Source organism: Polypterus senegalus, chromosome 10 (genome assembly GCF_016835505.1).
Source record: "Polypterus senegalus isolate Bchr_013 chromosome 10, ASM1683550v1, whole genome shotgun sequence".
Taxonomy (NCBI): Eukaryota; Metazoa; Chordata; class Cladistia; order Polypteriformes; family Polypteridae; genus Polypterus; species Polypterus senegalus.
Window position 1 is genome coordinate 115,171,439 of NC_053163.1, and position 126,258 is coordinate 115,297,696.

The following is a 126,258-nucleotide window of genomic DNA, read 5'->3' on the forward strand; positions in this document are numbered from 1 at the left end:
AGATAGATATAAAAGGCACTATATAATAGATAGATAGATAGATAGATACCCACAACAGCAACACTGCATGCAGGAAGAATTCCAGAATAGTTGGCCTAAACCCTAAGAGAATAACCCAAGCTGCCAGAATGTTTGTATTAATGAAGACAGATGATATATTGATATATTTTTGCCAATCAAGAGATGCCATACCATTTCAGAAGTAAAACCAGACTAGCTAGCCAACCTAATGCATTACAAGCCTTAGGGGTCTCAATATTATTCACATTAGTGAAGGTAAAGTTTGAGAATATTGAAAGTAGCATGTCCAGTTAAGGCCAGTCGTTACACTTGAGTAAGAGAACAGGAGAATGCTTAGAGATGCCAGGCTGTGCACAGCAGTAATGGTAGAGTAGGATGCCCAGCAGGGTGTAGAATGGCATGAATCTGAATTCTCAGTTTAATTAATTCTCAATACTGTTAGTTGCCACACAGCTGACTCCAGCAGGAGCTTGTGTGGCCCTTTTGACCAAAAGTCTTCATCCTTGAAGACCCTCTGCATGTTTCATACTGTGCCTGCAAACAGATGGTGAGTGCAGTATGGCACTTTATTGTGAAAAGTACTAAATGAATAGAACGAGAAAGGGAGAGGGAAAGATATATAAATACTGCATATGTAGCACACATTGGTGCCATCCTGCTTGGGCATCTGCAAACAAGCACAGGGCAAGTTGGCCAAGTGCTTCCCCAAGGGGACAGAAGGGAGTTGCTCTGGTTTAGAGACGTAAGACCTGATTTAGTTTGTTTCTCCTTCAGGTGCTGAAATGGGCACATGATGTAATTTAAATAATGAAGATAATTACCTTCTTATGAGAGCAGAAAAATGGCAAGATGACTGATTGTTTGTGGCCCTGAAGAAATCACGATCTACTAACAGTAACAATACAGGAATATCTATCTATCTATCTATCTATCTATCTATCTATCTATCTATCTATCTATCTATCTATCTATCTATCTATCTATCTATCTATCTATTTGTGCATCGTTATGTAGTTCCTTAACCTATATGCCTCTCTAGCGGTCAAACTTGTGTGCAGATTCAGTTATGAACCAGCAGTCCTTGTCTTTACTGCTGCCTTTCTTGCCTGTGAAGGCCACCTATAACTATGAGCCATGCAGGTCTTCAAACACTCCATGTCACAGATACTGCTTTTCTAGTTTGCCCCCATGAGACAGCTTCTCCCATAACTTGTCCTAGCGCTGTCGACTCATCCATTGTTCTATTTTAAAGCCTATAACTATGAGTCATCTCTTCCCTGTTTGACTAACACTACACATGGGGTTGTCTCTTTTGGTCCAGTTGGCGTGTACACATGATGAATATAAAAACGTTCATCATTTACAGTGCCAACACTGCATTAAGACAGTCCAAGCCAACCTCCGCCCTATTTCTTTTATTCCATAAGATGTCCCAGTGTTCCAGGTTACTTTCTGCCTTGAACCCAGTGTTGCCAGGCTAGGCATCAACTTCTCCCAGCCCTGAACAAATGGATGGATGGACATCCTATACAACATTTACAGCACAGTGCCTATGAAAGGGTCTTGTATTTAATATTCGCTCATGAGCTCACTCCTTCAATCCATTTGACTGATTTTAGGGTCACAAGAAGCTGCAGCCCATTCCAGGACCATCAGGCATAACTGCAGAAAACTGAAGTTTAAGACATTGGTGTATTATGACCAGCCACATACTGTACATTCATACAATGATTCACATAAGGAGTGTCTAAAATCCTCAGTCACTCTATATTATGTTTTGGTACTAAAGTATCGAGAAATGGTTCATACAAACACAAGGAGAATGCATCACCATCACAAGCCATGGCCATAATCCCAAGAGAAGTGAATATATAAAGAGAAGTGAACAAGTCATTTGTAACTAGAGATCCTGAAGAGCAGGATTCAAGCCTCTCAGTGCTTCTTGTCCTCGTTCAGTTTACTTTCAATTTCCATCCCATATGCTTCAGTGAGCAATGCCAACGCATTAAAGTGAGGCACAGAGATTAGCATAAAGAATGTGAATCAAATACACATCAATATTAACGCAGTCATTTAGAACACATAATAAAAAGTAAGGAAGGACTGATCCATAAAGCTCTCGCTCCACATGGACCCACTCTGCTCCCCTCCTCTCCTCTCAGCTGCTCTGTCAAACTCCCACCATTTTTAATTTCTTCACTTGGGTAGCCAAGTCGGAGATGAGAAGGCCAGACACCCTGAATCAATCAATCACTCTGCATTGACTGACACTCTCCTAAATGACTGGCACAGCCCGGACATGGTAGAAACCCCAAATGACCGCTTCTTGACCCTTAATACCTTTTTTGGACCATTCTCTTGTTTTTTCTGGACACTGTTTGGGAATCTCAGGCTAGAATAATTTCAACTTCACACCAGATCTCTCATCAACCTTCCCAGGCCTTACCAGTCTTTTCCTGCCTACCACAATTGGCATTCATTGATGACTATCCCTGTTGCCATGCCACACCTCACCCCACAACGCCTTTGCCCACATGCTTCAGGTGATTGCAAAATGCCTGCCCTCCTCAACGCCTACCTGTAGCCACCCCTCACCTTGCACTTATCTTCGTTGAGCTGACACGTTTTGCGTTTTGCAGCGCCCTGTGTGTTAAGCACAAGTCTGGCAGCCCGCTGGCACAGCTTTATCTGCTTTACTGTGCATCTCCCTCTGTGCTACGCCAGTCTCCTTGGTCGAACGTGTTGCATCACATACCTGAGGCTTGTTTTATTGGTTTACACTACCGTATAATTTTATTAGGTGATTCAGACATTATTATGCATAGTAAAATATGAGAGGGCTTTCACTGCTGTGCCATTCTTAGGTTTAGCTGGAGAATATAAGCAAATGAGGAACGCCTTGGTGTTCTGCATGGTTAGACAAGCACTACAGGAGTGCCAGGCCTAGGGGGCAGACACACAAAGGGATATAACATAAGCGTCTAATAACCCTCTGCACTCCAGGATCCACTGCTGCAAGCCCACTAGAGACCCACCAGTACTGAAGCCATAAAATCAAGTCAGAGACAGGCCAAATGTTTAACCCATCTGCCAGAGATTGTCTCATCATTGCCTAAGTAGTGCGTGTCCATTACCACACAGCCCTTTATATCCCACTGCTTTCCCATATGCCCTGAGTTTCTCAACCCTCTCATGTTCTTTTTATATTGACCCACTGGACCTTTAGAACATATCCCACCATTCTGTTTGCAGGTCATCAACTGTTCCTGTCATTCTTCCTCACACCTTGGGGTCTTACCAGCTGACCCTAGTTGTGTCTGTGGACATCTGGAACAGAAGACTGATCACACATTGTTGGACTTTGTTGACTGCCCCTATGTTATCATATGGGGACAACGTTACTCAATTTCTCAAAGTTATTGTCTGCTTTTTTTATTTTTATTTTTATTTTTTTCCATTTTTTCTTTTTTCATTTTTATTACTATTTAATTTAATATTGTTTCTTTGTATCAGTACAGTATACTGCTGCTGGATTATGTGAATTTCCCCTTGGGATTAATAAAGTATCTATCTATCTATCTATCTATCTATCTATCTATCTATCTATCTATCTATCTATCTATCTATCTATCTTAACAACATTGCCAACCTGAAGGATGAAAACATCATCTAGCTTAATCAAATAAATCTGCAAATAAGCAAAACTTGATTTCACTCTTTGTTTAATTTAATTTCTAGATAAATAAATAGGGAGGGCCTCATGTATAAGTCTGTGGGTGCCCCACTCATCCTTTTAAGAGACAGAAAGGTCCAAACTCTCCCAGGCCACATACTGCTGCCTGCTCCTAACCTGGAGGTCCATCTTCTGCCTACCTCCATGCCCTCTACTCTTGGTCAATAGCTGCCATCTTCATCATGGGTTGCCACTCTCTTTTTTGGGTGTTCCGCCAGGTCAATGGCACCCAATGCATTTATGGTGCTTAGTGCCCTCTGGTGGTGCTCTCCTTCCTATGTGTTGACCTGTATTCCCATTGCTGCCTTCTACCAACCTTGGCATTCTTTCTTCTCAGACCATCTCAATGACATTTGGCTTTGTCAATATGGTCCATGTCTTCTGTACATTATTACCTTCAGGTAGTGGCCTTTATATTTCTCAAAATCATTGCTGCATAGACACAATCTATTTTCAGGATTCCAACAACCTATTGCCTCTTCCTCTTTACTCCTTGTTACTACTTTGTCTTTTACAAATTGCCCACATCTCCGAGACGTGCTACACCTTCTACCACCTCTAATTTAGTGGCCTCCTATAACGTAACTCGAGCAGCTCTGCATGTTTCCCTGCTGTGTCATGTGATTGATTCTTTCCCAGAACTGAGTGGATCCCTCCATTCCAGGCATTCCAGTGTCTGATGTCCTGTAAGTATCCTAAAGATGTTTATGTCCCCAAAAGTCACCGACACCCCTTTTTTTAATGGCTCCAGCAGTGCCATCCCTTTGCTCTCATTTCATTAACCTCTCATTGCTCGAGAATCCCCTCTCCACAAGGCTCTCTCCCCATTGAGGGTTCACCCCATCCCCATTCTCCACTGCACACACTTCTTTAGCCTTCTCATAGAAAACATTGCGTGTTTTGCTGATCCACAGCCAGAAATTAACCTGCATGTTTGCACGCGTTATGACTTTCAGGATATCTTTAGAACACAAACATGCAGCACTGAGCATTTTTCTCATCCCCTGCCAAATTTCTTCCAGCCCTCTTTTAAGGCTTTGGAACATTTTTCATCCAAATTATACATAAGCTTTTTATTGGCTTCCCACTTTGAGAGCACTATATATAATAAATCTACAGAAGGCGCTTGTTCACTCTGTTCCTCTGATGTGCTTTCCTACTCCACAGGGTCTCTACTATCCTCTCCCTAATTTTTGCTCAATGCGGAATGGTTCGGGTCTGAGGGGACGTTTTGTTGAATGTTCTGCAACTCGACGTGTCTCCCAGTCAGCGGAAAGGAGCTGTCAGCATTGCTCTCCTCTGCTTTCATCTCATTGTGAGTCATGGAATGAAGAATAAAGTGTCTGCCGATGGGCTCTTCTCTCCAGTCACCAGCAGGAATCCCACTGGAAATCTCCCTTTTGACAGGCCATTACAGAGCTACAAGTCCTCTACTCCAGAGAAAAGGGAAGCTGGAATAGCCCAAAACAATGAATCCAGTTCTCCCAGTTTTTCAATTGCACACAAAAAAAGAAACAACAGACATTTTTTCAAGACTCATCTCCACTTCTAGAATATAAGAACACAGAAATCCTTCGGGAATTAATATGTTATATCCCAGTACTCATACTAAGCTCCAGAACAAAACAAAACCAGTTTTTCCAATACTTCAGGCTGTTCTCCAGAAAAACCATTAGAGACCTAGCAGTGTGCACACTTTACCCTAGACAAGAATCCATTACTCCATGTACGGAGCTGCACTTCAGAAATTAAAATGAACGAGTCCTTAACTTTAATCTAGAAAAACTATTTAAGACCCTTCAGCATTCAGACTTAACCCCGACAGATCCACAGACAGGCTACACCACTAAAATCATTAACGAAGAGAGCAGAAAAATTCAGAAGTCATCTACACTCTAGAAAAAAGCATTCAAGATTTCTTATTACCCAGGCTAGACTCCAGAAAAGTAAGCCAGTTTTCCGAGTATTCTGGTCAAGTTCTCCCACTACTCATCTAAACTCATCTGAATAAACTCATTCCTCCCAATGGTCTGCATTTCTTAACACGTATATCTTTTTCTTAAATGTTTGACATTTCTCCAGAAAAACTAAACAAAAACTTTAGATCTCCGAATACTCGGCTACTACTAGGACCACTGAGAAATAACAATCCTGTCCTCCATGTACTCAGCTGCTATCTAAAAAGGAAAACATCCCAGGTCTGGCAGTACATACAGTATGTTACATTCCAAAAGCATTATTACAAATCTCTCCATATGCCAGATACTGTCTAGAAAAAAGAAAGCCGTCCAGTTCCCCTGGGACTCTAGTGTACATCTTAATCTTCTTGTCTAGAAAGAAGAAAAGCTTCCCATAGTAGTAAATATTTTGGTAAGGTAAAAGATTCCAGACATTAGGTTGTATCTGAGAACGTTAAAGATGCTATAACAAGTATGAAAAGAGTCACAAAAAGGTTTGGGGATGGCCACCCCAAATACTTGAAAAAACTGGCAGAAAAAATAACACATCTTTACAGACTGGAGTTCAAAACAGAACTGGCCAACAGGTTGGAAAGCTGTTACATAAATATGGCTGAAAGGAGGAAGAGGTGGAGTCAGGGAGGCTGGAACAGATGTGGCAAGAAGAGGGGTTCTGGGTACCAGATATGACATCATCAGAGGGTGCCGGAAGTGGCGTCAACAAGGGCTGGAATTGGTGTTGATGTCATTGGCAGGCCGGTTCTTTGGCTGGTCTGCATAGAACTCAGATTGAAATCTGGAAGAACAAAACATTCAAGATGAGCCAATTCTCAAGCTGCTTTCAAGAAAATAACAATTCATCTCCTCAGTACTAAAGTTCAACTCAAGCCAAGTCCTCAGATGTCTCCAAGTTCTGTAGAAACCCACTCTACACCACTGAGGGACCAATTAGTATTCACCAGTAAACCATAAAAAGGTCCAGTTCACCCAGTACTCAGTTGCACTCTAGGAAAGCCAATCCAACTCTTCTGACTTTTAACTGCACATTTTCTCATATCATCTTGATGCCAGAAATTTTCTTAAGAAAAAGCAACCCACTTTTCTGTAAGTGAGGCCATACCCAAGAAAACAAAATCAAGATCTTGTAGTACTCAGCAGTATGGAGGCTAAGAAAAAACAGTCTGACTATTCAGATCTCCCAGTGCACTGTTCGAGAAGAATGTACCCTCAGTACTCATAAAAGTCCATGTTAGCCAGTGTGCAGCCCATAGTCCAGAGCAAGCCAAAAGTCAGGACTGTGTGCTTCATTTAAAGATAACTCTAAATACACTACATCAAAATCTCCCCAACCTCAGGCTACATCTCTCCAATTACATGGGCTTGACTCCAGGAGAGCATATTTGAGTGCTAGGCTGCACTCTAGAACATCACTCCAGGTCCCCACTACATTTGTGATACTCCCACTTTTGCACGCCCCCCATCTTCTCCTGCAGAATCGTCCATCAGAGTTGCCCAAACCACTCCAGACACACTGTGGTTGATCACCCAGTTCCTTCATTTCAGATCCACTTCTTCAAGCAGACTGGACATCCCCAGAAGCCCCCAGTGTGGTTTCCTGTAATCTAGGAAGCCGAATGTCGCCTGCCGGGGATGAGGGCCCAGGGAGCTGGAATTTCATCTGGAGTGCAGGTCTTGCTGTGATGTCGCTCAGACGCTACGTCTCAGCCTGTTTTGGCTGCCCCATATTGCAGAATTTACGACACAAGCGGCCCACATGAAAAGGCCAGTTCTTTTATTTGACGGAACGCAGGGTCCTGTTTTCTTGACTGGTTCCAGCTTTTCATGAATCCTCACTGTCAGCATGATTTTATGTATTTTTTTATGGTGGCCTTCCTCTGTGAATTATGTGAACCACAAACTGTTTCTGCTCAGACGCAATGCTCCAGCTTTTGGAGGATTTTACACATTCCGTCTCTAACTGGTATCTCAGGAAATCTCTTAAAAACTGTTAGATATGGACACTGTTAAGAGAAGATTCAGAAGGGACATGTAAGGGTTTGGCAACCATCCATTTTCTTTACTCAAACTCTGATTTAGGCCACAGAGAGCCAAAGCCAAAGCTGGTAGCACAATTCCAGATATTAGCCCATGGCACATGAGAGCTTCTACCCAAGAGCTGAGGAGCTGAAATACCCAGCTGGGGCTTGTGAAAGCTAACCTGGACATTTCTATCAGTTTAGAGAGGCAAAAAGAGAAATAATTTTGGGCTCAGAGTTTCAAAAAAGCCCAAAGAAAAAAAAGGAAACTATGATGGAGTGGCTCCTCCATGACACCAGTGGCAATGTCCCCCAGTTCTTCAGAGGCAAAGTTCCAGAAAAAAGGCCCTTTTAACCAAAAGAGTAAGGGAGCAGGGGGAGTAAGTGGGAAAGAGCAGTGGGGGCTGTCACATAATGCAGAGACAGCAGGACTCCCCTCAAAGCCAATTCATAAAGTCTGTTCCCCTAGCCCACTGCCTTCTGCCAGCAGGCATTGTGTTAACATTACCTACATGTCTCTTGTCCTGAGTACAGCAGGGACAACTCTTTCTCTCACCAGGGAGACACGTGTGACAAAGTAATCCCACAGGAATCCTCCAAAGAGACCCTTCTTTAAGAAGAGCACAGCATCTGACAAGAAAGACCCACTCTGAAATCATTGCACGATGGATGGTGGTAGAACACGTTTTCCAAACTCCTGTCAGACCCTGTACTCTGCAGATGATTATGCTTAGATTTTCATTCTGTTAGATCCATGTAATCTGCTTCCCTATTTTCCACAAACTCTGATTCAGATGTCACCTCCAAAGAATCTATCCAGTCAGATCTCAGACCCCCAGTGTTCATCTTCTCAGTGACGGATTATGTCAGGCCTCACAGGCCCACACCCACATTACCATTAAGCTCCTCCTCTGAGTTTGGTCCTGTCATATCTCAGAAATCTCAGAGGCCAAGGCTAATCTCCTTAAAGAGAAATCCTCACAGCTTTTAGAGGCCTGAAATTTCATTCTCATGAAATCTGGTCATCGCAGATCACTGCAGCCCATCAGACCTCAGAGGTTCACATGTTCACCTCTGTAGTCTCAGATGCTATTGAATCTCACAGGCCTTTCCAGAGATCAGACTATGATGGATCACAGAGGCCTTTGCTCAGCTCTTGAGAGGGAAATCTTGGTGTCAAACTATGTGAAATCTCAAAGAGGCCTGCTGCCTTACTTCCATGAAATGTTGTTGTTCTTCATTTCTGTCAGATCCTATGAGCCTACAGTTTCAGATCTTTAGAGTCTGATGTCAAAAACCCACATGGTCATCTACTAAGAGTTACATCCAGCCAGATCTCAAAGGCCTGAAGCCACATGACCCTGAAGGCTGACATCTCTTCTCCTCATACTTTGTCCCAGAGGCTCATGTCTTCTTTTACTCTGAGACTGATCATATGAAATCTAAGAGGCCTATAATCTGATCAACTGAGAAACCAATCATGTTAGGCCTCAGAGGACTGCAGCTTCATTACCTTGAAATGTTAACACATTAGAACATTGAAATGTAGTGCTCAGCTGTCCAGAGTTTGATCCTGCCAGATCTTGGAGGTCTTCAGCTATTCCTTTGCAGAGTCAGATACGTCAGACAGTAGTGGCCATAATTTCATCTCATCAGATGTTAGAGTTTCGTTCCAAAGTGTGTACTCTGGTTAGGTCTGAGGAAACAAACATGTTCATCTCCTTGAAGACCAGTCCTGTCAGAACTTAGAAATATGTAGGCTTTCCACCAAGACAGTAGTTAATGTTGGATCACAGAAGCTCCCATTCGCACATCATGATTTGATTCAGACACCCATAGGCTCATCTCGTCTGAAACTGATCATACCATATCAGAAGGTGCCACTGCCTGATCTACTCAGAGACCACTCGTGTTGTACCTCAGAGACCTGCATCTCCATAAGCATGACATTTGAGCACACTGTATCGCTGCACCAACATCCCTCCAAGAGTCTGATTTGGGTAGATGTCAGAATTCGACAATTTTCATTATTAAAGATCTCAGAGGCTGCGGCCTTATCACCTTCAAGGCTAATCAAGTTACGTCACAAGGGCTCAATATATGACAGGATTTGACTTGCTGCCAAACTTCAAATGCTTACAATCTCATCTGTTTGAAGGCCCACACCTAGACCTGGGGTAAACATGTTCTTGCCGATTCCAGTGTCAAGATTTCAGATATCCACTCCTCCACCTCTGTGGAGTCTGATCCTGTAATACCTCAAAGCTCAATGGAGGCTGACTGTGTCAGAGGTCTGTGGCCTGCCTTTTCTTCCGATCTCAGGGGCCTGTGGTGACCTTTCCATTTACACTGATCAATCTGAATAGAGTCTAGGGTACAAGACCATTTCATCTTTCATTAAACCTGATTGTGTCAGCACTCAGTGGCCTGCAGTTTTGTCCTGCAGCTCTTAGTCTGATTCAATAAAAGCCTTCCAAAAAGCAGCAGTCTGCAGGGCATGGATGATTAACATGATAAATTACCAGCAGGATCCATTTAAGTTAATAACGTGTAACAAATAAGAGCATTATTCCAAGGATGCAGTTATTCTTAGAAAGAGAAACATTACGTTACAAAGAGTTGCTGTCCAGTCTCTGGCTCTTTGCAACAGTAATTCCGTAACAGTGGGGTTTTATAACGTTGACGTCTCGCGGCAAACACATAATTCATCAGCGTGATCGAACATTCAAACACACATTTGTGTCAATGAGGTGAGAAAAGTGCCTCCAAGAAACACGCAGCCCCTTCCTGCAGGCCTTGCCAGCTCAGCTCACACACACAGAGAAGCTATATGTGAGACTCTGCATGCTTGGGGCCATCAGGAAATCACTTGCACCCCAAAGCCGCCAAGCTGATACTTCAGTCCTGCACCTGAGAAGCCAACAGTCTGGGCGTCTGTCAGTGGACACCCGTCACCTGCTGCTCCATAATGACACGATCTTGGGCAAAGTCTCCTTTGCCTGCTTCAGGCTTTGGGTTAGCCAAATAAGAAGCTAAAATAGTTATTTGATATGGTGGTCTGATTAAAAAAGGGGGCAGCTCTCACAATGAATGAATTGATTCGTTGAAATGTATTGTTTACAGTGCCTGGCTATATAAGAGATAACACAATTAGTCAACCAATGAATTAAACTTTATAATGCCTAAAAATATAATACAGTTATAACACAATTAATCACTTAATGAATCTTTATTTTTTTATAGTGCAAAACCCAATAACAGTTACACCACAGTTAATCAACCAATTAATGAATCTTGAGTGTTTACAGTGCCATAGCTCTATAACACAGCTATAACTCAATTAATCAATTAACCTTTATTGTTTATAGTGTGTCACTAAATAACAAAGATATAGCACAATTAACCAATCAATTAATGAATCTTGATTGCTCATAGTGCCTCACTATGCAACAGAGTAATAAAGCAAGTAATCAACCAAATAAGGAATCTTTATTGTTTATAATGTCTAATTTTATAACACAGTTATAACACAATTGACCAACCTTTATCGTTTATAGTTTATCACTATATAACACAGTTTCATCACAATTCATGAATCTTGATTGTTTATAGTGCCATAGCTCTATAACACAGTTACAGCACAATACATTAATCAATTAATGAATCTTGATTGTTAATAGTGCCTTACTATGCAACACAGTTATAATGCAATAAATCAACCAAATAATGAATCTTTATTGCTTAAAGCGCCTGGCTATATCATAAAGTTATTTCACAATTAATCTATCAATGAATTAATCTTTGATTGTTTATAGTGCCTAACTTTATAAAATAATTAGTCAATTATTAAACCTTTATCGCTTATAGCGCCTCACTATATAACACAGTTATAGCACAGTTAATTAATCAGTTCAGGAATTTTGATTAATAATATTGCTGAATAGCACAGTTATAGCACAATTAATCAAATCAAATAACGAATCTTGATTGCTTATAATGCCTAACTGTATAACACAATTATAAAACCAGCAGAATCGCCAAGCTCTGTAATATGTATATACAACTTTCGTGTTATTGTCTTTCCAGTGAGAGAAGCCTAAGCAGGCTGGTATAGAGCAGCATGGCATGATTTGAACTTTGCATTTCAAGTTGATCAATTCTTGCTGAATTCGTGCAGATGTAGCAAAGCCCACTACCACTGAAGGAAAATGTATTCCGAAGTCTTCATCATTGTGTCACCATCCCGTTAGTAAATGGCTGAAAAGCCTATAAAAAGGATGGGAATTGATCAGCTCTGGGAACGTCTGGACGAGCGGCGCATAAAGGCTCAGCGGAGCGCTACAGCCGATTACTTGACCTGGGCATTATCCAGAAACGTTTGTGTGTTTTACTTCCAGGGGCTCTGGCCTGGCATCGCGCTAAAACAAACAAAACATTCATTTGCATGGAAGACAGGCTATCCTTTGTCTCTGGTAACAGTATAAACCAGGGGCTCCCTCGGTCCTGGCAGAGCGCAGTCCGCCACGCCCTGCAGCCGGTATCGAAACCGACGGCGGAATAAGGCGTGAGAGCGGAGCCCAGCCGGGAGAACACGCCACCAATGAGCTGCCTGGACGCGGCTCTTTTATTTTGATTCATCTTATCTTTTCAAATTTTCACATTTGATGTGTCATTCACAATAAAGCAAAAGTCTTCATCGCTATCGACAGAGTGTTTTATACACTGCTGATAATTCGCTCCCTGAGTCAGCTCACGGGGCAGACGCCTCCGCTGCGTTAACACTATTACTTTTTATCACCTTCTTGCTGAAATCAATAGCATCCTGGAGCTGTGCAGTCAGTCGCTGCTTCATCATTGAAAAAGAAAGTCACGCTGGGAATATCCTTCTCTTTCTTTATCTCAGAGGCTTTCAAAACCCCTTGAAAATCTCAAATGTGTGAAGCTGATATTTGCATAACGGCGCCTCTCTCGCCCCATTTTACATTCATTTGTAGCATTACAGGCGTATTCTGCAAGGTATTTTACCACTTCGTTTTCTCAACCAAACAAAAAAAAGTGCTCAACTTGGAGGGAGTTAGATCTGTAGTGCGGATGCACTCGATTTTCCCACCCACTCAGTGGACCTTCCAGATTTCAGATTTTTGTACCTAAAATCACATGTCAGTTATAAATACAAAGAGAGATAACAGCAGACAGAGCGAGAAGGCGCCTGCTGCCCCCCAGGCGAAATTCAGGCGGCGCACTCTCTGCTGTTTATGCTCCTTGGCAAACGTCAGCATAATTAAGAGGAGCGCAGCTAGTCCTAGCAGCCTTTGGGTATCCTGGCACGATCAGGGGCCTACAGCTTTTTACAGCTTGTGCAAAAGTATCTGCACACGGAACCCCTCCATCGTCCAGGAAAGGTCCCCCTGTGATATGACACCCTCGTCGGGGGGATTTCTCCTGCTCTTTAAATTCCCATACATGTCATAAACCTGCTCTCACCTACAGAAGCTGCTACTGAAATGTGTTGATAGATTTCTGTATACGCCGTGAAGCGGATTTATGATAGCTGCTGTGCAAAGATTCACAAAGGTCTTTATAGCCGGCCTGCATAGATATAAACCTGAAGCACTGGGACGTCTGATGAAATTAAAAAAAAATAATAAAAATAGGGTGGTGGTTGGACTGCCTTAATGCAGCATTGGCGATGTAAATTCTGAATGTCTTTCTATTCATCATTATGTACGCGCCGATTTGACCAAAAGAGACAATCCAATGTGTAGTGTTAGCCAAACGGGGAAGAGATGACTCATAGTTATAGGCTTTAAAATAGAACAATGGATGAGTCGACAGCGCTAGGACTAAGTTATGGGAGAAGCTGTCTCATGGGGGCCAACTAGAGAAGTATTTGTGACATGGAGCGTTTGAAGACCTGCATGGCTCATAGTTATAGGTGGGCTTGACAGCCGAGAAAGGTAGCAGTAAAGACAAGGACTGCTGGTTCATAACTGAATTTGCACTCAGGTTTGGTCGCTAGAGAGGCACATAGTGTAAATAATTACATAACGATAGATAGATAGATAGATAGATAGATAGATAGATAGATAGATAGATAGATAGATAGATAGATAGATAGATAAAAACACTATGTTATAGATAGATATGAGCGGCGCTAATCACTTCTCTCTCCACAGCAGTTCAGACGAAGTGTCCGAGGACGGCGGATAGCCCCGCCCACAAGTCCTAAAACCGCCCTTTCCGCCCGGGCCACCATGAAAGGGCAGTCCCAAGACAGAGGCGTTCTGGTTGGACTAGGACTTTAAATGAGATGGATGTGCAACACTACAAGCTAAGAAATCAATTCCAAGAGTACAGAATTATTTATTTGTTTGGTTTATTTTTCTTCACATTAAACAGGATTGCCTGCTTGACACCCAAGCCTTTCTTTTTGGCCACTTTGGTCAAAACAGAAAGATACATTGAAAGCTCAAAACTAAAAGAACGGGCATCTTTGTAAACGTAAACTGATGAACAGGAAAAGTGTTATATAATATAATTTTGTTATATAATACATTTTAGGAAAGGTTGTGCGTATAGTAAAACATAGGGATGTCAATGTATTTATTTTCTTCTCAAAAACGTGCATATATATGTTTTAAGTGCCCTCTGCCTCTAGTTTTCTGTTCAGTGCCCATATTTTTCAAGCGCCTCAGAATTACTCTTAGGAACTCCTCTAAAAGTCTGACTAGGATAACAATTTGTCCTGTGAGAAATGCACTATGTAAATGTAAAGAATGCTTATTATTATTATGATTATTACCCCAGAGCAGGACATGAGAAGTAGTTATGACACGTCCTACGTGCACGCCCAGCGAGGTGCAGGAGTTGCTGTTAGGGAATGAATGATGTCACAATTTTATGGCACCTCAACTGGCACTCATTCAAATGGTAAGGTTTTACCACAGAGATAATAATAATAGTAATGTTCAGAGTAGTAGGAGAAGAAGAAGGAAAACATAATAAGGTAGGAGATTGTGCTAAGCTGCACATAACTGTTGTTGATTCACAACAACATCAAATATAATTGTGTAGATTAAAGCCTGACAAACAGACACGTTTATTTAACAATGAATGATCCACAGCTGTATGTTAAGAAGATTCACCTTCTTGCTATTATCGCCACAGTAAATGCCTCATGAAGGAACAGCTATTGGTGCGCTGTTTCTGAAGTTGTTTTCACTTTTCCAGTGTTCATCCTCCCAACTCCCATGCCATGCCTCTCTCCGTGATCCCCCTTATCCGCTCAGAGGCTCAAATTATCCACTTGTCTGGCAGTCTCTGCCTGCTTTTTTGCAGAGCTCAATGTACCTGCATGACATTTCACTGCCAATCATCCATCCAGCCCCGTCTATCCACATGGCAATATGCTGGCCACTATAGCACAGTTTTCATCCATGTGATGACGTGTGTGTTGATCCTATGATATGGCTTGTGATTCACATATGAGTGCTCATCCACATCTGGGGCACTGATCTTTATGAACATCCCAATTTGCATGAATGCAGCTTGCTTTTAACATTGCCTCACATGGCGTAGTATTAAAATATATGAATTTCTGCATTACCTCACGTGTTGTAAGAGTATTCAAAGTTTGGAAGAAAATTTGAGAAATGGTAATGTTGTGACAAACCGAAATCATCGCTACTGCAAAAGCTCCCTGCGGTCAAAAACATAACCTTACCAACACTCATTTCAGGTGACAGCCCATGGCTTCTTCAAGTAGACGGAGTGATCAAGTAACACACAATATTTTTTTACGAATATTTCATCTCTGTCAGATTGTTAACGTTTTATGAGCTTATTGTTGTCCAGCAATTCCAAATCATTTGGCCTTTGGCAGGATGTCCATGCCGCTCTCTGCCTGAATGCCATCTTCTGGGAGATCTAGGTGAGTTAGAACAGCTCATGCGCTCTCCTGAATCCTGGCAAAGGTACAAGTAGTTTATTACATTTGGAAAATTAATAAAATGCCCTTACTCCTACTCTAAGAGTAGGACCACATTTGTGTCACTCTAAGATTTTTGAGCCAATTAGGACTGCTTTCCTACTTTGATAAATATGGGCACAGGGCTGACTCCTGCTGAAGTCTGATTAAGTGAGTTAAACGTATGAACGGATGGATAGTACAGATGCCTAATAAAGTAAAGATTAGACAGCACAGATTTTAAAATTTTCATAGCTCCTTTAAGAACTTTTTATAGTCATGCCTTGTGCTTGACATAGATAGATAGATAGATAGATAGATAGATAGATAGATAGATAGATAGATAGATAGATAGATAGATAGATGCTTTATTAATCCCAAGGGGAAATTCACATAATCCAGCAGCAGTATACTGATTAAAAAAAAAAAAAGTTAAATTAAAGAGTAATAAAAATGCATGTAAAAACAGACAATAACTTTGATTAAAGTTAGCATTTACTCCCCCAGGTGGAATTGAAGAGTCACATAGTGTGGTGGAGGAATGATCTCCTCAGTCTGTCAGTGGAGCAGGACAGTGACAGCAGTCTGTCACTGAAGCTGCTCCTCTGTCTGGTGATGATCCTGTTCAGTGGATGCAGTGGATTCTTCATGATTGACAGGAGTCTGCTTAGTGCCCGTCGCTCTGTCACAGATGTTAAACTGTCCAGCTTTATTCCTACAATACAGCCTGCCTTCTTAACAAGTTTGTCCAGGCATGAGACATCCTTCTACTTTATGCTGCCTCCACAGCACACTACCGCGTAGAAGAAGGCACTCGCCACAACCATCTGGTAGAACATCTGCAGCATCTTATTGCAGATGTTGAAGGACGCCAACCTTCTAAAGGAAGTATAGTCGGCTCTGACCTTTCTTACACAGAGCATCAGTATTGGCAGTCCAGTCCTATTTATCATCCAGCTGCACTCCCAGGTATTTATAAGTCTGTACCCTCTGCACACAGTCGCCTCTGATGATCACAAGGTCCATGAGGGGCCTGGGCCTCCTAAAATCCACCACCAGTTCCTTGGTTTTGCTGGTGTTCAGGTGTAAGTGGTTTGAGTCGCACCATTTAACAAAGTCCTTGATTAGCTTCCTATACTCCTCCTCCTGCCCACTCCTGATGCAGCCCACAATAGCAATGCCATCAGTGAACTTTTGCACGTGGCAGGACTCTGAGTCGTATTGGAAGTCTGATGTATATAGGCTGAACAGGACTGAAGAAAGTACAGTACACCACTGCCTCTGTCCAGGTGGGAGAGGGATCGGTGTAGCATATAGATGATGGCATCCTCCGCTCCCACCTTCTCCTGGTATGCGAACTGCAGAGGGTCAAGGCAGACCTGTGGCCTCAGGTGGTGAAGCAGCAGCCGCTCCATGGTCTTCATCACGTGACGTCAGAGCAACAGGCCGGAAGTCATTCAGCTCACTAGGACACGATACCTTAGGGACTGGGGTGATACAAGATGTTTTCCAAAGCCTAGGAACTCTCCCCGTTCCAGGCTCAGGTTGAAGATGCACTGTAGGGGACACTCCAGTTCTAATGCACAGGCCTTCAGCAGTCATGGTGATACTCCATCTGCATCCGCTACTTTGCTGGTACGAAGTCTCCTCAGCTCTCTGCTCACCTGTGCTGCTGTAATTGTGGGGGAAGCCCTTTTCTTCTGGTTCAAAAGGCCCTTGATGTCACTTGTAATCCATGGCTTGTTTTTAGCATAGCAGCGTACTGTACTTACTGAAACTACAATGTCCATACAGAAGTTGATATAATCAGTTGTGCAGTCAACAGGCTCTTCAATGTTCTCACTATGTGAACCCTGGGATATCCCAGTCTGTAGTTCCAAAGCAGTCTCTCAGAGCCTGCTCTGCCTCAGAGGACACCTGAGTCAATAGGTTCAAAAGGAAGACTTAGCCAAGTAAAGACAGAACATCAGGGGTGAGTGGTGCATGAGGTGGCAGTGCTGCTTTACAACATTTGAGACCAGGGTTTAATTTCCTGGGTGCTTCCTGAATGGAGCTTGCATGTTCTCCCCATGCATTGTGTATTTCTTCTGACTGCTTTGGTTTCCTTCCACAGTCCAAACCTATGTGGTTAGGAGATGCTAAACCGACCCCGATGTCTGTGTGTTCACCTTGTGATGAGCCGGTGCCTTTCTGGGGATTGTGGTTGCTGCAGGCACCAGTGACACTGCTCTGGATAAATATGTACAGAAAATGGATGGATGAGAGGATTCACCCCAGCTCCTATAGGAATAAAAATTTGTGATCTTTTTCAAAAAGACCAGCTGTTTTCCCAGGTTGCCACTCTGTTCCCATTTAAGTTTGCAGCATTCATTTTATAGTGTATATACACTCACCTAAAGGATTATTAGGAACACCTGTTCAATTTCTCATTAATGCAATTATCTAATCAACCAATCACATGGCAGTTGCTTCAATGCATTTAGGGGTGTGGTCCTGGTCAAGACAATCTCCTGAACTCCAAACTGAATGTCAGAATGGGAAAGAAAGGTGATTTAAGCAATTTTGAGCGTGGCATGGTTGTTGGTGCCAGACGGGCCGGTCTGAGTATTTCACAATCTGCTCAGTTACTGGGATTTTCACGCACAACCATTTCTAGGGTTTACAAAGAATGGTGTGAAAAGGGAAAAACATCCAGTATGCGGCAGTCCTGTGGGTGAAAATGCCTTGTTGATGCTAGAGGTCAGAGGAGAATGGGCCGACTGATTCAAGCTGATAGAAGAGCAACTTAGACTGAAATAACCACTCGTTACAACCGAGGTATGCAGCAAAGCATTTGTGAAGCCACAACACGCACAACCTTGAGGCGGATGGGCTACAACAGCAGAAGACCCCACCGGGTACCACTCATCTCCACTACAAATAGGAAAAAGAGGCTACAATTTGCACGAGCTCACCAAAATTGGACAGTTGAAGACTGGAAAAATGTTGCCTGGTCTGATGAGTCTCGATTTCTGTTGAGACATTCAAATGGTAGAGTCAGAATTTGGCGTAAACAGAATGAGAACATGGATCCATCATGCCTTGTTACCACTGTGCGGGCTGGTGGTGGTGGTGTAATGGTGTGGGGGATGTTTTCTTGGCACACTTTAGGCCCCTTAGTGCCAATTGGGCATCGTTTAAATGCCATGGGCTACCTGAGCATTGTTTCTGACCATGTCCATCCCTTCATGACCACCATGTACCCATCCTCTGATGGCTACTTCCAGCAGGATAATGCACCATGTCACAAAGCTCGAATCATTTCAAATTGGTTTCTTGAACATGACAATGAGTTCACTGTACTAAAATGGCCCCCACAGTCACCAGATCTCAACCCAATAGAGCATCTTTGGGATGTGGTGGAACGGGAGCTTCGTGCCCTGGATGTGCATCCCACAAATCTCCATCAACTGCAAGATGCTATCCTATCAATATGGGCCAACATTTCTAAAGAATGCTTTCAGCACCTTGTTGAATCAATGCCACGTAGAATTAATGCAGTTCTGAAGGCAAAAGGGGGTCAAACACCGTATTAGTATGGTGTTCCTAATAATCCTTTAGGTGAGTGTATATATATACTTTACAACATAGCTCATGTGTTTTGGTGTTTACAGCAGGCTGTGCATTTCTCAATACAGTACATTGTATGCAATTCTGAATATTCTGGGTGTGCTTTGTATAGACGCAAACAATTCTTTTTAAAAGGTGCACATACTGCACATTTTTATAGGGTGCACTGTATATGATGTACACTTATACAGAGCATTCATGCCATATTTTGATGATATTATTCTGTATGTACAGGTAGCAGTTGAGTGTTGTACCATGTTAGCCATTATGGATGTACTCCAAGCAAAATGACACCTTTTATTGGCTAACTAAAAAGATTACAATATGCAAGCTTGCAAGGCCCTTTCTTCAGGCAAGATTTGTCCCCATTAATGTATAACAATGCTATGAATGTGGGCCCAAAATGTGTCAATTCCCGTTAGCAGCTGCCAGACAGCTTTTAGTATTTATAAACTCACGAAGTCGTTCCTAACTTTGCTTTAGCGACTTATTTAGTGTAATCAAGTGAATGATTAATTACTTACAGCCCTGGCTTTTAAATCTCCTTTGTTTTCTCAATTGCTCGTCCCGATACCACGCACCCCGAAATGAATGCTGACAAATTCGCTGCAAGTCACGACCGCATTTCGACGAAAGCCTTCATCCCCAGTGAAAGCTTTCATCTGTTTCGGCTTTAAAGTGATTAGCAGTGGGCCGTCTTCCGTCACTTTCGCCGAGTGTGTCGAGGATAAAGGATCGCACTCCAAACTTGTGGCTGCTGCCGATCCACTCTGAAGATGGAGTGGGTTTTTTTCTCTCTCTCTCTCGAGCCGGCCTCAGTGTTACGCCATTCAAAGAGCATCACCAACATTTCTGTTATTATGATCCCACCACGTCACGGTCCTATTCGATTTGTCGCGGCTCTCATTGTTCACGTGAGGGCACCTCCCCAGAGAACAGCATGACGGTTATAGATTAGCACCGCGCTCGTTCAAGCCGGGGCTCTTCACACGTCCTCTTCCACGAGCTCACACTTTAACACTCTGCCCTCCTGGCCATGACACGTGTGTTTCATCACCTGGGTTCAGACTCACGACGTATCAACATTCTGCGTAATTAGCCCGGTCAGAGGCCGCCGTGCACATGCCGGCGTATGGAGGCAACTCTGGGAGAAGATGTCATTGTCGGGTAATTCAGGGTATGCAGGACCCGCAGGGCAAGTGAGCGCCAAGCGCTAAGTAGTAATAAGAGGGCGACTGTGTAATGAAAGCGTGAAAGGAAAATGGAGAGGGAAAAAAAAAGGGAATGGAAATCGGAGAGGAGGCAGAGCAAAACTCCAAAGGTGGAGGTGAGTGGAAAATGGCAATCAGTGCGTTCACATGGGCATTCAAAGCCAGGAAAAGGTGAGTAATCTGGTTAAGACAGAAAGCGGGTTTCTGTGTGGCAGCCTAGCCAGTGGACTGGGCTGACGGTGGGCTGAGATGCTGCAGTAACACCAAAGTCCTAGGGGGGGACAAAGGGAGAACACACTGGCCCCATGCAGTAGGTGCTGCAGACCCAGTGTTGTTCTACTTTGTACATGCTGATTGATTATCAATAAAAATCCACAATGTTGCTCTATTATAACCAGTGTCAGTGCTAGTTTATTTTGCACCCTAGGCCAAGCTTATTAGTGTGCCGACTGACTTTTTGGTAGCTAACCTGTGCAGCTGGGACCCCACACACACACTCATGATCTGCACCCTAGGTGAATGCCTAATTCGCTTTAACGGTGACACCAGCCCTGATTACAACCATCTATTAATACTCACTCTGTAACAACAAAAAGTTGTTTCCAGAAGTCATGGTCTGATTTACTTGAACATTACTACACAGGTCAGGTGATCGGAGTATTACAAATGATCCTGAACTAGAATTATTGGCACAGAAGTTTATGGGTTCATTCATGTCAGGTCACGTGTCAAGTGATACAGGTGTTAACGGATTTTTGTACAGGAACTAATCCTAGTCCTAACAGGAAGTGCAGCAGACTGTAGTTTGCATTTCAGGGGGTCCCTGCCCAGCCAAACATGAGTTCTGACATCACAAAGGCATTACAGCTGTGCAATGAAATGACCGTGACAGGTGACAAGGTCAATCCCGTGTATCATCACACAGTTAAACTGGCCTTCATGAGCAGCACTGGAAAGTGACAGCAAAATATACTCCTAAAACTACTGGTTCTTTAATGGCACTTAAAGGTCCTTTTCTGGGTTTTGTGGTTCCTCATAGAGCCATTACAATACAATACAATGCAATTTATTTTTGTATAGCCCAAAATCACACAAGAAGTACTGCAATGGGCTTTAACGGGCCCTGCCTCTTGACAAAGCCTTGAGTCCCTAAGAAGACAAGAAAAACTCCCACAGATCCCTTTTAGGGGAGAAAAATGGAAGAAACCTTGAGAAAGGCAGTTCAAAGAGAGACCCCTTTCCAGGTAGTTTGGGCGTGCAGTGGGTGACACCCAATGGCTCAGTGACATTATAAACACATTCCAGGCCATCAAGCTGTTTGTTCCTTTATGATTCAAGTAGGGCACCACATTGACTTGGCTGGTTTAATTAATGTGTGTAACACGCTGCCAGTCATCTTGTGTTGTTACTCTTAGGGTATCTTGACCATCCTCATGGGTATGTAAGCCTGCCTGTAACTATCGTTGTCATCCACACAGCTAAGAGATGCTCGGCAGACCAGCGTAATGTCACCCTGCCACCTTCTGTCATTTACCTGTACCACCACTACATGAGAAGTTAAGGTGTTCTTGTTGTTCTTGCAGTTTTGTGCCGTTTTGTATTACATGCAATGTAATTATCCTGCATTCTTAGCTATGATGATTTGTAATGTTTTCATACAAATTGGGGCTTTGTTTCTCATTTTTTAAGAGTTTACCATATAGAATTTTTGAACCATGCCCTCAACAGCATCTCAAACATTGATAACAGGAATGCTGCTCCAAGTCAACCCCAATGAGCCTGAGAGTTGTAAATTGGGTGGTGATGGGTTTTTATGCCAGTGGGCTGAGACCTGCTGACTAGGAGGCCCCTGCATCCAATTTATTTCCCTGACATTCTCAGTCAAATATTCCAGGCCATAAAACATTGCTCTGCAGACAAAAACATTTGCAGATGGGTTCATTGCCGCCGTGAAGTGACATGTCTAAACACCAGTACTATGAATTTAGTGCAGTGTACCTTTGAAAGCTCATCTCATGACATTACACCACCAACAGTTTGGACTGTTTGAGGATTTTCTCCATAGGTGCACTTCTTACGTGATCATCTTTCTGAGGGCCTTCAGCTTGGCATTATTTGGGCAGCCCAGCCATAGTTGTCAGTCCACATGATTATTCATTATGTATAACATGCATTATGTGTCCAGCTGTCTTGTAGGCAGCATTTTGGACCATCAAAGCCTAATTAAACCCCTCTAAACTGGTCCATTCAAATGAGATTGTTGAGGAAACCCACCCATAACCTCTGCGTCTCTTAACCCCCTCTCAGTCAGAGGTCAGTATACGGTAGTGCTCCATGTACACATTTGTGTGGTTTGTGTTGCCCAGGCTGATAGCACTGGTTAGCTGTTTAATTTCATTCTCATTTCCTGTTTCAGAGGCAGACCAGTTTGCGATACAAGCAGATGGCAGACTGTCATGGCTCTGCCAAGCTGAAGATGCACCATTGATGTCAGCCTGAAGGTCCACTCCAATGAGGAGGAGGACTGGAGTTTGGTGAATGTGGGCCTTACAGCAATTAATCTCCTTTTGTCAAATATACCATCAGGTGCCAGTTTCACTTTTAGTAAGATTAACCCTTACAATAAAGAAATGCCCAGTGCACCTGAATGGGTGTGAAATTTGTGAAAGAGCTGGGATGGGACAGTTGGGCCCAGTTTTGCTTCAGATAAGTAACAATGCGATGAGCCATACTTGGCGCCTGTCTCCATCCCACTCCTTATTCCTTGCCATGGTTCATGCTAGTCTGGTATAATGTGCCATATGTGAGGGCACACACAATACTGGGGCATGGACCAAATAATCTTGTTTCTGTCATCCTGGAACTCCAACAAGCTTGTTATTCCAGGATGGACATTTACCTTCGGACAACTAGCTTTAAAGTCAGTCTCTGACATCATAAAGCAGGGACTTACATGACAAGGCACGGAAAATGTGCTCTGGGATGCAAAAAAGAACGTTTACTTATCCATTCACAAAAATGCAGGCAATATCCCCAGAGCAGGGAAGAAAAAGTCAGTAGTTATTAACATTTTCCAGGTAAGCAGATTTTGGAGACCCTTATTAAAGTATCTCAGTTGGTCTGCTTTTGTGCTTACAGGCCATGGTTTATGATGTCAGGGTTAACATTAAAGCTGATAGGTTGAAGTGCTAATTTCCATGTACTGTAATTCCAGGAGCCGCAGTCTTCTGTACCGACTGTCATAACATTCACACATCCTGAGAAGTGGGCACACACACTGCACACTATACTGTAGTCAAAGACATATACATGCACATCTGTGTACTCACTCACACACAATTACAGTCATGTTCATCAACATCTGCGCCTACACATACCGCCTCACACACACCAGTGCCCACACAGGAATAAGCACACACACACATATGGGACATTTATGAGAATGTTTAAGAGGAAGGACAACCCATAATCAATCAATCAATTAGGCCACAGCTATTTGAACTTGGCAAAAGCGTCTCCACATCCGCTTGCATTTCTTCCACTCCCTCAGCCAGCCTTATTTCTCCTTCTGAGGTATCAGCTTGTTGTATGCTGTAGCAGGGGGGTAAGTGGGGGTCCAAAAAACCTTATCTGCCTCCCCTTTGGGTAAAATGGTTCTCAGCCTGATGACAAGTGTAAAGACCCCTTCAACTTCCTTGGCCTCCTTCACCAAGAAAATAGTTTGTTGAAACGATTCAGTTTCCCGTCATATACTGTGCATACATAGATATACAAACGCAGTGGTGTACAGGAGTGTGGCCTAAAGGCGTGATGTCCTTCAGGACTGTTAGCCACAAGGCTGCTAATTAATGGAAGAAATTAAGGATAAGATTGAGCAGCACATGGCAAGGACAGGAGTTTTATTGAACAGTCAGTATGGCTTCAGAAGAGGGAGGTCGTGTTTTACTAACATGTTGGAATTCTATGAGGAGGCAACAAAAGGATACGATCAAAGTGGAGCTTATGATATTATTTATCTGGACTTTCAGAAAGCATTTGATAAGGTGCCACATGAGAGGATGGGCATCAAGTTAAAAGAAGTGGGAATTCAGGGTGATGTTTTTAGATGGGTGCAGAATTGGCTCAGACACAGGAAGCAGAGGGTGATGGTGCGAGGAACCTCATCAGAACTGGCCGATGTTAAGAGTGGTGTTCCACAGGGGTCAGTGCTGGGGCCGCTGCTATTTTTTAATATATATAAATGATTTCGATAGGAATATAAGCAACAAGCTGGTTAAGTTTGCAGATGATAACAAGATAGGTGGATCAGCAGAAAATTTGGAATCCGTTATATCATTACAGAAGGACATGGATAGCATACAGGCTTGGGCAGATTTGTGGAAGATGAAGTTTAATGTCAATAAATGTATTACACATAAGAAGTAAAAATGTTAGGTTTGAATACACAATGGGAGGTCAGAAAATTGAGAGTACACCTTATGAGAAGGATTTAGGAGTTTATAGTGGAGTCGACACTATCAGCTGCCAGACAGTGTTCAGAAGCCATTAAGAAGGCAAACAGAATGTCAGGTTTATATAGCGCCTTGATGTGTGGAGTACAAGTCACAGGAGGTTCTGCTCAAGCTTTATAATGAACTGGTGAGGCCTCATCTTGAGTGCTTTGTGCAGTTTTGGTCTCCAGGCTACAAAAAGGACATAGCAGCACTAGAAAAGGTCCAGAGAAGAGGAACTAGGCTGACTCCAGGGCTACAGGAGATGAATTATGAAGAAGGATTAAAAGAGCTGAGCCTATACAGTTTAAGCAAAGGAAGATTAAGAGGTGACATGATTGAAGTGTTTAAAATTATGAAGGGAATTAGTCCAGTGGATTGGGACTGTTATTTTAAAATGAGTTCATCAAGAACACGTGGGCATAGTTGGAAGTTTTTCTTTATACAAAGAACGATAGACACATGGAATAAGCTACGAAGTAGTGTGGTAGACAGTAAAATTTTAGGGACTTTCAAAATTTAACTTGATGTTTTTTTGGAACAAATAAGTGAATAGGACTAGTGAGCTTTGTTGGGCTGAATGGCCTGTTCTCATCTAGTGTGCTCTAATGTTCTAATAGGTGAGCAGCAGAAATGAACAGAAGGACTTGTGCATGCCACATCAACCAACCCCAGTGGTTCACCCCATTAAGGGGTACAAGGAGTCAGATTTACTCATTTTCATTAAACTTTGAAAGTAGTGTAGTAGACAGTAAGACGTTATGGACTTTGAAAACTCGACTTGATGTTTTTTTGGGAAGAAATAAGTGGATAGGACTGGCGAGCTTTGTTGGGCTGAATGGCCTTTTCTTGTCCCGATTGTTCTAATTCTATTCTTGATGCGACCCTGATTAAGCCTCTTAACCTACCTGTGCTCCAAGTATACAAATATGTGTAAACACCTAGCGTGTACACTACCAGTCAGAAGACTGGACACAGCCAGACATTACCATGTTCGTCATAGAAATTGATACCTTTTTTTTTTGTAATCATGAGACCTTTAGAAGAGGGTAAATGGGATCTAATGAGGACAGAAAAAGAAAGTGGAGGCCCAGATGCACAAATACATCAATGAATAAAGACATCATAGTCTGCAGTTTGGGAAACAAACACCTTACAGGTCCTCAGTCCTGTCACAGAGAAAACACAATTCCAGGATGGTGGCCTTAAAAAAGGCCATATGTAAAACTGGCAAAGAAAAAGTTAAAATGGGCAAAAGAACACAGACATGGCATCAAATGTAACTGGAAAAGTGTATCATTTTTATTACAATGTAAATAATTTTAAAAAAGCTTGTTATGGTCAGTATCATGCAGTGACCTTTTCCTGGTGGCAGGTGACACTGAGGTTTGGTGTGTATTTAAGAAAATGGCCAACTGAGCACCAGTAAGGCGTTTATTTCCACAGACTACACACTCTGACGTCCTTCTTCCCTTATGCAGTTGTGCATCTGGGCCTTCTCCTTCATTTTCTATTTTAGTTAGATCCAGTTTGCCATCTTTTCTCAAGACAATAATAGACACTTTGTATGAAATCTTCAGTTTGTTGGCTACTTCTAATTGGTGCAAAGGGCCGATGACGAGGATTTAAGAAAGGCGTAAATTGGCTAGAATCTCTAACCTCTCTGTAAGCTGTTCGAGAATAAACATCGACTTCTGGTGGGTCATCATTTAATATACTGGTGGAACCAGAAGGCGTGTAGTTGGGAGCTTTGGGGCAGAAGTGACCTCATGCGTCTTCTGGTGGCTTCTCCTCCATCATAGATAACAAAATAGGCAAGTGGTTAGTGGCTGCGCAGCACCTTTAATTTTATTCCCATCCATCCCTAATCCAGTCCCCATGAGACACTCCCAAAGCGCACATGTGTGACATTACATACAAACAACAATTATGTGCAATTGCAAATAAGAAACAGTATGCTTGAGTGCCACTGATTTGACATTTATAAACAGAACATACACATTCATTTGTCTTTTCTCCCTGATTGATTAGTGGGTAATTGATTGCCAGAGCCAGTTCTAATAGTTAAGAGGGCAAATGTCGTAGCCCTTCCCAGCATATCCTTAAAATGCATACAGTACATCTAATACTTACAATTTAAGTGCACAAATGCATACACGCCTGCACCAATACAAAAATAAGCACAAAGGCAATCATGCAAAATCCTCACAGCCATTTACGTACACCTCCATACACCATGGCACATCAAACAAACTCCATTGGCACACGAGTCCCACAATCTTAATGGTGTCTGTGCACACTTACACATACTGAAACAAATGCGCACATTAGCAAAGTTATTCTCACAGCCAAACATATAAAAATATTTGTGCCGACAGTCACATGCTGAATATGTCTGTACATCCAGATATGTGCGATGGACCACTCTGTGGTTTGGACTGTCTTACACCCAACACTGCCAGGAGGTGTTCCATGTTTCCCCTTTCTTCTAGATAAGAAGGTTAGAAAATAGATGCATACACATATATTGTATCTATATCCATAAAGGCACCCTACTATTAACAATTAAAAACACCAAATGTCCCGTTCTCACATCAATCAAACATACACTCCTGTACGTATACTCCAGGATATAGGCACACTTGCACATATTCACCTATGCAGCATACATTCGCGTATACACTACATACACCTACTGTATACACATATGCACTCACAATGCAGCAACGTACAGTACGTATATGGTTGTGCTCTCATTTCAGGGACCCTTTGACACTCATGTACCACTCATATTCCAGTCATAATGCACACTTGGACATACACATGTGCCAGTAGCACACATGCTGTGGCCTTTACTGGATCCTCCACTGGTGGTGTCCCAGAAGCAGCCACTGGGCAGATAGTGATGCGCTCCATAGCTCCTCTTCCCTTGGCTGAAGGTCAAAGTAAACACTTGTGCAGGCTGATGCTGCTCCGCTGTTTGATAACAGATGGGCAATGCTTTTGAAAAGGAAGTTAACAAGCATCCAAGATAAACTGGTGTCCGCCCACCATTGTATCTCCGTGGCTCAGCACCGCCTGTTCAGGGAATTGCAAGGGCACCACTGCAGCCACTGGACCGCCTTTAGGAATGAGGCTGAGAGTGTTCAGAGTCCTCAAGGTGACGCATATGCCCGTGTGTGAGCTCGCACACGCCACCTGAGAATGGCACCCTGGACCCACACCCATTGTACTGTATTTCATTCAGGCAGATTATGTCCCCTTCAGGTGACTCAATTCTCTGCACGTGCCTAATGCTGCCCAGCCTCTGCGCACCCCTCATCCACACATCTGACCACAGATGAAGCGTGAAATCACTTGGATTGGATGATTCCAGCGCCAGAAGCCTGTCAGCCCCGGTCTGTAAGAGGACGGCCGTAGCGAGCCCCTGAGAAGAGCTCATGCGTACCGAGCAGACGAGCCCTCCCTGCTGAAGCTGCCAGACGGCCCAGATGTCGTACAGCTGGAGAGGCTGAGCTGCTCCTTCTTCCAGCTGACTCAGCTTCCAGTTCCAAGAAGCTGGCTGGAGTTGACTTGATGCACTTTTTAATTCTCAGCTGACTTAGTGGACAGAATGGTTTGGTTTCTGGCTGCACTTCTTTTTACTTTAGGATATACGGAGGAACTGATGCCGGAGGACAGAGTGCTGCACCGTGTCCACCTACTTTATGGGGCATCTTCTTGGCAAAGAACAAACTTGCCAATGCAGAAGCTCATACAGGAAAGGGTTAGTTAAGATGGGAAGGAAAATGGGGTTACCAGTACAAAGTAGAGAGTGAGAGTAGTCATTACAGAAGAGTGTGGGCATGATGAAAAAGATGAGGTCCACAGTGGAGCAATGGGCGGATTGCCACCATTTGGGAATAAGAACCCTAAGAACATAATACATTTGAGTGTCGAGAGGAGACCATTCAGTCCATCAACTTGTTTGTTTAGCTAACAGTTAGGATGGCCCAATAACTCATCCATGTACATCTTAAAGGTTGTCAAGGTAAGTATTATGCTAGAAGCCCTGGCAAGAAGATGTTTAAAAGTAACCAGGAGAAAAGAACATCGTCAGAAATTAGAATAGTCTTGAGATCTACCAGACTGTTACCAAGGTCAAATCGAAAGTCAAAAAACCAAGCACGGGTTTGAACCAAGAAAAAGAGATTAAAAAATAGGTGTTAGATGTACAAAAACGATTGACACAAAAAGTGTTTTGAATCCACAGACTTGGGTGAGGAAATACCTAAAAAGGCCACCTTTTCAACCTGTCACACCAAAACCAGCAGCTAACAATGTCTGAGGACAAAATAGCAGCAAAAGCAGCCCAAATAAATTAACAACATGAAAAATGAGACTCTGATTATAAAACTTTTGTCAGATATTGACCCTGGAGCTGCAAAACTCCCAAAACGATTGCTCAGACTCATGAAAAGGTGAAGAGAAACAGAAAAAATGAATTAAACCAACTATTCAGAACATTAAGTGCCTCCTAGGGTGGTCGGTTGGTGGCCACAGTCAAATCTGCACCTCATCAGCATGTGGCCACAAGAGGCAAATTTTTAAAAGAGACTAGGAAACATGCGGACCCGCTGCCCTCCTAAGATCGAGGTTCCAGTACTAATAGTTTGCCAGTACCAGCAGGTTGCCATGCCACATGTGCTTCTCACACATCGGATGCCAGATCTCTTATTCTTCTTCCTCCTATCATGTAGTTTCTGCAGTTGGCTTCACGCTCTGCAGACGTTGCTGCTCTTCTTTTTCTTTCTACCACCTTCTTAACCAGTTTGCCTATGCAGTTGTCATAAGAAAGATAGGAACCCTGATAACTTCACAGAGGTTGCTGTCAGACACATTTTTTGCTTCACCAGCACGTGTCACATCTTAAGCATTTGATTGAGACCAAGGCCAAGAGTCTAGCCCCAGTGCCTTGCTATTAACAGATGGACATAACCCTTAGCGTTTTACATATAAAGATTTCAGGTGTGGCTAGTAGGGGACAGCCATCTAAAAAGAGTGGCAACAAGTTAAAGAGTATGAGAGGATCCTAACAGCAAAGTGGACACAAGCAGCATCAGTGCAGCCAGCAGGCACTGGACAGGTGGTCATGTGGAAATAAGACAAGCTGAAGCATTGGACTGCATGGCAGAGTAAATATAATGAGGCAAACTGAACAAGTGGGAAGCTTGAAAGCAGCAGTGGGATTGGCTAAGAGGTGGGAGGAGCCTTCCAGCTTAGCTATTAAAGATTGGCGCTCTTTTACAGCCTTTCCCAGCATGCTCTGAGCATAGCACTGCCATGTTTTGAACTCAGACACACTCCGCATAATCCCCGGGCTCAGGACTCGGAGATTATGCTCATTACCTACAGCAAGAGTGCAGCCACTCAGCTATGTGGTTCTCATTTCATCTGTCCACCCTTTCATTAAGAGAAAGGCGCTATACAAAGTAAAGCATTCGAGCTAGGGGAAAAGTGAGCGTGCAGTTATAAAGAGTTTCTTCAGGATCAGAGTAGTGGCAGAGGGGAGGCAGTCTCCCTTAAAGTTGTGAAGCTTTGCCACTCTTACGAACAGAGCCATAGTAGGCCAGCAGCTGTTCTAGAGCTGTAAGGGAGAGACGCTTCATCAAAGTCCCCCGCTAAGCGAATGTGACGGCTAATAAGCCAGAAGTGAGAAGAGAGCATTTCACACACAGCCGGCGACCTCATGTCTCCCTCTGCTCCCAGACTGCAGTGCTGCTGTGTTCTGCTCACAATGCCCTGTGGTCAGTGCAGGCTGCTCTGGATTTTGTGTGCGTGTGTGTGTGTTTACTCCAGCCATCTGCCTGCTCTGAATGTGCCTCTGATGACAGATCTAAGCAGGGTGAACTCTGAGAACATGTGGTCTGTTGGTCTGTCTGTCTGACATGGCTGGTGACTGAACCGAGGACACACACGCGAGTGATGGCGGACAGGAGCTGCCACTTGAAAGCTGGCTGGGAGCTTCACTCCACTCCCCATCAATTCCCTCTCCCATACTCCCTCCCTCCCATCTCTCTCTCTCTCCCTGGCCTCGAAAATCGCTGACATTCCAAATTTGCCCTGGAAGGAAAGTCATGTCTTCCGCACCATCACACACACACACACACACACACACGGGATCTCTAAACTGCAGGCCAGTCCAAGAATATTTCTGCTTTTCATATCTGCACCAGAGCTGTTGAGTCCAACGAGAGATGGGAAGGATTTCAGCACTGGCTTCTCACGCACATCCGCCCAGAGGCCTCCAACTGCATCACTCAGCATCAGATTAGAAAAGAACTGGCCGTCCAGGCGGCGAGATGGAGAGACAGAGAAAGTTCATGGATATTGGGTGCTGGGGGGCAGACCCCATGTCTCCGGATATCAGAGGCCTCAGCAAGGAGGCCTTTGTGGGAGACGTTTCTTGGGGCACAACTGTGCTAAACAGCTGGAAATATACAACATGTGTATTGTGAAAGGCACTATATAGCGCCTGACCCGACACAGATTGGACACGGGAGGCACGTGTAAAATAAAAGGACTTGTATTTTTCTTCAGCTGGAAGGCACGTCTTCCCCGTAATCCCCCCAGCCACAACACAGTCCCAAGCACCAGTACAGCACAATCACTTTTCTCAACGTTGGCACCACCACTCCTCCCTAGCAACCTTGTCCTCCTCCACCCAACTCTGGCCGATGAGTAGTGGTTGCTGGCTCCCTTTTATAGGTCATCTGGAAGTGTTCCAGGTGTTTGATCACCAAGATCCGGAGGCACTTCCAGGTGTGATGAATCTGTTGCCCACACGGGCTCAGGAGTCCCAAAAACAGCACTCCCTGGCGGTACCTACGGGACCCAACAGGGCTGCCCCCAACTCTAATTCCCAGGGAGCCCTGTGGGAAACCGAGTCACTACACCAGCCCAGGGGGACGGCCATCTAGTGTCCAGGGGGAGGTATTGCACTGTCCAGGGCTGCTCCCCCTGAATACAATGTGCAGGGCTGTCCCGGCTGGGCATGGACGCCAGGCTCCTGTCACAGTATGCATGGCGGGGTGTGACTGTGCGGATCTGTGTGTGTATATTGTATGTGACTGAATGTGAGCACAGACATGCCGGTGAGCCCGTGTGCACTTGTTTACACGTCTGTGCTTATAGATCAGTGAATGGACCCTCCGCTCAGCAAAAAGCGTTAACTGAGTAAATGGACAGCACTGGGGTATCACGCAGAGGAAAGATCAGTCCGCTTACAGTGCTGCCTGAAAGCCACAATAGTAGTCAAGTCTATCATGATGTAAATATTTAGCTGGTATCAAATTATTTGTCAGGGCACAGTCTATAATAGGCCCTGCTAGGGAGATCTCTTTGTATAATGGCAGGGAGAATGTTGCTGTGGCAGACAGGACGCTCACCGTCTCAGTCTGTCTGCTCTTGCCACTCAGGCCACTGTCTCCTCTGGGTGCTATCAGAGCCTGCAGAGATGTCTGGAGGGTGGAAGGACATGGAGAGCAGCGATTCATTACTCCCAAGACCAAGCAGGTGAGCTGTTGTGGTGCTCCACGGTGTCTGGGGTTCTCGAAGGCCTGGGTGTGCTAACACTTTCTAGAACTCTATTATTGTTTTGGTAAAATAAACCAATCAGTGTCTAACTTTGCAGACACACCCCACAACATTCTCTAGCAACAAAGAACTTTCTCCCCACTTCTCATGACAGAGCCCAACAGCTCACTGCATGGGTGGAGAAGGCGGCTCAGAATATTACAGACATCCAGCTGGTACAGAACATCCACGACACTCGGCCATCCTGCACTGTCACTTCTCTTACTCCTCCATTCTAGCAAATGTTATAGGACCATTGGCACTCGAACATGACAAAATGGACATCATGACATTTTGTATTGGGCTAGTAGCTAAGATGTCCCAATATACAAAGGCTGCCAAAGTGTCTGATTCTGCTGCATGGCTCACTAGCTTGTTTCTGATTTCCACACTTCTTGTAAAGAAGTGTTTCCTGACTTCAGCCTAAAATGTACTTCCCCTCCATTTCCAGTGGTGTCTCCATGTACGTGCCGGGCTGGTGTACTAGGCCCAGTTTATTAGTGCTGACAGTTCAGTAGCTAACCCCTGTGGTTTGACCCCACAACCGCCCCTTTATGATCTGCACCCTAAGGAAATGTTTAATTCGCCTTAATGGTGGCACCAGCCTTGTGTATGTGAGTTGGCACTGACCAAAAAACAGGAGACAGAGCTGGAGGTGGCAGAGTTACAGAGTGTGGCGAGGATGGACAGGATTAGAAATGAGTACATTAGAACGTCAGCTCAAGTTGGGCAGTTGGGAGACAAAGTCAGAGAGGTGAGATTGCATTGGTTTGCACATGTGCAGAGGAGAGATGCTGAGTATATTGGGAGAAGGATGCTAAGGATAGAGCTGCCAGGGAAGAGGAAAAGAGGGAGGCCTAAGCGAAGGTTAATGGATGTGGTGAGAGAGGACATGCAGGTGATGGGTGTAACAGAACAAGATGATGAGGACAGAAAGATATGGAAAAAGATGATGCACTGTGGCAACCCCTAATTAGAGCAGCAGAAAGAGAAGAAGAATTTATGGATGCTCCTGAGAAGTTTGGATACCAGTAGATTCAGAGACAGTTTAGGTTGCTGTAAGGTTGCTGAGCAGTCTGTCATAAGAACAAATATTGTAAGAAATACTGCAAGTCATGTTAGTATTTGTACTATATTTATATTGTCACTCTCGCTCATGGAGGAGATGTGTTGTGGGCTTCAAACCAAACAGCCTAATGGGAACAGGCTATGGTGTGATACGTCCCCTAACCTCTCTGGAGGAGGAGCTCTCTGAAGAGCAGTGCCATGCCTTCTGGGAACTTGGAAGCCCCGCCCCTTCCAGTCCTGGCTCTATATAACCAGTGCAGCTGCTAGAGCCACACTAGCCTGCAGAAGACTCTTGAGTCTAGGAACGAGCCAGAAAGTTCCAGCATTCACTGCTTGTTTTTTTGTTTGTTTGCTGGCTTTTTTCGTGAGTAACACTGTTGCTAATAAATGGCGAGCTCCGAGAGAACCCCAACATTTTACACACAAATACAAATAACATATATCTTCAAGGTTGTATACATAAAGTACATGTTGCATGTCATTTATACTTTCTGTGTTTGCGTGTCTCTTGTCGGTGTGCGTTTTGAGGAGACGTCCAAGTAAGAATTTCATTACACTGTAGACATGACAATAAACTTGAACCTGAACCTGACTGATACAGAATAAAAATGAAAACAAAAAGTAAGACAGTACAACTAAAGGAAAAACAAGCAATGTAAACAGTCATGAGTCCAAATAAAACATATATTGTGCATGAATGGATATTTCATAAGCACGCTATTTACAAGTTTAAAGCTTATTACAGGCCACTGTGATGCATTGAGTTTTAATTGATCTTCGCTTGTATCTGCTGATGTGAATTTGATGCCCTGTTACATGTGTTTGTGTGCCATTGTACCTAGCGGGCATCTGTGCATGTACATGGGTACTTTGTGCATACCTGATCGCATTTTGATGTGTGGTTGTCACGGCATGTGATGGTATGTGTTGTCAAAGATGAGACAAAAGCCATATAAAGATTTGAGGCAGCCACCCGTATAATTTTCCTAGTTGCAAAATGGAAATTATTCTAGCAGAGACGTGTACTGGTTTGAGCCCAAAATCCAACTGACTGGTGAGGTTGAGATGGTGGATTTTTAAAGTGCCACAGAGGAAGTGAGGTAGTTATGTCAGTGGGCTCACAACTAGAAGGGGAGTCTCCTGGACAGGAAGTGACATCATGAAGCTCTTAACTGGAAGTGATGTCATGGCAACCAGATGGACTTTCCCGTAATGGGTCTGCAGTGGAAAAAGAGAAAGGATCAGTGCACCGTGCCACACCCTGGTCTGGCATGGAATTACCTTCCTTCGAGCCCTTTAGCTGCCTCCCTTGCACACGTGTGTAACAGCATGCATGTGATTTCTTACATGTGTGTAAAAAAATATGTGTATCAGTGCATGTGAGGTACTTGTGACTGTGCACGTAGCTTTACATCGATGAATGAATGTGCCATGTGTGGGTGCAGATGAGCGCATTTATATGTTCTTGTGTGTCTTTGTGTTTGCTCCTGATGTGTCGCAGAGTAATAGTCCTCCCTTTAATCTGCAGAACACTGCCTGACGGCACACTGGTGGCACTCTCGTGGCAGACGGTTATCGTCCCTTGTCTGGCTGGCCAGTCAAAGTCATCGCTGTGCCAGTGTTGAGCCCAAACTCCACAGCCTTTGAAACATAGCAAGAAAGAGCAGGTATGAGAGTGCATGCATTCAGGTGGGACTGGCGATCTCCTCCAACAGTTGGCAACCCCAATAATGGGGCCCCTACAAAGCATTGCTGCAGGCTGCCACATCTCTAAGAGAATGAAGCTGTTGTGCATTTCTCCCTGACTGCCATGACTTATGCGACAAAGATGCAAGCGGTCACGCTATGATGGATCTCATGCTCTATCCTGATGGGATTTTCCTCGCTCTTCTAGCCCTTCCATTCATGGCACCCGCCAGGATGGAATAAAGCTGCCACTCCTCGGCATTGGATGCCTTCCATAGCTCTTATGTTTTCTGTGCCAAGCCAGATCGAAGTACAAGGAGAGCTTTGCTCCTGCTGCTGTAAGCTTCTCCATTCATCCATTTGTCCTTCCACTTTCTTAGCTCACTTGTTCCATTATGGGACCATGAGAAATGAGAGCCTATTGTGGCAGTACTGCATACAAAGCAAGACTAAAATCTGAATGGCATGCCAGTCAAGTGCATGCAACATATTGTAACAAACTATCTAGTGTTTCAAAAAAAAAAAGGCATCCCCTAAGCCCACAATGCCCACTAATGGCCTCAGTCAGCACAGACGTCTCTCTTTCAGAATGCAGGCCACTGCTCCCCACTCCTCTTATCAGTTGCTCTCTCCACTCCATTAGGTAACCACGTCTGGTTCCAAGTTTCCATACAGCCGAGCCCTGAGGGCCTGAGGGCTGGACTCGGTAATTGTGCTCTCCAGACAGCCACGAGAGCAGATCGGGACTTCGATATCGGAGGCACACAGTCCTGCTCACAGTGCCCTCTCTCCCGGATGTGAAGCCAAGTGCAACAAGAAGAAAACTAAATCAGAAGGCAAGTGCTTTGAACCAGAACGTGGAGATACTGATGGCTCGCACTAAGTGGAATGGACTTTTACTGCACCATGTGCCCCCCCAGGGGGTCACTAAATGCTTTGCACAAGCAGCCCAGTGCCTGAGGCCAGCTCCTTCAGCCCAGCACATTAGAAGTACCTGCTGGATGTAGGTGGCACCTCTCCCTCAGTTAAATGCCACCAAAGGTCATTTTTTTCTCTTCATTGCTCAGACAAGCTTTCATTTTTTCATTTCTGCCTTCAAAAAAAAATAAAACAAACAACATTGGCTGATATGGTCCATGATTTGGAGTTGAACACAAGGTAGACAAACTGGAAGGAGCGCTCAGACTAGAGTCTGGTGGAGTTGGGGACATCCCAAAGACCCTCTCAAGGGAGAAGAGAGATGGTGGACCTGGACCTGAACGAGACTCCTGGACCAGAATGAGATCTGAGAAACCAGAGGCTAAGCGGCGGTGGTCTTGAAAAAAAGCCAGTGGTTACTGTACACGGATTGCAGATAAAAATTAGAGGCCTCCGTACATCTTCCCAGATCAGCCTCCAGGTTGTAGAATACTAAGATCTGACAGGCTTAGACTCATCTTTGGGTCTCATGGTATCTGGTAAGGTCATTCTCCAAGCTGAGGAATTTTCTAGTCTTTTCAGCTCCCCAATATCTGAAAGGTTAAATTTGAAGTAAATTCATTTGCAAGTCCCCAAACTATAATTTGAAATAACAGAAGAAGATTCAAGGAATGTTCACCTTCAACCCTCCCAATATATGACACATTGAGCCCCCATGTTGTCCAAAATGAAGGCTTTACAGAAGAGAGCCACACAGATATTAAGATTTAGGAGAGGATCACGTTCAACACAGTGACAGGAACACATACCATGTCAAGCATGCAGATCATTAATGCCCAACATGGATCAGGCTCGAGCCGTAAAAGGCCAAGATATTTCATGATCTTCCTATTGTGCATTCAGTGCCATCCTGGCAGGTTACGCTTTGTTAAAAAGACAGCAGGAACTGAATTCATGAGGCTCCCTTAAGCTGAAAGAGAATAACGGGATTTGACTGAAATAAAGAAAAGCTGCCTGCATGTAAACTCTGATAGGATCATATCAAAAGGGCTCAATCTGTAGGCGCCTGATGTCTGATAGGACCAGGATATGAAACGGCAAGAAAACTAGATCAGACAACAGCAGACTGTAGGTAAGAAAAATGACGGATTCAGAGGTGTGAAAAGATCCGGATACAGAAAGTTGACAGCTGATATGACAAGATCAAATTCCGAAGATGTCAAGTGCCATGCTACTTAGATCTTACAGAATCAGACTCCAAGGAGCTGGAACTAAAGAAATGAAAACTGAAATGTGAGGGAATCAAAACTGAGGAGTATACTGAAAACTGACAGGATACTTGGGGGTGACAGGATCACACTTTAGGGAGGTGTAACTGCCAGATCCTCAGATCTAATGGGAGCAGGCCCTAAGGAGGTAAAGCTGAATTCTGACAGGCTGACCCTGAGGAGACACAAGTGGAGGATCAGAAAGACAAAATCTGAAAGGTGCAGTCTCTGAGAAGACAAAGACGTACTGAGATGTGAGAAGTAAAGCTCCAGTACACTGAGATCACACAGGATCAGACTCTGGGGCAGCTGGATGATACAGAAATCTCATAGTTTCAAACTGGAGAGGTAAAGCTGCAGGATACTTTCTTTACATACTGTAGCATCAAACTAAGGCGGTCAAATTAAATCTAACAGGATCAGACTCTAAGGAGGTTAAGGTGGTGGATACTGCGATCTAATAGTATCAGACTGGGGATCTAAAATATATAAACAGTGTGTATGCAGAAAAATATTGCGTACAAACGTTTCCACATTCAAATTGTGATGTATAAAACCTAAACTTAGTGTAAAGCCATGCTCATTTCCACAGTAGCTCATAACCTGGCATATGGAAGTTCTCTGCTCAGATGTGCAAACTGGCGGCACCCAGCGTCAAAGCATTGCTACTGTTCCAGTGTGGATTCCCTTTCTTTTTTAGATCCACATCCCTGACACGGCTTTATAAATACACTGAAATTAACCGCATATTGTTTATTAGTTTAATGCATCTGATTGTAATTAACCTGTAACAATATAACGTCCCATGGAATAGCCAAAGCATTCCAAATACCATAGCTGCTTTAGTATTGTTACTCTCACTGCACCTTCTTCTTTCAGCTGCTCCCATTAGGGGTTCCCACAGCGGATCATCTTTTTCCATATTACTCTCACTGCGCCACTCTGAGTATTTATATCACTGTATCTGAGTAAGGAATCACAGATCTACAGCAGCTTATCGGAAAGAGAATTATCGGGATACAGCATCAAGCACACGCTGCCTCAGCCATGCTGGCTATTTGAACTGCTCTCATACGGCAAACGCTTCAGAGCCTTTCCTGTACGGACCTCGCGGTTCACAAACAGTTTTATCCCAAGAACTATAAACGCACTCAATCACTCCATCAAGTGCTTCTTGTAGAACTGTCTGTACTTATAAGTACAATTACCTCACTGTAAACTTGTAATACAGATATAATATTGCACAACCTGAGCCACTTTATAAAGCGCATATTTACATATTGTGGACAATATCATTTTTAAAATGATATGCAGCAAAATATGTCTGTTATATTATACAGATAAAACTTTAACTTCATTTAAATAATCTATATTGTTAATAATTAAACATGTGAGGACACGGTGTCGCTGTGCTAGCAAGGAGATGGCACTCCATTCAAGGATTGTTCCTGCCTCACGCTGTATTCTTGCTGGGACTGACACGACACTGGAAGGACAGATGGATGGAATAATTAAACCAGTACTACGAAGATAGTTCAATGTTCCTTATAAGTTTTGAAGAATCAGCATTCTAAGCTTACAGATGGCTTAGCGTCTGTTACAGAGCTGAATGTGTGATGATTGGTTACTTGGAGAAAGAAAAGTAAGGACAGGAATTGGAGGTTAGTAACTTTCAACGAGACAGTACTGCTGCAATAAATTATTTCATCAAAGGTCGCGCACAGCGCAGCAAGCATCTTGCATGAGGCAGGAACAATCACTGTGCCACCGTGTTCCCATGTTTAATAACATGCTTTAACTCCTATCATCATGAAAATGATATCATGTATAAATCTCAGTATTTTAATTATTCAGAGAGCTGTAATATCACAAATGTAATGGATTCTGTGTCCTGTCGAGGAAGAGAGCCGGTTTAAGGAGCACGCAGTGATTCACACACATAAAGCACATTGAAGATCAAATACAAAACAATGCATGTAACGTGCTGCTTTAGTTACGATGGGATTTGAGAAACTAGTAAATTAAATGATTTTAAAATGAAGTTTATGATGTTCTACTTTAATGACAAAATAAACTATGTGATTAAAGTGGAAACTTCAAGATTAAAGTTGACATTTCGTGCTTTTTTCCCACTGTGTGCCTATTTTTTTTTTCTCTGTACCTTAATAATCTTTCATACGACCCTCAGACAGTGGGCTACGACTCACCTTTTGATACCTGACAACTTTTTTATTATTTCGGGCACTGAGCGACTTTGTGAACTTGAGCTTTCGAGTTTCTCCGACACTCTATGTCACTTAATCAACTTCCTTTTGTTGTTTATTCCACTGTTTAAACCAACAAATAGTATGTTTTTCCTTGCCTCCACTTGGTATTCTCTGAAATTGTCCTATTTCCCCTCGTGCTTTTGCCATTGCCTTTTCACAGAGCGCAGAGCTTATGGGCTATTTATATTGATTTGCATATTGAAAGAGGCGTAATTCAGGGAGGAGATGGGGCGTGACAGTAGGCATGTGCGTTACTTTTCACGCTGACTGGGATTTATGAAGTTGCCGTTCGCACAGATTTATGCATCTGGATTTTTTTGTGCGTACGCACATTTCCGCTTTTGTCCGAACGCCATGTTATAGTGTGAATTCTATGCACAGCGTTATGCATGAGGCCCCAGGAGAGGTGAAACTCCAGCACACTGAGATCACACAGTCAGTGAATACTGGGATCTAATGGTATCAGACTGGGAAGATAAAGCTGCAGGATATGCTGCAGGTAAAACAGATCTAACAGGATTAGGCTTCAAGGAGGAAAGGCTGTTGATACTTTGATCAAATACTAAGAATAGGAGGTGAAGCCATGTCTCTGAGAAGACAAGGGGTTCTAAAATGTGAACGGATCCGAATCTGTAGAGATACGGCTCCACCACCCTGAGATCACACAGGATCAGACTCTGAGGAAGTCAGAGAACACTGATATCTAATAGTATCAATGTAGTTTCATTGTATGCTGTTCTACTGTATATGGATGAAATGACAATACATACTCTTGAATCTTGAATCTTAAATCAGGCTAGGGAGGTAAACATGAGACCCTACAAGATCACACTCTGAGGAGATGTAGCTGTCGGTTGCTGAGATCTAACAGATCAAGATTCCAAGGAGGTAAAATGAAAATCTGACAAGCTAGAAGTTAGAGAAAATGCAACTGCAGGATACTGACAGGATCAAGCCAGAGAGGTAAATATGAAATCTAATTGGGTCAGACTCATGGGAGACAAAGCTGGGATACAGAAACCACATAAGATCAGATTCTGAAAAGGTAAATCTTCACTCCAGTTAGACTAGATACTGAGATCACTTAACATCGGACTCCAAGGAGGTGAATTTGTGGGATACTGAGGGCTGACGGGAACAGATTTTGGAGAATTAAAAATGCAGGGCACTGTGACATATCAGAATGTGATACGGAGGAGGTAAAGCCGCAAGATTTTGACTGTGGACATGAGAGTTCGAGCTGAAGGATGCCAATGTGAACCTACACGTCAATGAGACCTGACAGGATCAGACACCAGGCTGCACAATCTGGGCAGGATATGAGGAGCTGCAAAGCTCTGGCTTTTCTTTTCTCCACAGGGCCCGCTTTGCACTTTGACTGCTTTTTACAGTTTGAGTTTGTGTGATTCATTTCATTTCTGGACTTTGAAGCTGTGTAATATTTGAAATTCCTAGACACTTAAACCTCATTCCCATCTGCCGAGGTTTCTGGGAGAGTCTGTCACTGCATCTGATCTCCTCAGCTCACACTTTCAAATCAGTTGAACTCATCTGCAGACCAGCAGCCTCCAGAAAAGAATGGAAGCATGCGGCCCAAAAGGTGGTGGGGTGAGGCCAAGGGGGCACCGGAGATCCAGCACTAAACTGCTGTCCTGACCTCTCTAGCATGTTATCGATGAAATCGGACTGCCGGGCTCGGCTTAGAGGCACAAGCCACAGGAATATATAGAGTGCCAATCAGACCCGGCTCCTCTCTCCTTGACGTCCTTCAACAGCTTGAAGATGGGCGGCTGCCAGATGCACAGACGGAGAGGCCACAAGCAGAGGCAGCATCAGATCTGTCCATCGCTCAGCTGCTGGCCTTCTTGCTGGACCAGATCTGTTTTCACTTTTAATTTATTTATTTATTTATTTATTTGCTCAGGGGATATAGCGCCCTCCACAAAATACAATCAGCACACACATACTGCAGAATGCTCAGCCACAGTTCCACAGGGAGATGTGGTGGTTAAGGCTTTGGCCTCTGAAACAGGCTCTTCTGGTGCTTCTGAACATCGGGATGTGATTAGACTTTCCAGCAGTTGATAAATCATGTTCTGGTGGAGCCTTCTGGCCTGCAGCCTGATGTCACGTCCAACAGCTTAAGCGACTCTCTACAATCCATCCCCCCAAACCCCGGTCTCGCTGGTCTGAGGAGGATAAGGCTTCACCCCCTCCTGATGCCGGGACCCACCATGCTGCCCAGAATTCAAAAGCATTGCTTCAGTGTTTCCACGTACTGGACCCAGTGAGGCCCGACCGCCAGCTAGCCGGCTTTCTCACGTTTGCACTGACGCGCTCCTATCAGCCTCACTGATGAGAAACAGCTTGTCTTTCATAGACGTGGCGTGGAAGGAGACTGAAGCGGACACGCCAGAGAGTGCTGCTGACGAGCAGATGGAAATATTCGGAGACAGGCCAGCCATTTGCAGCTTGACTCCTTTCGCTGAATCCCAGCAGAAGGTTATGGAAGAACCAGTGGCATAGACGCTGGACACCCATGGGCTCTCAGGAGCCCCATTTGGACTGAGCCACAAGAGGGTGATGCTGAGGGGCTCCAGAAGCCGCTGTGACCCGACTGATCCTATGGTTGGTGACGTCATCGAGGGGCACTTACCCTGTGGGTTGTGTGTGGATGCCAATCCTCCAGTGCAGTAAAACTGGAAAAGACATAAAACCGAGATCTGGACTCTCTCTTGTCATACAAGGTCCCTGAGCATCCTTTGAAAAGAGGATGTCCTGATGTCCTGGTTAAATTGACCACCTCAGCCTGGTCATTTTGGACCCTCAATCATTTGCTGTCTCTAATTGGCAGGCTAACCGTATCTCTCCCATCACTTCACCACCTAATAGCTAAGATGTGGTGAGCAAAAATGGCTGCCAGCGTATCATCCAGGTGGATTCTGCACATTGGCGGTGGTTGAACTGGCAGCCCACTGCTTACTCAGAGCACTTTGAGTAGGTTGGGAAAGCACTTTATAAATTGAATTAACTGATTAAACCACATCACCACACTGTTCATCAGGTTGTTGCAGATAGCATGGCATGGGATTAGTTGAGATTAAAGTAGCTACATGTCCTCAGCCATGCTAAAGAAAGTTCATGTTCTTCTGTCTTTCAATTCCGAAAAGTACTCATAGTGAAAATGATGAAGCCGTTTTCTCACAAGTCACCAGAGATGAGCAGACTGGTAACACTGCTGGTTTAGGATTGAGCTGGGGGGTAAGAACTCAAATCCAAAAAAACTAACTGAGCTGGTGTTTAGGAGGGCATCCTCGCAGTTCACAGCAGTCACGATGATTCTTGAGATTCTGAGCTCTTCCAGCAGCTCAGCTCAGCTCCAGACGAGTCAATGCCACCGGTTTGCAACTGAGAGATCGATAAGAAAACTGCAGCAGCGGTTCACACCCCAACATAGAAAAACATAAATGAGGTTTAACAAAAAGACAAAAGCTTGTTACTTTGTGGTAGTCAAAGTGTGCATATAATTAATGAGTAATAGAAATTCCACTATAATAACTGAAGCTGAAACAAGAACAGTTTACTTTTTAGTAACCAGTTCGCCAAGATGTAGCCATGAGTAGCCCAAAAGTGCATATAATTAATGAAAGAAATATCAATATAATAATTGCAGCTTAATTAGAAAAATAGGGATGGCCAATAAAGAAGTATAAAGTAATAAAATATAATTTTGCTTAAAAACGGTCCATAATCCAAGCTTCAAGTAGAATCGTCTTTGCCTTGCCAGAACACGGTGCGACTCCTGATGGTGAAGAAAGCCGTGCTCAGTCTTTGTAATGATCAGTCTTTTTTTTACATTTTTTTTCTTTAGCATCATTCCCTTGGTCTGTTATATTTGGACTTTTTTAAAAAGATTGAAAAACAAAACTGCTTCAATAGCACTCAAAATTCTTGAAGATGGTCAATATGTCAGTTTCAGCAACATGCCATAGTGCCCAAATCCAAAAATTACACCAGCCTATGTGAAAAGATGAGCCAACTCATTCAGTCTTTACGGGCTGTCCCACCGAGCACCACCAGTGCCCTTTATTTGTTTGTTCACCTATCCGTCTATCCATCCATCCACCTCATTCTGATTAAGGATCACACATTGAGTATGAGGTTAAAAATAAACCACCCAGGGCACATTAATAGGGCACACTCGCTCCCACCAGGCCACTTAAACTGACACACTTGTGTCCATAGGATGAGCAGCCAGAGGAAGGGCCATGCAGATATGAAGAGAGCGTGTAATCGTGACATAGACAACAACCAGGCATTACACTGAAACCTCTGGACTCTGTAGTTGTGAAGAAGTGCCACCATCTTCTGTGCCACCCTACTTATTACACAAATCCTGGCCGAAGGGACACCCGTCAGAGCTTTGGGAAGGCCCATCAGTGAGTGCTACACCAAGGTTATTATAGTTTTGCCTTTTTATATTAGTTTTTATTTCTATATTTTTTCTGACCTTACTTGGAAATTCAGTTTAGTTTTAGTTTTCCTTCATCATGTATTTTTAGTTTTAGTTTAGTTTTTATTTCACAAAGACATTTCTATTTTATTTTTATATATATATTAGTTTCAGTTTTAGTAATTATGGCATGGACAGAACTGTACACTTAACAGATTTGGATATGAGTTTAATGTTAATGGAAGCTTACTATACTGCCTGGTTTAGTATCTGGTTTTGTTTTTGTCTGATAAAAACAAGCATAATCATAAACTAGACACTGAATATGAACGATTTTACACAATTTTATAATTTTTTAAATATTTTTTCTTGAAAATCACAGGAGCTTAGGAAGAACAGGGCTGTTAGGCTTGAATCAGTGTGCAGACCCCACTTAGCTGTATTGAGGGAAACAAAGAACAACAAGCATGCATGGTCAAGGTTAGGGGTGGCGAGTCTTGAATAGCCCACCAGAAGAATAGTAAACCCATAATGAGCAGGGCAACAGAAGGTAATAAGAGTATGGACCGGCACAAAACAACAGAGACAGCGTCTGAGATTAAGAACAACATATACATTATCTAAACCTGTTTATCCAGACTAGGATTGCAGGAAACCTGGAGCCTACCGCAGCAGGTTTGGATGCAAGGCAGGAAAAATCCCTGGTATGCAATATGTATGATATGGCTGATGTTAAAAACAAAAAGAATATGATATTTCAACTATCTATTTTGAGAGAGAGAGAAAAACATTGAGAAAAGGGAGACAAATATTTTAAAATATAATTTTGCTAATGAATTACTTTCACAATATGAGGATTTTGAGTTGTGAATATGAACTAAAAATGATAAATTAATATAGAATAAATACAAAAACCCATTAGTAGTTTTTCATCACTTGTCAGGCTCTACCTTTGTTTGCATCGCTTCATTGTTAAACGATGTTTTTAAAGCAAAAGTGATTAGTCAGTAACAATATGCTGATCTTGTATGATGACCTAGTCAGTATCTCGATTAGTGACATTTTATTTTACAAAAAACCGGGAGTGGACTCCCCTCAACTTTCTTGTATACTCAGATATGGGGATGGATATTTGAAGAGTAAACCGCAAGACAATGATTATATTTTTATATTATGTACATTAAGGAACCATCAACAACAAATCAAATTAATAATATATTGAACAATTATTATAAAAGTAAAGTTGAATAAATCGGACTCTGCAGCATAAATAAAAAAATAAAAAACATTGAGTATGTGTCCAGGTAAAGTACCACTTCCGGGTGATGGATTTGGCCCAAAAGTTAATACAGATCTGCAATTATGGTGTAACAACCACATGCCGAACTTCATCCATCTATCTAGTTGCGTTTTTGAGTTATCGTGTATACACACAGACATACGCACACACAATTTCAAGAAACGGTACTGTTGGACACTGGTTAGTCTATAACGTTAAGATTCATCAAAATATCGAGGTCGAATTTTTTCATGATTACTATACCTTCTCTATACTTCGTATATGAGAAAGTAAAAACAATTTCTCCTGTGCGAAGCGGCAGGTGAATTTCTGTCAACAAAAACCAGATACCTGAGAAATAAACTGAAACGTTACTCACTCGTGATTTTTCTATCCAAATGGTAAACATTTTGTTGACCAGCACATTCTGATTTCAGCCATTTGAATTACATCTTGATATACAACAAGCACAAAGAAAGGCGGCACACAAATCGCTTTCTATTTCTCACGCATTACGCACCCGCACTCAGCTCGCTCTGTCACCGCAAATGCTGTGTGAACAGCCGTCATTCACTGGATGAATATGTGCAGGCTGCTCGTGGTGGAATACTCAGTTTTAGAGTTAAAACTTACAAGGTTTAAAGACAAACGGTAAGAATATTCATTCAAAAACGAAAACTAAAAATATTTTAGTAAATTATTTTATTTCAGTTAGTCTTTCCAGCTACTTTAATAGTTTCGTTTGGTTTTAGTTTTTCATTTCAGTTTTGTTAATTATTTTATTTCAGTTTACGAAAATGTTTTTTTAAAAATAGTTTCAGTTTTGATTTTAGTTTTCGTTAACTATAATAACCCTGTGCTACACTTCATGTATCTGGCTGGTCAAATGACAAAGACAGCAATAATGTTGTATTAAGCACATGTTGGCCTTGCCCTAACACTAAACGTAAAATTACTAAAAGGGGCCCTTATGTTAATCTTTGATTTTGGGCTATAATTTTAAAATAGACATCCTAACCCTACCTTCAATCCTAAGGTTAAAAATGAATAGTAATCCCTAAAGTGCTGCCCATGGGCTTCGAGAAGGAAACTCCAGTCTATCACAAATGTCCACGTTCTCACCCTATTCAGGATCATAGGAAAGCGAAGCACTGGGCACAGACTCCCACACACTCCCACGCTCTCAGACACGGGCAATTCAGAGTCGCCAACTTACCTCATGTAAACAGACTTTGGGATTTGGAAGGAAAACCAGAACACCTGAACGTGTAAATTCCTCCACTTGGCCAGAAATTAACCGCAGCCTTCTGGAGAGGACAGTCCAGAGTGCCAACCACTCTGCCATCAGGATCTCAGACAAACTGCCTTCATTTCATATTGTGCCTTTCTATAGCATCATAGATGAAGTGAGTCTTACAAGTGGAGCTCAGGGTCACAGGACCAGCACGGTCGTGACTGGACAGTCCAGTCGCTTAGCTAGTATGCTACACTACTATGGCCACAGTGAGGAGGAGCATTTCAGGAGGCTGAACACCCCATGCCCCCTCGGTAGGCAAAAGTGACTATGCGGTCTGTGCAGCATGAAGGTCATCCCCACACATCAAAGTGTTCAAACATCTCGGACCTTGATGATGATGGCACTGAATCACTGGCTCCCATATTTCAACAATTTCAGCTTCATGCCCGAGCGTTAAAGCTACAAAGCCCTGAAGGAGACCTCAAGCTGACCCACAAAGCAAGCAGAGCCGCCCTAAGTGTAGAACCCCTCAGTACGCACCCCAAGAATAAAGCGCCTTGAGCCACCTCCACCTGTGCCACCCCACCTTCCCATACGCTACCCACAGGGCACACAAAGACACTCAGGAAGCACACATTTCCATAGGAAAAATTTATTTATCAATATGCAATATCAGATTTTTAACTTGGCTCATGGAACATCAATTCCATTGCAGACTGGTTATGATGTACTGAATAAAAAAGCTGCATTGTGAGGGGGGAGAAAATAAAGAAAGAAATCAAGGAGCAAATACCAAGAACACAAATGCACCGGGGGCTGAGCATGTAATACTGTGTGAGCTGGGGGGCTGTGAGGGAGCAAGTGACCAGCACAGAGCTGCGCCCGTCCACGCCAGGCAGGGAACTCGGAGAGCAGCGCATCGTGTGGAGTCAGTAAGTCGAGGATTAAACCTGCCAGGAAAATACACAAAGGGGGCAGTCTGGCATCCCCCCCCTCTTTAGTGTTATTACAAAAAGGCATCTCCTGGATCAGCATGTGCCAAGGTACGGTTTTCCCACAGCCATTTGCTGACTAATGTTGGACTTTACTGGCTTATAAACACTGCCCATTATGATGGCAGCTGAGTGAGGGGCACCATTTACAGGGCAGCAGATACAAAATGTCTGATAGAGGAGACGGTGGTTTGAGTCGCATCAAATGAAATTAACAATTAAATTGCAATCAATATTTCTATGGCTGGACCCACTCTCAAAAGACCCCAATATTGTCAAAGCCATCCAATCGAATTCAGACTCACATGGGGTGGCCTGGGATTGCAATAAAGCCAAGCCCAGTAGTCAGTCACGCAGGCCAGTAAGTCTTGTTGAGTAGGGTCAGTAATTTAAAGGTGGGACAGCCAGCTTACTCAAACCCACCAGTCCAGCAGTAAGATTAGAAAGCAGTTACGTCCAGTCCAGTGGTCCGATGGAGGCTGGTTACACGACATCCTCTGGGAACAGTTGAGCCAGCGTTTGCGATGACCATTTATTAATAATAATAATTTAAATTTCCATCACATTAGGATACACACCTGCTGCTGACTAACAGGGTAAGTGATTTGCTCGGAGTTGCCAAGTCCACGCGGCCTGCTAGGGTGTAAATGTTTCTATGACTTTACTGCACCACCTCTGTGATGTTGAGCTCAGTGGAGGGCACTATATAAAACGTGAGCTAAACTGAATTTCTCAGTCAGGCCTCCCTCCCTCCCTCTTTCTCTCTCTCCATGAAGGATCCCATTCCCACACTGCAGCCATTTTTCGGCTGTAGATTTCTATCACACTGCCTGACCCCCCCACACCCTCAACCCCCTCCCAAATATGCCACATTACTACTTTTAAAACAATCAAGCCAATCTGGGATTACAGTTCAGGTCACCCGTTTTTGGAGGAACTCAATTCCTGGGTTTCCTGTGCCCTGCTCTTTCTATCTCGGGTGCAAGTTTGGTTTATGTGAGGTCCGTGCACAGTCTGCACTGGTCAGTTGCGTTTGGGGTCACATACAGCATTGAGAGAACACAAGCAAATCATTACAGTACTGGGGTTGGATGCAAGTGATGCCAATACCCGTCTCCTGCCTGCAGTCAGTGGAGCTGGGCAGGCAGGTAGGCAGGCAGTGCCCGGTGGTGGAGCCGCTTTCCAGTCACCGGCGCACCACTCAGAAATAGCATGTTGGGTAATTAATTTGTTTGTTTTTTTTAATTTCTTTAATTATTTATTTTCTAACAAAAGCAAACAAGAAAAATTATTCAATTGTTTATACAAAATGTCTTTTTGCTCAAAAAGAAGACCACTATTTACAAAAACTTTGCAATAAAGAGGAAAAAAAAAGAAACAGCTAATTTAATATCTCTGTAAATGGGCTGCTATTGAACGTTTTCCACATATGTACACTGCCGCTGAGGTTTCATAGCCAGTGTGCAAATCCCAAGATTTACAAAATAAAACAGTTAAAAAAAAATGGAAATGGTTATCAGAAAATTTAATTGAACAATAAAATGCTGATAAATGATAAAGCAGAAAGTTCTCCTATTTTGTATAAAGCGTACATACAGAGGAAACCCACCCCTAATCCCACCTGGCCCCAGGAGGCCTCTGGCACACATTCTTGAGCGACCGCTCAGCCTGTAAACAAAACGCTGTCACGCTGAAGGAGCACATTTGGCACCACGGGACCACGCAGAGGTCCAGCAGCACGGTGTGGCCGCGTCTCGGGCTCGCGATCCGTTGGCTTTCATGGCAGGGTGTACAGGGAGAGAAGCGGCCCGTAACAGAGGCCAAAGCAGCAGGAACATGACGACCAGGTGAAGCCCTGTGGAAGTCAGCAGCAAACAGGTACAAGAATGGATTGTGAGGATCGGGCGAAAAGGGGCTCAAAATGGACTGTAATCAATCAAACGAACCCAACTTACGAGGCCTGTGGAGAAGAAATGGAGTAGCGGACCAACGTGACAGCCTGCAAAAAATGACGTCCAATCTGGAGACCACACCAAAGGAACCACTTAACAGGCTGTTACGAGAGAGAAAATAAAGCAATGCGAGAGCCCACAACAATGGTGCTGAGTAACTGTGGACTGACGTGGCAGGCTGACCGAGGTGAGGCTCTAGGCTCAAGGGAACTGCACACAGGACCTCCGAGAGTCCCAGCACGTTACACAGCAGCCTCGGTCACGGAAATCAAATTGTACGTAATTCTGTTTAAGACGTAATAAAAACTCACTTTATGGGTAAACATCTAACAAAACTTGGGATAGCTATTAAAAAAAGGAAAGTAGCACACAGAGTTAACAGATGGCACAGACCCAGCAGAAATGAGGGCGATTACCTGAGAGACGGGCCGCTACGCTGGCGCACTGTGCCCTTCAATACGTCAGCTGAATCGCATTATACCCCAGATCCAAAGCAGGATATTCTAGTTTATAGATTTAGTTGTGAAAAAAAAAAAAAAGAAATCCTGACCCCAAAATGGGACAATTAAACCTATAAATCGCAAAGTAAAAGGAGCCGACGTTTTAATTATTTTTTAAAATGTTCCTCATAAAAGCTGCTTCTCTCGGACTGGCAGAGCTACTCTGCACTTCAATAGGCGGCAGCAGCCCCTGCCAAGCCCTGCACATTAGAACTTTGCTCATTGTGAGGAGCTCAACACATGTTCTCCATTTCTCAGGCCTCACACAGCCATTGTGCCACTGCGCTCAGCCTTGGGGTCCTCACGTGTACCCCGTGGCCCTTGGGACCCCTTTAAGGGCACATAAAGGGTTTGGCCACTACAGCCCTAAAAGCAGCAGCACTCCCCACTATCATCTTACTGAGAGGGGGGTTGCGGTGGTGAGAGTTGGGCACCGGGTAGCCATCTACAATAATCAAACCCGACGCTGATCCTTCGGTAAAAAAATAAAATACCAAAAAACCCCTCAAATTCCAAAGTCGCTGGTTCATCTGGCCACGAAAAGGGCTGGCTGAGCCAATCTGAGTCTATGCCTTCTGAAAATATCACAAAGGCTTTGCCCTTCGTGAGCCATGCTGCCCGTCGCCTACCAGCCACTCCATCCTTTGATGTTTCTCTTTTTCAAACGGCTAAGAGAAATTCACAAGAAGCTTGCTCCACAGGCCACCGATTGCCAGAAACCCTTCAGCCTGAGGTTTTGCCTTTTAGCTAATTATGAAAATCAAAGCAAATGAAAAATGATTTTCCAAATGAAGGTCCATGGTGGACGGGGAAACCATAAACTCCGATAAAAAAAGGTAAACATATATATCATTAAAGGAGAGCATCTTGCTGCAGGTCTTTGTGAAGGCATCCATCCCTGAGCGATCTGATCTACAAGGGCCACAGACCGCCCAAAGTCCTCCCTCAGCAACCCACCCCTAACCCTCAGGTCTCTTCAGAAACAGTCTGGGGAGGGTTGCAAACGTGTCCGGCCTTTCTTCTAAAGGGCTCAAAAGTGCATGAGGAGGAGGAAAAGAGGGCGAGAAAGCACTGTGGGCCAGTGAGCCGAGGAGACAGAGTTAGGAGGAAGAGGAAAATTGCCAAGGGCCTTGGGAAATTGCTTTTGTCTGCCGGCTCCACACAGACCTCCTTTGTCATCTCAGGTGGTTTCTCCCTGGCCACGAGAGCGGTGCAGGAGGGGATGTCTACCAGCATCAGAAGGTCTAGGTAGTAAAAGGTAGGCCTCCATTTGTTGTTCTAAGAGTTGTTCTAAAGCCTCATCTGCCGCACTTCTCCCCTCCTCACACCTTGTAGTAGATATTTGCCGGGCTCTGTGGTGGCATCTCTTGGACTATATAGACAGGGTGGCCGTAATCCCCGCTCACCTTCTCATAGTGAGGGCAGTAGTTGTTCTCTGTAGTCCGTAAAGGGATGATAATGTCACTGGGCTCGGAGCCGGCGTTTCCGGCACACTTGGGACTGGCCAGTGTGCTAAGGGAGAGGGCCGCTGCCCGCTGCTGAGTGTGCTTTCGGTGCCGTTTCCGCATCTTTATCAAGAAGACGATGAGAAAGATGATGATGAGGATGAAGATGACACAGCCAGCCCCGATTGCTGCAAAGAGAGCGGCTTTGGAGCCAAAGATGCCCTCCCCGGGAGTTGACTTGTCTTCTGCACGCTGGTCAACTGTCCCTGCATGGGAAGGAGGCAGCAGGATAAATTGAGAAAAGGAAAAAAAAAAAAAAAACACAGTGGTTAAAGCCAAGAAAACATCGTAAAGTTTCATCAAATTGTACTGGTGCAGAATCTTCCCTCTGTGTAAAATATAATTACATTTCAATCTGCTCGGCGGGAATAAAAAACATGCACACAAACCCAGAGCAGAGAGTCGCTTATTAAATATGGAGACTGGTTCTAATTAGGCCAATAGGCCCAAGTTCCTGTGTGGTCCACTGCTCCCAGTATTATGGACACAATGGCCTGGCGTCCCACCCTATTCAGTGGTTCCGGGGTTGGCCAAAGGGATGGCATACATGCCAAGACTGAGACAGGGAAATTAAAAAAGGAGTTTTGTAATGGGGGGGTCTGGGGAGTGGTGGGGGGGCAACAACTCAAATAAGGAGATGGAATTTTTACTGAACGCTTTGAAGGTTACAAGCAATCTGCAAACAATCTGCTTTATGAGCTGGGACAGAAAGAACAAAGCTGGTCAGATGGGTGAGACAAGCTCCGGGTCACAATCTGGATGGAAAACCTAACAGGATGCCTGGGGGGGTGATTCTCGAAAAACGGAAAATTTTGCCTGTGTCCTGTTTGGGTTGGTGTCCATCCCATTGCTGCCACCAAAGGCAAGAATCAATGCTCAGAAGGCAAACTACCCTCTAGACAAGGAGGTCTTGTTATGTGTCTACTAACTCACCACTGCCCTCTGGCTTTGTGTTCATAAAATGTGCATCGGACCTCCATGTCAGCTCCCTCCATCAGTCTGCAGGTCTTACCCTGTATAAGTCATGAGCGAGATCTTGCAAAGTCAGCCTTGTTTGGAGAAGCACTTTAAGAAACAGACGCCATAGCAGCTACCACAAAGGAAATGCTAATCAGCCTTTTCAGAAATATTCTCCATTTTCAAAAGAAAACTTGAGGTCTGTCTGTCCTGCACTATTGTTCCACCTTCAGCTCTTTGTCACCACAGGCAGCCACACCGCATGCCTGTCTACGTGTGGTTTTACTCATTAGTCTACTACATCTTGATACTCTACTTATATCCATTACTCATATTCCATTACTCTGTCGCTGACCATGTCAAACAGCACTTGGTATTCTTGCTAATTTGACTACATGTGAATCACTGGACGAGCCGAGTCTGTGTGACAGCACAGGAGACACACGGTGGCCGTTACCCCCCCCCCAAAAAGGGAATCCGGCCAACAAGCACACATTCAAAAGGCAGTGTGAGAATCTTGGCTGCTCCACACAAGAAGATACGGCCCCCACATCTGATTTGATTTTGGGTCTCAGCAGGAACTGGCTTTCCTGAGCTTTATTTTTGTGCTTATCCTGAAAGAAAAATCCAGCCAAGAAAATGGAGATGAATATGCCAGAAATTCCCTTGTCATCTCGAGCTCTGCAGGTTCGCATCACACTGCACTGGCACCTGGTCTTCTTATCACCCATCAAGACTGTGAACTTGAGCAATGATACACTGGGCCACAAAGCTGCAGGGGGAGCAGCTGAGGACCCTAGTACTAACCTGCAGACCCCACGCCACAAGACGTGACTAGACTGGGCAGACAGTGTGGTGTAATGGTTAAGGCTGTGGACTTCAGACCCTGAGGTTGTGGGTTTAAATCCTGCTACTGATACTGTGTGACCATGAGCAAGTCATCTGACCAGCCTGTGCTCCAATTATAAAGCCAAAAGAAATGTAACCAATGGTATCATAAATGTTGTAAGTCGCCTTTGATAAAGACATCAGTCAAATAAGTAAATAAATCAATAGGTCACCTCATCCCCCGTCAGACCACTCACCTGTCTTGATGGGATGCCTCCCTGATCCATCCGGCAAAACATTTTTCGCCGGACTAGTGGTTGTGTCTTTCAGTGTGTTGTCTGCTTCAATTTTACTCTTCGTTGTGCTTGATGACTCGGGCAGCACGACGTTGGGGTCTGAAGGGAACAAAACATGAGCATTAAAAAATGGATCTGTATTTCAGTAAACGTTCTCTTTACCCACCAACCCTGCATTAACTCCCCCCCATCCTAAACCAGTGATTACTTATTTCCTCTCAGCAGGCTGGGGTCTATTTATTCGCTTCATTGGAGCCAAGTCTCTCAGGCAAAGTCTCGTCTGCCCACAACGCCCACCCACCCAACCTACCTGCACTTCAAACTGAAATTCTCGCTCAACACACATTGTTAATAAACAATTTTAGGTTTTAAAAGGATAAAGCAAATCTCAGGAAGAATGTGCGGAATTGGTGCTGAAATTCCACAAATCTAAAGAGATGCATTTTAATTATAAACTGAGAGGCTTCTTAAGTCCCAGCACTGAGACATGGCAAACCTGGGGGGCCGTGCAGCTGATAGCACTTTGTTCCCCATTCACTCTTTTAGGACCCAATCCAAGTATTTCATATCAGTCCACAGGACGGCCGCCAAGTCTGCCTCCAAATAATCATCGTTTGCATAATTAACCATCGGCTTTCAGGAACGCTTTCTATAAAAAGTCGATGGCAGAATGCAACACCGAGGGTTAACCACATACCAGCAGGGGTCCCACTCAAAGTGATGTTTTTCAAGGGGCATTGGGGCAGAGTCTGATGACCACACTGGCACAAACTGTGTGCCCCCTGCAGGATGCAGAATGTCCCAGGAAAGCAGAAGCTAGTGGCTTTCCTTCAGGCACTGAGAGGTGAGACAATGAACCATTTGAGCTGAATACATATATACCTTAAAGGTAATGGTAATCATGATGTAAGGAGCTATACCAATCAAATCAGTGTATCTATGTATAAATACATTGTGCATTATGTACATGTATATAAATCAAATAATGTATTCTATGGGTATTGCAAGATGCCACTTCCTCACTTGCTCTCCCAAATGGAAAAACGTTTAACAGTGGAAGTACAAATATGGCAGACAGGCACAGAGAGGCAAACTTGTTAGCTACAAAAAAGTGTCACCGACCTTGCCCAACTTTCAAGATGATCTTCATGGATCTTGTGCTGCAGACACCCCCTTCTCTGTTCTCCAGTCCTTCGGCGGTCCCATTGGATGTGGCTGCAACAAAACAAGAGAGGAGGATCAGTGAACCATGGTCATCACATTGGATGGCACACTGAACATTCACAACACAGCGTTTCCACGGTCTGGTTACCACATGCAGGCTACCCATCCATGGTGAAGGCAAATGTGAACAAAGCCGGACTGGAGAATCCTTAAAACTTGAACCTTCCCTAGATGGATGTAATTTCAAAGAAACCGTAAAACACCTAGGTTAGGCACACAAAACAACTAAAGGCCACATGTAACACAAGTTGAGCAGTCACAAGATTGATGACCTTTTCAAAAACCATGGATGTTTGTTTGTTTTGAAGTGTACCTGGACGTTAGACAGACTCGGAAATACACAATCAGTCCTAAGGAGGAAGCTAGACAGCCTACTGACTACCAGACATGGCCATGAATCCTAAACTTCACTCCTCTCTTCACGTAAACCAGGGGCCTTTTCCACCACAGAATGGTGTGGGGCTCTCCAGTGGCAATAAAGCGGTAATAAACTGACAGAACAGCATTCATGCATTGGAATCACCACTGAATGACACATTCATGCACAGGAGTGTAGTGGAATCTTTTTTCAGGTCTCCGTCAATGCTTGCCTCTAACTGCTCACCAGTCTGACGTTTTTCTAGATAAAGACAAAAGCAGATGGGATGAATGATCACTGCGTTCTTCCCAGTAGGGAGTGTTTTGAAACTGGGAAAATATTGGAAATTCTAAATCAGGTCAGGATTGGTCAACCCAGAATGATGCAAGTCTTACTCCAACAAGATACAAGCCTGATGGACCTCTTCATCCTTCAGGCTGCCCTCCATGTACTGTTCATTAAGCATCCTAACCATTTAATGGCCCTCTCACAAAGTCAAACTCTCCCCAGTCCAACATCCTAAAACAATGTAGACAAGATAAAAAGACCCACACCTCACCGCCTCCCACTCCAGGAGATGATTCTAATATAAAGAGGTTCATGTCACAGGTGTTTTATTAACTAAAGCTAGGCAGGTTGATACTGTACAATGTGGACAGATTTGCTCCTCTACAGGTGCAAGTCACCTGTCCATTTCTAAAATACATAGATGATCTGTAAACTAACCTTTAGATACTGAGGCACAAGAATGAATATACGCTAAAAATGACCACTGATGCCCAACTACCAACTGGGCCACAAGAGATCATGACAGCAGTGAGCCCAAAAGGTACACCCAGGCAGATAACATGTCACTTAACACCCATTAAAGATCATGCACCATCTCTCTGGGCTCTGGACCAACTTCTTGCAGAAACAGATGAAGAATTGTTGGTGGTGATGTCCCTAAACAAGTAAGTGAGAGTCACTTAGAAGCAAAAGGCACACAACCATATTGGTAAAATAGTCCCTGACCCCTGACGAGACTCCCACTGAGCCACAGGAGTTGCCAGGCATTATGGATAATAAGACTCCTGAGCCCAGCGGTGATTCCCATTTGAAAAGTGTGAGTTGCAAAGAATTATGGGTAGTATGCTCCTCAGCCCTTCAATTGAACCCATTGAGAAGGTGGATGCACAGAACAATAAGAAGGCTCAGTTGAGGGTCGGTTTCCTTTTATGACTAATGTGGAATTTCCCAGCAAGTGTAGTATGTGAAGCTTACCACCTAAATAGCAGCAACAAGTTCGTCTGAGAAAATATTACCTGTGTATGCCTAAAAACCTCAATTGGGTTCATGTGGACCCACTAATGAAACAGACAATGTGATAACAAGGCAGTAAAACAGCAGCCTGGTGTGGTCGCACCAAGAGGTCCACGAGCAGAAGTAGAGTGACAGTAGCGTAGATGTCCCCTCAGAGATCTCACAGGTCAATAAGCATGCTTATGGAGATGAACTGGTGTTTGAAAGGAATCTTGTTTCCCATTCTCACAAAATATGAGCATAGGCAGCCGCTTCATTACAAAGCACAGGCAGCCATATCAATACAATCAAGTCCACTGTCCAGACGGTCACCATGAGGAGCCCAAGTCGGCTATAGGGATTTTCATTACCGCGCTGTTACAAATTGACTTTCAAAAGCATGAAATCTAAGCGTGCTAAACAGCCGAAACTTAGGAAATCCCACATGTCAGAACAGACTGCTGAAACCAGTAATTGATACCGCGACACACAGCAAATCATTCAACCAAAAGATTCTAGTGGTGCCCGCTGCCCAGCAGGGGCAATGTCAGACTCCATAACGTTGTCTCGCTCTCTCTCAGGATTAAGAGAGAAATTCTGTGAAAAAGAAAAGAAGTCAACATTTTATCCCAGAGCCCTAAAGCATTTCCCACTGTTCTTAAGGAATGACGGTAAGTATTTCCTAAGATGTCCTCACTAAATCAAAAACAAAAAAGAAAAATCACATAACAGTGACCCGTATGGCAGAAGAAAGTAAAAGTCAATAGGAAACAGCCAGTAGGCCCAGCACTAATGAGGTTTTAGCCCAGGGAGCAGATCTGTTAGCAGGCAGGAGGGTGCCGAGTGGGTGCAGCACCCGCATGATGTCACTGTTGTTAAGACACATCTGGGAAGGCTGCCAGAGCCGAGAGCATCAGGAAGATTGAACATGCAATGTGCAGTTTGTGCAGGAGCTCTTTGAACACATCAACTAAAAAGGTCTGCAGCTACTGTAAAAATAAATACTTAAAAACACGCAGCAAGCTTCCGTTCAGAAAATACCCAACTGTAGTCAAAACAGTGGCACACACAAAAGAGTTATTGGAGATGCGATCAATAAACAAAATGGCTTCACTGCCAGCCCTAAAACATTCAATAGGAGAGAATCTGACGTGCACCCGATTTAAAGCCACACCCTGAACACCTGGTATTTCCATATAATGGATTGGACATGATTTGCTTGTAGTCCCCTCAACCCCCCACCACCTGCTGACTCTGATAGGTACCCAGCACATGTCTATACCCACTGTTACATGAGGGAACACACAAGAATGCAACTGCCAGCCTTGCCAGTGCATCTCTGACCAGATTCCCTCATCTGGAAGTGTATTCGCCAAGCCCCACAACCAGTCAAGCCCATTCTAACGTATTGAGATTTTGACATATAATTTTTCCCTTAACCATAACCTCACACCTAGTACGTCCTTCAGTTAAGTTATCTGACATTTCTGTCACTGATTGTGAGGCTCCCAAGGCAGGTCACCACAAATACCAACTCAGATGCTGACTCCTAACATGTTACACAACCACCATGCCCTTGAGATAAGTCACCTCTCCATCTAGCCGTCCCCAACGTACTGTACGTCCTAACAGAGTGGCCACACCCACTAATTCCGATACCGACCCCTAATGTTCCCCCCGATCCACTAAACTCACACTCACTAGTGTCTACAAGAGCGGTCATCTAATCTAAGCCAAGGTGAACCCAACTCCATCTACATTATGACTGAGTCACTTTAGACATTGGTCCTCATACCGCATCACCTGGAGTATACACAGCCTACTTGAGCACCCAGTTACCATCCTGTCCATCAAATGCCATTGTATTCTTGACCACCATCTGCTTGTCACTATCTCAAATGACTCCAGGAGACAGCACATCCCCACATTAGACTGGCTAGCTACCAGACTCCATTTTGTGCTTCAAATCCTTGCAGACACAGATTCCACTGTCCCGTGCATGGGGATGGGAGGGTTGGAATTCCTTTGATTAAAATGAAAATGCTTTGGTTTTATTAACATTTCGTTTCTTCCTTAAATTAGAAGCTAACAAAAGCAGGCTTCTGACGAAGACCTTGACACATGAACTCAACGGATGTTGGACTTCAAACAACACCCCACCCTTGCCCGAAGCACAGCCTCAGGTAACACCTCCTTTGAAGCTCCACAGAGGTATTTGGGTGCAGATGCTACCTTAAAAAAATGAGAAAAAAGATGTGGGGGTGCCTTTTGCTTTCAAGATGGTTGGGTGAGGGGGGGGGGGGTGCAGAGAAATGGATGCTGAGGGGGGCACAACAGTCAAGGGGGCATCAAACAACAAGAGGTGGAAACAAGCAAACACTGATCCTTACAAACCCTCGTCCTCCTCCAGTACAAACCACCAAATGATGCCACTCACACACGCACACACCTTCCTCAACACACAGCAACACAAAGCTTTGCCAGTACTTCTAAACCTTCTGGTTCGGAGAGGAGTTTCTTCCTGATAATGGTGGCACAACACAAACAAGCAAGTCAAAGCCACAGCACACAGTGCTTTGTCCCCAAGGGTCACCTCACGATTCACTCCCTATGGCTGCCAAGCTGCAGTTGACAGGGCTTCTGGGCCTACTACTTTCATGTGCCCCATTAGATCAGAAACAGTTGCCCAGTCTGCTGCCAAATTAAGCTGCAGGGTTAGCGAAGGATTTCAGGGCTGCTGAGGGATTAGAGCCGACTTCACTTCTAACAATGATATTAAGGCCGACCTTTAAATCCTGCAAGCCAGCTGCACCCTGGGAGCTGCGGGAGGTCACATTAAAGTCCAGTTTCATCCCTCTGTACAGCTGGTACCAGGCTCCTCCACCACAAGGGCTCAGCAGAAAGAAATGAAAGCAGGAGAGATGAGAAATAAACCTCAAGTGGAGCCGGATAAGCGGATCGAGGTGACCCTGAAGAGCTCCTTTAGATCGAGGTACTGAAAATGTAAAATGCATACAAAGGTAACCATCGCTTGTCTTCTTATTAGATCCTAAAGCTAAAACCAGACTGATTTAGAATGATGTCCACATAGCAGAAAGGAAGCAAAAAAAAGAAAGACGATGACATACGGGACATGCATAAGTCACACCAGTTCATGACTTCAGACAAGCAGCCGGCCCACCAATCGTCCATTTGCTGATCAGTTCGGGAGTGGCTGACTCCACTGATTTAATTAGAAAGTGACACCATTCTACCCTTCTAATAATCAATCAATCAATCCATCACCTGGCCATAGCTTTTCACTGTTGAGGTCTTAAAGACAACAGGATGACATCTTGACTCAATCCATCATCCATTAAAAAGACCGAGTCCAAATTAGGCCACTGATGGAAAGCAACTTCCTATCATTGCTCCTCAGCTGGTCCCCATTGCCCCATCTTGTCACAATTTTTTGATTGTTTTAAGATGACTCAGTGGCACAACGGTGGCGCAGTGGGTAGCACTGCTGCCTTGCAGTTAGGGGTTTGCATGTTCTCCCCGTGTCTGTGTGGTTTCCTCCGGGTGCTCTGGTTTCCTCCCACAGTCCAAAGACATGCAGGTTAGGTGCATTGGCGATTCTAAATTGGCCTTAGTGTGTGCTTGGTGTGTGTGTGTGTGTGTGTGCGCCCTGCCCGGGGTTTGTTTCCTGCCTTGCTCCCTGTGTTGGCTGGGATTGGCTCCGGCAGACCCCCCGTGACCCTGTAGTTAGGATATAGCAGGTTGGATAATGGATGGATGGATGGAAGATGACTCAGTGGGTATTTTTTAGATTTAAATCCCTAAAGGAACCTAAAAGAGGAACAAAAATGTCACTACCTTTACACCCAATACAACCATTGTGCTCTAACAAACGGAAGCCTTGGTATTTGGCATGTGATATATTTGCGGGAGTTAATAAATGTAATAAAATGTTTACTGCATTACAGTAGCCTGAAAGGCATATTACTCTCTACTCCATGTGTACTAATCATGTATAATAGAAAAACATTGGAATATTTGTTAGAACACCCTGATGAGGCTCCAGCGCTATATGTCACTAAATGTCTCATTTGAGATGCCAGCTGCCTGGAATGTGGACTGGTATGTGTTAAACATGCAGAATTTATTACATGTCACTTCAACAAGAACTTCTAATATAGTCAAAGTGACCTTTACTACATGCTTATTACAGTGACATGAAAGGGGAACTTTCTTTACTACGTTTACTAAGTTTATTACAGCACCCTGAAAAAGGACGCCAGCTCTAATAAACATTAGCAAGGTAGGCACTGATAACAAACTAAAACGTCCTTTATTACATTCAATATGGGGAGCAATGTGTGTACTCGGCTCTAATCTAGAAGCCTCAATGGCGAGACTGCAAGTTTTACTGTGCTCATGCAGTCATAAAGGGGAGGACAGACACCCACCACCAACTGACCCACTAAAGCCGTCATACTGAGTAATCAATGTGATCATTTCTCCATCCTTATTACATGCTGAATCCTCTGTGTTTTACATCCAGGTTTGTGTCCAGCCTCTGGGGCACAATCCTGAACTGGATTAAGTGGATATGAGGATGTACATATAAATGTACTGTATATATCTACACCATATTTAAATATGTATAAGTATTACAGTTGCCTGAATGGTGTAATAGAAAAATTGTCAAATATTTATTACAGCACTACAAAACGGGCTTTTGTATACATATTAATGAACTAAATCTTAATGACAATTACACAAATTAAATCACTGCATAAAACAACCATGACAGAAAAGGGATGAGGAGTATGAAAGGCTTATTACAACAGCCTGTAAGGACAAACGCTATTACACATTGCCACACATTAAATACTTATTACAGTCACCAAATAGAATGCCTTCTCTCTCTCTCTCATATATATATATATATATATATATATATATATATATATATATATATATATATATATATATATATATATATATATATATATATATATATATATATATATATATATATATATATATATATATATATATATATAAATGGTAAGGTGTGTCTGCCTGTCTGTCATGTGATTAATGGTGAAGTACTGGTGCTAGAACCTTGATCTTGGTCTTTATCTAAAACTTATTACCAAATTAAGGAATTGGCAAAATTCTGAATTGGCAGCAGCCTCCGAAACTGACCTGATCTTGTGGGGTCATTAGGCCAAAGTGAACAGCAAACAGCATAGCGGCAAGAAAGAAAACACCAGCAGCATCTGCTGACTTTGAAGCAAATCGCAGAGGTTTGGACGTGGCGGAGAACACCATAATGGGATGACATGCAAGTATTGCATTTATTGCTCATCAGACATCAAAGTTTATTAAATCTTCACACATGACAGCAAAGTGACCTGTGATTGTCTATTTAAAGCAAAGAAATCACCAAACCAACAGATATAACCACAGCCTGAAGTGGGCTTTATTTCAATTGAGCGCCGGAGTACTGGCCAAACTCCCAAATGCTTTAGTATTGCACTTAAAACATAAAGGGGCGCTTAAAATCAACGGGGATTCTACCCAAGTGACTATGCAACTTTGATATGAAATAGAAAAAGCAGCAGCCCAAAACCGTGAGTACTGGTAATCATTTATTTCTACTTTCAAGCAATGGATAAATCCAACCACCTTCTTCTGAAGCCCAGACATCCCCATGTTTCCTAGTATACAGTGCATGTAGAATTCTGAGGGAAAAAAATGAATTTAATCCATTTTGGAATAAGGCTGTAACATAACAAAATGTGGAAAAAAGTGATGCACTGTGAATACTTTCTGGATGCACTGTATGTGAACAGTACACGATTTTGAAATAATAATGTAATGTAACCAAAGTGGCTTTGATAACATGGTGTGATACATGTCCCTGCTCTGTTCCAATAAATGTGGTCTTAAACATGACTGACATAAGCAAGGTAACGAGACTAATAAGGATAATGGCTCTGTGTGAGTATGAGTGGGCCTGGCAATGGGATTGTATCCCATCCAAAACATGCTTCCATATGAAAAGAAAAAAAAATTTGGATGTGAGCGTCAGTAGGCTTTGCTCCCTAAGAACCAAGTTACCCAAACTATTGTATAATATTTTGGTAATTATTTACTGCTCCGATGCTGATCTTTCTGATCATAAAAGAGGTCATTACAATAGCAATTGACTAGAAGAATTCCTAATTAATTGCAGAATTATGGTATTTAAGGGTTCCTCTAGAGGGCCTCATTCTCTTGCACGATTTGGCTCAAAAGCTAATCATCATATTATCATCTCATAACATGCTTAAGTTTCAAATTTGGTATTTTTCTATCCACCCGTTTCAGTTGTAGACCGTCCTGAAGAAACTGTGACAAACACACGCGTGCACACCCACCATTGAGATATCAACGTTTCTGATATCAGGGGACCCTAAAACGTTGAGATCCGTCGAAAACAGACATCAAATTTTTTGATGAATCTAAAGCTTTTCCTTCTCCCACATAGGTGAGAGGTTATGGAGGTGTAGGGCGCAAAGGACAAAAAAAAAAAAGGAGGGGTACATTTAGACTGGATTAAGTGGGCTTTAAAAAATGATATACCATGCCAGTCCTAGTTGTACAGTGCAAATGAAGCGGGAGCGTTCTCCTCATGTGTGTGGCCCTAAGTGGGTTTGTGAAGGACACGTCGCATTATTGTAGTGCCTTCAAAGAGCACCCGCTCTGTAAAAATGAACAAATCAGCCCAGGTGACCACTACCAATGTTTACTTTTGCTCGCTTTGTAATGTGAATGCTCCTGCCTAGGCGGCACGGTGGCGCAGTGGTAGCGCTGCTGCCTCGCAGTTAGGAGACCCGGGTTTGCTTCCCGGGTCCTCCCTGCGTGGAGTTTGCATGTTCTCCCGTGTCTGCGTGGGTTTCCTCTGGGCGCTCCGGTTTCCTCCCACAATCCAAAGACATGCAGGTTAGGTGGATTGCCGATTCTAAATTGGCCTTGGTGTGTGGGTGTGTTTGTGTGTGTCCTGCGGTGGGTTGGCACCCTGCCCAGGATTGGTTCCTGCCTTGTGCCCTGTGTTGGCTAGGATTGGCTCCAGCAGACCCCCCGTGACCCTGTATTCGGATTCAGCGGGTTAGAAGATGGACGGATGGATGCTCCTGCCTTCTTAAAAAGAGCTGTATAAAAGAAATGCTGAATAACCACTGAAATACCCTGTGTAGTGGTCGACAAGTTCTTTAAGTGCAGTGTACTTTACTTTAGCAAGGATGCGTGTTAAAAACTAAGAGATGATTAACTATTGCCCCATAGTTGAAAAAGCCGTACTTATTACAGGTTGATGTCCTCCAATATTACAGGTGCAGTAGATGTCACTGTAATGATCACGTGTAAAACAAGCACGTCAGACTTTATATTGTACAGACCTACACAGGTACCTCTTCTATCGCACACATACAATAAAGATCTATAAAGTAAATGTGTGTAAATGGAACAGCGCAGTTTTAACAGGTCACCACAGAAATTATGTGCAAGTCAAAAAGGGTGCAAAAATCCCCTCAAAGTATAAAATGTCTCTGTAAGAAAGAAGCCACCACGAGTTACTGTAATGAACAGCTGCATGAGGGCACCACTTCAGCCACTGTTCTTATTTGCTAGGTACAAAGATGCTGAAAGGCGGCCCTGGAAACCCACTATGGGGGTCACTTTATGTAGCCCGAAGTACAAGGCAGACAAGTCTCTTTGAATCCCTTCATCCTCGAAAAGAAAAGGCTTTCTTTCTTGGGGGCCCCTGCAGCTTCAGCTTTCGAGTTGGCTCTTCACTCGGCTGCGTTCTGTGAAGGAGCCATGCACTGGATGTCTCAAAGCTGCCGCAGAAAAGACGGCTGTGTACATAAACACAAAGGAGGGCACAGATTAAAAGTCGGGACGAGTCCCCCAGCTGAGGTGCGACGTTACATTTAAATTTGCTCTTAAAAACCCTGCAGAGCCTTGATCTCAGCAGGGAGACCAGAGACCTAATGGACTTGCTTTATTTTCAGGAGGCAAAACCTAAGTTGCCCCACCGGGCGAGAGCAGGACACTTGAGTTTTATTTATGTAAACGTGATGGATGCTGAAGTGAAAGAAATGGGGCTTTAACTGGAAGCATATTAAAGCGACACCATCCATCCTGCACCAGAGTGACAGCGGCAGACTGACGACGAGAAAATCCAATAGCTGCCAACACTTTTTATGGATGGGCCCAAGAGGGGTGGAATTAGATTTTCTGCAGTTTGAACCGGAGACAGCAGCAGGCTGGCTTTTATTGGCAAAAAGGGAATCAGGCAACCAAAAGGAAAAAAAAAATAGCAAGAGAAGAGACAGCTGCTTTGCTAACTGGTTAGCTTTGGGAGGCCTGGGTACAAACCACTTATGAGATGTAAGCTGAAGGTGCCAGCCACGTAACCTTAACCTAAGTGATCTGAAATCAAGGTCTGGATTCAAGTAGCATGTTTATGTGGGGTGAGGATGGGTTGAGAAGGTCTTTGAAAACAGCTAAGTTTAAATGAATACCACAGAACCACCACCGTCTCACTTAAAGCACTGCTGACTAAGGATATATGTGAACCGTGCCCATGGCAGCAGATTCCAGGTACCCACCCCTACCTGCATCTCCAGTGGCCGTCTAGCAGACATCTCAGTCACAAAGGAAATGGCATTAGTCTGTGAAGTAACAAACAACACACTCGCAACATGAAAGACTCCCAATGCCCACTTCTGGCTGGCAAGCTGTTATCTCTCCCCTACAAAAGGGATACTCTTAAGTCCTCCGAGACTGGCAAAATATTCATTTCTTCAACTAGCCACAAATGTTGAGACACTTTTTAGAGAAAGCAAGGCATGAGACCTGTGCTGATGCCCCCCTTAGTTCTCTTTCTTTCTCTCTCTCTCTCTCAGTACTACCAAGTAATTTTCTATGCCAAGATGTACACCCGCTTAGTGACTCACTTCAAAAGGTACTAGAAAGACCCGTTCGCCATTGAATTCACAAGCCTGTCTGTCCAGGACTCTCAGGTAAGTTACATGCCACATTATGTGCTTATACATTAAAACTGAAGCCTTCAAAACTAGAATTTGTTAAAATCTTCCCCCTAGTTGTGATTTCCCTCACACGCGCCCCACATCAGCAGAGCCATGCACACAATCTGCTCCAGGGAAGATCGTGGACTGTGTCGGACATGTGCTCTGACACCAGGGCACTTGAAGCATATTGCTCCGCTGTTTCTTTTTCCCCTCTAGCATTGAGTGTGGCGGCTCCGGTATTGTCCACAAGTTTCTTGGCCAACAGGCACATCCCTTAGAAGAACAGGACGCTTTGTGTGTCGCTTAGTCCCGAGGCATGCTAGCTGTCCTCATTTCTGGGCGCCTAGCTTCTTGTCCCCTTGAACTTGGCTGTCATTCCCGCAATTGATGAATACCGGAGGTTAGTATTCATAGGTTGGGCCCTCTTCCCATTTCTGGTAAGTAATCAGTTTCGAGGAAAATGGGAGAACAATGCAGTGACCTTTTGCAAATGCATTCTGTCGTAATTAAGCACGGTAGTGACTGCTGAAGCGAATCATAAGGAGGCCTTTGCAATCTGAAACAGGCCCCCAATTATCCGGCCGCTTTCTTGTTCCCATCAAAGAAGGGGAGACTCACATAATATGATGATGTCTACAGCAGCTACAATGGCAGCGTCCTCTTTTTGGGATCATGCAAGCATGGCGATGGCAGAAAGAAGCACTTTCGTAGGGTAAATGCAGAGATGGACCAGCCTGTCCCCATGACATGTCCACTGCTCCCTGATAACTACAACGGTTTCTACCTTACGCTTACTGACAGCTTGACTAGACAACCAGTACACCTGTCAGAATCCTGTCCCAGCATTGTTCCGAATGTTAACTGGGCATTTCATTTGGCATCATAAATACATCCAGAATCTGCCCAACACAAAGTCCTACAGACAAATTCATTTTACAGAGCATAATGAAGGGGTGTACGTCAGATCATGACAGAGCATCCCAGAATCTGCACAATATCCAGTGTAACACGCTCCCACACCTGCCAGGAAAAGTAAATAAGACACAGTCTACCAGCTCCCTTGGCATTTACCTCAGGTCACCCTGACTGCCAGGTGACAGCCGCTCAACTCCTTGAGAATTGCATCCATAACGTTGCATAAGAGTGTCTTCTCCCCTTTCAAAAATCCCTGCCGTTTTTAACAAGGTACTGAAGAGGTTGGATCTAAAACACTGACCTGACCCCTATTCCGACTTACTGCATTACTTGGTAGCCAAAACAGACCAGAGGACATGCCCCCCACCACAAGGAAGGGCTCACATGGGGAAGAGCTACAAAGCCACCCGGACCTCCTGGGGCTCCCGTTTGTGCCAATTAGAAATTCTTTGTGGCCAGGAGCAGGTCCAAGTGCTGAGGCTTCAAAGCCAGCATGACATGTTCGCAATTAGAGTCAGATGTCATCGTTATTGTGTGACCCTTTACATTCACCCTCCCCAACCAAAATTTGAACATCTGCCCACAACTCTGCAACCTCAGGCCAAATCTTTTCATTTGCGAATAAAAAGAGGCATTCTGATGGGCCATATTAGAACGGTCAGACAGCAGCCGCACAGACCACTTCAGAAACAAGAACAACAGTAAGAAGTGATGCGGAGGGGGCACCTCCTTAAGAGGCAGCCGTATGCCCGCTACAGAGCTGCCGACGGGTACTATGTTTATTTCTTTGTTCCTCTTAGGCCGAGCACTTCTTGAAGAATAAAAGCTGACACTTGTGGTTTGCCTTGGATCTTGGGGCTTCAGGGTGCTGGAGAAGATTAGGTTGGCCCCCTCAGTCAGACGCTGCTTCGCGGCATCACAGACCTGACCTAGCTTTAACCCCTTCAAGTCTAAAATACAGACAAACCTGACACTATCTGCACTGTGTGTGCCAAAATAAAAAGGTTCACACAGTAGGGCTTGACAGAAACGAGCACAGAAGTGATCTGCAGCTCTCTAGCCCTCATGTCACAGATCCATGGGCAACTGCAGTCCACATGTCGTAACTCCTGAAGGACGTGCCTCTCAGGGTGACTTAAAGTTTGAAAGATTTACCTCAAAAGCTGATAGATCTGCCCATTAGTGAGGCATAATTTTAATATGCCAACCCAGGATTGTGCCAGTAAGAGGATCAAAGGACCTCGCAGTGGAGAGGTTCCACTCACTGAAATCCAGCAGATTACAACTCCTTCCCGCTTGAGCTGGATTATTTCTGACAGCAGAACAGCACCTTGTCAGACATTCAGCAGCGATTAGGGCACTGTGCTGCAGAATTTTTAAAGTTAGCACTTGTGCAAGTTTTGCATGGAGAATGGCCATCTTTCATCTATACACACTGTTTGATGCTGGCCAACTGAAACAACTGTGTCTTCTTGGGTTGGCAGCCTGTCAAAAATGTGTTCATTTGGAGACCAAGCCTGTGACATAAGCATGCCTTCAATGGGGTAGGACTACACTTCTGATCAATAGGTGCCTGTGACCCCTAAAAAAACATATATGTATATATACAAATATGCATCCATTCTTTTTCTAAATCCATTTACAAGGAGTAGAGTTATGGGGAAGCTGGAGCGTCTCCCAAGAAGCATTGGGAGCAAGGCAGGGTCAATAACTGAACTTACATATACATGCATATACCGTATACACAAACACACCACATATACAGTATGCCAGGCTTTTCACCTGGCATCACCCGACCGTTCAATCTGCTACTTAACAGCTGTCACAAGACTGAGCGAAAGCGCCCAACAGACAAATAGCCCAGCGTGGTATCTCCCAGACCCACTACACCATCAAGACAAGAGGAGGCATGCCAAGAAGTGTCAAGTGCTGACGGGTTCCCACAGCTCCTTACCCTCCAGCAAGTCAAGGAACATCAAGGTGAACAGGCCGAGTGACTCACAGCTCTGCTAATCGCCGCCTGGGAATTGTATTAATGAAGCTCCCTGGCACATGCCAGACTACAACACTTTTTTTTTCTTTTTTTTTTTTTTAAATAGCATATGATCTCACAGGTACAACACATGACAAGCGTCACCGTGTTTTTGTTTCATTGCAGGCTCATTCACACAGTGAAATTGGGCCCACACTCTGAACTGTATAAAGCCTCCCTGAAACTGCTTTACCTTTCCAACAGACTCACCACATGCGTCCTCTCCACCCATGGCCAATTTTACCCTGTACTTATTTGGAGCCATCGATTATAGACATGCTGGTAGACAAAACTCAAGAGTGCCATTACACCTGCCTAATCGATCCTACTGTTGTGTCTGTGAGACCAGCATGGGCGAGTGCCCTAAATAAGTGATTTAACCTTGGATTGTGTTAATCTGGGTCCCCTGAGCAGGCCATATATACAGCATGGCAGAGGGGAACAGTGCAGCCCCACATTTGAAGCCATAAGCCTCATTCAGTCCTTGCCACCAAGTCACCATCTGACTGTGGTTCAATCACTTAACCAGCCTGTGGTTCAAATGTAACATTCCTAAAGAGCTGTACTTGAGCTCTCTGTGTTCTCAACTGAACGGTGCTATATATAATCAAGGCCAACTCTTTTCTTGTTTTTCCCTTACTAAGTCCTATAACTCCGTCTTATATACCTGGACTCAGATAAGATTGCAATCGCAAGCCTCAGTCACTCAAGGTACAACGGCACACCTTCCTTTACTGATTTTATCATGCCTGGCACTGTGGGCACATTAGCTAGTAAACGTTCCAACTAGAGGACTACCAGGTTAGCAGACAAGATGCTTACAGGTGATGAAGTAGTCAACGTTCTTCTTGAACTCCAGGCCCATGTAGTTGGGGCTGAACTCCTGGAACTTGATGGTGAACTTGATATCTTGCTCCGGTTTGTTGCATGTCACCAGAACATTGGGGTCCATGACAGTGCTGCAACTCTCTACCTGTGTCTTCCTCACCAGGTACAGTTTATAATACTCATAGGGTCGGCCCCCATCACCCTTGGGGCAGATAATGTCCAGCTTGTCGCCAATCTGAGGGTAGATCACCAAGCCCCTGCCAGGCTGAAAACTGAAAAAGAGAAAGAAAGGGAGAGATTATTAGAACTGTGGACTGGCATACTCAGTGGCATGCTGATGCCTGCACTATAAGACAAGTTCAGAATGATGGATGGAATAAGAGGTGACGGCCTGAAAATGATTATTATCTTCTTTAATCTGCCCCTTGCTTTACTTCCAGCTGAAATGCTTTAGGCCCACAGGAAGCATGGGCAATGTGACAAGCAGATGGCAGATCTCTTTTCATTTTCTGCTCTCCCTGACTCGGCACATACTGCACAAACCCTATTGCCAGCTCAGTCCCTCCTTGCCTGGGCCTACCACCAATCGCAAACTCTGCTCCCCAGCAGCCGCAAATCGAGCAGAACTCGAGGGCCGACAGACGTCTCCAGAGCAGATGTTCCTTGGAATTGAGAGCTCGTTCCTGCAAAATACTTCCCCACCCCTTAAGCCTTAGCACCAGAGAATTAGGCACAGCTAGCCCACCGAATGCGCTGAGTACTTCTTCAGAGAGTCATCCAGGGTGCCTGCAACCTGAAAAAATAGGGGGGCCCTTATGCTGGCACTCCATTAAATACCGACTTGATGAGAATTTTGATGACTACACTTGTAAGGTGGCCCGAAGTTTAAACCACAAGGTGTCGGGTGTACACTTGATTGAAGAAAATTCATTTTCATCACCACCCAATCCATACATGATAGAATGCCATTGAACACATATGCCCACAACAGGGATCAACTACCTCACATGCAGTACACACCCACATGTGTACATGGGGCACATACTGTACACACACACCCCCATCCTGACCCTGGGACTTTGCACACAAGAACTAATCCTGTGATGGTGGACTCTTAAGACACAAACAAGCAAATGCAGGGCCCATCCCCAGTGTACATGCCACCCTCCAGAACTGTGAGGATTGAGGGCCCTCGGTAATCTGAATGCAGCTAATGTGAATTTTAAGCCCTGACCACAAAACAGTACTGCAAAACCCTTTGATGTGCTGCTTCTTCACCTACAAGCAGGCTCTCACTGAAGGCCATGGGCAGACTAGATTGATGCTTTCACGTAACACTTTTAGGATGGTGAGCCTGCATAAAATCTTTTGGGAGTCCTAACGGCAGGCCGCCATCCAGAGCCGCTTCACGAGAGTGAGAGACCCAAGATAAACTGTGGCATGGCCACTCCCCACTCCCCCCCAAGCACTCCACAGGATGCTTTCCAGAACACAGAGCGCTCTCTGTCTGGCTGCATGGACCTGTTTGCTTAGCAAAGCCTAAACACCAAGTTGTGGGAGCCGGGCTATCGAGTGACGGTGTTCAGGTTCCTTATTGTTCCAAAAGGTGTTCCTGAGGGGAAAGGTGAGGAGGCAGCCGAGGGGGGCCTGAAAGCAAATTCTTTTGAGTTGGACAAATACGGTGGCCATGTTGTCAAACTCTTTACAGGCAGCAAGCTCCCGTCAAAACCAGTACCACCGCTTTATTTGCAAAGCGGTCAAAGTATTGGGTTTCGGGGGCCGCAGAGCCGGAGGAATCACTCCGACAATTAGCTGCTTCCTTTCAAAGCAAAAAAATAATGCGGCTTTCAGTCAGGAGGAGAAGAGAAGAGGGGCTCAGAGGATTAAAGCCACGATTTGTCTTGAGTGTCTGAATTACCTGCTTAGTGGGGGGGCGGGCAAAAAGCAAGAAATGAAGGAGATGGAGGGAGGAGACAGCAAAGAAAGAAGGAGACGAGAAAAAGAGGACTGTGAGAAAGAAAAAAATGAAGGAAAAGGTGGGGGTGGTTGGGAAGAAGAATGAAAGAGACTGAGCGAGCTGAAGGGAAAACTCGACTCTCAATGAAAAAACAGCACCTTCTGGGAACAATTAGAAACAAATAACTAGGTAGGCAAACAGATAAAACAAACTTCCCTTCTGGATAATAACGTCTACTGAAACCTAAATAAACCATCAATTCAAATTGTCAACATAGGCAAGAATATTTCACAAAAGAAACATCAGATGAGGGCTCATGGGAGATGACAAGTATTTCCATAAACGATGCTAGATACACCATAACATAACATTCTCCCACCCACTTAGCCCAATTCACGGTCAAGGGGCTATCCTGATATTATCCTGCTTGGTCTAGGCCCACTCGTTTGGTGACAATTCTGAATCAAAAATGAACGTAACATGTGGAAGGATGCCACATACTGTACAGACATGAGGAAAGTATGAAAACATCACGTGCTGGATCAGCAAGGCATCGGCACTACGCTCAACACAGTAGAAAATTAACTCTAATCGGTTTTACCAAGAAACCGACTCGTGTCTCATCCAGCGCTGGCTTTGGCTCCACAGGACTCCAACAAGGCAAAAGGCAGGTGAGATATTGGACGACTAATACTGTTTCTTTGTTTCTTACACCACCTGTTTTTTACTTACCATGTGGAGTTCCTTCTTGTTGTTAGTAGTTTTTTTTTAGCTGTTTATAGAGAAGGTCGTTATTATCATGTGTATAGGCTACAGTGAAAGTCTTAGGCCCTGTCCACACTAGTACATTTTCATTTTAATAACAGGGACCTCTGTCTCAGTTTTCACGTTTTGTACACAATACTCCACCGTTTTCAACCATCAAAACCAAATACTTTTGAAAGCCCTGCTCTGCTCGGTTCTTCCTCATTACATGGCTCATTCCCTGACTGCTCACCCTTCACGGAAGAAAAAACTTATTCCAACATCGCGGGCAGAGAAGATCTGTTTTTTTGTTGTGTTACTTACCTGTACGCAACTAAATTATTGCATTTTGGGAGATTTTTAGAAATGGTGGTCAGGTGACTACTCACACTGCACAACAGAGGCGCCTGCTGTACATGAGCTCAAACATATTTGGTCCGACTGACATGCCGCGATGACTAAATTTGTACAACACTCCCTGTATTCGCTGCACAGTGAATTTGATAGCGACATCAGAAAAATCAGATTGTGATGCAGCTCACACTGCAAGACGGACGACTGAAATTTCTGACATGAACGTGACATGGACAGAAATTCTTCCCGATGGTGCGATAGCCCAATCGTGAGAAGCAATTGGGCACTGCAACCCTGCTCATGCATTTGAAAAGATGGCTGATGAAGCCGAAATTCGAGGAGATTCAGAAAAATCAGTCGGCAACTGCAAATTGGGCTTAAAATCGTGCCAAAAATCGTACAGTGTGTGCCTGGTTCAAGACATCTATGCTGCACGCATGCCCAGTGTAAACAGACGATTACGTCATATGTGTTTTTGGTCATTTAAGTAAGGATGAAAACACTTTAAGAATTGATGAGAAAATGATGGTGATTGGCAAAGATAGTTTTCATTAAAAAACACTATGGATGTAGCCTTACTCGAGGGTGTTGAACATCAGGCAGCATGTTGCCACTCTCCAGCAGCACCATGACTAGCAAGTATAATAACTTTCCTATAAAACTTGAGTATGGCAAGTTAATTAGTGGCTCTAAACTGGTCCCATGCCGATGTGTGCAGAGATCTGGATGCCCCCATTCAGGTTTTGTTGCTCATTGCATCCAATGCTGTCAAGATTACGCTCTGGTCCCCTGTGCGTGAGCAAGCAGGTTGTCCCGCTATGTCACATTGACATGCCACACCAATTTGTGATCTCAGGGTGCAATGGAGATGAGGTGTGAACTTTACTACCTCCTCCTCCTCATCCTCCTCCTCCTCCTCTTGCACATTACTATATTAACACTCAAAACAACTTACTAAGCAACATCGCAGGGTTCATAGCACCCATACTGTAGGACTGAATACAAAGCCTTGAGCTTTACAGTCCAATGCCTTATCTGCTAGGCCACAATGCCCACTTCAAATCAACCAGTGTCTACCATAGCACCTTCTTCAACATCCAATTCCAAATCCATTTTGAGCTGCCTGTACCCCATGGCACAACGTGGGCCACTGGCAGCCTTGACAGGCCAACTCACCAACCCCCACCTCAGTGTTCCCTTCACCCTAGTGACAAATTTTTGCCTGGGCAGTTTAATTTGTTCATCTCATCTAACCCAAAAGCTAATAGGAGGGGTGTGACCGCCTCGGCCTGCAGTTTCATTAAAAACAGGAAAGACATCGGCTAAAACAGCAGGGCATTATGCTTGTTTTGGAAAGAAATGAATATTAATCAGTGGCATTAACATATCCCTCCACGGAGCTCGGAGACAGGACCCCCTCATTTAGGGACCATCGAGCCAAAATCCTTTCATGTCTTTCAATGGCAATTTTCATTCATGCAGATAAATGCGATTATTGCACCCCCCACCCCTCAACAAATCTGCACCCCCCCGCCTTGCCATCTAACCCCAAATCCTCCACCCCCCACCCTCAATGCAGAGCACTTCAAACTTTTACCAACTAATCTGTGCTTTCTGAGACACCACTTCATGGAGAAACCTCGGCATTGAAATGGAGACAAAACATATCGGCCATGGTCAGGTGGACATGAAAAAAGAGAAAGACAGAGAGAGAAAAAGAGACAAAAATAAAAGGGCAAAAATAAACCAAACCAGTCCAAATCTCAACAAGGGAAAGCAGCAGCATATACGGGGGACATTAAAAAAAAAATTATATATACACACACTTATTTACACATACATATACGTGTTTATATATACAGGGTGAATCAAAATTATGGTAACATTTGAATGGCAGAAACAATTTCTTCACAAAATATACTTTATATGTGCAAGATGATTTACAGCAGTAAATACATAGCAGTACCACTAAGTGTTAACATAATTTTGACTCACCCAGTGTGTGTGTGTGTGTGTGTGTATGTATATATATATATATATATATATATATATATATATATATATATATATATATATATACACACACACACACACATACATACATACACACATATCCATACAGTACAGGCCAAAAGTTTGGACACACCTCCTCATTCAATGTGTTTTCTTTATTTTCATGACCATTTACATTGGTAGATTCTCACTGAAGGCATCAAAACTATGAATGAACACATGTGGAGTTATGTACTTAACAAAAAAAGGTGAAATAACTGAAAACATGTTTTCTATTCTAGTTTCTTCAAAACAGCCACCCTTTGCTCTGATTACTGCTTTGCACACTCTTGGCATTCTCTCGATGAGCTTCAACAGGTAGTCACCTGAAATAAAACCATTTTTATGGTTAAGGAATGAGGAGGTGTGTCTAAACTTTTGGCCTGTACTATATTATATATTTATATATATATATATATACACATACATACATACATACATACGTACATACACACACATACACGGGTGGCGCAGTGGTAGCAGGTGTTCCCTGCGTGGAGTTTGCATGTTCTCCCCTAGTCTGTGTGGGGTTCCTCCAGGTACTCCGGTTTCCTCCCACAGTCCAAAGACATGCAGGTTGGGTGCATTGGTGATTCTAAATTGTCCCTAATGTGTGCTTGGTGTGTGTGTGTGCGTGTGTGTGTGTGTGTGTGCCCTGCAGTGGGCTGGTACCCTTCCCGGGGTCTGTTTCCTGTCTTGTGCCCTGTGTTGGCTGAGATTGTGACCCTGTGTTAGGATATAGCGGGTTGGATCACGGATGGATACACACACATACATACATACATACACACATACATACAATGCTAAAATGGAGCTCCAGCTCAGCCACTCACAAGCCCCAATATGGACTTAAAAAATGGTGTGTAACAAGAGCAATGATCTGACCTCTCAGGGAGGTCTGAAGGAGGCTTTCTTGGGATCTACACTTGGACACCTTTGTACCACATTCGAGCCTTCATTACACAAATTATTTTATCAACTGTACTGTTCAGCACAGCAGACGTTTCTAAACATCTGCACTGGAGGAGGATGAAGGATTAATTTTTGGGGGGCACATCCTAAAAAATGTAAGATATGCAGATGATTCACCACTGATTGTAGAGAGTGAATTAAATCAACAGAAATAAAATGCCAATATAATTGATGAAGGAATGGAATATGGGATGAAATTAACCATAAAAAAGACCAAGTAATGGCAACTGCTAAATATGCAGGAAAAACAAGTGAGACAGTGTCTAATGGAGTGAAACAGGAGTAGGTTAAAAAGTACAAACACTTGGGAATTTGGATAATAGAAACTGGAAAATGTACAAAAGTAGCAAGAACACGGGCAAGGAATGGCCAACGCTGTTTTTTAGAAACAGAAACTATTAATGAAAGGAGATTTAACTCTCAATTTAAAAAAAAAAATGCTATGAAGAGTTACATTTTCTGAATTTTGGGCTTTGGGTATGAAATATAGGCTCTGGGTATAGATCGGAAAAGGAAAATAAGACACTTTCAGGCAAACGGTGCTACAGAAGAATTCTACAAATAAGTTGGAAAAACAAAGCAAGTAATGAAAGAGGTGTTACTGAGGGTGAAAACAAAGACATATATGTAAATCGATTTAAAACAAAGAAAGGTGAAGTATACTGGGCATCTGATGAAGGGAAGACTGGCCTTGAACATCACAGATGCAACCATGGACAATAAAAAAAAGAAAAGAAAAGGAAGACCAAGAAGACCCTGTCTAGCTGAAATCAGGGAAAGAAGCTATGGAGAAATAAAGAGGCTAGCTGAAAACCGATTAAGATGGAGAGCAAAGACGGTCTACCCTCTGATGGAGAACGACTGATGAGGATTACACACATTACACATACAGAATAAGCAGCATGGGGATGCAATGATCTGAGCTCCAGGGATGACAGTCCAGTCTGGAGTTTATATGGCCTATCTGAGAGTTTTCTCCAACATCTTGGTGTGAGTTTAACCGGCCCAGTTTGACTGAGTCTGTGTGAAGATATCTTGTTATGGACTGGCATTTTACCCTGCCTGCCATCACATGCTGTAGTGGCCTAACCACCTATAATAAACAAAGCACTTTCAGAAAATGGATGGATATAAATACATCTAGGTTGTGCCTTTATCATGAGCAAATTACATCACTGAGTGAAAAGCAGGTGAGCTGCCAAACTTGAACTCAAATGCTCCTGGTCACAAGTCCAAAATCTCTTGTATTACTTTAAAAATTCTTTACCCATCTTACCCCATGCTGAATTGCAGCATATTTTGGTAACATCAGGTGCAGAGCAGAAACCCACCCTGAACAGGGTGCTGCTCCATCTCAGGGCACATGCCAATGCTCACTCATGTGTATCTGGGATGTGGGAGGAAAACTTCACACATACACGAGGATAACATGCAAACTCCACTCAGACATCGAGCACACTGAGATTTGAAAGCACTGTGCTGGAGCTATGAGGGAGCAATGCTATATTCTGAACCACCATTCTCCAACATCAGCTACTACAATAATAGAACATGCGTCATATAGCGTAATATTACATAACATTACATATTATAATCCTATAGGTTCAGTCCTGGGGTACCACAGTGGCTTCAGGCTTTCATTCCTATTTAAATAATGAGATCATTTAGAAGTCAATCTGAACCACTAAGCCCGCAGCCACAGTGGGACCTCAGGACTGGACATGGGAAGCCCAACTAGAAGTACTTTTTTTTTTTATTATTATTATTCCTTTCATTGTCTCATATGACTTTCCCTTATGCATGTGTTATACTGCACTGTAAAATGCGCTACATAACATAACATAATATTTCTTGGATAATATAAATTTCATATCACTCACAAATTTGTAATTTAAGGGACAGAGGGTTCCACAGCAGTTTTGCATTGCATGGACCACTGCAACACCCAAACTCTGCACCACCATACTCCCATCATATATTATAATAATATAAAATTAAATATATTGTTGTATATTACATTACATAATCCTATAAGTAATTATGGATTACTTTTTTTTTTTAACTATCCTTTCCTTTTACTGTCTCCCTTGGGGCATGATGTACTGCACTGTAAAAGGCACTACATAAAAATGTTTGTCATGGATATTATCAATTTCACATCATCCTTTGCATTACTCGGACCCCTGCTCCAATCTGCTCTGCGGTGTTTGCCCCTTTTCTCCACTCTGACACAGGTTTCCTCCTACAGCTGACTGTCATGGAGTTCACCGTGATTTCGTGCACAAGCATATCTTGCAATAAATTGTCATGTCCCCGACTCACACCTGTTGTTGTTCTGGCTCCCCACCAGTTTGACCAGCAAAAAGTGGGTTTAAACAATAAATGGACACTGGTGACTTGCTTCCACTGAGCCTGGACACTCCGGCAAGGCTGCCAACAAGACTGTTTGAGAGGAGAGCGATGCAAGGGTAAGGTATTTTTTTGGGGGTCTCTCTCTGTCTCTCTCTTGCATATGTCAGGCTCCACTTCTCCTTTTTTGGAGTAGAATCCCAACAACACCCGACAGGTCAGAAGCGCTTGTCTCCCAACATTTGTCATGCTGACACACTGGCCCGCTTGTCACCAGGCATTATCAGAAGCAAGTCGAATTCAGGTGAGGGAATGCAAGCAGTTCGGCTTCCCTCCAAGACACTCCTGCTGGCTCGGGGAGAAAAAAAAAAAATATTTGTGTAAGTGTGAAGATATAATGTGATAAAATGCTAATGCGGAAAACTTTCCCACTGAGAGGAAAAAGTCTTTTAATTAAATTATGTTAAATGTGCCAGGTGCTAGGCCCGGCCTACGGCAATCCGGGGGACGCGCTTGTCGACAGCGGCAAGCCAGCCCACCTCAATTGGCAGGGGTTAAGGGGGCCCCATTAATAAACTCCCAGAGATAAGGCCAAACCAGGCCTCTTTTGTTCCCTGCTCTTCATTTATTTGGGACTCCGACACACTTTAAGCCGGGTTTTTTACTCGCAGGCCCATTCAGGCCTCTGTGAAGACAAGGCCTCATTCTCCCTCCAATTGGATTTACAAGATGCACCAGTGAGGCATAAACAGGTTGCCATGGAGACGGCCGGCTTTTCTCCTGACACAACAAAACACTCTGCTCTGGATGTCATACGTTTCGGGTTTTTTTCCTTTCTTTCTTTCTTTTTTCCTTTTCCTCCCCTCTTAACCTCAGAGGAGGCTTCCCTTTAACCTCTGGTCCTTCTGCCCACCTGGCCACCTCTGGCTAGTCCTTGGAAGCCTGTGTCTGCATTTGCTTCCAAGCCAGATAAAGGCTATGGATCCAGTAGGCAGAATTCAGGTGACCCAGTGTGCAAATTTCACCAGGAAACAAAGAGGTGAAATTGCCATCGTACATTAAGGGGTCCGGAAGCCCAATTTAACAGCACAAAGGCGAAGGGCACCAGCCTGCATCAACACGGTTCTGAACAGAAATCATAATCTGGGGTGGGGCGGGAGTCGGAACAGCAACTTGAGAAGATTCTAGCGAGGAGGAGCCCTCAGTTGTCAGGCAGAGATCACGTGCGTATTGCAGCTTGCCATTCCAGTCCGGCATGTTCTCTGCACACTCGCCATCAGGTCATCCATATTCATTTAGAGCACACCTTGTGTTTATGAGTAACAAATAAAGTCAGTAGCACTTGGTTTGGTCCTTGGAATTTGTCTTTGTCCTTTGTTACATCTGTAAGTTACTTTGGAGAAGACAGTCCACTTAATAACTAAGAGTAAACTATAGAATTGGGGATCATGGCTGCCTCAGGCCTCGGTCACCCAACAAACTACTAGCCGACTCCTCAAGTGTGCTCAGCGTTGGCACTTATACCTGATCCTGCCAAGTTAGGCAGCATGGCCTCCTAATGATCCTGCAGGAAAAGCAGGAACAGACAGTGTTGGGTAGGACTTAATTGATATGGCAATCAAGGTGTCCTCTGTCTGACATTAATTCCAGTGCTCAAAGACGTGTGGCCAGCCCAACTTATTAATCTTACACTGACAAGCCGCCAGATGACAATGCTGCCACAGAGTTGGAGCGCCATGCAGTTACTACTATTTTAGGACGTCCTATCATAAGTCTCCTTGTTTCTCTTCATCATGGACATCACCTCATTACAGAGGTAGGAAAGTTAAAAATATATACAAATATTTGTTGCTTTTTATTTTTTGAGATATGCACTGAGGGCGTGACTGTGTTAGGTCATTTGTATTGTATGTGGGCACATAAGGTCACTAATTTTGCATTTTACCTCTTCTGCTATATTCACTGAAAAGCGCTATACACAAATAAACTGAATCCAATTGAAAGTTAATAGGACTGTTAATGTCACATGAACAGAACACAGTGAAATTTGTACTTGCATGTGCCAATCTAAATGCCACACATCACCAGCACCACAATCACCGAGTAGAACCGCCTCACCTCGGACCTTGTCTTTTGAAAGTGCACTCGCTTTTACTATCAGACGCCCTTCGTTTCAGAAGTCATTCTTAGAGGTTAAAGGAATACTCCACCTAAAGTTTATTTTTTATATGCTAACTAACCCCTTGTAGTTTATAGTGATGGCAGAGCAAAATTTTTGATCTCGTGAACAGACATAAAAAAAAGTTTATGATATAATAGAAGCCAATAGTGAGCAATGCCATACAATGGAAAACAATGTGAAAACCATTAATGCAAGAAAGGAAAAGAAAAATAAATCCCGCATTATTCATGTCACATAATCCACAAATATCCTTAATCCAGTCGTATGCCTAAAACATTCAAAATCTGTGCATTTTTTTGTTAAAAGATTATTAACAGTTACTTTTGGAAAAATTGGCATACATCATGCGCGTTGCTCTCTGTCATGTTCTACACGAAAACAGGAGAATGACATTTTTTTCTCAGCCATTACTACAAATAACAATTTTTGGGTACATTACTTATTTCGTTTTTGGCTGGTGTATTCTTTAAACAAAAAACAATAAGGGTTTTTATACATTCATTCCGGATATGAAACCTTTGTGCCCCAACCCTTTAGGCTATTGACCATTTCTTTGTATTCATCGCATCCCATCGTGACATTTTATACAGAACACGCATGGAACTGGGGGCTGACTAGCTACCTTTCAGGCTCCCATTGAAAAGATTAAAGCAGCCAGTAAAGTTTCAGTTACTTTGTGTTTTTAATAGCAAATATCATCCGTTAAATAGAGCAGTGTATGTATACATATTTATGTGATATACACACACGCTAGCATTTAAAAGTTTAGAATCAATCAAAAGTGTGCACTTTTTTAATACTTTTTTTTTTTTTTAATCAAGGTGCCAATTCTGTTATTTGCAACAGTGAAAAGACAACTGTGCGATGGTGGGGTTAGAGACCGAGATTCTGGCAAATAAAAAATTTAAATGGTGAAAAGTTTAGGACCATCCAGAAATCCTCTGTTCGTTGCCTGCGTTCTTTTGCCCACTTTAACTGGCAGTTTGCGTGTATTTAAGGAAGATGCCAACTGAGGACCTATAAGGTGTTTGTTTCACAAACTACACACTCCGATATCCTTATTCTCTTATGCAGCTGCCCACCTCTGCCTTCCCTTTCTTTTTCTATTTATTCATTTAATTTTTATAAAGCACTTTAAAAGCAACATCAAGGCTGACCAAAGTGCTGTACAATAAATAAAAAAAAAAGAAAACCCCAACATATCAGACACACAAAACCGAAGGGTAAATGAAACAGAAACACATAAACACATAAGAGCTGAAGAGATTCTTAATAAAAAGTATACAGATAGCCAACATATCATACTGGGTTAAAAGCCAGAGAGTACAAGTGTGTTTTATTTTCTATCCTGGTTCCATTTCTCAAAACAGTAGTGGACACCTTTGTTGGAAATCTTCAGTTTCTCAGCATGTTGCTGTGTGGAATAGTCTTCATTTTGCAAAGCAACAACAGACCGCGGCGTTTCTTAAGAACTTGAGGAACGCCAGTACCTTGCGAGCCAAGTGATCAGAATAACAGGCTTGCTAATGCAATAACAAAGGCCTCTCGGATTATCAGTTTCTCAGGAGCTGAGATAGCTCACCATTAGGACGCTGAAGTAAGTAAGGACTGCGTGCATTTGTAGTATGTGAATAAGAAGCTAGAAATGAGTTGTTTCAAGCACTAATAACTATTTGTTATATTGGTTGGCTATATTTTAAAATGGATTTAATGGTAATTTGATAAAAAAAGTATCAACTTCTATCGCAAACATGAACATTTCTGAATGAGTCCAAACCTCTGAACATTAACATGTGTGTGAGCATGGGTTCGAGTCCCCATCCGTGATGCTTTAGGCAGGCAGTTTGGTGTAGTGGTTAAGGCTTTGGACTTTAAACCCTGAGGGTGAAGCTTGAAATCCCACTACTGACACCATGTGACCCTGAGCAAGTCACGTCACCTGCCTCTGCTCCAACTGGAAAAACAAAAGAAATGTCACCTCTCAAATATTGTAAGTCACCTTAGATAAATGCATCAGCCAAATAAGTAAACCACACAGACATACATATTCAAGCACAAACACACAAAAACTTATTAAAAAAAATAATAATAATTCTACCAAGTATATAGTTTCTTACAGTGGTGCTGCACTAAGACAGATGTGAAATGCCATTTTCTTTTAATTCAGCTTTATTAGGCTTGAAATCACAGCATGACAAACAATTCAGTGAAGAGTAAAGTGCATTGTACTTTTGGCTGAAATACTTTTTTTTATTTTGGCTCCCCTTTCAAAATCAAGTCAGAGGCCACCCAACCTATCAGACAGGAGAAAGGCCCGGACTATCACTCCATCTTCACGTCATATAGTGCTGTTCAAAGTAAGAACAGTACAAATCACCCCAGTATACAACAGCAGACAAGCACAAAAAAAAAAAAGAAAGAAACGTACATATGGCCGACACCAACACTGAGGCGCCTCGACCAGCCTTTAAACCACTAGTTGCTCAATAAATAATAAACGCACCTCCTGTTCGCGCCATGTGGAGGTCTGTTGATTGTGAACCGAGACTTGAGACAAGCTATAAAAAAAATATTTCAAGACAAGGACACTCAAAGCCAATGATTTCGAGGGCTGTAGCAATACAAGAACGTCTAGAGTATTAAATGCATTGTGCAAAAGGCCAGATGGAGAATCCCAAAGACGCAAAGGGAAACCAACCCTAGTTGGGATACAAGCAAATCATTGGGCACACTCCTGCACCTTCACTCATATTACTATCATGTCCTCAACATGGTCACTACTTCACGAATTTCCAAAATAACTGATCCCATAATCCCACGTTCTTCCACATACTGTATTTGCCCTGCACACTCAATGTCAGGTCCTCCCACGGATGTCCTGTTTAGTCACTGCCAGGTTCTCCACCAGTTATCCACTACAGCAGTCCAATGGACAGCCATTGTAGTCGTTGCCCAGTTTCCCCCCATCGCCATCAAGAATCAGCCAGAGCGGTCACAGTCAGCTGCTCACATGGCTTCTCTTCACAGCCACTCTCCACTCCTGCCTCATCAATGCCAAGCTCTTTACTATTTGGTTTTACAGTCTCCTCTGGGCTGCCTGGCACCGTCCATTCTCAAAGCCTCCAGGGGCTCGCCCCATGAGCAAAGAGAAACAGTTTCTATAAGTGGAACTGAGAGCCGCACTGTGCACTGAATTCCCATAGCAAGCTGCATCCTGCAGCCCCTGAGGGCCAGGCAATCAAGAAAATGCTCAAATATTTAGTCAGAGGAGTCATTAAAAATAGTTAAAGTAAAATTTCTGCAAATGAAAGGGCGTCAACCCCCCCCCTCACCCACCCCGACATATCACCCAGCTCTGAAGACATGCTAGGAGCGAGACACTCCGTGTAAAGTGGGAAACTGAGGTGCTCTGTAGCAAGCAATAAAACCTGGAGCTCCGTTGAAGAGCAGAAGGAGCTGGGGTGATGCCAGGGCAGATGGCAAGAATGAGCTGTTCACCTGGGCACCAAAACTAATCGGCCCCAAAATCATTAATGGAGAGTCTCCTCCTTATGGAAAGAAACGCGAGCAAGAAAGCTGAGCCCTTTCACCCACTTGTTCGTTCACTAGGCCCACGCAAATGCACTTTATTCACGGTCAAAGACCCCCACCATCATCACCCCCAAATTAAAATTCTCCCAGGAAAAAAAAAAAATTCCCTGCAGCCTCCTTCCCCCAATCGACATTCCTGCAGACAATAGCCGCGCGGTCCGGCCCGCCCAGCGCTGACACAATGAGCCGGCAGGGTGCAGCGCTGGCAGGACTGGCCGGGACCCTTCAACTGTCACCATTCATCTACGTCTCAATGGGCCTCACGCTGGCTGGGAGGTAAGGAGATATTCAAAGGCGGTTTTGTCAGGCCGCAGGACAACCCCCAACACGCAAGCCGCCCAAAGCATATGGGGCAACTTGTCATGAATTGATTTTTGCATTTGCAGAACAGCATGAACAGGCCTCACTTCAATTAAAATTAATAAAAGTTTTTTTCTCCCACAGACAGGCTAATTTAGCTCCGGCAGATGAATGCGTCTGGTAGCAGCGACAGCAGCAATTGCAGAAGAGAAAAAAAAAAAAGCACAGAGCAGCTCATTTTTATTGAAACAAAGGTACAGTCAACTGCAAACCTTAAAATGATTTTTAAAAAGTGTCCCCTCTTACGCAAACATAACCCCAGACCTGGCAGCCGGACATCTGAATCCTACAGTAGTTATTTAGAGAGCAGTCATGGCTGGTGCCAGGAAGCCTCACTCACATTTATATGATCCTCTTGTATACAGAGGACACTTCAGCTAAAGTGGCTTATAACTCACCAGTGAATCACAGGGCTCATGCCATATATCTACTAGGTGAGCTCTGCCAGGTGAAGCCACTCGCACAGCCAGCATCCCTGTGGTGGACAGTCTAACACCCCCCCTACTCGCCCATGAAAACTGCACCGTTTCACTTTAGTAAACACTTGGCTTCAATTTACTTTACAAAAAATCCAAGTATAGCAAGCAACAGCATAAATGAAATTCACACATGATTCTGCTAATATACAGTGCCTTTTGAGAGTTACATTAGCATTGAAACAACTCCTTCTCTGTGGGGTTAGTATGCTTGATCATCCTTCTCTATACAGCTCAGTCCAGCACCTTCTCCTTAATGAAGCTCCTTTCCTTCACATCTTCTTTTCATTTTTCCATCCTACTTTGCTTTCCCCTTCCCATATACATCCATACCCATTACTCTTTTTCCAACAAATCCATGGTCTCTCTTCATCAAATGTCCACTTCAACCTCATTCCTTGTACTTTCTTAGATATCTCATTCACTTTTGTTGCCCCACTGATTGTTCTTTCTTGTAACTACACACACCCATCTCATCATTCTCTTTTCTGCCACCCCTAACTTCTTCTCCTGTGCTCCCTTTACAGTCCACATCATCATTGCCAGTCTTATGACCGTCTTAAAAACCTTACCTTTAACATTTGCCTTAGTTCTTTGAGCACACAATACTCCTGATACCTTCTTCCAATTGTTCCATCCACACTGCACTGTGGGTTCCCTCTGTGTCTAATTCTCCATCTTGATCCACTGATCTTAGGTATTTAAATTGATCCACTCTTTTCAAAAATTCACTCTACAGGCTAACATCTGAATTCTGATCATCATGAAACCTCATACATGCTGTTTTCTTCCTATTTATGTTCATCCCTCTATCTTCCAAAGCTCTTCTTCATTGTTCCAACTTCCTCCTTTTCTGGTGCCACACAAGACAATATCATCACCATCCACCAGGGCGATTGATCTTTTGTCCCATGATTCATCACATCCATATCCAGATCACAGAGGTAAGGACTTAAAGAAGAACCCTGGTGCAAACCTACTCTAACATGGATCTTGCCTGCTCTTAACTCAGGTCCTCACTCCCTCATACATATCCTGGACAATCCTCAGCTCTTTTATAATGTGACATGGCATTCTCAAACCCAGGCTCATGAGGGCATCAAAGTCAAGACTGCTGCAGAGATATCCCCAGAAAGGCACTTCACTGGGTCCAGTCATGTACCCAGCCACCCATACACTCACAGACCCATTTGAGAATTGGCCAATCACCTTCCTTTGTTTAGAATCAGCATACAAAAATCAGCCATGTAGAATATGAACCTTCTCCATTCCTGGGGCATACTTGGTACGTCAAGGTGAGCTCTGCAGGTGACATAGTTCAGCAGTGATGATGACTTCGACTTGACCACTAGACTACAGAGCCATTTCACAGAGTGCCCAGAGTGATGAACAGAACTACACTAATGAGTCGAACCAATCATTCTTCAAATGTGTCTGGGTCACCTTTGCCAACCAGCTGCATAAACATGGTTGCCTGTTGCCTACCAGCCTTCTATGTCCCCAAAAATACAACAATGCAAAGCTGTCTGTCACATTCAAGGCAACCATAGGAAAAGCTGCCCAAATGGCACCAATGAAATATGGTGGCTGTACCATTCAGGGAAGCATACACTCAAAGAAGAGAGTTGTCATTAATCAAGCAGAGTCAAGGAGAACCACAAGGAAAGTGGGGCACGTGCCACCACAAATCCAACAGAAAAAAAACATCTATGGGAACCTTCCCCCTGGAATGCCAAGAGCACGTAGGCATGGCACACAAAGAGGAGGTGAACAGAAACAGAGCAAACAGAGAAGGCCCTGCAGAGTCTGCATGCAGGGGACCCACAAATCAATCTGCGCCAGCCATTAGCTCCATGACAGCTTTAAACGAGATCATTATGAACATTTCCCAGCGAGCAGAGGAATGCCAGGCCCAATATTTGTCTTGTGCAGCCCTGTTGGCTGATCCTGGATACCCGTATTCTTCTCTCTGCCTGGTGATTGATGGGGCAAGGCTCAAACTGGGCAGGCGCCCACTGAAAGGGAGCTATTGCGCCATGGTACATATTTGCTAGGGAACACCGTCTCTCCGCAAACCCCAACCTCCCACCCCCATCATTCCCAGCACCCGGGCAACCAGACCTGCAGAAGACAGGAATTAAGATGGCGAGAGAAGGGGATTCTTGCAGCCAGCCTCATGGAATCTAAACACAAAGGACTAAGTAATGATGTGTAGGCGCCACATTATATGCAGCTGATTCTGCACTAATGCCACACCAAAGCACCAGAGGCATGATCCCCCACCTGGGTATGAGCGGGTGCAACACTAGCCTACAGGTCAGTTATGAGAAGCTCCCTGTGGAAGGCACTATATGAGATAGGGATTGATTTATTAGGTCAGAAGGAACTGCACAACTGCAGGGCTGTTAAGCAGTACTTTCTTGATGAGGTAGGCAAGGATGGCATGGAGGTTTTGCATTAGGGGTGTGTAGTATACCAGTACTGAAAAAGCACCTAAATAGCAAATATTTATAACCGCACTACACCAACACTATGCCGATTTTGGTACCAGAAGTAAATGGGTGTATAATGGTACCTCATGCTCCCACTTCCCACCCCACTTTGAAGTACTACTTGAATAACAGTGTGTCAAAACGCCAAAGGGAACTCCCCAATGTCATCATATGTGTATATCAGCACCCTGAATGGTGGAGATAGTGTGGTAGATGGGTTGCCTCTGACCCTGAGAGAGTGGAGTGTGGTGGAACAGTGCGGTGGGTGGACAGACAAATCAGCTGGGAGGTGTTAGGGTGGTTGGAGTTTTCCATGATTTACTTTGGTATCGTTTTGGTACCTGTACTGAGGCGTAAACGCTGTTATCAGTACTGAAGCCAAAATTTTAGTATCGATCGAACACCACTAGTCACTGCTGGCATACCAGCTTTTATTCAGTACTAGCATCACCGTATTACCAGTGTGAAAGTGGCATCAGGGTTGTTCTCTGTCTAACAACCTAGTTAGTATCTACCATCGGATGGGGCACCATTTCCCACTTTTCAGTTGTCAACTGCTTTCTAAATGGGCCATTTCAGCTCTTACCCAGGCTCACTCTCATACTGGTTTCTAACTGGCAGCGAATCATTCTCTCTCTCTAACACTCTCACTCTCTCCGTTTATGGGGCAATTCTCACAGGTTTCAACTGGTTTGTAATTGGCACATAGGCAGATTCCTCAGATAACTTACAAGTCTGTCCATGCCAGCTATTAACCATTGGTACAAACTGCCTCCTCCAAATACCTGTAAAATAAGAGTGCCAAGCTGAACTTGCTTGTCTTGCTGCTCTGCTTCTGCTCATGTTGGCATGGATAAAACACCCCAGTTTTATGCTGTCATTGATCTACTGCCCTTTACGTCAACTTGACCAAGGTCCTCAAAAATCTTAAACATTGAAGGTGAGAAACACAAATGGCAGAAGCATTAGCTTTGGATCTTCATAGCCGTTACTTAAGAAAAGAAAGAGGGAATAAGTAGAAAAAGGAAGGCAGGTGTCCGCTGTAGGCCTACAGCTTCAAGAGCTGGCACTACAAGTCATGCATATCCGCTTCATCAAACTTCTGAGTGGCCACTCCTGGCAGGTCACTCCTCCCTCTGTTTGATTTGGTAAACGCCAGGGTGGGACGCAACAACGAAAGGCTAATGGAAGTACCCGCCCCTAAAAAAAAAGGAGACAACTGATGATGATCAGCGCCCTCTGATCTCTGCTTTCATCCACTGGGAATGGGGAGAAGGGGCGGACTGCTGCTTTTAGCCTCGGCTCTCCCAGAGGACGTCTCTGTCCGGCCCACTCAAGTCAGCTATTCTCATTAATACTGCAATGAAAGGCACTATAAGAGGTCCGCCTCATGCGCATTCCAACCTCTGATTAGGCCCAAGTGAATATGACCCGCTGTTTTAGGATACTTTACCGAAGACTTTACAAAATTACATGAACAGGCTTGGGAAGGCAAGATGCCGTAAGTCTAAGCCCAAGTCACTCAGTCAGCCCACATCCGCTTTAGGGGTGTCATTCTACATCTCTTCCATTTAATCCTTCTCTGGAAGTCACGTATATAGTGTCTAGCACTTCTGCCCATTAGCCGCTCTCCATTCCGCTGGCCTTCACCTGACCCCCAGCAGCAGGGGGCTCTTGAGCTTTAAAGAGGCACACTGCCTTTTACTGGTGGCTTTAGAAGCCCAACAAGGAGTCACAGTTAAATAGAGAGAGTTCTCCGGGCCGGCTGGTTCCCACACATTCCTGAAAGCTGGGAAGGGGCAACAATCAGGGGCTACGTTCTGGATGGTCACAAAAAATACAAAGAAGTAGAAACACAACTCGGTTTCTAGCTCACACTACAAAGCTGTGCCCATCAGTCAAGCCGAGGAACATTCATAATGCAAGAAACAGAAATAACAGAGTTGTTACTTAAGACAAGGTGCCAATGGTCCTGCAGGTTGAGATGGATCTCCATCAGTGTGCCAAGACAGCTGTGTCTGATGGAAATGCAAGCTTTTAATTGGTTGTTTTTTTGAGCCTGGATTACCACATGCCAGCAGTACATACAAGTCCTGTTCATAGTCTGTGTGACTCAATTTGAACACTTCATCTCACACTGCAGTCTGCCATTTGGGTCTGAAGACAAATGAAAACCCTCACCTATACTAACTCAAGTGACACACCACTACCATCAACCCCCCATGACTCACAGAGACACGCAAACATATTGCAGATCTCACAGCAGTGGCCTGCAGTGTAAATGACAGACTGGGGTCAAAGCCTCAGCCCCCCTGTGGGGATAATACATCATGGAGGTACGTCATCCCAACTAAAAAAGAAATGAAACTCAAGACGGACCGAGCAGGACCAAAAAGCGAATTGCTTCCTGAAACTCGAACCTGGGTGCTCACGGCTTTCTTAAGACGAGCTCTTTTGTGTCCAAAGCCTGTAATCTCCGACTGTTTTTACACTTCTTTGTATTGCATTGTTGGAAAAATAGAACAATAGGCTGGTAAAACAAGCAAAAAGGGCCCTGGAGGGCACCAGATTCCAGCGTCTGGAGACATTGGCATACGCAGTCACTCAGTTTTAAATGAGGATCAGTCCTCTGGAGAAGCGGTGTGGCAGCTACAAGGTTATAAGAGGTGCCAGCACTGCAAAAACCATCAAGTTGGAAGAGGATTGTGGGAAGCAAGAGAGCCAGCTTACAAACCCAGTCATCATGAGCTGAGAGAGCAGGCTACAGTGTACTACCAAGACCCATGGAAACCTCTATTTAGCTCACCACTACACAATTATGCCTGTCCAGGATGGTCATCTCTAGGGGAGGGAGGGACCTGGGGTGAGTAACCTACGTGCGGTGCAGCCGTTAACGTGAAGACAAGACAACCCATTGGTCCTACATGCCAACAGCAAATTCAAACTGAATGTGTTCACGCTAGTCATTTATTAATTGTGTCATGTCATTTTCTAACCTGCTCTATCCAGATCAGAGTCGTGGGAGGGCTGACGCCCATGTCAGCTAGCACAGGGCACAAGGCAGGAACAAACCTTGGACGGTGTGGCAGTCCATTTGCAGGGTAAACACACACAAACACAGTCACCTTGCCTGCATGTCTTTGGACAGTAGAAGGATTGTGCAAAACTGAGAGTAAACCCACACAGACACAAGAAGAACATGCAAACTCCACGCAGGGAGGACCTGCAATGCAAACCGATCCCCTTACTACTTGGCAGCAGCGCCACCTCTCTGCCATCGTGAACCCCCATTTATTAATCCCGATAAATAATAAAGTCACCAGCTGTATGGGCTACAGTCTAACCTTTCTGGCTTTTCTTGCAGCAAACTCCAAATTAAATCACCATAGTAAAGGACTGCAACAACACTCTCTTCAACAGACATTACAGAGGGTCCACAAAGACTCTAAGACCACAGATGTCCGTGGATCATTCTCATTAATTTTGATTTAGAGAAGCCCTGTTCTCTTGAATCCACAGTCTTTTGTGTTTGGAAACATCCCTATAATTGACAGGAGGGCTTTAAAGTGTATTGTTGGCTCCTCGCAGATCATCCCTCACAGCCTCGTGAGTTGAGAGAACAGGTAGAGGAAGCCAATGTCATGAGAGTCTCCATGAGATAAAGCGTCGCTCAGGTTCATACACTGCCTTGTCAAGTCATCAGCCATCGCTTTGTCATGGTGCCTGCTACTAGAGATGGACATTTTCAAAATCTAAACGTTAGATGACGTAGTCACGTAGTGGGGCACAGGCTATACACACACGTATAAATGTTCAGTATTTTTGGTTACGGTTTATGTAGAAGGCTACATCATTGCAAATCATATTTAATATTTTAAGCTGCTTTAATTTGAGGCATGCATAAGAAATATAACAATTTACTTCAGGAGTTAGAAGTACATATTACTTGTATGCTATCCTTAATAAGTACATATTACATAATACAGTTTTGTCAAATATTTGGAAATATTAAAGTGTGTGCTTCAGTTTAAATGTTTAATGTCAAAATATTCTTCATTGCAAAAAAAAAGTTGCCATTTTTCTCCATCTGATAGAGGGACATAGAGGGTTAGATTCTTAGTAAAGGATTACAACTCAAAAACAGCACCATACCCATCATCACGGACCTTGAAATAGTCTAAAACAATACCCTACATGCCAATGTTTGAAATTTGTCATTTGTAACCTCTTGTAAGCTCTTAGAGGGTTGGGACCTCCGGAGAAGAATCCAAAATATTAACATATTCATGATCATCAACCTCAAAACAGAACAAAACGACACTCCATAGGCCTATATCAATGATCTCCTGTTCTCTCAAAGTGCTGTGATAAGGAGAAACCCCAGTTGATGTGACAAGCCCAGACCCCTACTGGTTTACTCTTTTTAAGGGTATAATTTCCTGCACAAAATATGCTCCAAAAAAGGCCTAAAAATATTTTAGGGGTATAGAGAGCCAAAAAGCTCAAATGTCTTGCATAACTACACAATAAGGAGAACTGAATGGTGGATCACACGTAGCGGTTTCTTATACCAGTGAATCAGGAGGCACAGGACAATCAAGCAGAAATAAGTTCAAATAATTATTACAAACACAACAAATATTATTTAATTAACTAACCTAATAACAATGTTCATCTCAAATAGGGACCCGTAACGGGGAGGGCGCGGGGAGTTGCCCAAACCCCACCCCCCACAAATGACAGAACCCTGGCACCAGGTCTGATCAAACCACAGTACGCCACCCTGGGAGCCAAATCTCGGAGAGCAATGACATACCAGCCTATAGGCCTGCTTGGAGTGAACACTTCACAGCACCAAACAACTATGGCCTTTAAGAGGGGAGTTAGAAGCCAATGGCGACCACAGTTCAACAAAGAGACCCTGAGGACTCCATTTAAAGCAGCCCACAACAACGAGGAGATAAGCCTACTGCCAGGCTGCAGCACTTGCAGCTCTCAGCGGCTGCCAGCCAACAGGAGGAAGCTTTCACAGAAGAGGCATCGCTTAAATTTTCTTGGTAGGATTTTGATGGCACACTCACTGGAGAGAGGCACAGCAGGAAGTGTGCCGTCTTTTCATCAGAATGTGCCTGGTAAGTGGGCCCTAAGAGGTTTTGGGATGCCTGTCAGGCTCATCCCTCTTGATGTCAGTCTCATGGTGGCGCAAACAGATTTTTTTTTTTTTTTTTACACCAGGCAGTATTTTTCCCCCATTTTTCCACACTGCCTGGATGTCAGAGGTCAGCCTCCACACAAGACCAGCAGCACAGCTCCTCTTTTATGGTTCAACTTTATGCAATGCACACACATCACCCCAAACTGAGGGAGCATTTACAACCCTTGTGGGTCTCCGCTCAGACTGGCAGCGGGCAAACTGGGTGGCAAAAACAAAGAAGAGCACAGTCTCCGTATAGTCCCTCCCTCCAGTTTTTGGCTCCACCTGCAGGGCAAATTAATTCCAATTTTAATCCCCCAAGATAATAATTAAAAACTCTTCTGCTTTACAATAAACTCCTGGGTTTAGCTGCTATTAGCCAAATGGCTCCAAAGAGAAATCCGAGTTTAGCAGCTCCTCGACTGGATCCTGACTAAACCCAGCTGCCTGCAGTGCAGTGCCACGAGCAGCCATCGGGGGCAGAGCAGAGAATACAAAAAAAGAGGAAGAAACAAACAATATCCTCAATCTGGTAGGGACAATGAGAAGAAAGGCAAAAGAAATGGCTGGACTGTTGGCACAGATGGCACACAGTGAAGAGAATGGAGGCATTAATGGCAGTACTCTCTGAAGAAATCTGGTCAAGTAACCAGGGCAAATGGGCTACTAGAGAGAAAAAGGCCTCCGTTATGAGCACGGCATCAATAATTTAGTGTGGAGAGGATTACAACGTGGGTGGCACACATTAGTGAAACAAGCGGGGCTATAAAGAAGTAAAGGGAAGAGGGTGGTAGTGATTAAATGGGTGGCCTGTTAATACAGTGGGTAGTAATTAACATGAAGGTGATGCGAGGAGGAATGGCAAGGGCAGCAATGTACTAGAGTGGCAGTGTTTCAATTTAGGACACTAGAGAATATGAGTGCACCAATGAGTGGCATGAAAGATGCCATATAAATGAGTTACCAACCCAAAAAGGATTCTCACTGCTTAGCCAGTTTTCATCTGCCAAAACTAGTGCCAGCATAAGTTTCCTTTGATAAACCAGATGCCCATCACTACTAATGTAGCGGTACATGAGAAGGCAGGAAACCAAATAAATAACGTAAACCTAAAAAGAAAGGTGCGCTGCATTCTTTGTGTACACAACAAGGGCATTGACGGACTTGGGCTGCCAGACCTTCAGGTGCCCACAGGTTCCCCCCTTTGGAAATCAGTTCTGGCGGTTAAATGTCGGGACGTTTAGCTGGCATTGTGTGTTTTGCTGCCGTCAGTCCTAGAAATGCCCCAAAGTATGCTATTTTTAATTGATTTCTGCTCCATGGAAAGTTTTCTTTTCACTTCAAAGGCACTATATATAAATCAATGAATGGCTTCTTTTCTTTTGGATTTCTTAAATTTAAATGAGACAGGAGCATGTGCAAAAGACTGCTCCATGAGGTGGTCAATGGAGACAACCCATGTAATTTTAGCCATCTCTGCAAAAAACATGAAGGCCATGGTGAGTAAAACGCAATGACACTTGTCTGAACTGAGGAGGAAAGTACACTGCTGGAAAGTCTTCATTTAACAGGCAGCATAGTAAAGCGACGTGTTCAGTTAATGGCCACGAGGAGCCGGCTGGAAGGAACACCAAAGTGACAGAATTGAAACAGGCATGAGGTGGCCATCTTGTGGCCCCAGCACACGCCACTTCCGGGGCATTTAGATGGGTTAAGGCTGGGAATGTTGTGGTGCAGCACCGGCACAGGAGAAATAAAAACATTTGAGTGGCATCATAAAAAACAATTCTCATTATTTTGGAGTTGTGCCCTTTGCTTTCCAAGTCAGTAGAAAACTGGAATTTGATCAAATGAAAACTCCATAATGGGCTGAATATTGGGCCTGAAAGCACATGCGGGCTTTTCTTACAGGAGACAACTGCAAATGACAGATTTTAGGTTCACTAAACCAACATTGGGCATGGGATTTGCAAAATATAAAGAATTTTTCATCTTTTATGTAAAACTTGACCTAAACTCAAGTTATCAGGAAGCACAACATGACAGGAACTCCAACACATAGACATATAGACACATATATATATTTTTTTTTTTATACACGGATGGATGGCGATATATAGGCTGGTCCAGATCTAATTATGCAATTTTCATTATGCTATAATTTATTAAATTTATTACATAGAAAAATCACCCGAAAAATCCCAGACCATTGAGAAGTGTGCGAACTGACGACATGACGAATCGACTTCGTGCGAACTGGAATCGTCCCCACATAAATCAAATTCATCCAGACGATCTGAATCTGCATAATTAGATCTGGACCACCATATCCATATATATCTATATCCATATAGATAGATAGATACTTTATTAATCCCAAGGGGAGAGATATTATATATGGGGTGGCATGGTGGCACAGTGGGTAGCGCTGCTGCCTCACAGTTAGGAGACCCAGGTCCGCCTACCGGGTCCGCCCTGCATGGAGTTTGCATGTTCTCCCCGTGTCTGTGTGGGTTTCCTCCGGGTACTCCGGTTTCTTCCCACTGCCCAAAGACATGCAGGTTAGGTGGATTGGCGATTCTAAAATGTCCCTAGTGTGTGCTTGGTGCATGTGTGTGTGCACACGCCCTGCGGTGGGCTGGTGCCCTGCCTGGGGTTTGTTTCCTGCCTCCTACTTTTTAAAGATGGCACAGTGGCTCAGTTGGTTACTCCCACTTTTTAGAGGGGAGACAGTGGCTCAGAGTTTTACTCACACTTTTCAGAGGTCACACGGTGGCTCAGGGGTTTACTCTTATCTAACAGAGGTGGCACTGTGGCTGAGGTTTACTCTTACTGTATTTATTAAAGGTGACATGGTGGCTCAGTAGTTTACCCCCATTCTTACAGCTTCAAGATAGTTTTCACCTTCTCCCTGGGTCTTGGTGGGTGATTCTCCAGGTCCTGCCAGTTTTCCTGTCACAGTTGGAAGACATGCAGGTTAGGCTAACTGGCAGCTCCCTCCATTATAAAGCAGTGTGGCTGTGTGCACATCTTTGCCCTGCAATGGACAGACATCCCACGCAGGGTTGGTTTATGTCTTCTCCTACTGTGGTCACCCTTAAAACTGGGGGAAGTACTTCAGTGAATAGAATGATGGACAAATTGATCATCCTCAACATCTGGAAACACTTCATGGCAGCTTTTAGTGAGACTCTCTAATAAATAAAATGGCTACAACCTCTAATTCATCATTAAACACTTTTGAAAAATAATATTGTTATACTATGCCAGAATAATTATGCTGGAAATGCAAAAATAAATAAGTGCAAGAAGCCATCCATTTGTTTTACCCCACCTCAGGTGGAGGCAGGACAAATTCAAATAACCAAGTCTGGAAAAGATGTCTGTCCACATTTGGGCACATGAATACCTACACTCACATTGGGCCAGTTTAGATCCACCAGTCAACCTACTGTGAAGTATGTGAAGTGAAGTTTGCATGGGCGTGGGAAGAACATGCAACCATCACACATTCCCAAAATTGAGCCCAGGTTGCTAAAGCTGTTCAGACTCACCCAAAGCAGGGCAACCAACCCGACTAACAAATTCACCGAAGCATGAGGGGCACACATTTTGACACCATCCCTCAACTTATTTCTGAGATGTTTGATTACACAAGCCTACTTCTGCTTACCCGTAACACTGGCATGCACCCTTACAGACATAACCATCACCATGCCATCACTGACCACAGCCTTGGCAGGTCCCAGCAGGAATGGAAGAAAATTCCGGACTCGAGGCGGACAGGAACGCAACAGATGGTAAGAGGGCCAGTGAGGTCAACAGTGATCATAAAAGAATAGAAAAACAAAATCTCAGAGTGGCGCTCAAGTCATACCCACAGGCCAGACACCCAAGGGTGGAGCCGACCCTCTGGTCTTAAAAGCACCCGATTGTGAAACAAGAGATGGGGTCGGTGATGGGGGGAGCAGACTTAGGATCAACTCCTAGCCGAAGGTTATAAATATCTGCGAGCAGCTGAACGATCGGAGGGAGGTTTTTAAAAATAGCCGACACCTTATCTGGAGCGGTGCTGCCCACAAAGCAGGCCAGGCTCGGACGCTGTAACTGACCCATACTTGCTATTGCCTATGACGGGGGACCATACACTAACAAAGCAAAAAAAAAAACAACACTTACATGAATCCTAAACCAAAAAAGAGGCACAAAGACATTAACACTCACTCACACAAACACGCACGCACACACACCCTCCATCCCTAAAACTTTAACTAGCCTTTTCGTTCTTAGCTGCAAAACATGGAAGCGGACAGCTTTATAGTTTAGCTACTGCTTCCTCTCCAGCAGCACAAGGAAGCAAAGCCTAAAATCGGAGAGGGTTGGAGAGGGCGCTCTTGCTTTCAATTTCTCAAATTGAATTTACCCAGAAATTGGGTGTGGTGGGCTGCACAATAAATTGACATGGATGGCAGGCAGACAAAGCCCCTTTGGGTTGTCGATCACAGAACACCCAAAAAAGAAGCTTGCCATTAAATAACTCGCTTATTGAGTTCAGTACTGCAAGGACAGCATGGGACACAAGGAAAGAACCAACCCTGGAGGGGAAGCCAGTTCAAAACTTGGCACAGTGACACCGTGACCAACTTAGATTTGTGTATTAGTCTAACATGCACAGAGATTTGGGGAGAACAAGCAAACTCCACCGAGGTGTTGACCAGCTCAGTCCCTGTGCCACCACGCCTCCCACAAGCACAGATGAAAATAATAAGAGCACGCAACAGCTTTCAGGTCGTCTGTTGTCAGTTTTGCACTTTGACTACACCCCAAATAAACCTAAATAACAATTTTAACAGATGCCAATTGTCATTCTTTTCATTCCCATGTTGAGTAAAATAAATAACGATTACCAGCCAGCACAGAGCCTCCTTTTGATTCTCCCCCTGAAGATCCAAGCACGGTCTTCCCTGCAGCTCTTCAATGTTTGTGTAAAGGCCTGCAGACCCAACTGTAAATCGTGAGAGCTCGAGGACGAGCACAGACCTGTGTCGGGGCCAAGGAGGACTGAGGTGAATGTCTGAACAGGCGTGTTCGCTGCCGGGTCCCAAGCCTGGAGGTAAGACTGTGCAGCACCAACCAGGGTACGGGTTCACATCCCACCTGTGTGACCTGAGACATAGAGTTGAGACATCTAACAACAACATCTGGGGCAGCACATGCTGGCTGACAACTCTGGTTTGAATCCTGCACCTACTGGCTGTCTACATGGACTCTGCAGGTCTTCCCCAGGTCCGCATGAATTTTTCTCAGGGTGCTCCAGTTTTCCTCTCACATCTCAAAGAATGGCTGGCTCTGTGAGAGGGAGCGTACTCCGTAATGGCACCCTACATTAAGATTGGTTCCCACCTTGCACCCAATACTGGGTAAGCGGGTTAGATCACCTTGTAAAGTAGTTTAAAACAATTCTCTCTATGAAAGACATTACGTATAAAACGGGCGGGCAGAGTCGACTCCACCACAGCAACAGATCTGCTGGTGACCCTACTATGTTGCACAGCAGCACACACTTGACACCAGTCAGTCACTTTGAGCCAAAAAAAAATAAAATAATAATAATAACAATAATAAATGCCAAATGTTTGAATCTCACAGTCTGCTGCTTTTTTGCCAGAGCCATTCTGCACGAAGAACACCAATGAAGCACTAAAACAATGGCGTCCGTTTTGTGAAAAAGAGAGCCACGCCACGTATACAGCCGATTGGAACTTTCACCAGGATGACAGGCTGTCGATCTGCCTTCATCATAGCAGTCAGGAGGCCTCTGCTTTGAGGGTACCCACACTAGGGGCACCATAAACCACAAGCGAAACTTTTATAAAGTTTATAATAAAAAAGAGGGGTAGTGCTCACCACTTCCTGACGATTAAAAAACGCATCTTATACTTTGCTCTGAATAGCTCAGACACGCAAGTGACATTTCTAAATCCGCCCTCAAAGCCATATTGTACGTTCACACAGAACCAGAACGCCCTGCAATTTCCTGGAAATGAAACATTACATGTTCTCCTCTCGGCTGTTTTATCATTGAGGCCTTGGAGCCAAGTGAGCTGCACCCAGATGGAGAGAAACGTGTAGCTAGGGCCTAATGTGGCCATTTCCCTGCGGCGAGGAATGGTTTTTTGGAGGATTGGGGGTTAAAGGCCTGCTAGGTGGAAATTCTTCACAAGCTCGTCACATACCACCATAAAATGCAAAAAACTGGGCTTTGAAGATGACCACCATATGAAAAGAACTAGCGAGGGTTAAAATAATACCTGCTCATTCCGCTTGGGGAGAAAGCAGGATTGTCACAATTAGGGCCGTAAATGACCCAAATAATTGGGTCCATTGAAAATGCAGCTTTATCACCAGCCTGACGACATCTGACAAGCATCAAAATTTCAGACCCATGGCTGCAGAGAATAATGGCGAGGCAGACCTAAAGGCCCTTAAACTTTGAACCCAACAGCGGGACACCCGGCTAACAAGTAAATTAGAGGCTAGACTTGCCACAGGAAAATTAATTTTACAACCAGCCTGGAAATACACTTTCATAGGAAGCCAAATAAAAGCTCATAAAAATGGCCCTGTCAGACCTTAAGTCTGCAGGCAAAAGGCCACTCTCTGAGGCCCTAACAAGAGACCAGGCGCTGGCACCCCCAATTCAAAAAAGCAAAAGTGGCTTTACAAGCAGGATGCTGGCTACCTGAACAGCTGGAAAAGATGCCACTCGCAAAAAGGGTGACCTCTCGAAAGCAGTTGTAAAAAAGTCCGGCAAAATGGCACCACAAACACAGGATATGTGGGTTTCAGCTTGCATCTCCAAAGCAATGGTGAAATGGGGAGAGCACAATGTTGGTCATGGCTAAGCAAACATGTGTAGTCAGACACAAGGGCCAGAGAGGATGACACAAAGTGATGGCTGCTTAAGGGCTTGGGGACAAGGAGGCTAAGAGGATGGAAAGAGAAACTCCAAGCTGGAAAGAAGTGAAACACACCTATTCAGATGGGAGAAACTGACATAGGGTGGGTGCATCTGATCTGTCTCTTTAAAAATGGGGCCAGACGCTCACATCTCTATACACTAACTCCTAACAAAGTAACATTAGTCTAGGCCAGGTGCCCCCCTTCCAAGTGTAGGCCCTGCATTGACCCCGATTTACTGGAACAGGCTTCAGGCCCCCGTGATGCTCAGATGGGATATTTGATAATGTTATGTGACGATATACTCAGATTTATACATTATATATGTGTACGTGTGTGTCTACAAACAAGTATTTTAATAATATGTATTTTGCTTGTTTTAAGCTATTGTAATTTTATTGTTTATTCGATTTTTTTTTATTGTAATTAATTTTCCCTGTCATTCTTGAAATAGAAGTTATCTGTTTAAATTTTACAATTTACATAGTACTCTCAGTTGCCCTGCTTGGAAAGTAATTTACAATTTACTGTATATACTGTAATCAAAGGTCAGTTTATATACACATGCACCTTTACACATTTAGTATCTAATACATGTTGCATTTACCATAAGCAAATTTAGCATGTGTGCATATTATAAATATTGTATATAAGCGCATATATACACACACACATACGTACTGTACACACATATACATATGTCTGGAGTTTTTTTTTTGTTTGTTTGTTTTTTCTGTCCTCCCTGGCCATCGGACCTTACTCTTATTCTATGTTAACTAGTGTTTTCTTATTTTAATTCTTGCTTGGTCTTTTTTTTTTTTCTCTCTTTTCTTCATGTAAAGCACTTTGAGCTACATTATTTGTATGAAAATGTGCAATATAAATAAATGTTGTTATTGTTGCTTTAAATATTATATATACACATACATACACACACACTGGGTTTAGGCCTCTAAGAATAGCTGGGCTAAGTGGGTTTGAGAATGTTATAATATTTTTATACATATTATAAATGTGTGTTTATTTATTTATATATATGTATATGTATATACATGTAAGTGTGTGTATGTATATGTGTATTTTAAAAATATATGTTTATTTTAATGTACTTAATATTCACTGTCATTTTTGAAATAGGACTTATCGGTTTGAATTTTACAGTTCACGCAATACTGCAAGTTAGCCAGCTCAGAAGGATTATACAATGTACTTTATATACAGTAAAGATCAGTTCATATATGCACATACCTTTATACCTATGGTATCGGAATACATTTTGAATTTATTATATTTAAATTTAGCCTGCCTATGTGTGTGTGTGTGTATATATTATAAATATATATATGTGCATACACACAGAAACACACACACATTTTATATACTATACATACACACACACAGTAAGCATAAACAAACATGATAAATTTGAATACTGACAGAACTTTGTCAACAGGAGGTAATTATAACACAAGCTCTTTAAATAAATACATAAATAGAAGTCACACACTCTGGTATGATATGATAAATTCAACATATATTCAGGTGTGTAAATAGGTGTTATGTATATATAAACTGACCTTTATTTACTGTATATACAGTATAATGATTATTACCTTCTGAGTAGGCCAGCAAAGAGTACTTTGTAATGTGTAAAATTCAGACAAAACCTATTTCAAGAATGAGTACAAATATTAATTACTATAAAAAAAGAAAAAAAATGTATATTTCTAAAATAAATACATACAAACTATATACGCACACAGCATATATACACTGTGTATATTGATAGAAAAAAATAATAACAAAAGATGAAATATGTGTGCATTTAAAATTTCTTACAGAAGATCAGTTTCGATATTTTCTGTATTACTTATGTTACACACAAACATGCACACAAATCCAGTTATCCAAAGACTTTTTTCTGTTTAGGGCCATGTGAGATACAAAAGACCAACTGAGCAATAACTGGCACCAAGCAAGAGCCAGTCCATCACAAGGCATGGAATGTACTTGATGCACTATTCACCTTACAGAAATGCACTGTGCACATACTGAATCTGTATAGTTATACCTTTATTATTTAATCTGTCCCTATTTCTATCCAGTTGCTACGGCCAGTCACACTAGTGCAAGAGGTGGAAAAAGGAAACCTACATGAACTGGGCAAGACAAACTGTGTGTTTACTTTTATTTATTTAAAAGTAACTGCCAACTAAGCCAGTTTACAGATCACGAATGCATAAATAACTCCTCAACAATAAATGAGGTAGGGTACAATACTATTGAGTCTATACTTAAACATCTACATACATAAATGAATACAGAGACAAATTTACATAAATATATAATGTACTTTTACACGGACTATAAATCTCGTAATTTTAGGACGGTTTCTCCTTCATCCCAAAGATCGGAATGCTAAGTTGATTTGTTACTCAAACTTGGAAGCTACGGCTGCCTGCCGAACGTGCCCTCTGGTGCGGTGCGGTGCGCTGCCCTATGCTGCCGTGATCGGCTCCAGCGTGAACGAACAGTTGAATTACATCTCTTGGAAAATAAATTTGTGATCATAAAGTTATGTAAATAGAGAAAAACAAACAATAAAAATCTGCACTTTTTGCAAAGGTATGCAAATACAGACGTACATAAAAATCTGTCCTTGGCTGCGTATAAAACAGCAGCTGAACGTTAATATACAATGAATTAATATTCCCATCTCAGAAAATGCACAAATAACAGCAACATAAATGGATGTATATTTGTATTTCTGGTACACCTAGAATCTTTATTACCACGGGTAGACGAATCACGGCCTTTTGCGGTTAGCCGAACATTAGCAGCATTTGGAGTCGTTTTGATGGCATACTAATTTGTAAACATAAATCTGAAACCATTTACGTTACAATCGGACTAAAGGACACGATCTTTATCATTTACTGGTGTATTCTAATATTTGTGCGAGTGTAAGAAGCAAACTTAAATAAAATAACATACATGCTGGAAGGTGTGTTAAAACATAAAGGGCAGATGCGAGTATCGGGTTATAAACAGCACGAACGTAACGTTCACTTTGGTGAACATCGAGAATGAACACCTTTGTTCGCCAGATCTGCGTTAAACAATCCGAAAATAAAAAGAAATGAGGGAAAAATTGGCAGAAAAGCCATCCTGTCCATAGACCGGCTTTGGAAATTAACTTGGATTATGAAGTGGACACGAATGAAAATTGTTTGTTTTAAAGTTAACGCATTATGGACTCGGAAATTGTAATGCAAAATATCGCACGAATGTCTGCGGTCTTCGTGTGACATGTGCTGCTGTCTTTAATCATTTTTCTGTTTCCTCTGTGAGTATTAAATAATTTGTTTAACACGTGTGTTAAACACTCACATTATGAAAAGAATATTTAAATAATTTCAGGAAACCCATGGAAACGGCTAGGTCGACCTCAGTCCATGGTATACTCATACTGGAGGCATATTGAACAAAGTGCGTCTTTCAATAACTGTAAGGCCTGGACAATTCAACATTACGTCACACTCAGCCAGGACGTACCGAGGCTGACTGCACACCAACGCTGATGATAATTGTCCACCAGTCTGTCTCTATTATGCCACTATCACTGCCCCACTTGCGGAAGGACTACTCTGGGCACTTAATGGCTGGACAAGTGGCTGGACCAGCTTTAGGCACAAGCTCTGTCTGTGCACATTTCACGATGGCAGTTGAGTTTTGCTCACACGTCGCGAACTGAGTACATATATTGATGCTGCATCCCTAAGCGCTTGCTCATCAACGGAGACTATAACTTGCAGTCTTCAGCCTGGATTATGCACGCTAGCTGTTGCCGAGACCCCTTTCTCTCGATTCACAAATTTCAGAAGCTGCCAATCAACACCCTGTATGAGCTCAAGGGAGTACAAAAGATGTCTACTGCAAGATGCCGACAGATCAACGTGCACTGTGGATTTAAACCTCAATATTACTGACATTGTTTCGATGTGTACACATAGAGCATGGCTGCAGCACACCCGCCTTCGCCCTTCCACCCTGCCATTGGGAACATTTATTGCCCACTGCTCCCCTCATGTACACGCTCTTACTTACTTGGGGTTGTGAGAACTCCACGACACCGGATCCAGGATTTTGGCCAAAGGCAAGGTAGCCCGACAAACAGCGATCAAGATCCCCAGGTAATACTTCCAAAGACACCGCGCATCTGCCATTCTCGGCGCCTTCATTCCTCAGTGGGCGACAGACAATCACAAACGTGCAATAAAAAGCCAAACCAGAGCCCGTGTAAATCCGCAGGTCCACTGGCCCGCGCGATTCTCCAGGAGTTCTCCCAGTAGTCGGGGTTCAGCGCTGCTCCTGTGTCCGACAGGTACAGGTAAAATGCCAATAGTCGCCTGCTCCTCCCGGGTAATTCGACTCCGACACGTTGTTTACGTTGGAAAAGATAACACGGGGGGTCAATATTATAGCTCCCTTATGGGCGCGGTGGGGCTGGACGCTCCAGGTGGGACTGGACACTCTGGAGCGCAGCCCAAAAGATCACGAGGCGCTTCGCGATTCCCTTTCGCGCGCTCGTTGGCTTTACTTTTTCCCTTCTTTGCTATGAACAGTAGTTCCTTGAAAGTGACGGCCGGATACCCATCCCCTTTCTGGCCTTGAGAAGTGCAGACAAAGTTGCAAGAAAACTCCCTCTTGACCCCTCACAGTGCATCGGTAAGGCGCTGCCCCTGAACGAGCTGCGTGCCGCTAAAACCTGCTTGGCCGCCGGCTTTCGCAGCAGATATTCCTCGTGCAACTCCTTGCAGTAAAACTCCTCGACTGAGGCTATGATCCAATACCCGTCTCATGTGCCGTGTCGTGGGCATCACAACTCATGGGTGAAGTTTCTTTTGCGCAGCTGAGACAGATTTACGATGCCGGTTGGAGAAATTCTTTCGCTTCCAGGTGGTTGTAGAGAGCGCTCTTAATTCTAACCCAATACATACACACTGGACGTTGTCGTCTTCTATTAGTTTCACAAATAGGTGCTGCCGAGTAATCGTTTTTTGTTACGTTTAGGAAAACAAAAGCCCGTTCTTCACTTTCTTAGTTGCCCATATAATCCTAATAACTCATCTTTCGCTGGCATCTCTCAGACTGCGCAGCGCGTCGCCTGCCGATTAGTGTAAACTCGTGCGCAGGCGGTTAGAAGACAGCCTCGTCCTCTTAGCCAATCAGAATCCTGCTCTAGGGGGTCCTACCAACCAACATTACGGCGGCAGTTCATTAGTACTGTGAGATTCTTCTCCGTATGACGCTCCTTTATCGTTACCAGTCAGTAAAATATGAAAAAGCACATATTAGCTATTCAATCAGACCGACAAATTAAAAGGTAAAAAGTGCCACATTTATAAATATAGATGTTTAAAGCAGTACTAAGTGAAATACAACCCATAATTTATTAAATCACGAAATAAATCTCACGGTGGTGTTGTTCAGTGTTTTCTTTAAAATATCAATTTTTGGATGTTCTTTATATGTTCATTACTGTTTATGTTTATATCGAAATCCATGAGTTTAGGAAGAATGTGTCTTTCAGCATTAGGTGATATGCATACACCAGGCCTCTAAAGTAAAGTTTTACTATTTGTTTATAGACACGTGAATTTGTGTTTCTCACACGCACAAAAACACATAGAAAGAAATCCAAAAATTATAATACTGACGAAAATTAATTAATCACAGAAAAAGAAATTAAGAAGCTCGGTGCTTCTGTTGTTCGTACTTCATTATTTCATCAGGTGTCCGAGAAGGATCAGCAGACACGCAAACGTGCAAAATACATCGAAGCGCCTTCAAGTGACTGTGCTGGCCGACTTCCTAAAGGTAGCAAATAATGTTGCCAAGTTTTGTTATACGTTAGAGTGCATTGTTGTGTTCGTTAACGGTATTTCACACTCTGGTTTTGTTTAACTGTCTGAAAAGTTTTACGCGACGAAGAGTGAAATGTTATTTTTAGAAGAGTTAAATGCTACTTTTATTTAGGCATTTGTATATGTGTGAACCGTAAAATAACCAGTCCTAAATTAACACGTAATACATAAAGTATATATAGTCCCACGCACAGACTTTATGCACACATATATATGGAAGCACTATTTGAAGTTAACACACTTTTATGGGTTGCTGTGACACTTGAAGAGCTTGTTTGACACTGGTGATTTTTGAAATATGCGTTTAAATATATTGAATCCAACCTGTGTGTGTGCGTGTGCGTATATATATATATATATATATATATATATATATATATATATATATATATATATATATATATATATATATATATATATATATGCAAATTAAGATATCACTTTTTATTTTTCGTCGCATCGTGGAGTCAATAGTATTACCACTCAAATAATAATACGGTAAAATCCCTTTCTGCAGTAAATGACAGTTATTATTGCATTCCTAAGACATTTGAATTTTTGTACTGTTATTTTTAAGTTTGTTAGATTACATCTTTGAATTAATATAACTAGACAGTTGTCTTTATTGCAGTGTTCTTTCCGAATTAATAAAGCTCACTTTCTAAGTTATTTGGATTTCTCCGGAGACCGCGACCAAGTAACATGTCAAACAGTAGTAAATATTTAGTATATATTTTTATGCAAACAGCTTGTTTTTTTTCTAAAAAGATAAGCAGACATGAGAGCCGGTGAGCACACTCGCGTAAGAGTGTTGCGCACTGGAAGCCCCTTAGACCCTCAAACTAGACGGAAAGCGAGTTTTACAAGTACGGTATAATGATCAACAAATAATGATTTGCAAACACGCATTTCATTTCACGACAAGGTGCGTTTTCGAAAATATGCGGCTGCGTTATATATGCCGCAGGGAATCTACAGAACGATCTTTAAGGAGGTTTAAAGATAAACAAATGTTGCCGTTTGGAGTAATTAAACAAATTTTACAAACTAAAATCCGTTACCTTACATGTTGAAGAAATAAATAACGAATGACAGAAAATGTGAAATAGCGAAAGGAAAACACAATGAAACATAAATCACAGAACCGGGAAAACTTCTTAAAATAAGACGTGTACGTTAAAGTATAGTTAAATAAATAAAAAAACTGTAAAATGCAGCCGAAATTGAAAATAATATAGGTAAACTGTGACCACGTAAAAAAGAAAAGTTATCATAAGCTAAGAGAGCAAAAAATGTTAAATCGCCGATAAGAGGAAAAAAACAAAAACTGGAAAAGCTTTCTGTACTTAAAGAACGGAATGTAACAAAAAATCATAAATGGACGCGCCAGTGATGTAAAGAACCATTTTGTAAATCAATCAAACATTTATCAAAAACACGCTTTCTTCTTGAAAGCCATCAATAAGTTATGGCAACAATCTTTATGAATATGAGCACGAATCATTTAAAATTCAGATCAAAAGATGAAAATCATAAAGGAAATGAGAAACGAAGTGTTCGCTGTACGCACTTGAAAGAAAGAAAGAAACTTTTAATATAATCTTATCATAAACTGTCAATTTAAAACATTGAAACATGGTAAGAAAACAGAGCATGGATTGTTTATCTTTTACTTTTATGTATTGTTTCATTCTTGAAAAGATACTGAACCTAGAAAGAAAGAAAGAAAGAAAGAAAGAAAGAAAGAAAAATCCGCTGATTGTAACCATTGCGGCGTGTGGTATCACAGCGTGTATTGCCAATGTTCGAAGTGTACAAATGCTTTGGCAACATATGTGTGAACATGTCGTGCCAATGCATAAATTTAAGTCAGACAGCTAAACGAAATGTAACAGTAAATTACAGATAAAAAAACTAAAGAAAAATTAACGGTGCATCGAACGGTGGAACAAATAATGGAGCAAAGAAACGATTAGTCGCTACAGATTGCATTAAAAGAAACTGAGTAAACAGCAACCAGAAAAAGAACGGATCAATCAAAAAGTACACTATTAATCGAAAAGAAGAACGCAACACACCACCAAAAAGAGAGAAGGCAGGATGAGGGGAAACGTCTTTAAACCACAAATTCTGTTCAACAAAATGTGACAACAGGGTTTATGTTTTTAATACCCCATTATCTACACCATTTCACTATTGTCTCACGGTGTAGGGGTCTGATGGGTCTGGCCTGTTTGCTAAGCCCCCTCTTTTCCCCTGCTGAATAAAGACCTTGCGAGTTACAGTAACGATCGGAAACTTTCCAAGGAGCTGTGAAGACAAGAAAACTTGAGCGCTCCGTGGAGAGAGAGAGAGAGCACCGAAATCCCCTTTAGCACCCCGCCCCGCCCCCACGCAGAGTGCAGAATATGCACATTTCTGTCTGCACCGAGCACACACTCCACGGGCAAATCACACATTTCTTTCTTTCTTTTCTTTTATGCACCCTCTTGCACAAATCCCTTCGCGCTCTCTTCCCTTTCGTCATGGGTTGATCTGTTGATCAATGGCTCCCTCTGCTGGTTTTATATGTTATATTTGTAGTCAGTCCTGAGAGCGTCCTTTTATGTCTCAATTCAATTTCAAAATTTCCATTGACTTGACAGAACTATAAGCAGCGCTGCCAAAGCTTTATTATACAAACATATGTAATAACAATTACATTAGCTTTAGCATAATAACGAAATTATTACATTAAAAATGTCTAAAGAAATTGAAATATACAGCAAAAGAAGCTCAGTTTAACATATACACTGTACAGACATTCACTTAAATCCCATTACATACGGCCTTCTGGTTAGCCAAATTCGTGTATGCTCTTTTATAATATGTGAACTATTCCTATAAATAACTCTGATTAACAAATGAACTTCATCTATCCATCTTCTTTATCAGTTTATTCTAATTCAGGTTAATGGGAAGCCAGAGCCTATCCTAGTAGCACTAGGTACAAGGCAGGAACCAACCAAGAACAGAATTATCCTTTTGTGGTGTGGCACAGGCATAAACACACACACAAAGTTACTTATGTCATGTCAATTTGGAGTCAAAAATGAATGTATATTTTTTGGACTATATAGGAGGTTCCCCTTATTTGTTACATACAGCAAAAGACACAATACACAATATCAAAAATGTTCAAAAAGTTTCTGCACTTTTATATTGTCATTGGAAACGGTGAAGGCAGGAGGAGTAGTAATTGGGCATTAAAAATGGGGTATGACTTTGGGAATATTGCATTGCAAATGAAGGTGACTATGTAGAAAAGTGATGTCACTTTTTTTGTAAATTCTTAATAAACAGAGTTAAATATAAGAGTTAAAAACGTTTTGAACGTCCCTCATATATATATATATATATGTGTGTGTGTATATATATATATATATATATATATATATATATATATATATATATATATATGTGTGTGTGTGTGTCATTTCATGTTGGAAATATCTAGCTACATACTGTAATGTGAAAAGGGGAGACGGCTAGCAGACCATTTCAGGGAGCACATTTAACTTTTTAATTTCTCACTTTATCTTCTATAATGGCAGCTTTTTTCTCACCAACTTTCATCCTGTCTCCTTTCATCTGCCCTGGGCTTTGTTTTCTTCTTCCTCTCCTACATATATTAGATACATTTACCTTTTCAGTTGTACCTCTGAGGAAGACTATATAGTGAAAACATTGTGTCTTTAACCTTATATTCTTTTCAACATGAGAATTAATCATATTTAAATATATATTATTTTATTTCATTTTTTTTACGGTGTATGATTAAAAGCATTCAGCTCTGAAGACTGTTCCTGTTCAGTGGCCTGGTAGCTGAGGTTCAGCTTTAGTGCGGGAGGACTTTGCCCTGGAAGCTCAAGGTTCAGCGTCTTGCAGTCACAAACATTCCCTTCCTAACAAAATAAATCAACATCTCTGACTGAGCATGTTTCAAGATGTGTGCCACACATTTCTCTCATCAAGATGTTTTGAGGGTGTCAGTGATGAAGCCATGGAATACTTGCCTTTGTTTTATTTTCCAGTTTGTGCTCTCATCTTGCCCTGATATCCGGTGCAGGTTGCAACCCAAATACCTAATAATTCCAGAGTAGGAGTTTATGTGACTAGTTTAATAAGATTTCAACAGAACAGTGTCAAAGTAAGCACAATACTCCATTGATATTGTTTCAAATGACTCCCCCTTTCATCAGGGGCCAAGGAAGCCAAGGTCAGGGCAGAGGTGTTCCCCTGGGCTGAACATGTGACAGTTTCTTTTCCTGAGGCCATATCTCTGCATCACCTGCTTTCCAAGAGTGCATCCTGTGGGACAGGAATTTCAACAAGTGCTACAAAGATCAGGTTCAGCAGAAATTCTAAAATGACTTGGCACCATCTTGGCAGCACAATCATTCCAGAGTGATCTGGCCCAGTTGTTGGGGAATCACATCACCTGTCAGGGCTGTCTTACCAGCATCATAGGCACCTGGGCAAAGCTGTTTTATTGCAAAAACAGAAGCATACATTGGCATCAGAAACACCATGGGCCCCTATACCCCTGGGGCCCACAGCTAGTACCCATTGTGTCCATACATTGAGGTTGCCCTGAGCTCAGCTCATCCTTTCTGTGAATTAGCCCTTCTAAAGTGTGAATCCACCTTCCATATGTTAGAACAGACCCAGGAAAGAAACACCCTGGTACATGTTGGTCAATGTGGTTCACCATACTTGAATGGCTAAGTGAACAGATTCCCACGCCACCCATCACATGCACACAAATTGGTTAGCAATCATTCCTGCTCTATCCCTGCCATTTGATATTATACAAAAGCTACGTGTGCACAGACAATCAGCCAAGAAGAGCTTCCAGAATGCTTGCATGGCTGGCCATTTCCAGTAATTGCCCCCCTTAGCCCACTTTTAATGTTCCTGACTTTTAACTGGAACGAAGTATAAAGCCATTACTGTATCATCTGTGAAAAGACTCGGGCCAGCCTCTAAATACAGACATCAAGCCGTGCTACATGTCTGGCAAAAGTGACTGGTCAGCTGGGAAGCAGGCCGATCCACACAAGCCGTGACTTCCACGTCTTCATTATGGGTGCAGCTGGACTGGGCTGGTTGCCCAAGCAACCAAAAGCCCCTCCCATGGTGCTACATCCCAGGGGCAGAGCGACTCGTTTTCTTACTTAGACGATCACCACTGTGATCTTCCTGGGGTCAGTGCTCAGCAGGAGAGCCCCAGACCACCTGATGCAGCAGGGGAGCAAAGAATTCACACTTCCTGATGGGTTTCACAGCTGTGGAGGCATTGCTGACAAACAGACTCAAGGTTGAAAGGTCAACCATGGAGCGGAATCGTATGTGCATGTATGGGCAGGTTCTCCTCTGTCAGCAGTCCCTCCCAGTTCTCGCAGTCCCCTTGTGTGATCGCAGGCTGTGGGTGACTCATGTTGAGGACTGAAACACTCAGCAAATGTGTCCATGTAGAAAACTCACACACACAAAGAAAAAAAAAAAAAAGAAATGACCAGGTCACCAGATCCCAATGTGCTTGACTGAAAATGGACCAGGCAGTTGTTTGAGAGACACTCAGAGTGGAAGGCCTTTACAGAGCCACTCAGCCTTTTCTGCAAAGCGAGGCTCACCGCATAATTACAGGCAAATGTGTTTGTGTCTTAATTTTAGATCAGAAAGAGACATTTAGGAATGCAAGGATTTGGCATCTGCATGGCGCCTAGGCTTTCTCAGCAGGGTGAGCAGCAATTGGGCTCTCTCCAGAGGAGCGATGCAGTGCTTAGGCACTCAGAAGGGCGCGTTCACAGTGCTTGGCCTCCATTAACACCCCCCCCACAAATGGCTGCTACCGGCTCCTGGTATCTAATTTTATCCCAAAGATACACCCATTTTGCAGAGAGGCCTCCCACCAGTTTAAAGCTACACCCAGTTTCTCTGAACAACAATGATGGTGATGCAGCACTCACTCCGGCCAAGTAATGCGTTGATCCCTCACCAAATTTACAGACAAGTAGCTCTGGAAATGTAAAGAAAATCCAGGCATTGCAGCGTAGTGACAAAGGATGGAGCCGGATGTGACAAAGCTACATGTTCAGCACTGAGGACGGACTTGCTGTGTGACTTTGGACAAGCCATTTAACCTGCCAGGATCTCCATCTCACAAATCAGTGCAAAAGGGACTGTGTGAAGAAGTACATTCAAGAAGGAGCCAAGTCAGAGCCGCAGAAATCTGGGAATGTGATCTGGACACTATTGCAACTTTTGGACTGTTTATGAAATGATCACTTTAACTTAACAGGCTGGATGGAATGAATGAAGTCCTTGTGCTTGTAAAGTAGCAGGTTCAAGCGGCACTCTGCCCACCACACAACTTTCCATTCACTGGCACATCAGCTTTCTGTCCTAATTTATGCTCACTTTGTCATTAGCCAGTAAAGTATGACCTCTAATTCCCACAACAATGAAATGTTATGTTTGGTGGTTGGGTGGGGAGTATATGAAGGACAATTATAAGCGGACTCCAGTCTGAGTGACCCATATGCCTCCATGCTCCGTGTCACACACATGCACTTGGGATGTTTATGGGCTCAAATAAGCATACATTCCCGCCAGACCAAGGCTTGGCGCTGCCCACTTTCTCATCTTTCCCTGTAGGCCTCAGCCTAAAGCCACTTCTGGTCCTCAGAAGACATCTGACATTTCTTCTCAAGAGCCTACCTCCTTCTGATGTCATTTCTAGTTCCCAGAATGCCATTCTCCCATTACATTACTTCCCATCTGCCAAAAATATATGGCAGCCATTTTGTTTTCTCTTCAGTTCTGTTTTGAACTCATGTCTGTAAATGACCTACTCTACATCAGCCTTTTTTCAAGTATACAAGGTGGATTCCCAAACCTTTCACTCTGTTTTGTGTATTCTTCTACATCAGACATAAAGCGTCAGTCACTGCCAGTGGTGTGAGTGAACATCACCTCCATTTTAGCAGGGCCTCTAGCCTTTTTTGGGGATTATCGTAACAGCATTTCATTACCACCGAGGATCTAGATTTCATCCTTAGTGCTAACCTTACCTGGGTACTGAATTATACAGTGACAAGACAAAGTATGCGAACCTTTTGAAAACAATTACATTTATGTGTAAAATTGTCTGATCCTCGTCTAAGTTACCATGATGAGCAAACAGAATCTCTTTGGGTAAACAATGCAGAAATCATTGTATTTTTTGTAAAGGCTGCATATATCATTCAAATATTCACAGTGTAGCTCAGAAAAAGTATGGAACCCCTAGGCTGATGACTTCAACACAAGCTAACTGGGTTAGTCCGAGTCACGTGTTAGCAAACCTGGAGTCTAACCAATGAAACAAGATTGGAGGTGTGGTTTAGATATACTGTACTTTGGCCAATAAAAAAGACTCAAGACATATTGTGTTTTCTATTCACAAGCAGCATCTGCAGATGTGATGCATGCCCCACTAATAACACACCTCAGAAATTCTACGATCATGAATTGTTGATTTGCATAAAGCTAGAAAGGGTTACAAAGCAATTCAAAGAGCTTAAATATTCATCAGTCTACAGTTAGACAAACTGTATATAAATGGAGGTGGCTTAGTAATGTGGCTACTCTGTCAAGAAGTGGGCGTCCAGCCAAGATGACTCGAAAGCCATACTAAAGAAAGTTCAGTGAAGTTAAAAACGAACCCCAGAGTAATAGTTAAATGTTTGAAGGAATCATTAGAACAGGTTAACACTTCTACTCGTGAGTCTACCATACATAAAGTTTTGAAACATGCATGGTGTCTATATCAGGACACCAAGGAGGAAGCTAAAATACCTGAAGTTTTCCAAAGACAACCTTGACAATCCATAATGCTATTGAGGAAATGTTGTGTGGACTGGTAAGACTGAAGTTCAGTTTTTTAGGTGGAAAACGCAGGAGTACATATGGCATAGAAAAAAAGGCACCACATAACATGAAAGCATCATCCCAATGGTGAAGTACAGGAAAGGCAGTTTCATGATTTTGATCTGCTTTGCTACCTCGTAGCCTAGACTGCTTGTCATCACTGAGTGGGAAATGAATTCCCAAGTTTATCAAGAAAACCAACAGGGTAATGTCAGGGTGAGTTTCTGCCAAACTGAAGCTCAGCAAAAGCTGGGTGATGTAGCAGAACAAACCTGAACATCAAAGTAAATCTACTACAGAATGACTTCAAAAAAAGAAAATCCACCAGTCAGAGCCCAGACTTTAACCCATTAGAGATGTTATGGAACAACCTCAAGTCAGCCGTAACACACGAGACATCCTAAAAATGTGGCAGAACTGAAGTAATTCTGTAATAAAGAATGGTCCAACATTCCTCTTGCATGGTTGCAGGTCTGATCCACAGCTATGGAATGCTCTTTGTTTGAAGTTATTGCTGCCAAAGGAGGTTCATCCACTTCTTAAATCCAAGAGTTTGCTTACTTTTTCCACAGCACACGGTAAATGTTGAAATAATTTGTTCAATAAAGATATACAAGATTAAAATTGTTTCTGTGTTATTAGCTTAATCATATTATGCCTATTGTGACTTATGACCAATTAATACAGAAAACCAGGTCATTCCAAATGCTTATTATACTTTTTTACTGTACTTCATTGATATGATTCTGCAGATTTCTTTATTGCAATTTCCCAAAGGTTTTTCCATTGCAGAGGTGTACTACACTTCAAATCAAGTTGCCTGTTCAATCCCCACTTCCAGCACACTGTGACCCTGAGTAAGGCCCATAAACAGCTGGAATGTATCCTGGTGTTGTAAGTCACATAGTCATTAATATTTTCCATGCTCATGTTCCAGTCATCTGTCTGTTTAGTTTATCCTGATAGCCTTACTGGGCTCTGCCATCACACAGTTTTCAACTCACCAAGAATGCAGTGGCTTGCTTGGTGTATAATCTCACTCCTCATCGCTCATTACACTCTTTCTGGCCTCACTCCAACAAATACTAGTTGTGGCCTACACCATATTCTGGTGCTAACATACTAAGACACAAGGAGATCTTGCCCATTAAACTTTCAGCCTGCAGCCTCACTATACATAAATGTTTTGAACAAGAATGACAGGGCCATCTTTGGTAGAATTAGTAGAAGTAGTATTGTGTTTACAGAGTACAGTGAAATTCTTACATACAGATGGTATTTAACCTCCTAGGTCTGCCAGAAACTCATTAATGGGTACTCAAAAATGAGAGTCTCTACCTTACAGTACAGCTCTAACACCATCATTAGGCTTGCAGAAGACACAACGATGGGGGTCTCATCGGCCGTGAGGATGAGCCAGCTACAGAATGGAGATACCATGATTGGTGGAATGGTGCAAGTTCAACAATCTGTCTCTTAATGTAGACAAGATGAAAGAGACGATTGACGAAAGCGCATCAAGGGCTTTTTGGTGGAACTGGTCAATAGCACCAAATTCCTTGGTGTGCACCGGGCAGCTGACTTTAATTGGTCAATTAACACCACTTCCATAGCAAAGAAGGCACAGCAGCATCCCTACTTCAAAAACTGAAGAAGGCGAGCCTATCTCCTCCTATACTCACAACATTCTACAGGGACAACATTGTGAACATTCTGACCAGCTGCATCACCATCTGGTTTGGTAACTGCAGTGTTTCTGACTGTATGGTCCTACAGTGCAGACAGTAGAAAAGATCATTCAGACCTCTCTGCCTTTTTTTAAAGACTTTTTCATAAAACGTTGCATTTTGCAAATCCCATTGCATTGTGAAGGACCTTTCCCACCCTTCCCAAAGTCTCTTAGTCTCAGTTCCATCTCGCAGAAGGTACTTTAACATCCAGACCTGGCAGGTTCTATAACAGCTTCTGTCCTTTGAAGGTCCAAATTCTGAACTCTGAGCTGATCTGCTCCTATTAGCTTATGTATATACAGTACATTTGTTACACTTGTCACTTCTGTTATTAGTTGTTATTTTTTATTTTTTATTACTATCTATTCGTTTACCTATTATTTATTTATTTATAGTACAGTATAATTCTTCACCTATCTTGCACTTGCCATGTGTTTATGTACATGTTGCTCCGCGGTTCTGGGGAACATCTTTTTCTTGCCACTGTATGATGCAATATGGTTTGTGGATGGTATGGCAATAAAGCCACCTGACTTCACTTGACTAAACTTGGTGTTAGCATAACATTTGTATGCATAATTTTGAATACAGACAGATGATGTATTCCGACTATGGCTGCAGACATCTCCATTTTGACCTCCCACATTATAAGAACCTTCATACACTTATGGCTTATGCTCATTGTCTGATCTGCATCATTCTTTTTATTCATTTTCTAAACTTTATTGATCCTGCTTTACAGTCCTGCATGAGCCTGTCCTGAAGCAAAATAGGACAGCATGCCAGTCTAACAGAAGGCACAATAACTCACACATCCACCCAAACTCGCACAAGGCCAATAATTCTCACTCATTGTTTAGGCTCATATTTATGTAATAACTGCAACAAAATATCAATTGTTGCACTCTTATGGTCCCCACAATAATATGTGAGCCACTTTAGAAAATAGTATCATTGAGGTAAACAAATGTCAGTGGTCAGCAGTTGTAAGGCAGTATAATTAGGACAGCTTAGAATGCACATCTAGTGCAAGTCTATCATGAAGGCCATCCAAACATCTGACGTGGGGAAAAATTGTATGATAAGAAGTGGAAACTGGGCGGGATAGTCGGTTAATCATGAAGAATTGCTCACTTCTTGTACGGATTGTCCTGCAGTCAAAGGCTGTTGGTTTTGGAAAGCCTCCAAGTGAGCAAAGCAGCCTAACAATAGTGGCCAAAAATAGTAAAGTGTGGAAACACAAGAAGGGGTCTAGAGGGCATCCTGCGGTATAGCTGGGCGTCTTATCTCTGTTCTGTGCTACTCCTCTTCAGATCGCCGTGATCCTGCTGACGGAAATGAGATTCAGGTAGATGTGATTGGTGAGTCTCAGAAGGGAGGCTGGGTGTAGAAGCACACACCGCTGAAGAATAAGACAGTGGCATTGGGTAGCCCAGTGCCCTTGTAATATACTGTAAATGCGTGATTTTGAGAGGAGCTCCTCACACCTGTCTACCCCTGCATGTCTCTATGTATCTCTTCAATATTAGAGCAGTGGGAGTGCCATGTGGGCTTATTGGAGGCCTGACCTAGCCAAGCCTCTATTGCATGTGCCCACTTAATAAGGTGTCATTATGGTTCCTTCATTTCCACTCTATGGTAAAAGAGGAATTGAAACCTCACTGAGGGATGGACTGACTAAGAAGAAGTGGAATGTTTGAACAGGCTATAAAATTAAGAATGGACAGGCTGGAGAGCAATGGGCAGTTTAGTAAACAATAGATTTGCTCTGCTCTTTCCAGAATGAGTGGTCCATTAAGTGAAGCTAGGAAATGAAGAATCTACAAGGTAAGCTGACCAGATGGAGATGAACCGGTCTGTGTATGGTGAACGAAATGCGAGCTGACAAAGGGTATGGTGATGGGCCATCTGCAGAGTAATGGAGAGACGCACATCTAACACAGGAACAACAGTCTGGTCAGGGTACAATTGGCATTCTCTTTGCTGTTGAACAGTTTGGGAGCAAGTGGACAAGCTGGGAAGTAGTGGGAGAAAAATGATGTGACTAATGTCCTGGGTAGATGGGTGATGGCCGGACTGAGATGGATGGACTGTTGTAGAAGTGATAAACAGAATGAGAGCTGATGGACAGACTATCAAGCGGGGGTGATGAGGTAGCTCAGGTGCAGCCATGCTGGACTGGTTGACAGTCAGGCTGAAAGCTAAGTGACAGGTTGTGAGGCAATGTTGTTAAAGATAGACATTGGCACCTGGTGCTGTCATCTCCATTGCTTACCCCCTGGTGTCATTAGCTATTTACTGGAAATAACCCTTTTTCATCTTGGTCACTCGTGTCATTTTAAAAATTTCACCTTGAGCTGATGCTTTAGCTTTCTGTGGACACAGTGCTGCAGTAATCCCCTCCCTGGGTGATGCTACCAGAGAGTGAATATATTAAGGACGTAAAACCTGCAGAGCCATCTTGAGGCTCTGTTACCCCTCTAGTGTGTTGATGGCAGTAATGACTGGTCACCTTGTGCTGCCCCCTCCGCGTTACCCATCCAGTCTCTTAGACAGAGACAATTGTGCACAATCCCGCTGCCAAGATATAAGCTACTGCAGACTGGCATCACTTTCAATAAAAACTGACACATCTCATGTTGAAAAATGAAACAATAGAGTTTCTGTGAAAGCAGAGAAATTGATGACCATTGTTAAAGTGGCAGTAAGAAATCAATCGAGAAACCGTTTGGCAAATGATTCAGTGTTTATAGGAGGGGAATGAAGCAGCCATACAGATGAAAGGCATGTAGTGCTGGCAATGAGACAACATGGCAGATCCCAAATCTGAAGGTTCTGGCACCTTTCAGTGTCCTCCTGCACTGTGGGTCTTCTAGGTACCATTCTCCTCAGTACCATTGGCATGAAGGGTCCCTTACAAGTTCCTCTATTACTCATTTAGACTGCATGAATGAGATCGACCAGAACTTTGCTGTTGCCACCTCACCAGCTCTGGCCGATTAGGTGTTGTGATACTAAAATGCCATTTACTCACTTTCAACAGCTGGCACACGACCAGGCGATTTTAACTCTCAGCCAGTGGAGAGCAAATCCAGAAAAGCAGCTTTGCGCTCCCTTTTATTTTTAAACCTTCTGAACTGTTAATCTACTTGTTGCCTGTGGGTCACCTGGGGCACACCCACTGGCCGCTTGAAATCCTGCATGGCTTGGCCACCTGCCAGTTTAAACTGAGACACTGGGCATGCTGGGAGGGTTCTGCACACCACTGCTTGTCAGATTGCTAGCCATTTAACGTGGCAGACATTGCAAAAGACAGCAATGAAAGTGAAAGAGGGGCTGAATGAGTGTGCGGATGATGAAGGAAGAGCAGGCAAAAGGCAGGATGGAGCAGTCTGTGTGTGTGTGCGTGTGTGTGCATGTGTGTGTGTGTGTGTGTGTGAGAGAGAGAGAGCATCAGATTAGAGACTAGAGTTAGTAAGGACCTCTCTATACTTCTTTATCTAACACTTAAATGAAAAGGGGTCAGGGCATGGACGCTTGGGGGAGATTAATATGTTATTATCATTTGTGATATTATTCCTTATCATACATTTACTCATTTAGTGACGTGTTTTAATACTGGTAGTAATTAAGGCTTGCATTTTGTAAGTCATTTAATTTTTTCAGGAACAGTGGATAAGATAGTTAAGACAGCACATATGGGAATGGAGAAATTTCTAGAATACCAATGACATACTTATGAGCTGGAGGATTCATTTTAAACTCTCAGCTAAATAATTGTGTGGCAGCAAGTCAAACATGTGAACTAATAAAAAAACAATGCAGGACAGAAGATACAAAGATATGTCCACAGTGCCGCTGACCTGCGTTCAGACACACGACAATCTGCTCAAAAATGCTGCAAACCAGCGCTAAGAGCTTTCTTCATGACTACTAAATGTGAAACATCATTGCAGTTTTCTCTGAAATGTTTCAGGATTGATAAGATTTGTCATGATTGGCTCCCTTTTTTGTTTTTTGCCTTGTAAACCTTCAGGCTGCAGCCTCGCAATACATAAATGTTTTGAAGAAGAATGACAGGGTCGTCTTTGGTAGTATTAGTAAAAGTAGTATTGTCATGTTTACAGAGTACAGTGAAATTCCTGCATACAAATGGTATTTAATCTCCTAGGCCTGACAGAAACTCATTTATGGGTACTCAAAAATTAGAGTCTCTGCCTTATAGTACAGTTCTAACACCTTCATTAGGCCTGCAGAAGACACAATGGTGGGGGTCTCATCGGCTGGTGGGATGAGCCAGCTTACAGAATGGAGATACCACTATTACTGGAATGGTGCAAGTTCAACAATCTGTCTCTTAATGTGGACAAGATGAAAGAGATGATTGTCAACATCAGTAAGGTCCATGCTATCTACACTCTACTGCACATCAAGGGCTCTTTGGTGGAACTGGTCAATAGCACCAAATTCCTTGGTGTGCACCAAGCAGCTGACATTAGTTGGTCAATTAAAACCTCTTCCATAGGCAAGATGCAGCAGCATCCCCTCTTCCTGAAAGCTGAAGAAGCTGAACATTCTACAGGGGCAACATTGTGAACGTTCTGACCAGCTGCATCACCATCTGGTTTAGGAATTGCAGTGTTTCTGACTGTATGGTCCTACAATGGACAGTGTAGACAGTAAAAAAGATCATTCAGACCTTCTATTAAAGACATCTTCATGAAGTGTTGTATGTGTAAAGCTTATAGCATTGTGAAGAACCCTTCTCACTCTTTCCAAAGTCACTTATTGCATTTGTATGTTTTCCTGTGATGTGTGTTTTTTTCTTGGGAGTTGCCATTCTGTGTAGTTTGTTTACTTGGTTGCCATATGGTTGATCTGGAGATGGTCACAAACAAAATGACGTCAAGGGTCATGGGGCATCACTTTTGCATCCTGAGGTCACTTAATTGTTCAACTTTGTAGATTTCTTATGCAAAAACTAAGTTTGTTAATATCTTCTGGTTTCCGTGGTCTCTTTCTGTTATGCTTTAGTCAGGGTTGTAGCTCTGATTTAATCTTTTCTCTTTGCTTAAGTAATGTTTTTGTCATTTTTCCAGCTTTACCTACCTTTTTGTTATGAATTTGGTTATGGAAGTCATAAAGTGCACTTGAAGAGCAAAACTGTCACGACTCAGCTAGTAATTCGGCAAATACAGAATCTTTATTAATAAAACATTTATTGTCTAAAATTGTTCTGTAAGAATAAAGCTGCATGAAGCACAATGGCAAAGATGATTTGCCTAAATAATAAGGCAATCCAAAGCAAGTACATGAAATCCAGAGAATAATACAAAATACAGAGCAGAAGGTCCACAATACCCTTTGTTAGCAGTATAACTGTATATATTTACAAAGACATATGCAATCATCCATTATGACAGCCACAGGCACCAGAGGGTTTCCCAGCACAACACAGGGCCCAGACAGGGTACGCTGCTAGTCCATCACATATCACACTCCTATCCATACACACACACACACTTAGCAGTAAGAGGCTTACTTACAGTCAGCAGTTAACCCAGCGTTTTTCAACCTTTAAGTATTTGAGACCCGAGTTTTCAAAACAGTTTTAATCGCGGCCCCCTAACATTTTTTTGAAAGGAGCCCACTAATACCAATTTGTTATTTTTAAGTTAATGATATATCATAGATGCATATTTTATTATACCTACTTAACTTTTATCGACATTTATCTAACTCTATATTTATTTTTCTAGTATCAGAATGTAGTTTAAGTTAATTTGTTTTTGTTTCAATAGATGTATTTTTCTTATTTTCGATTCCTGTTTTTTTTTTTTTTCACATCTTTGCGCCCCCCTAGGGGGGCCGCCCACAGATTGAGAACCACTGAATTACCCTAACATGAAAACTGGAGTACCTGCAGAGAGAGAGAATCCTAGGACTCTGGAGCAGCAGTCCTTGCATACATCATCACATTTTGAAGGCTGCTTAATCCAGTTCATGGTCATGGAAGGCCTATACTGGGAGATCAGACGCAAGGCATTAAATGTTCTGGATGAGATATCAGTCCTTTGCTGAGTCCACACAGGTATACTCCACACACTTATTCACAGCCAATTTGGAATTGCCAATGTTTGGAAAGTTTGAAGAGAACCGGAGCAGCCAGAGAAAAACTCAAACCCAAGATGTAAACTCCACAGAGACAACTAATGGATGAAGAACATCTTGTTCTGGACTGTTAAGAGATGAGATGCTTCACCATGTGCAGCAATGTGAAAATTCCTCCATCTATTCCTTTTCTACTACTTCTTCGGGTCTGAGTCGCAAGGGCACCTGTCTAAGCAAAATGCCCAGAGGTTCTTTTTTCCCTGGCTTTCCTCCGACTCCTCTAGGGGATACCCGGGTGTTCCCAGGTCAGCTGAGAGATATAAATACCTCTGCCCAGAGGCATCCAGGATGATCCAAATCAGATGCCAAAGGCATTAAATCCTCAACTGACTCCTTTCGATGGAGAGGAGCAGGGGCTCTACTTTGAGCTCCTCCCAAAAGTCTGCACTTCTCTCTCTGTCACTGAGGCTGAGCCCAGACACCCTGTGAAGGAAGTGCATTTGCAATGAAATCTAGTTCTTTTGGTCACCACCCAAAGCTTGTGGTTATAGATGAGGGTAGGAACGTAAGTCAACCAGTAAATGAAGAGCTTTGCTTTTCAACTCAGCTCTCTTTTCACCACAACTGACTCTGCTCCAATCCTCCTGTCAATCTCTCTGTCCCTTCTTCCGTAACTCATTAACAAGACCCCAAGATACTTAGACTTCCTCCCCAACCTGAAGAGGGCACCTCACCCTTTTCTGGATGAAAACCTTTAACCTTAAATTTAGAGCTACTGATCTTAATCCTAATCACTTCACATTTGGCCACATCCAAGGTTACAACCCAATGAAGCCAACAGGACCACATCATCAGCCGAAAGCAGAGGTGCAGTCCTGAGGTCACCGAAATGGATCCCCTTCCCACCTTGGCTGTGCCTAGAAATTCTTTTTTTTTTATTTTGTAAAGAAGTACTGCAGGGTTTTATTTCTATTAAAGACCAAGCCTGTTTATGTTTATCTATTTGTGTCCATGTCCAGGTTTTTATAGTTTGTATGTTTGCTGCCCAGTAGTAAAATTGAAAGTTAGTTAGGGCCATGCCACCTTCTGCCTTTGTAGGGTAGCTCTTTGGATACGTGGATGTTTTGAATTCCAAATAAATGTGGTTATGGTTGAATCTAATTTCTTAAAAAATGATTTATTGATGTATATTGGGATGTTTTGAAATAAAAAGAGAATCTTAGGGAGGATATGTATCTTAATAATGTTAATTCTTCCAGCTAAAGCGGCCACATCCAAGGTTACCACCCAATGGAGCCAAAACGACCACATCATCTGCCGAAAGCATAGGTGAAGTCCTGAAGGCACCGAAATGGATCTCCTCCACCCCTTGGCTGTGCCTAGAAATTCCATTCATAAACATTATAAACGCGATCACTTGAAATGAGAAACCTTGTTAGAGTTCCACACCCATCAGGAACAAGTCTGACTTATTGCCAGCAATGCAAACCAGGATCTCACACTGTCGATGGTGGGTTGACTGGAGGATGGTCCCATGTTGTTCATTCATGCTGTGCCTGGCTAGATCCCATAGGTAAACGACTTGCCACTGTGTAGTCGACAACAAGCTCCCACCACCCCTTGGCTGGTCTCCAGGATAAGGCCCCAATTTCCTTTTTCCTGGTGAGGTTATTGGATCCTTGATAATTCTTTTCATAAAGTTTATGAGAAGCAGATTTAGTCTGATCCCTCATATTGGGTGACCCTACCAGGGTAAATTGCCCTGGACAACATAACTTCAAGGATCATTGGGACTCTCAAACTCCTCTAACCCGGCAATTCATGCTGTGCCAAGAAGACCATTCATTGAAATCTACACCAGATTATGAAGATTAACAGCATTTAAATGAAAATAAAAAGAAAAGTCGAGCCAACAAGTAAAAGTCCTCCTCTGTACTAACATCACAACAGCAGAATACACCCTTGATTTGTGTCTCAGTAATCATTTATTTAAATCCATAGGCTGAGAGCAAAGCAGGTAAATGAAATGCTTAACCTTAGACATTGGACTTGTGAAGAAGCTTTGCCACAAATTGCACCAATCAGACACAACATTAAAACCTCCTGCCTGATATTGTGCTATCAAAAAATCTCTGACCCGTTGAAGTATGGACTCCACAAGACCTCTGAAGGTGCCCTGTGGTATCTGGCACCAACATGTTAGCAGCAGATCCTTGTATTGTGATGTGAGGTCTCCATGGATTGAACTTGTTTTCCAGCCCTGTAATCAGGGAATATCACAGCCATGAAGGGGTCTACTTGGTCTGCCACAAATCTTTAGGTAGGAGGTATGTGTCAAAGTAACATTCATATGAATGTCAGGTCCCAAGATTTCCAAGCAGAACATTGCCCAGAGCATCAAACTGCCTTCACTGACTTGTCTTCTTCACATAGTACATCCTGTTGCCATCTCTTCCCCAGATAAATGATGAACATTTGTGATTCACCAGAGGAAGCCACCTTCTTCCATTGTTCCATGGTCCAGTTCAGATGGTCATGTGTCCATTGTAGGTGTTTTTGGTAGTGGACAGGGCTCAGTATTCTGACTGGTCTGTAGCTACGCAGACCAAATGCAGTAAACTGTGATGCACTCTGTGTTCTGACATCTTTCTACAATGGCCAGCATTAAGTTTTTTCTGCAATGGCTTCCATTTTGGAGGCAGTTATCTAGCCATCACAATCTGGCTGTTTTCATAGCATATTCAGACTTTTCCATTTATCTTGCATCCAACACATCACCTTCAAGAGCTGACTGTCCACTTGCAGCCTAATATTTCCCGCCCCTTGGCATGTACTATTGAAACGAGAAAATCAATGTTATTCACTTCACCTACTGTTAGTCGTTTTAATGTTGTGGCTAAACAGTGTGTATATTGAGAGAGTGAGATAGACTTATGGGTAGGTAGACAATGAAAGGCAGTAAATAGATAAATAGATAGATAGATAGATAGATAGATAGATAGATAGATAGATAGATAGATAGATAGATAGATAGATAGATAGATAGATAGATAGATAGATAGTGTGATGGATGTCTGGTGAGAATTTCCGGCCCCCACCCCCAGGCCGCCAGGAGGAGCTCTCCCGACAGCATGGATGTGCCCCGAATTCCAGCAGGGCCTCATGGACTTTGTAGTTGTTATACACAGCCCTGCTGGATACCTTGGGAACCACAGGGAGTCGCTGTAGGGTGGCTCATGGACTCTTATGTGCCCTATAACCTGAAAGTACGTCTTGGCGCGTGAACAGGAGAATTGACGTACTTCCGGGTTAAAGAGAAAGACTTTTACCCTGACCCGGAAGTGATAAGGACTTGTGGTCTGTTGGGCAGGAACACCTCCGGGTCAGGGGGTATCAAAGGACTCTGGGAAAGCCCAGACACTGAGCTGAGCTGGGAGGAAGGGTGGCTAAGTGTCTGGGAGTTGGAGGATTTGTTTACTGATTTATTGATTATTGTTTATTAATAAGTAGTGTGGAGTGGAGGGTGCTAAGTGCACATAATTATAATAATAAAAATAATTATTATTGGACTTTTACCTGGTGTTTGGCGTGGTACCTGAGGGCTCAAGGGAGCGATAGTGCCCCCTACTGCTACAATAGATAGATAGATAGATAGATAGATAGATAGATAGATAGATAGATAGATAGATAGATAGATAGATAGATAGATAGATAGATAGATAGTGTCAAACTTTTAAAGTTGTTCTAATTAGGTACTGTGAAGTTAATTTCATATTCCTGTGGCTCTGAATTCTTCCTGTAGTTCAAAGAAATGCTGTTGGACTGCTTGGTGCCCCAAACCATAGTGATGTGTGGTCACAGTTTTGGTGTGCTCTCCAGTAGACTGATGTTCAGTCCAGGTTTAACCCCTGCCTGGCGCTTGTTACTTCTGGGATAGGCTTTGTTTTTTTACCACACATCCAAGAATGGATCAGCTCAGTCATTCATATTGGTATTTTGGTATTAGTAGCATTATTCATTATTATGTCCAGATTGCAGAATTTCCATGTGTTTTAGTAAATGTTAGCAATGCATTACAACATGTCTTTACCCGTATCTATATTTTGAAGTCTTGTGGAAGTTTGTTTGTCAAGCCAGTGAACTGAGTCAAGAGATCAGCACAAAGCCAGCTCAATACTGCCCACCTCAGCCCCACAAGCTGATGTACCATCACAGGCTTATGTCCACCTTTTGTGAAATACACTTCTCAAGTACCCACCTTGCATAATGCTGTCAGGGTCTGCCTTGCTGTGCCTTCTCCAGCCCCCGTCGTGCACTGAAAGGACTCCTGTGGCTTCAACAGCTGTGGTCTGACAATAAAAAAAGCTTTCCCAACCCTATGTGGCGTCTTCATGTTTCCAGGCCTTTCTGTGCTCCCTCCATGAGGGAGGTGACCCTTTATGGTTTAATTTGGGCAGGCTTTGTGGCTTCCGCATACTCACTCTCCTCCAGGTGTTTTGTAAAACTGTAAAACCTGAGCATCTCTTTGGCTATGACATGAGGAGCTTCAGGCCATGGAAAGTAAAATAGCAATGGAGCAGTGACACTGGACATCCAGGGTGGGTTTGGGGTCAGTGCTTAATCCAATCTAGTGACCCTTAGTTATGTTCTCAGTGGCCCATAAAATGACATTCTGCATGATAGGCTCTATGGTACATTAAAAAGCAACCAAGTTGTTGTTTGTGGAGAGTCAGCATGGAGTCTAGTTGGACAGGCCTGACTTGATATATGACAAGGCCATAAATACCTCTGATCTGCGTTTAAGCAGAGCACTCTGGACCCTGAGCTGCTTGTTTTTATTTCGACTGAGAGTTTTCTTAGAAGCTAATTCTTCCTGCAATGTGAAGCCCATTCTTTACAGGAGTTCATGTTTCTTTATTTCTGAACTCAGTGTTTGACATCAGATTAGAGCTTGCTGAGATTAAGCAAAAATGTAAAATTGACAAGCACACGCACACCCAGGGGTACACTGGAATAGAGAAGGGAGGAGACTCATTAAGCAAACAGCCTTGGTAGACGTGTGAAGGAGCTGTCACTAAAAAGCGAGTTAGGAATGAAATCCAGGGGGCATAATGACCCAAGGAGCTGAATCTGACACCCTTGTGTTTAAACTCGCTTACTGAGTATGGAAATAGAGAAACAAGAAGTCTAATTAAGAAGCGATTTCAGTGAGAAGCAAAATGAGTGTAAAAATCAACTGTGAGTGCCACCCTCAAGGAGCAGAGTTTGAGAACCTGTGTTAGTAAGGCTTAGGGATGAGTGTAG

At 43.3% G+C, this 126,258-nt stretch overlaps 1 protein-coding gene across 1 annotated transcript; it reads right to left on the reverse strand.

Annotated features, from left to right (window-relative positions):
• Positions 1 to 47,450: 47,450 nt before the first annotated feature.
• On the reverse strand, positions 47,451 to 104,409 carry efnb1 (ephrin-B1). Its single transcript, XM_039766366.1, has 5 exons — positions 103,341 to 104,409; positions 69,545 to 69,822; positions 54,967 to 55,059; positions 53,806 to 53,943; positions 47,451 to 51,969 (listed from the first exon to the last, which is right to left on the reverse strand). Exons 1-5 carry the CDS (start codon positions 103,472 to 103,474, stop codon positions 51,581 to 51,583), a joined length of 1,032 nt encoding a protein of 343 aa, XP_039622300.1. The 5' UTR covers positions 103,475 to 104,409; the 3' UTR covers positions 47,451 to 51,580.
• Between the last annotated feature and the right edge of the window lie 21,849 nt (positions 104,410 to 126,258).

Coding starts and splice junctions, on each gene's coding strand:
- efnb1 (XM_039766366.1), bottom strand. CDS start 103,474: ATGAAGGCGCCGAGAATGGCAGATGCGCGGTGTCTTTGGAAGTATTAC. Junction 55,060..69,544: donor CGTTGACTACTTCATCACCT/GTAAGCATCTTG, acceptor GTTTTGTTGCAG/CCACATCCAATGGGACCGCC. Junction 51,970..53,805: donor GAGGCATCCCATCAAGACAG/GTGAGTGGTCTG, acceptor CTTCCCATGCAG/GGACAGTTGACCAGCGTGCA.